The following is a 144179-nucleotide window of genomic DNA, read 5'->3' as shown; positions in this document are numbered from 1 at the left end:
AAATTTGATCCCTTCTTATGTACCCATATAAACCAGTATGGAAATAAAGGATCTGGCCATCCATCATACCTATCCAAAACCATATGTGAAGAAGTTATCCAGCTAATGCCTAAAAAAAGTTCTTGACAAAATAGTGAAAGAAATCAAAGAAGCAGGGTATTTTAGTGTATCGGTCGATTCAACACCTGATGTTTCCAATGTTGATCAACTCACTGTAATTGTTAGATATGTTTCTCCCCTTGATGGAATACCAGTTGAACGATTTTTGACATTTATTGAACTGAAGAATCACACAGGTGAAGGAATGGCTGAATTGATACTGAACTTCTTTGAAGAACTTGAAATTGATTTCAGTAAATGCAGGGGTCAATCATATGACAATGCATCTAACATGGCTGGAAAGTATCATGGCGTCCAACAGAAAATTCTGGAAAAGAATAAGTTTGCAAAATTTATTCCCTGTGCTGGACATTCCTTACATCTGGTTGGAAGAGCTGCAGTTGACTCTTGCCTGGATGCAGTGAATTTCTTTGGCGTGGTCAATGAACTTTATTGCTTTTTTTCAGCCTCTACAAGACGGTGGGCAGTCCTGAAAAACTTCTTGCCAGCACAGTCAAATGTTCTGCAACATTTATCTGACACAAGATGGGAGGCCCATGCCAGAGCTGCGACAGCCATCAGTGAACGTTATGCTCACATTCTTGAAGCACTCAGTCACATCCATGATGATGACACTGAAAAGGGTGATACTAGACGACAAGTTTAAAATCTGTTGCAGAAAATCGAAGAATTTAAAGTTGTATTCATGCTTCATCTATGAACTGGTTTGCTTAAGCAGTTTCACAAAGTAAGTAATGCCCTTCAAAGTACACATATTTCATTGACCACGTGTGTAAACCTATACAGTTCACTTCTGCAATTTATTTCCAACACACGGGAAAACTTTGATGAAATTGAGGAGCAAGCAAAAACTACTTTACCTGATGTAGAGAATAGAACTCTCCAAAGAAGGCGTAGAGTACGAAAACGACAACACAATGATGGCAGTGCAACTGAAGCCTTGGATGAAATTGAAATTCCTCCAAGAGATAAGTTTAGGATACATTCATTTATCCCTGTAATTGATGCTCTTCACTAAAATTTAGAAAGAAGAGCTATTGTGTATCGGAGTGTTGCTGACAATTTCTCGTTTTTAATTGATCTGCAAGCAACGAGGGAACAAATTCTCCATGGTGTCAAGAGACTAGAACAAGAATAACCAAAGGATGTTACCGAGGGAACAGATTCTCCATGGTGTCAAAAGACTAGAACAAGAATATCCAAAGGATGTTACCGAGGGAACAGATTCTCCATGGTGTCAAGAGACTAGAACAAGAATAGCCAAAGGATGCTGATCTCAGTCTTGCTGATGAACTCTTGACTTTCCACTTGTATGTCAAACAGACTCATGCAGATAAAGAATGTTTCAGCCACCAAGCCATGTACCAGATAATAAAACAGGAGAAACTTCAGGCTGCTTTCCCAAATGTTGAAACGATTTTTAGATTGTTCCCGTGTTTGATGGTCACTAACTGTTCTGGAGAGAGATCATTTTCTAGGCTGAAAAGGATCAAAAGTGACCTTCGTTCAACAATGTCACAAGAGCGTCTGTCTGGTCTGAGTATTCTCTGTATAGAGAAGGATAAACTGCGACTTACTGCTTTTGGTGAAATCAATGATGAGTTTGCAGTCAGGAAAGCTCGAAGGAAGATGTTCTGACATTAAATAGCCTATTGTAAAAATGTAAACAGGCCTTAACAGGGTAATACAGAAACATGGCAATTTGATTATTTGACTGTTTTGTGTAAACAGTAAACTTCTTCATCAATCATCAATGTAAAATTAATGATTGATCAGGTAACACGTAATATTTTAACTACTCCTGAACTTCCTGAGTATGTATGCCTGACTACCTGTGTAGGCCTACCGGGCCTACCTCTTTCAGGGCTCAAGTAAGGAGCCTCATAACTTAACTAGCACAGGGCCTCATTTGTCCTAAATCCGGCACTGGTCCGAGGTTGTCATGAATGTCACCAGCTGATATAAGTAATTTCAGTGTCTACTTGGGCTTGACTAAGGTAAATAGAATAGAACATTCGTAAGAAAATATATTATTATTATTGTTATTGTTATTATTATTATTATTATTATTATTATTTATAAATATGATTTGTTTACTCGAGCACGTCTAAAGGTACCTGTCAAGCTGTTCTTATATAAATTCAACAAGAACCTGTGTACTCACTTCAAGCAATATATCTGTAATCCTATCATCGTATTATTCAATCACGAACATACTAAAAACATGAAGTACTGACAAAATGTTCTTTGTCGTCGTATCAAAATTGAACGATATTTTGTTCAAGCATCCCTGTTGCCATCATTAGGTTCCATTGTCTTAATTTCCGACCATTTTGCAGACCAAACATTACAAGTTCCGCTGTTTTTCAAAACCGTTTATTTAGCGGATATGGCGAAAATTGCTTGCAGGCTGGCTCGACATTGTATGGCCAAATCTGCTAGAAAGTAACAACTGACGTCTCCAAACAGTCGTAACTGTCAAGGGAAGTACGTGTAACTATAAATTCTATTTGAAGAAAATGGAGAAGAGACAAGATTCGTCTGCTGATAATTCTCTTCAAGGTCTCGAATTAAATTTATTGAGCAATTTAAAATGTCTGTATTCTTGTGCTTGTATAAAATATCATATCTCTTTTACGAAAGTTGACTATACGGGTGATGCTTAGAAACTTCATGTGTAACATGTTTTCAATGTGTATCATGATCGATCATGGTAAAATTTTGTATCGAATAACTACAAAACCGACATATACGCCGATTTGTGATAACAATTTGAGTTTCAAAGGCGTCTTGTAATAAAGTAAAGGAAAGATAATTACAACGGTTTAAACGCTCTGAAAGTATGGGATTATCAACCGGGAGCAAAAGGTAGTCATAAAGAAAGACGTAGTTACTACATAAACTTTATGACATACATTTTGCTAACACGTAATTGTCCCGGAATTGTGCGCACGAAAATACCTTTTGTATAAATCATGCAGACATAGGAGTGCCCGTTTAAACAGAGTTCTCCGGGAATGGATTTGACTCCGTACATATTATGATTCTTGCTGCGGTTAATATAATAATAATCTCGGACAGTAGTTCGTATGAAAGAAAAAATTGCGCATTGGTTCATATGCACGCATGCGTAATGTATGTCACCGTATTCGTACTTAATCATATATCATGTCCTATACGGCAGAGTTATTTTACCTTATAGGTCATCCATTTAGTACGTACGCAAAAATCTGGCAAAACTTGACCCCCCCTCCCCCCCTCCCCCTCCCTGTACACATGCGTACTTTCTTTTACACATACCCCACACTGTGTACGTATGCTTTAGCCCACCCCCCACCCCCAGTTCTATAGAACAGCCTATATTTAATCCACGCAGAAACGATAGAGTATTAATAATATTAACGTGTTTAATAAAACAGATAGTCCACTGACGTTTAATGTCTGGCTGCATCAAAGAAATAAGCTGCATAACTTTAAACAGTTTGTCTAGTGTCCGCTAAAATTCAAACGCCGACTGAACCCAATCGAACATTCTACGTATTAGACAAATTATTATCGTTGTTTCACACACCCCATTTTCTATGCGTACGTACATCATCAGTAGACCACCACCACCCCCCGGCACGCAAGCGCATGCATTTGGGTTACCCCCATCCATGCGTAGGTACTAAATGGACAACCCCTTAGCTGTTAACACATTAACCCCAGTAGCTTTGTTGTCATTTTCGCCTGAAAATCGAGTAGGAAACACATTTTGAAAGCTGTTTCTGAATAGACTCGAAAACATCAAATCCCCAGTCATCATTCAATAACATAATGCCTAGTTGTGTTAGAAAAATAATTTTTCATTGGCTATTTGACCCGCGCATGAGCAGAACGTTAAAAATTGGATTTTTGTTTTGCTAAACGGAGCCATTATTTATGTATGGAGATCACTCTTTATTCCAAATGCCCATCTTATCCTACTATTTGCAAAGGCTCATCTGTCTGTTTGCAGTTCATACCGGTTTGCCTTAGATCTAAGACCAAAAAGTCTAAAATCCGGACACAAAATCGGTTTCCGACCACTGGCGAATTTTGGGTAGAAACAAGTCGGGTCCAAAAAATGAGTTGTTTTTATCTGTATTTTGTAGTGCAACTAGATATTCCAGATTATTTGGTATCATTGTAGAGCTACATCTGTCTACCTTTTTATAATACCACTCACTTTAGTGTATCATGCATGACCATGACGCTACAGAGCTCGGCAGTAGGTTACTACCTCCTGCCCCGTTAAGTCGTCGCTAGGGGTTAATGTGTTAAGGGGAGTCGTTGAACTCCGCAGAACTGTTTAAGCCGGATACTGGGGGTCAGCAGTGAAGTTGGATAACAGGCGATACTGTTGTGAGTGGCTAAAGATTCTAGCAAAAAGAAACGGGAGGTATCACTATGGATCCTTCAGCAGGTCGTAAGCATTGGACTACGATGTCATCGCATCTTTGAATAAATCCATGTATCGTTTATATCTGTTGATAAATCCATATATCAGTTATATCGGTTGATAAATCCATATATGTTGATAAATCCATATATCAATTATATTTGTTGATAAATCCATATATCAATTATATCTGTTGATAAATCCACGCATTGATCATATATGTGGACAAAGGATATTAATTGTGATTATTTATTGATGAACTATGTTTTTATTGTGTTCTTTGAGGAACGATACCAGTTTCTTATATCCTTTGATGAACTCTGCTCGCATGAACAGGCAGAGTATTTAGCTGTTCGTTTGTTTATAAGAGGTGGAAGTAAGGGCGTGAGCTAAAATGTCAAAGAGTCATTTATCATTAATTTGCATCATCAGTAATCATCTTATTCACGGGCTCATATTTATTTTTGTGTTATGTATTCGCTAGATCCGATTCCACTCGGCTCGATCATGTTACAATAATCCTACTTCACACATAAACTATTGTACCATAAATAGTGGCAGGGATTTCTAGTGAATGCCTGCCTAATACCAGTCTTTAATACACTCAAGTACTCTCTGGAAATGAGAAATGAGAATTTAGTAAAAATTATAATTACTGTAAAAGTCTAGAAAGTATATAAAAATTGTCCAAACATGCAGTACCAATTTCGATACAAAATTAGACAAAAAGGTTTAATACCTGAAGCCAGCAAACAAATTTAAAATCACAAGATAGACGAAACTGGCAAATCCTTTAACAACCCTTTCTCAGTCAGCAGCCTTGTTTGTAAGTTGAAACTATTACAAAATACCGAATAGTCTAAGGTTCTCGATTTTGACAGGTGACCGACATCTCATTTTTGCGTGGGTTCGAGTCTCAGCATGCCCGCATCTTCCGAGAGTTTGTGCATCTCTTCCGGTTTCTTTCTCATTGAGATATTTTGGCCGCTATGTATTACATGTCTTATACTGAAAAATGACGTTAATTCCAACGCAACAACAACATAATATTTATAATCTTTCTATTTAATTTTCGTACTGATAACCTCCAGAAACGATTATATTATGTATACTTAATTTTGGCCATGTTCCGATAGTTAGGAATCGATTATCTGGATGTAACGTAATGAAGTCACGACATCATTTCCTCAAGCGGCCACAGGAAACAAAGATATCCAGGTCGTTGTGTTTCTAACTGTCAGTGCTCTTTGCCTCAAAGTTGGGGGATTTAAACATTCTCAAGACTTAATTGTCTGTGTCATTATTCTGGCTTTATGGCACTCCACTGATCCTGAGAGAGCTGAGGTATTTTTAACCTTATCCACGTTGAGTTTAGTCTAGGAATACTATCTTTAAGTTCAGCATTTTCTGATTCCAGTTGTGTACTTCTGCACTAAGGGTCGTAGTGACATTATCTTCCATAGACTGTATCATGTTCTGTGTGCAGTAGTTTGTAAAATTACTTAAATCTCCTAATTACAATTCTGATATATTCAAACATTTCCCCCAATTATGTCGTAAAATGTTTCAAGCATTCAATTTAAATTCAGTACTGTTGTTAGATATTAAGGTGACAATGTTCACCTGGCCTTATGCTACAAACGCTTTAATCATTCGTCGCTCATAACGACAGAGTTTACATTCAGAATGTTCGTAAGTCAAGAACAGTAACTTCTTTCGGTAAGATGTTAAGTCATCATAACGACAGAGTTTACATTCAGAATGTTTGTAAGTCAAGAACAATAACTTTTTTCGGTAAGATGTTAAATCATCATATGATGAAGTATTCATCTTGTCGAAGGTTTAATTATTTAATGAAATGTACCAATCACATTTTAAGAACAAACAACACTATTTTCTTCAACCTGCAGGACACTATAATAGGCCTGAGAACGGTATTTTAACGAAGAAATTACCCTGCTTCCTTCAACTTTGTTTTCATTTGTATTTGTTTCCATTTGTAGTATAAACTCAACTAGAATTACCATTATTTTGATCCTTGTTGTCACAGCTGACGGCTGCCACCTAACTCAAATGACAGAAATGGCCGCACTGGAATATAAACTTTGTGCACGGTTGTTATATATGCTTCCATTTAATACAACGTCTTATTTACAGCTTGATGTAGAATAATGCTGTAAAGACTGGAAAAATGTGATTTATTCTACTCATTTCATGAGAATAGGATGCAACAAAGCTGCTTACGAATGCATCAGTACAAGAACATCACGTATGATAATTACACTGTCTGTTGAAAATAATACGCATCACGCATTTTTTCTTTAAGATAACACAACACTAACTGAGCCAATGAGCTATTGTTTTTGTATCATATCGTAGTGCTGAGTGTATTGTTTGGAACATTTATCTTGTAAACGCTGAGAAAATTATGAATATCTTCTATTTCATTGATTCTTTGCGGAAGAGTTTTGCTACCAGGGACGAAGATCCTTGTATTCAACAAAACACAGAAAATAAAAAGTTTATAGTATTCAGTCTTCTGGCTTTAGACCGGTTCTAAAAATGTAATTTGTACTAAACGTCCAGTTATTTCATTCAAATGCAATGGTTTCCTGCAGTATACCCTATACCGTTATTTTATGTTATGTCCATGTTAGTGCCGAGTATAAGCAGGGTAGTTTTCGTGAATCCAGATTTTTGACTAACACACTGGATAACATAAAATAAATTTAGAAACAATGAAGTAACTGCAGAAGGAACACAATTTGTTTGTTGATGCCTTGAATAACATAAAATTGAAAATTCATTAGGGAACATATTCTTTTTTATGACTAAACAGCAGATATTTATCGTTAGGTATTTACTTTTGTGCACATAAATGAAATAGGTGAAGAAAATAGTTCTACGGTGCATGCTTGAATAATTCAATCCTGAAAAGCATAGTGTCTACTATTTCAGTTGTGGAAAGTATAAAGTTTTGACCAGATTTCTTGCTTTACAAATACACCTACTATATACCTGAATTGGTCACATTCGTATATACTTTTAGCTGATTAAAATTTTCATATTTAAGCCTCCCCCCCACAAAAAAACGTGACCGAATAGTTGTTTTTCTGATTATTTAATCCACCCCTGGAGTACTAATAGAATATAAACAGGACGCATACCTATGGTTGGTTCTTCTAAACTGATGGGACCATGATATGCTCCTGTACCATAACTTGTGTTATGCTGAGTCTATATTGACAAGAATTATGAACTTCGACATTTATTAACCATTTCCTGTCGAAAGTCATTAAGATGGCACAGAGAGATGTGATAAGGCGTATGGAGGGGCTTCTCAGTTAGGCAATGGAAGAAATATCCGCTGAATTGTGGCAGTGAGGACATCAGATTCTACGTTTCACCACTTCCTACGTTGTAAAAATCATATTAAAAGTGGAAATGGACATAGCACAATGAATTTCTGACACTCCGTTTGATTTTAAAGTCTACATGCTCTCTATAAAACTACTAATAAATATAAACTCTTTTGTATTCTCGGAAATGGTCCAGAAACATCACAAAACTTATCCTACCCCATCTTAGTATCATGCAACTGATATACTTCCTCAAGATCCATAAATGCATGTACCCCTTAAAATTTTGGGACGGCATCTTAATTCCGAAGAAGCATCCTGGATGAAGAGTTTTCCAAGAATTGAGACATTTTTAATATTTAAAGTAAATATATAAACATACACTAAAATTAATGAATGTGGCCATCGGATTGTAAATAATGATTCAACTCGTTGGATGAGTATGGCAGTGCTTGTTCCTATTATTTGTTAGTTATAGCATCATATTACACATCACTTAGTACGCTGCCTTGTAAGATGAATTTTACTGTGCAGTAAACCCATGCTTGGTCAAATTCAAGGCGACTTCACAATTGTGCTTCCATTTTGTTAAAGATACAGAACAAATATGTGTAACCTTTGATATAAATTCAACATATCATTATACTAAATGCGCGAATCAGCTTTTATTGTGTCATGTTGTAGTCTCTAAGAAAATAATGAATGTTTTCCTCAGACTTTCTGGAAATTTGCTAGCTCGCGAAGAATGTTACTTGCGTGTACAGAAGGCGACATTTAAAACCTATAAAGAAAATAAAATGTTTCCGATCTCAACACTTTAGCTTTTGTGTGAAAAGACGACACAAACAGTTGCTTGATTTTACATGTTTCCGGGAAGCTCTCTACTCCTAGTGCCACGTTGTAAGTACGGAACAATAGCCAGATTGCAGCAGGTATATGCTAGACCCTGAGGCTAATTAGTCACTTCATAAATGATGCGAGTGTGCGCCGACATCAAAAAGACGGGAGGAAGCCAGTTGTATATAACTTGGCCATAGGAACTTGTTACTGGCGCCTTATTCGGCGGCGGGAGATTCACAGGTAAGTGGCATAAATTGCCGGTGTTGGCTCAAAGGAAATCAAGTGAGGGTCGTAAATCTACCCTTGACAGACTGCCGGGGAGGGGGCAATGTCTGCTAATTATCCACTCGGAATTGAGCAAAGCGTGGCCACCATTTAAATCGCAAGTTTAAATCTAGTGTCTTGAAACTAAACGTCAGTGGTCGCTAAACCATCTTGCGGGAATTACATAAGGAAGTTCTAAGCTACTCTGACGTCATTCGAAATTGGCGGGAAACATTGTTATTCTGGGAATTACAAAGAAACTTCGGAAAGGTCAGTGACTTATTTGCTCGATTGTCGCAGTCTATTACGGCAAGGTAATTGTACTTTAATTATGTACAGTATGTATATTTCTTTACTAGAATCGTTAGTACGTAGAATTACCATTTGTAGGATTTGATTGATTTGTAGTGTTTGATCTACATACATATTTTGTGACATGAGCAATGTTTATGTAAAGAATTAATATTGTAATTCGTTATTTGGTTAAGTCGTAGTAACCTCGTGCATTTATTCATGTGATAGACCAGATTTGCAAATGTTGAATTGAATTATAACGTTGTATAATGGTTGCAGTGTGCAACATTAGTTACTATGAGTATTTAACTATTTGTGTTTACTTTGTAGGAGTATAATGTGTAAGGATGTATCAGCGCATGGATATGTGGGTATCTGTGTACACTTTGTAGAAATGTAATGTACAGGAATGCTTCTGATTATGTGATATTGTTCTGTATAATAAGACTGAGAATCCATATATACCGATGTGATGAAATCTTTTGATACATGCATGATAAGCAGTTGATACCGTGTATACCATACCAGAAAGTATTGGTATTTCGATGTGCACGATTGCGTGACCAAAGAAGGTAATGGCTTATCTGATGATAGATTGTTGCTTAGTGTGAGGCTATAGATAGCAAGAGGAAAATACTAATGTCTTTGTTTGTGTTTGGACATGAAGCTCTTAAGGAACGGAGGAACTGTAGGAGACAGAGAAGGAAAATACCCTGGTACAGTTGGGCCCGAGTCTCTGGGATACAAGAAAAGGAGAGAACGGAAGTGGAGGAAGTGAAGGGTGAAGGACGTGGTTGTTGGACTGGAGGTATACTGGATACCAGTGAAGAAATATTACAGATCAAGAGATGAGTAGAAACACAGGACAGGAGGAAAATCTATCACACTAAGTCAGATGATGAAATAGGCCGTCACTTGGTCGAGTGAAAGACGAGTGAAAGAGGTTTGAATATTGAATTTCATTTGAGGAAGCATTATCTGTAATTGAATGGCATTAAATTTGTTTTTTATTTGAATTTCACCTTTTGTGTGTTCAGTAATTTACTGTCAGCATCGCTGACTGGGGTCTCGGAGCTTTGCATCTCTATCACTACTTCAATTTCTAACAAAAACGAGCCAGGGTGGGTCTCTGTAATAATTAAAGATAATACTGGGAGCACCCAACCCCAACATAAGGTAGTCAACGAGGGACCCTTTACAACTAGAAATTCAATTTGTTTCATTCAAATGCCACTGTTTACAGAAATTTCATCATGACCTTTGATAATTCGTCCCCGTTGTATCTAAGTACTTGTTAGAAAAACTATGACATTCTCTGTACATCTGAGTAAGAAACTTGCTGTTTTGATGCCGTTAAGTGATTCAGCATGATTACAGAGATAACCTGCACTTATAATGTGTCTTTTACTGGTTAACTCGCATGCAAAATCAGATAAAAACATAACAAAGTCTCAGTTTAATGCGTTCCTTAACTCATTGTGTGACAGAGAATACAATCAATAGCGGTCCATGCATGCATTGTTGGTAATAATAGTGTAGAGTGACTTCCAATACAAACATACAAAATTGATACATTTTAAGATTGATTGTGAATTTAAGTACTCTAAATCGAAGAAAGGCCATGCGTTAGGGATGAATTTAAAGGAATATGACACTCATAGATCATGAAATCATTCAGAATCAGCTTCGATTGGATATATGTCGTCTGGAATACTATTAGAAATATCTTTGACAAGAAAAGCTCTAGGAAATAATTGAACAAATATGGACAAGTAATCCATTTATATGAAGCAGTTGGAATTTAAAATAGTGCTTCCTCGCAAGTGTAGAAATACATGTAAGTTAACTTTCTCGAAATGGAAAAGATTATTTCCGAAAAGGCCTCGATATAATACTAAATTAGGGACATATTTCATGCAAATGTTGAATGATTGAGATTATAGGAAATGTGTGTGACTCTTGATTTCCTTTCATACATATTTTGTGGTAGCTAATGAATATACAGATTAATATTTACCTTAACTGTACATGGATGATGTGAATTTGCAGTCGTCGCTTTGCTTGAATTAACTTGGAATCAAGATCCTTTGCTATCAATGCAACATTGACTTATGTAATTGTCTAATAGTGGGTATGTGTCTTTCGAACATGATAAGACATTTACATCGATCTAAACGCGCGACTATTACTGAAATATATATTTTTTGGACGATATTAGACGGCTTTTGGTTGATAATTTTGGACGATATTCGATGGCTCTTTGTTGATATATTTTGGACGATTTTTGACGGCTCTTGGTTGATTATATATTGTAATTACATCATCTCTCTCAAAGTTTTGTACAAATAATTTAGCCGTGCGAGCATTCTGAGCAGCTTGAAAATATTTACCAAATAACGAAAATAAACATCTTCCCATAGCAAGGATTGTACATATCTTGGAAATAAACTTTTAAACCATTTTTATATGATATTGAACTTATAATTTTCTTCCATCGCTTTAAATTACTTTCTGTCATAGACGTATTTTTAAAAAATACTAACGCGCCGGGCCCCTGTGAGCGCGGGGCCCCATTGGGCCAAATCGGTCTAATGGGCATAAGACTGGCTCTGGATGGATCTTCTCTACAAGTTACTACTTTACCGATGACGGAGAAGTTACATTCATCAGTAAGTAAGTAAAGAATTACAGTTGACCTATCAGGGCTGGTACGATCATCTCTTTCCTTTATAACATCTTTAGTCAGAATGATGACTATAAGTTTTCAGTTCGTCATAGGAAATCGAATGATGAAGAAGGGCCTGGTAATTTGGTGATAATTTGCATGCACGAGCGATACGGAAATAAAACAAACTAAATATATATATTGTGATATTTATTTTATTATTTTCCATAAAGTTTTTCTGGGGATACACATGAAAATATATGAAGTGTCAGTGACAAATAACTCATGAATATTAATTTGTAGGTAATGAAGAGTAAAGAATGTACTGAATTTTGACCGTGAATTTATGCCAGTCTGCTTTATAAATCAAATTCAATAGTATGACAACATCGTAGAAAAATGCACCAAAACAAGTGATTAGTCGACCATAACAATAAGAGTGATGATACACATCTAACGTAATTTTTTAAAATATGCAAATGATGCTTAGTTTGTCATTGCGTTTTTCAAGGCATTGAATACTTTCATAAATGTTTAGCTTATTAATTGAAATTGATTAATTTTTAAACTGGAAGTCATAATTATGTTAGTGTTTTAAGACCCACACTCACATATACGTCGGTCTGTACTGCAAATATTGTGCACCCTGATGTCTAAGTCTAACATATTTTTGCAAATACTATATTCTCTTTAGTAATGTAATAAGTACTGAAGTACTGTTTTCTTTGTATATTCAAAAATTGCACAATATCATGATTTACACAGATACCCTCTTTTCTTGTGAAAATAATTCAGTACCTATTATTTACTACCCACTGAGTGGATTTATTGAATTATTTAGTATGGTCACCAAAGTAAATAAAAATGAGAATGCCAAACTTACTTTAAACGAAACCAGCTTATTAAAATGTATTTGCATTTATTTTTGTTTGAAGTCAATCTTTTTGTAAGTCCCATTGCAAAGTAGAACAATATTTTCCCACGTACGTTTACGATTAAATATGGCCCCATCGCGACATTCAGCCATAAGATAAATTTATTTATTAATTAGGAATAATTCAAAATTATGTTATTATCAGGGCGGTTGATAAGACTAAAATTAGAAGACAACCATTTATAAACGTGTAGCGCGTAAATCCTAGTTCTGGTCGCAGAACATGACTTCTCCATCTTTTCTCTATATTTAAATTAAACTAATTCCATAACCTAAACAACAAACCTTAATTGATATCTGACAGACGGACGGGCGGACAAGGGTTACACAGTACATCCCAGTCACATTTATTGCAGGGCAGGAAATAACGAGAAAAAGCTGTGCGTTTCCTGCCCTTGAATGATTATCTGTCTATGTTTACACTTACATATAAACAATAACTAGGATTTCCCTACATATTGATTTCCGAAACGCTGACTGCAATGCTAGTTTCGTTAAAATGTGAGCACATGAACTGTGTGTGCAAATTTCCGAAAGGCAGTGCTGTGGATATAATTATATCATTCTGACAATGCTTCCTCTATCTCTGCTCTCTTTACTCATTAGACTCTTTGACTATTAAAAATACATTTAATGTAAGCTTCATTCAACAATGAGTTTGTTAAATAAACTATTGGTATGAAAGGACTTTTCCACAGGAAAATTTGCCAAAAAAATGTCTTTTGGGGGAAGTTGTAACTTGATTCTTGACTGTATTTCAGGAGGATATGTGTCTTAAGGTACCACATAATACACACCTTTTATATATGTGGTTCTGGGTTAAAATAAATAAATAAATAAATAAATAAACAATTAATTAATTAATTAATACTACTACTACTACTACTAATAATAATAATGATTGAAAAGATGAATAAATCCTTCTATTTTTCTCTAATTATAAACGACTGTTTTTCAAACAAGTTCAAGATCTTTATTAAAATATTAAGTCGTGTATCGTTTTATAAGCGAGGGCAAATTGGATTTCAGTTGAAAAAAAAAAGATACTAACCCTATCTTTTAGGATTGCGTGTAGCAAGGGCTGTTTATGTTATGCATAAAATGTATAACTCTACCAGCAACCGTGATACTTTGAAATTGTTGCAAGCATAAAAGGTCTGATGATCAACTATGAAGACTGGTCACAAAAAAGCCACATAAACTTTTTCTTACTTTGTACATGTCCTTAAATTGTAAAACACACGACAATAAAGCTTTACTTATTCCTGCCAGTGGAGATAATAACATGAGTCTTTATATGCATACTGGCTGTAGCTGACAAAAGATGACAAAATAAAAACATACTGTAGGCTGCATTATCCTGTTTCACTAGGAATAATAGAAACAGTTCACATGCCTTTCATGCAGTATGAGGCGACTCTTTTTTTTTTTTTAGCATTGGGAACACCTCGTGGCTTAAAGCACTCTATACTATGGCCAGTAAGTAAGGCCTTTGCTATCTAGCGATTTATTATCCAGTTTTGGCTGTTATCCAGAAGCCAACCAGCTCGGAGGGTATATCTTTATGTTTAGAGTAGTAAAATAGTTTTAAACACTTTTCCCCATTTCTTTGTTTTATTTCATGACGTGCTAAGATCGGTCTATTATATGTCTCTATTGTAATTATAACTAAGTAAAACTGCTCGCAAAAATGCGCTTACGTGTTGTTTCGAAACGTTAAATTACCAATGCTTAACTGTAGTTTTGTTGTCAAATCTTTTGTATTGTAATTGCATAGTTTTGCATGTTGTCAGGTTCTTCAATGTCCATGGTAGTCCGCAATCCCATAATGCCCAAATAGAAGTGATTGATTTCGAAAATAACAATTGAAACCAATGAAGTTTGGGCTTCAAGCTGATAATGTTTCAGCTAAGAATAAGTCATTTAAATCGATTAGTCGCTGTCATGAACGCTGTGATAGTGTGTTGATGACTTTAGTTGGTTAATAAGATTAAGAGAATCTGGGTTTGCACCGAGACAAGGAAATCCCAGTCAAGAGGTTACAATATTTGTTTTCTTACGAGGCTCTGTCGAAAGGGTTGATAAAAATATAAACCTGCAACTGGGATTTCTTTGTCTTCGTACAAACACCGACATATATCTTTTTACACCCAGTGTTGTCCAATTAAATTAAAATAACTCTGCACTTTTGCAATTTAGTTAATATATTCAAAACACAATATTATTCATCAGGTATTGTTATTGCTCTCACTCTATATTAAGGTCATCAGGTCTTGTATTTTTTAATGAACTTCTGAATAATTATCTAAGTAGAATCTAGCTATATATGCCGTTCTTAGAATAGGAAAAAAAATCAACAACAAAAATAGTTATAATTGTTACGTGTTGGAAGTATTGTGTAACGAGTGTCTCGAGCCATAAGTTATTGTTGTTCAAAATACAGTACTGTGCATTTATGCGAATTTTCTTGTTGAATATCGCATTGACTGGTGAGTTAACCACTCTGATTGGTAAGTGCAGGAATTCCCATTTGTTTTCCAAATTTTGATTTATCTGGCTCTGTTTGGGGGTGTTTGACTAAGTTTGAAGAAGGCAGGTCTAATTTAAACATTTTGATTCAACTGGCGTTGTTTGAGGGTGTTTGACTAAGTTCGAAAACGGCAGGTCTAATCTAACACATTCCTAATTGTTGTTTTCTTTACAGTATCTCTTGAGAGACTTTAAATATTTAATTTTGTTGTTGTCAGTGATGAGTATAGTCTGTGTGCCTGGAACAGTGTTTTTCTGTCATAGTTGGTTCCACATAGAATAGCGAATTTGATCCTCTCTGTAGCTCAGTAAAGTTTTAGGTCAGCATCATTAAGTGTAGCTAACACCATCTAATTTGTTTCACAGAGGTATTTGAAACTAATTAGGTACTTTTACTAGATTTAATGTTGCTATACCGAATATTTACCGAGTTAGGCCAATTGATATGATAAAATTCATAATGATGCGTTGAACAACTTTAGTTTCGAGCATAATAGCAAATAGCTTGACTTTGTGTGCGTGCGCGTATGTGTCTCTCTCAAAAGTTATATATGGTGTGTTCTCAAAGTTTGAGAGACCTTAACTTGCTATATGGGTTTTTGTGTTATATATCTGTTTTTGTTGTTGTTTGATTTAGAACAACTCCGTCAAGCACAAGAGAAGGCAACAAGGGTTTCTCCTTTTACACGTAGTTCTTAACGCCTGGACTGAGATGACCTGACCGAGACAACCAGACTGAGATAAGAAAATTAAGGTTAGTAAAACAGCTAGATTTCTCTGTCGTACTGGAAGAAAAAAAACGTATATGTAAAGCGGATGTAGTATTTCAGATGTGTTTTCCCGTCATTCGTGGAAAGCTCCTTGCGTGTTCCGATTGTTGTTTTTTTTTCTTTCTTCCATATAAGTATTTTTTTAATAAGCAGACTAGAATTTACTGGCGCATGTTTACAGCTGTAGAATTTCTGAAATTGCAACGAACCTAATAGTTTTAACTCATTCAACATTATAGGGATTACATTCACCTCTTTTTCAATGCATACCTTAAAAGTATGGAGGTTATGGGTGCTGACTGACCTTGAAAAGCTTATAATTTGATCTGCAGCAGCGAGGTATATCAAACGTAAGAGTTTATCAGTTGCTGCCGTAACGTGATTTGTTGAAAATTTATGCGATGGTAAATTGACGTCCATTTTGCTAGGCCTGTTTTTAATTGTGGCTTGATTCTGCAACGTAGATACAGTTTAACCTATCCTAATGGCAATTCCCTTATTATCCCATATTTTTACATCCAGTTTGTATATGATATTCCAACCTGTTCTTTTTCACTTATTATATGCCTACCTTGAACCCCAACCTGCCTCAACTAGACACATACAACATATTCCTCAGTAGTCCGGTAATCAGAGGTTTGTTTAAAAATAGCCTATTTTGGATGTGTTACATAAATTACTGCTCGCAGAGAGAATGCTATTGTACATCCTGTACTCTATACGTGATGCCTGTTGCAGATATATACATGGACGATATATAAATAAATAAAAAATAAATGTCCGCCTTACCAGCTTTAACAAGTATCAACATTCAGCTTTATTCAACATCATTCGATTGAGGTTAAAGATCGCTTCAAATCCAACTCCCTTCGGCTGTTTCTCTATGTTCGTAGAATAGGCAGTTAGCTGGAATTTCATCTGCATGATATAGCCTATAATACGCTTTAAGCGCCGTTAGGAACCAATAAAGTTTATTTTACCTCTTTCTTAAAAAGGTTATTATGCGGGTTTTTTTTTATTTCGTGTTTCTTCAGTCAGCCAAAGAGTATCTATCGCAGAAGAAAACACTTTCCCATATTTACCCGACAAAGAAAGTACTATATATAAACAAAACATGACAATTATTTATCGGAAAGAAATTTTGAATATTAATTACATTGTTTCTTTCCAGCTTGGTTTTATTGATATGTTCTGTTTATATTAAATCCTGGCTTATTGTGGTGACATATTCCCGGCTTCGGTTACAATCCTCATTGGAACACAGGTTGGTTACCATAAAGACACGTTACTGACAGTGGGCAGGAGAGCTTTCCTGCCTATCAACAAAACCATCTGTAAAACTATACATCGAAAGTAGTATTTAGAGGGATTTGACCACTCATATATTTGTACATCTCATTTCATTTACAAGAAAATTTCTGGACAACAACTATTCTTTAAACAAAAATACACATAGGACCCTGAAAATTTTGTGATATTTCGGTGTTTGACCATGGTAATATGTTAGTGTTGGTAACATAAAACCATATAATTTTGAAAATCTCGTAGTACAGAAAAAGGAGAATCGCATACCGCAGAATATTTATTTTATACAGAAACAATACTAACGAAAGGTCTACGATATTTCATTGCTGGGTTGTATAAAGATGTTCTGTTTTTATATTTATTAAAATCTCGTATAGCAATACGAGAACATATATGGACCACTGCCTTTTTTGTATATAACAAAATATTTCTGGTCCCTTTACCGATAGTTATCGTCACTATCTACTGAGCTGAGCGTAAAATACACGTGAACACTTCTTCACAGTATCAATAACGGAACAAAGTTTGTGATATATTCAGCAATTTCTGTTCTCAGAGAAGCTGATAGCAATATTTAATGAGTTTGAAATAATTAGAAAATCTCAGCGTGAACAGATAACATGTATTTGTTGATAAGTTCGGATGGGATAAAAGTGCGCTACAAGCAAGCTGTGGTACAAAATGACATTCCAGAGAACACAATCGTTGATTTTGTCGTTTCAGAAAGATCAAAATAGATATCCTGAATTGTATTAGAAAAAAAAATCAGATTTACCTATTTCGATTACTAATGACAAAATTAAAATTAGTAGCTGCAGCTCTGATATCAAGACGGTCAATATAGTGCTACAAGCCAAGGGTCCTTACTTGACCGAGCGGTTGTCAAACCCTGGCGCGATTCTCGCTAGAAGTCATAAGTTAACCCCAAATTTCCAAAGGCTTCCATACAACTTCAGTTTTAAATTAGAAAGCCCGACGTGTCCATTCTAGGCCTAAAGTTTACTCCAATAATGCAAGACCACATATAAAACAAATATCTATCAACCGCACATCTGCATGGTTTATCTTCACTAGGTTTCCGTGCCGCCAACCGTTCACGCCTTAGAAAATATACGAGTATCCCCTAACACTGGGAACTATTTTAACTCCGACACCTTAGGCCAGTCAATGTATGCTTTCCAGGCACATTTCGCCAATATAACTGCACCACATTTGCCACCATGGCAACATAAACGGTATCTGCTGTGTCACTTCTTATTTATTCCCTTGTGTAATTTACCGGTTTTCTACCGTAAATACTGCCACTGCAGCCACACCACCAATGTACACCACTAGATTTTGATATGGACTATCTTACGACAGGGACATTCATTCGGTTTTGGCCTGAATTCACTACTAGCGAACCATGGTATCATGGAAAGTCACTAACACTTCACTCCGTGACGTTTGCTCCTAGTAATTGGATAATTATTTCGGGCTAGGGATATTTCCATTGCGCCAAATTCCAATAATCACACAAGTAATCTCACAAATCTAAGAATTCCTTAAAACGTGGCGCTATAACCAAATGCGCATGCTCTAAATTAATTACAATAGCATGATGTGAGTAAGGAACACATCATACATTTGATGTAGATAAATACACACTTTTATATACAGCAAAAATTACAGTTTAATTCGAAGATCTGGAACATTTTTACAAAATCAAATCTCAACGATTTCACAAAAATAGTAATGAAAAAATGTTCGATTTAATGTAACACAGGTCGCTTCATTACAAAAAGTACTTATGTTGTAATCAACCAAAGGAATGACAAACAATTTGCCGTAAACCGAAAAATCATTCATACATTTGAAAGGTTTGAAGAAAAACTGCAAACTGCTGACAATAAAAGTACCCGTTACAGATGGATATCATTTTCTGATGTTAATGCATAATACAACCTGTCCTGGCATCCTCTGGGCATTTTTATACCGTTTCAGATGATTGGTCTGGTTGCCGTGGAGCCTCGCTAAAAAGGGACTTTTCAAAGCGAGACAAGGGAGGGTATTTAAAGAATGTTTTATTGCTTGTAAGACTCTTTTTATTGTTACTTTTCACGTCATAATTCTTGTTCATCAGCCATACAACATATTTTTTATTTATTTATTATTTACTTTATTATTCTAATTTAAATCCCTATCGTGGTTTTCCTTTTGATCGAGAAGTATATATTTGATCCGCATTTTATCTGGCATGCCATTTCTGCTATGACAGTTCTTAGTTTCTATACAAAAACATTTCTCCAACACCAAGACTCAAAATTGTCCTGAAATATAAACACCATACATTTTCTTTTATTGACCTTAATTAATTTCAATCTAATTGTTACAATATATAATTTTTTCATGTTCGTGCTGTTTACTCTCTATAGTTATATCATGACATAAAGCTATGATTTCTGGTTCTCGCCGCAGTTTGTTTTTATTATTTATTGTCTGTCCATGGTCTGTGATTCTCGCATATATATATATATATATATATATATATATATATATATATATATATATATATATATATACACTTCAAAACCTACATTTATTATTAACAAAATTGATTCAGTTTACTGATAGCAATTACATGATGTTGTGGTGAATGAAAGACAGCGGTGTCAATGTACTCTTTGATTCATATACTGTTCGCGGACAAATTCTATATTACAGTAACATGTACAGTTGTAAAAAAATATCACTTTTGGTTGTTTCCCTATAAACTGTTATACTAAACTTAGACTACATTTTAAATTGGACCGTGGGAATGCACGTGACAATCTCAGCAATAAAATATAATATTTTACTGATGAATTATTTAGTGGTTTTCTGTTGGAGTTCTCACGACCTGTATCACATCTAGAATATGGAGATGATTATTGACTCTCTGTATTGTGCGTTTAATTTCAAATTTTCAGTCGGAGTATTTAAGATCGCCATTACAGTTTTATGGAACAGTTTTTAGAATGGTATTGATCAAACACCATAATGTCTTGGCTTTTACGATATTTTACCCCTACATATATTTTAAAGAACAGTCATGATTTTATGACCGCGTATGTCTATGATAACATTTAGTTAACCTTAAATAATTTGTATTAACTTCTGTTATATTTGTATTCTTTTATGCAGCAGAGGTAAACTAGATGTCAGAGAATTATGTCACCATGGATAAATGAAGTATATTATTATTATTATTATTATTATTATGCAACCTATACGATATTTTGAAAACAAACGTTAAAATTTGAAGTGATTCAGCACTAACATATCACTATGGTTTTTTATGAGTTACCAAGAAATGTTCTAGTAAAGCGATACATGATTTTAAATTATGCAAATACAACTGACTCAGAACTCTTAATTTATTTGTATTTACACTGACATCTATTTACATTCAAATATTGGACATACTTATGACAATTATCGTTGCAGGTAATTATCTGTTTACAGCAAATGGCGTTGTACATATGCAATTTATGTTCGACCAATTAATTTGATGATAGATTTAAAGCATAATGCAGTATGAGAGAGTGCACATAAAAAGAAACTGGAAATGAAATTCCGTAATTAGACCACATGGCGACGAAAACTGACAAGTCTGGACAGTTCATTTGAAACAACTGGTGTGATCACTATTATGCAATTATGCTTACAGTTTTCTTAGCCCACATCTATGTGGAATGGTCTTCCAATTAATGTTAGTGATACTGTCAAGTTTGAGCGCAGCAGCCAAACTAATGCAGTTAGTGTCTTTGGTTGAAAAAACAACCTTATGCCCCACATACGTTATATCTATTAATATTGTCAGAACAAGATGTTAAATGAGCAGCTACATCTGGATAAAGAAAATAACCTAGTGCGAAATCACATACAACACAACAAAAGGAATCACGTCTGCCGTCAGACCCTTACGTCTTCGGATGAACTGACTTATTGAAAGCCTACACGAAAGACTTGGTATAAGAAAAATCACTAGCATATCCCATTTTTAAAACTAGGGAAGGACATCCAAGCCTTCCAGAATCACCACCTCCTGGTGCTCCTCCTGTAATTATTAATCCAGATTTCGAGGCATTAAATGTACTTGTGAAACACTCAACTTCCTATTGCTAGATTTGAAATCACCGAATCAGACATTCTGTGCTGAGTGGCTTTATTAATGATTTTACTAACTAAAGCTGGTATAGTTTCTGTTGATATTAACGTAACGATGTTTGATGTCATTAATGAGCAGCCGCTGACAAATCGATATTAATTAATCCTATGAAGCCTTCCAATCGATTCACAAGGTCATTATGGCAACATTGTCCACCAATGGCGCTTCCTTTCATTTCTTCTTCCTGTGGGGGTAAAGGTGTACATTTTGGTTGTAGCTTTCGCCACATTTTCATCTGTTCCTTTACCCATATGGTTTGTTGTTCCTCTGTATGTAATTTGAGTCTACCTTGTTACTCTATCCATTGTTGTATTTGTTCGTGTTATTCTGGTGTTTTTGTTGGTGGTGATACACGTTTTCTCCGGTGTAAAGTTGGACGTATCTCTTCTATATGTAGCTGTACAGGTGCTAATATTTCTGTTGCACGTTTATGGAGTTCATTCATATACTGCGTGTTTTTGCTATTGGTTATATTCAGGTTGTTTTTTATACTCGTGTCTTTCCTTTTCATTTTGCATTTGTAGCACTTCTTCCTCTGTGGCATATTCAAGGTCGCGATTGGAGTCTCTAGGTTCTTGTTGTCTTGGCAATGTTTGTCGATTTAATAGTTTCATAAATTCTGCACATAAAGTTTCACTTTCTTCTTTCTTCCAACCATAAACTCATTACGTGCGTTTATCTAATGAGTCCACTGATCACCGGTACATTGTGTCTGTAGAGTCGACTCCCTGAATACCATTTTAGGCCTTCCAACGCCGACATGTTTATCATGTGTCTTTGTCATTTATGGTAATTTTGTCATGAGCTTTTTCCAGGTACCGGGTGAATTAAGAGCGACACGATTGGATCTTTGAAAATCGCCACACCAGCGGTTACTTTAAAGTGTTGAACCGGTGTTTGCATTTGCAACATGCGCTCATGCGGTAGTTTTTCTATCATGGCAACTGTCTGTGTAACGGCTTTACCAATTTCATCAACATCTCCTATGATTTCAGTTATCGCTGCTCAATCGTATCTAATAGTTTAGGCAGTTGCTCTTGATGTCTTCATGATATCTCTGGTGCGTTTAGCTATTTCATGAATTGAACATGGTTCTTCTTCAAGTCACGTTAGCGCTGACACTTGTACGGTTGCGCTTGTTGCCTGTTTTAAAATCCTCGGCACTTGCCGCAATTTCCTTTCTGGTTTAATCAGTGGCGCTAATGTTTGTTCAAAACCCTCTATGAGGTCTTCTCATGCAGACTGTCACGAATCTAACATATCGTTTACACTTTTAGATCTGCAATAACATTGAGAATCAATTCCTTGTGCTCACGAGCAGCTTTACGGCATCGGTTTTGATTCTCTTTTATGACATCACTTGCAAACATTTTAGATAACTGTGTTTGATTGTTAAATTGTCGCATCCATATCCGCTCGATATTTGCAGACGAGACTATCAGTTCCAGTCAAATCAATGTTGATCATTAGTGATCCGTGCAATTATGTTACGAAACTCATCCCACTAGTGGTCAGTGGCACACCAAATCTAATAAATACGCATGCGCCACAATGCTAAGAGATATCACCAACATGTTATTGTTGTCAACAATAATCTTGGGCACATGTGCGTATCGTTGAGTCAAATAAATCGGGTCGGTGTTTTTGTATCGACCCAGTGGAAATATTTACGCGGGATCGACTTAGCGCTCAGGTATTACATCGGCATACACTACAAGATTGTTTTCGTTTGCACCTAAATCGTCAACTGTAGACACTTCATTAATGGTGGAAAATAAATCGACGGTGGAGATGTCATTGAATGATTCAATCAATAATACAGTCATGTATTCATACTGTGTGCGTTGTCGCACAAAAACACATATTGCAAATCCAAGTCGAGTTGAAACACATTATCTATGAGCTGCGATTACTGTAACTTCTATTTGCTGTGAAGGAAAGAAGTTCTTGTTTATTGGTGGACGGCAAAGTTCCACTGGTGTATGCAAAAGGTCACACACGGGGTCTCTCGAACGTGGTTGACCAAGGAAGCGTGACTGGTAATGTCCAAACACCAAATTAGGTTCCTTAGGCTGATCTCTTTTTTCTTCCATATGATCGTGTAATGATCGACATGGCCGATTGCACACAAACAAATACGCGCAAACCATAACCGATGTTGCCAACATATACAAAGATGGTGACAACAAATGATTCTGTAATTGTCGAAGATAAACTCGAGCAAATTTATAAACTTTCACAATTAACATAGCCACGGTTAATACATGTGGATCCTGGTAAAGAATTGCTTCGATCTATAGGTGCTCAGTTAGTGAAACACCGTGTTCGAGTTAGCGTTGTACATGTCAGTATACATTGTGATCTATTGTGGGAACGATTAACCGTACAATCCCGGAATGGTTATTCGGCGATCATTACTAGCTGAAATCGTTGATGATATCTCGGATACAGGGCACTAGCTCATAGGGTGTTGATGAGCGATCGCATGAATTGGTAGCACTACTTCCATCAGTCATAACAGCACTAAAAATGAAATTTGTATTTGGACTAAAACCAGATAATGCGATTCGACAAAAGTCAATCAATTATACATCTGGATAGGTAGAGGGAGAATCTATGTTGGGGTTTGGACCGAGACAAGGAAATCATAGTCAAGGCGTTGCATGATATGTCTCCCCACGAGTCTTGACGACCGGGCAGACATATAATGTAACCCGGCGACTGGTATTTACTCGTCTTGGTCCAAACCCCAACATAGATAATTTTTTCACCCAATATTTTCCTTTGAAGTAAAAAGAACTCTTCATTAGTGTAATATAGTTCACGTCCAAATGTTTACACATGTGTTAATGAGGGCTGTGGTGTGACCGTTGGATGCAAAGTACACAGTTTATACGCGTGAGCAAAGAAAAATAACAACATAAAACGTCTAATAGTAATGAGGTATTATCACATTTAATATATGGATGTTATATGAAATTAGCAATAAATAATTAATTTTTATTACAAGAAAATGTTTCATTTTCGTCAGTTTCAATTTTGAAAAGTTATATTGTAAATAATGAAACGATACTGGTACACATCTCTACTGTAGTTATACTTAGTACAAGTTGTAACGTCTGAAAAATGGAATATATGGATACACTGGCAGATTAAAGAAATTAATAATTCCACTATTTCAAAATATCTTACTTAGTGCTCTTTATGTCTTTACTTACGAGCAAAAGCCTAACCACCAGCTGTTACTTGGCGTAAGTGATTTCAACGCACTACGTAATATAAATTACCTTGTGGAAGCACACATTTGACTAAGAGAGGAGGCAGTATAATATACACTATTTTTGATGCGTGATTACAAATCAAGTATTGATAAAATATTTAAAAAAAACTGATTTTTTTTTTCTGAACGCATTGATTCTGTTGAAGTGAACAATCTTGGTGCCTCTGATAACGATTTCTCTCTGTACATAAGGATAGGCAGAGCATATACAAGTAGCGATGAAGGAGATTTTCCAGGTCTGCAGCCGAGAAAAAGTTTTAATTTAAACATACTGTATTGCTTCATGTTGAAGCATGTGTACTTGCATAAATAATAAATACTTTCTTCTACAGAAAATACACTAACACCTCAGAGATACAGAGAGAGAGAGAGAGAGAGAGATTAACGAAAACATTGTCGATGAAAAATGTTATTTTATTTTGGAAACCAAATAAAATGTAAAAGAAATATTATAATAGCACGCTACCATGACGTTAACATGTCGAATCTGATTTTTTTAAAAACTGTTTCTTGTAATCAAACAGTTTCTGAAACTTCCAATGCATATTTTAAGCAGCTGATTTAATTATAAAAGATAATACTTTCGTATCTCGCTCTGTTCTAAAGGGTTGAGATATTGCATTTTAAATTGGATAGTAAAATCACTGCAGTACTCACTCTCATGACTTCCTTATCATTTAGACCTTCCACGATATTCTGTTTTCATTTATTTTCACACGCTCGTGCGTATTTTGAAAGAAATATACCGCCACGTTATCGATATTGTATTCGGACATTGGCTGGTACTTTGAAACGGAAACCGCGTGCTGTTACCATGCCACGAAGCGTCGAAACGATAAAAAATACTGCCAGATTCATTCTTAAAATAACCATAGTTTAGAGCCTGGGGTTATGAACGACTCGCGGTACTAATTCAGTTCCCATAGTAAACCTATGCAAACGCCATGATATTAAAAATTCAATAACTTCAAATTTGTGAGTGCTAATAATCAAACCTATATTTACCAATATAGATGAAACCTGGATGTCAGCTTCTGTGTAGAGGAAAATATATGAGCCGCGGCATTTTCTGGATCTGCATGTGTTTGAACCATGTGCTTTCAATTCCTCACCAAAGGGTCAGGTGCTTATTTTAGTAATGAGTGTTCCAAACTCAAGACTGTTACAGGACTGAAATTCCATCAATAAAACAATGTCTCTATTTTTTCCCACTTACAACAAGGATAAGCTCTCAAAAGATTCTTTTTCCTACAACATAACTAACATTATTAACCAATCATAGTCAGCCTAACCCATATATCCTCTATTTTATGTTCACCCATTTTCAGACTGGTTCCCATTTTTCCATACCATTAGTACCGTGTGTCCTATGAAGACTACTTTAAGAGACATATTGATAATCTTACTCCTTGGAGTATGTAGCCCTGGTCATGCCCTGGCTAATTTAGCTCAGTTCAGCTGATATGACATTTACATATTTTGGTGACGGAAGTGGCGGGTGCTATGCCTCAAGGTTGAATATTTTGGCATGGTTTTGTTTTTTCTTTAAAAGCTACTCATGCTCCCAACATTATGCTAGGTCAAGTTTGCTTACCAGATGTGCATTTATATGACAAATGGTAGAAAAAACAGCCACGCTGAACAATATATGTAGGTACGGTAAGCCAATAACCGGATAACGAACAGTGCAAAATTATCTGATTTTAAAGACAAATACAAAACATAGACAAGACAAACAACTAAAACACAAAAACAGTTGTGTTTGCAAAACTTTACATGGCTGTGTTTACAGGAATGAAACTTTTGAATTTATTATGTTTCAACTTTTTTATTGTAACTTCTTGCGGATGCTGAAAAACATTTTTTATTGACCTAGAAATCGACGATCCATAACGACATCTGTTGTTTTATGTAAATTTATGTAAGCGCAAATTATAACCCGGATATTTCACGGTTAAAGTAGTAATTATAGGTTTTAAAGCAAATTTAGAGAATTATTTAAAAGAAAATGCATCGCCTACAAAAGATAATTTTATTTGAGCATGGCTTTCTTTATCTAGTCTTCTTGGTTTAAACCGCTTGGTTTCAATGTACTTTCCTGGTTTCGGAACTCCACTTGGGGTTGTGAGCAATTGCAATAATTGTTATGTCACTGAAAGTGTGGCCAGGGGAGGAAAAGTGTTCTGCGATCGGGCTTCTGTACAGCTTCCTTGTCATCCAATCTGATCTGTGAATGGTTGATACTTTTATATAGCTTTTCAGTTTCGTGGACATACTGGAGGCTACAGATCTTACTTGTGGTGAGATTAATTACATTCTCTGTTTGAACGTTTTATTTTATGTGTAGATTTTCTCTAATCACTGTGCTAGAAAATGTCCTCGTCTCTTTCATATGTTGAGAGGCTTTTCACCTTTGATCACCACATGGGCAAGATTGACTAGCGTGTCTTAATTAATGATTGGCATTAGCTTCGCCCTGTCTCCCGTCGGGTCAAAACGTCAAAAAAGACTTCTTTCATGTACTTTTTAAGTGTTCTCGGTGGGCTACTCAGTTATCGTGCTTTACGTCTGATCAGGACATTTCAGGTTCAAATCACATTCAAGGAAAATTATAACCATAGCTGTGATATGCAAACAACGCAAAACGTTTATAATTATTGGATTTGATGCTGAGAAAGGTAATATATGAGTTGGCACAATACTTAATGATGGACCATTTGAGTTTATTTGGGCTGAAATCGACCTAAACATATTTTACACAAGTTTATTGATTTGTTTGTATCTGATTAATTGATTGTTTATTTACACGACCCTCGTACAGTATTTCAGGTAACCAAAACTGAAGAGCTAACTCTACATGGTACGGTACTGTGTTCTCTCCCAAGTATATAATAATTTGCATATATATTAAAAGTTCAATGACATTTTAGGACACAATCATTGCAAAGATTTATGACCTAGAAAACGTGAACATGCCTTTACGAATACTGGAAATCACATTCGCTAGTGTTACATGTTGGTCTAGGTGATCGACCAAATCTTAAATACAGAGACGGTGTTAGGAGTACGCGGGGCCAAGGGCCGGCCATGCCCGCGTGGAGCCAGAGTATCGGTATCTCGATTGGTATGCTACAGCAAACACTGATTATGTTTAGATTAGATCAATTATTGCGATTTGGCGCACGAATTTAGTTTTTTTTTTTTATTATTCATAACAACAATTTACTGTTTGTGGACAACGATTTATTTAATCGAAATAATAACAATGACTTTGGCCTAATAAACTGATTATTATTGTCATTTTTTAAATAACACGAAGACACGAATTAAGAACGATAATTTGCTTAAATGCAAGTGTTCTCTGAATGTAGACGTCTTGGTATAACTCGTTACATTAGCCAAACACAGCTGGCAATAAGTCAATATCAGACATGCAATAAAGAGCTGCTTACTAGGCTATATATCAATATAGGTACATTAATGCGGCCTGTATCAGCGTTTCCAATTTACCGGAGATTATAGCTTGACAAACTCATAAGGACGACCTTAAGCTCGAAGAGCGGGGGCTGGGCGGTCGCCCCACTTACCACCCCCAAACGCCGTTCATGCTTAAATATGGTATCGGGGTAAAGTCGAGTAATCAGTATTATTTCTTTTTAGTGTATACGTTTGTAATTATATTGTGGTATCTTAGATGCACGATCATAAATATTAGAATCTAATGAGTCTTTATTCAGGTTAGATGACAATGACAAGTCACTTAAACCTTGTTCGGTTGCAGGATCGTTTAAGATCAATAAGCACGAAGGAATAGAGATGATGGGTTAAATATTTCAGATGACGCGGTATTAGCTGTTTAAGGCGTTTGTGTTTGAGGTTCGTTACTGCATATCATAGAATTATTCTGAACAAGGTATGAGGCTGGAAAATTTAAATAATGGATCGGGTGAGCAGTGTTGCCAAAATCTATAGTTTATTTGTTCAACTTGGTGATGCATATTAACTTCAGAAGTATTGTATTAACATACCCTCATATGCACTACAATATAATCTTGTTATGAACCAAATACAAATCAACAGCTGGGATTGCCATAATATACCAGTACCAATTCGAAGTCTCGTGGAATCATTTGATCAGCTCTGGAAAATGCTCGGTCATTCACTTCACAGAATTGCTTGAAATCATCCAGTGACTGTTTCTACAATATTCATGGACATATCCAACCCTTTTGCAATTCTGGTTGGTTACGTTAAAACTACATTGACCTAACCAGGAAAGGAAAGACTTAGTCGATTAATATTCAACAAGGACTCACTAATCCGTGTAAGTTTTGGGCGAAGACGATTACAGTCGTTTCATACACAAAGAAAAGGAGAAATCAGTATGATTTTAAGGGAACGTGGTGTCCCAGAACGCACAGTTGCTACAATTTCTGAAGCTTTAGATATTCTCTGAGTACTTTTTTGCTATTATTCCATGACAATTCCGCAAATAAATGGGTAATTGGTTAGAAGTGCGTGTGATTGTTGCATCTGATCAAGACCAGCCTGTCAAGCAATTATACCTGTTAAAAGAAGAGATATGATGGACCTTCAATGTTACCAACGCGAAAAAAAAAATCAAGGTGTAAAAGCTGCGAGATGAAATCCAAAAAGGGAACTGCGCTATTAGTGAAATACAAACGTAAATTTGTGGTTGTATATGCTATTTGTTAAATCGCGACTGAAACAACCGCATTATATTATGGGCGTTAACTATTATAGTCACAATACTATGAATTGTTGTTGGAGTCATGTCAATAGTTACCAGCACGAATGATGGTAATGGTAAAATAATCACAATCACGGCTCCATACACAATTACGTGATATTCTTAACTTCTCGTGGCGGCCAAAAGTTGTCTCAATACAATTACCAGGTTGTACTACATGGCTATTGTGGGTGAAACGATTAGCATGACGGTGTTGGCGGAAATGGAAAACCACAAAGCGATTCTGAGCACAGATAATGAACTGGAGCATTAATAACTGTCATTTATTATGTTGATATTTAAGGTCTTAAACTAAGTAAAAGAAAGCAGAGAAATTAAATTGTTTAGTAAAATCAACAAAGAATTTTTATGTAAGTTACAAAGTAAAAATTTAAGAAATATATAAAGTATAAATAATTAAATCCCAAATAATCCTAAACGTCCTTAACAAAGTCCAAATTAATCGAATGTCCAGAATGAATTCCAATAGATTTGAATGTCCTAAAATAATAAGCTTTCAATATGCCCAAAGTATGAGTTTAGTCCAAAATGGCAATGATCACTTTGTAATTACAATGAATAATTTAGGTAAATTATTCCTCTGAAATTAATCTGAACATAAGTGCAAACACTAATCACAGATTCCAAAGAAATGATATGAAATAGGAATTAATAATTATTTATCAAATCGCTTTATATACAAATACCCACTTGGCCTACAACAATATAGATTGGTTTTGAAACAATAATTTTGCGATGAAAACTTCCGACAATTTTTGAACTAAAATTCAAATAAACATCTTTTTTACTACTTGAATCATGAAACCAGGTAGGCAAAAACTCTACCATCAATTACGGACAAAATTTCAAGCATACAATTAAATTAAATATACATGACAACAGGCGGTGAAATTGGAGTAAATGTTTGCATCTTTGCTATTGCCCTTTTTATTTCAGGATTTGGAACCATAATCATCACTTGGCAATATTTGTATAACAATAGTGGTTTCAATGGTTATTGACATCGGTTAAAGTCTTTCAACGCAGATGTCTTTCGTATGACATGGACATATGTTGTCAACTTTCACCCGTGTGCATGTAAGTGTGATGTAAGAACAAAGTCATAACGGCTAAGATGTTTTGACCAAGATCAGTAACAATAAATCTAAACCTTCTATTATGATACTACTGACTGTAACTCAACTCGATGATCTAGACATAGAACGTTATGTTTCTGTTTGAAAGGTCCGTGGTTCACTTCTTACGAGAGGCAAAAATTATTTTCAGTATAAACTGAAAACACCCGCTTCCTCTCATCGCTTCATTAGTTTGAATTAAAGTGTATTCGGTTTGAATGGCTTCAGTGAAGTAGGCATGTTATCAAATATGTGCCGAAGGTCTTGAATTGAATTTATTTCAAATTGGAGAGAATATACTGTGGTGCCCCTTAAATTGTTTTACCATGCATACAGGATGAATTAGTTCAGGAACCCTAAGTCTTTCCTTTATATACATGAGCTCACATTGGGGCTCAATTTACATGTGATTCAGACACGCACGTAAACCAAATGGACAATCCTCAATTTCAATTAATACGTTATGTATATCTATTTTCTGTACCGTCTGGTATATGATTTTATTTAAATTTCGTAATTTGTATTGATGGTCGTAAACTGTATAAAATAGTTTTTGTTACAAATTGTGTGCGTGATTTAGCTCTGTTGAAAACACAAATCACATTAGATCGATCAATAGTTGTGTATGTACCTGATGACAGTTACTAATAATCATCGTAATAATAAGACAAAATGGCGCATATGGAGTAGTTTCTGAGTGACTGATGCGGTATGGAAGTTTCGGGAATTCTGTGGCTTCCACCACTGGATGCGTGAGGTCATGTGAATGTAGTACGTCGTGATTTCGTACGTCGTAAATCAAAACTGCATTTTTCATACTGCGTTTATTGCGAAGTACAGTCGAAATTTACGGTGTATATATTGAGAAAGTTAAGTATTCGGTTTCATTTCGATTTCTGGAGTCATTCACAATTTTTGTGTTCCTGATGTAAATTTGCAGACGTATTTTATGTTGTACTTAGATATTTTTTGGACTGTTCAGTGGTGATAGAAAGTTCTCATTATTTGGATAATAATATTATTCTAAAACTGTTATAAATTATTCGAAATAATTCTGGACAACGCCTTCTTGACAACGTCACGGTTCTTGGAGGACCAGTATATTTCCGGTATTGAACTTACATGGGACTTTCCACACGTTTAGTTCAAAGACCTTTACAAGGACAAATTTGAATGCATATCAGTAAGTTCCTCTCACATTTTTCATTTACCACTTTAATAATTAAATTATTTGTTGAGTTTTACTAAACTTGATGGTTTTGTTTATTTTCTGTTGGTGTGTGACCATAGAGTAATAACAACAAATTGGAGGCTTGTCCGGGATTTTAATTTCAATGAAACTGAAATTGTTTTTAAATTTAAATTCATTTTATTTCGGCATTTTCTTTGTCCCTAATCTTTTTGATTTTACATAGTAAAACCACCAAGCTTTCACAATGCCAACTAAAGTTGAGAGTTCTATTTCGGGTTCCACCCACGAAGGGTTAGAATCTTTGACAGTAGAATTGCAGCTAAAAAGATGGAATAGGAGCTGAGAAAAGTTGAGTTTCAGTTAGAAACTATGAAAATAGAAGGAGAAAGAGAAATTCAAATTCAAAAGGAAGAAAAATAAAGGGATTGAGAATGATAGATGCAAATACAAAAAGACAAAAATAAGAGACAATTTCAAAAAGAAAAAAGGAAATGGAATTTAAATTCCAGATGCAAAAGGAAGAGATGCGTATAAGATTTCAAAAAAGATTAACAGAGTTAAAACTGGAAATCATGAGTTACTCCCCCACTTTTGATAATTTCAGAAATATCAAGTTAGTTCCCCATTTTCAGGAAAATGAAGCGGATCAATATTTTTGCATTTTGAAAAAAATAGCTACATGTTTAAAATGGACAAGTGAGCGCTGAACCTTGCTATTACAGAGTGTACTTTTTGTGAAAAGTCCTGACGTATACATTTCACTATCAGTCCTACCAAGTATAAATTATGAATTAGTCAAGGAATGTATCTTGGAGGCTTATGAGTTGGAACCTGAAGCACATAGACAGAGGTTTCATAATTGTAGAAAAAGAAACGACCAAACCTATCTCGAAATATGGACGGGAAAAAGCACGACAATTTAGACAACTCATATTAGTCCAATAGTTCAAGAACTGCGTCCATAGTGACATCAAAACTAACCTTGATGAACATAAGAAAGATACTTTAGAAAAGTTGCTTGTGCCGCTGACCATTATTTCTTGGCTGACAAATTTTCATTTGTCAATAAGTCTTCCTCTCACCAAACGGTTTTTGAAAACCAAACGAGTCTCAGTCAAGTACTTGCAAATTTAAATCTGGTACAACTAATTGGACTCCAGCATCTGATAAGAATGATCAGAAATCCTTATCTATTAATACGTGCAATAATTGCAAGAAAATGGGGCACGTTATTTCTGATTGCTTTAAGTTAAATAAAATTAAACAGCTGAATAAAGACAGAGCAGTTCCAAATGATCTTGTTTCTCATAGGTCTAGGTCATGGTTATGTATAGGAAAGAATACTAGAACTATGGCTTTTGATAATGAAGTTGATCAGGATTTTATTTCTTTGGATGACTCCTTTATTGATCAGGCTTTTGATGAGGACACTTTTGCTTCTGTTACTGATGAAACAAAAGGTTTTAATTGCTCATTATCTTATGACTAATCAGGGTGACAAACGACAATCACTTGTCATCGAACATAAAAAAAGATCCTGAGATTCCCTGGTTGTTTCAGAGAGTTATTAGCGAAGTTGACTCCGTAGTGGTTTCAAAGTCATATGGACACGAAATTCTATGTTTAGCCTATGAAACTCATTTGGCTGGTCATTAAGGAAGTCGTCAAGTCTTAAAACAAAGTCTTACATCATTTTATTTGCCGGATATTAAACGGGATGTTTCAAATTATTGTATATCTTGTTTTATTTGTAAATTGGCCAGTTTTAATTCTTTTGAACTATCATTTGGACATGTTGTCCATGGACCATTTTAGTTGTGAAAAGAAAATTTTCTTTTAAGAGAAGATTCTGACATCAATCTCTTAGATTATTCCTTTGATAGTGAAATGGCTACAAACACTCTATTGACAAATCACTCAAAATTGACATTGAAGTAGGTCAAAAACTACAAAGGTAACATTTTTTTCAACCAGATAAAAAGGTTCTGTCCTTCTTGCCTCTACATCAAAATCCTGTTTAAGTTAGATAGTATGGTCCTTATAAAGTTAAAAAGAACGTAGTTTAAACTATATTAGCACCCTTGGAGGCGGAAACAGAAATAACCACGCCACCAGTTATATACGTATTTTGCAGGAGTATGTTGAGTGAGATAGATTTGTAAATTATTCAGTAAATTTAGTTGTTCCTGTCCCACACAAAGTACAGCCGGAATATAATGACTTTGGATTTACCAGTTTTCAGGATTCAGAAATACTAAACAAAATCTGGACAATAAGTTTCACATCTACAGCCCGAGGAGGAGAACGATTTAAAGCATCTAATATATGAATATGAAGACATGATCCCAGATGTTCCAACTCGAACAAACAATATCTACCGAGATGTTGAAATTGTAGATTCAAAACGTGTAAAACAACACCCTACTGGATGAATTCCTTTAAGAAGGAATGTTTGAAGAAGGACATTTAATATTTATTGGAGAATTACTTTATTGACGCAAGCAAAAGAAACTGGAATTCGCCATGTATAATTGTGCCGAAACCGGATAATTATTTCCGTATGTGCACAGACACAGATATGTGAAAAGTGTCACAAAAACAGACTCATTTCCAATGCCGAGAATTGATGACTGTATTGACAAGACTGAAAATGCAAATTATGTTACCAAGTTTGACCTGGTAAAAGGATTCTGGCAGTTTCCACTCTCAAATAGAGTAAAATAAACTTTGTGCAACTCCAGATGGACTCTATCAACACAAAGTGATGCGGTTTGATATGACTAATTCTCCATCTACATTCCAGAGCTTAATTAACAGCTGGTATAGATGGCTCTGACGAATATATTATTTAAAGCGATTCTTGGAAGGGTCACCTGGAAGCTGTCCGGAAATTCTTCGTTCGCTTGAGTTAGGCAAATTTGACAGTTAATCCAAATAAAAGTGAATTTTACCGAGCTTGTTTCAAATGTTTAGGACATATCGTGTGACGTGGACAAATTAAGCCTGTAGACACTAAGGTGAAAAGTATTTCTGAATTACCGGTGCGTATCAGTACAAAAAAAGCAACCGAGGCGAGTTTTTGGTATGGCTAGATATTATCGTAACGTTTGCTCAAATTTTCCCATAATTGCTGAGCCCCTGACAAATTTATTAAGTATGAAGACCAAAATTGAATGGTCTGACAAATACCAGGAGGTGTTTGATTAACTAAATGCCATTCTTAAGGATGCACCAGTTCCTTCAGCTCCAGATTTCAATCAGCCATTCAAAGTATCTGTTGATGCGAGTGATGAAGGGGTTGGTGGTGTATTAATTCATGAAGATAAAAATGGTGTGGTTCATTTAGTGTGGTATTTCTCAAAAAAACAATTAAGTAAGCACCAGAAAAATTATGTTACCATCGAGAAGGAACGTATGGCTCTAATTATGGATTTACAACACTTAAAAGTGTATATAAATTCTCCAATTATTGCATTCAGTGATCACAACCCTCTTACTTTCATCAACACAATGAAAAATAAAAACCAGAGGTTGTTGTGATCGAATTTGATGTTTTAAGAATACAACATTGATATTCGTTACATCAAGGGAAAAGAAAATATATTCTAAGATGTACGTTCACGTGTTTAAGAGTATCATATTCCTTTGTCTTGTATAGATTTTGCTGCATTAATTATACTTCTTCCTTGCAAACTTTTGTCATGCGTGCATTTGACTTATATGGAGAAAAAAAAAAGGTTATTGCATAAATCTTTCTTTTCTTTATTTGTTTAAAAGTTCTCATCTTTTTCAGATCCTTTGTTGTTTGCTTTGTATTATTTAGTTAAATGTTAAAGTTTATCTAAGATACTCTTAACTGACTATTCAACAATTTACAATTTCTTTCATTTACGCTCAGTATAATCCTCTATATACTCACATATCTTTACAATTGTTATATCGTGAAATAAGAAGAAAGATATAATCCATTAGCTTTTATTGTAACCTCATGCCCTCTTTATTGTATATCTTGTAGTCTCCAACTAAAGTTTATGATGTAGATGTTTAAACTAAATACAGTTGCAACTAAATTTAACCACAGTAAATATGTACTTGAACTTGGTACATAAATCAGTAATTGTTAATCATTTTCGAAATATCATAGTCTACCTCCAGTGTTTGATTTTCTCTTCAGATGTTTATCTTTTATTGTTTTGTATCCTTTAACAGCATCACCAGAAAGACAAATCCCCAAACAAACAACCCAAAACTAAAGAAAGAAACAAACATCAGTGACTCGTTTGTGTTCTGCAGTCTGAAACATGTTTTCCAAGAAGAATTCTACGACATATTTTAGAACACAAGAACGATATCTATATTTCAAACAAGAAGGTAATGAATGATACATAAACTAGAACCAAATAAAGGAGTATATATTCATGATAGATTTTTATCATTGGTACTTTCATTCAGTATCTTAAAATTGTCACATAATTTTGTACCATAAATGCGCCGAGAAATTGTTATTAAAGTGGCGTTCATTGGTATCACATCATATTTAGTTCACCTAGTTAATTAAAACAGGTTCTTTGATGGAGTCGTTACAACACCATCATCTTTGTTTAAAGTACATAATTAGATGACGACTTTTGCAACGGCACCTAATTAAAGCATTGAACGCGTTAGTTTTAGATCACACTAGGTCAGTGTGTTTGTCTAACGGCACCGTAAAATGGAGAAACGATCTGATTAGGACAGAGGCTGGCTGGTGCGTGTTCTTTAGGCAGTGATATTATTATAGGCTTTAGATGTAAGGTTAATGACCTTGTGATCTTGGAAATGATTCTAATATGTATCTGTCAGGTAAAAGGGAGGATAGACAAATCTGAGATAATCTAGATGTTATATCAGTATAATCGAGTCCATGGTTAGATCTAGACCGGGTTGCATGCTACATCTTCAGTAGGCATTGTCGTATTTAACTGATATCTCTTCTTGGGGTATACGCAAATGTATAGTCTCTCAGATTGATTAAAAACAAAATTAACGAATTTTCTTGTGAAAATTCATTTTAATAGCTTTGTTAGGATTTTTTTAGAGTTTGGTGATCCAATAATTTTTCCCATATTGATATATCAAACCGCGACTTTAATTAGTATACATGAGTCTATGAAGAGTTTGAAAACTATTAAAGAGTGTCAAAGTCAATAAATTAAATTCGTTTATTCAATCTCATTGATTTGGGGAACAACATTTCTGGTGTATTTTGATCTTGAGCTAGGATGAGTAGATATCTAATTCCCTGACTGGCTTACGAAAAATAAAGTAAATATAATTTTCTGCTTAATTTATTTCTTATTTTCCCTGATAAAAGCACTGACATTGGTGATTCATGCTATAGCTTGGGGTCTTTGAGTTTTCATGATTATCTTGGTCACAGTTCACTTCCTCATACATCACTTCCGGGTTGAGAAATCTCCAGCCGATTGCTCCTACCTGCCTATCTTCATCTCTTAGATCAAAGTGGGCATGATAACCATATTTGTTGAGGTAGCCATTGTGACTGTCCTGGCTACACCAGCTGAGGTTTGGGTATTCATTCGTACATAAGTTACTCACCATGAAAACATGGGACTGGCCAGCTGCGACGGCACCGCCTTCCCCAGGTATGAAACCACCTACAAATAAATGAAATTATTGCAGCTAATCTTGCCAGCTCAGGGCATTTAGGGGACGAACATGTCTTATGAATACAATGAAACTTTCCTTTACAGAGAGCTACAAATTTTTATTTGTCACAGAAATTTCTGGTTTAGAGACGTAACATAAGTTTTCTTATCTTTTAGTTTAGGTCACGATATGTCGCAAACAAAGATGGTGATGCTGGTTGGTGGGAGTGTTAGGATGATGGAGAGTAGAACGGATTACTGCCTGAATATGTAAATGAGTGCAAATATTCAGCTTTTACTAATCTCTAGAATCATCAATCTTCGAAGTTTCCTCGTATATATTAGTTTTTCTTGTCGAACTGAGGTATTCTCTACCGATGTTTAAATTGCATGGAATGAGTGGAAATAATTTTGTTTTATCTACTTGAAAGACTAGTCATTGCAAGCCCGTCAACTGTATTATCTGACCAATTCAGATATATTAAATCATATTGATGCGGGATACTTAGATTTAACATTCTTAGTACTTTTATGCATTGTCGGATTGCTGGCTGAGTTGGTAAGTAAACAGAAGGATTGGCTGGATAGCATGATCTAAAATTTCCGTGAATGTACCAAGGTAATGCACATTCTGTTGGATACCAGTTGTGGTCATTTTAATGCATTTTCCACACCTTTGTCCACACCACGCTCTTTTCGTATCGTTGTCAAATATATTTGGACTGGCAGCTGCCGGACCACACCCGCACGCCCCCCTGTGGTCGTCAATGTACCAGTTCGTACTAGAACACATTTTTCCATTATACATTCTTAGATTTCCTGTGCATTTCTGCTCTGCAGTGCAGCCTGTTAAAGTTTTAAAAATACATCAGATGAGTAGAGGTCCATTTATGTCACCTTAGCACGTGCACCTTGTTTAAGTTATAGCCACACTCAAAACATATTGGCTTTAAATTTTGAGACAGATCTATGTTACATATGTTTTTTTTTGCTATATTATTTTTCTTTAAAAAAAGAAGTGCGAATTAAAGGGGATACCCATAGAAAATCAGCTCAAAAATTCTTTGAGAAATTGGGAAGTCTAGCTCTTCATGCTATAATGACAATGCTTACGTCATCAGACGTAGACTAGTAAAATATCTTTATGCCTTGCTTCGTTATGTTCTTTAGTTACAGTGTCTAAATTAGGAATATAACCAGATAATTTTCTCAAATTAAGTTGTTTTTTTTTTCGATTTTAGCTGCATCGACAGTCAACCACAACAAACTTTGTAAAACCGGGACGAAATGGGAAAAGTAAAAATTTAGATGACGACACATGCATTGCTTGTGCATTTACCTTTACCAGACTACTACAGGTAATGTTCAACATACTGAAATGCATAGCTGGTGTTCAATGATCGAGAATATATATATATATATATATATATATATATATATATATATATATATATATATATATATATATATATATATATATATATATTCCATGAACCAGTTTATATGACAAAGATTAGAAGGTACAGTAAAAGAAGTTGTAAATGACTTACTGAGTTATTTCCCTTACAAAATAGCTGATATTTGAAGAAACATTTATGAAAAATAATAAATGAGAAGATTTAGTATGAATTATTTGTCCTAAATATGATTCAAATTCAAGCAAATCTGATATGATAATTTCTTAGGGCAAAGTTCATAGTAAAAACTCATAGTAAAAACGACTGATTGCATTGAAAAGAACGACTAAAACGCCATGAAAACAACAGCTGCACAACGTCGTAACCGTTCCATAACATTCCATATACACTTAAATAGCGTATAACTTAGTACCTTATGAAATTGTTGCTGACAAGTGAGACTGAGTACACTTAACTTATACATTGTAGAGCTATATTAAATATAATCAAAGAAAATTACGTTGATCATATGCATAACCATTGAAATTGCGCAAGCCCAAATGGGTAATCCAGATGTGAAGGAAATATTGCATTCAGAAACTAGCAACAGAACTAGTTGCGAGATTATTTGAATTTATTTGTCTTTATATCTCTCGATTTTTTAATGACTTTTTAAAACGAAACATGATAACACAACACCGACAACGTAGCGACAAGATAAACCCTGCATATATAGTTCCGACAGAGTTATGTGTATTAAATGCTGTTACAGAAAACGATACCGTCTTTCAATATTTCAAAGGTCACAAGTTCACGTTTATCAAAATAGATCACTTCCATTTAGGTATTGTGTCACACTGCTGACAAAATGCCAGACCTTCAAAACTGAAGAGCATGACGACGGACAAAAAAAAAAACTGTTCATTTGACATGAATGTTCGAATGAGCATGCGCAATCTTACGTGTTGCAAAAGAACTTGTTAACACACCTTTTTATGATGAATTTTACTTTGTTCAAACTACATCCAAGACACGTTGCACGGATTATATGAAGTCACATTATAAGATAAGACAAAAGTAAAGGAGCACACTTGCTTTCTGTCTGAACTTTACGTAATTTGCACTAAATATTTTCTTGTTTTATTGAGTACGTGTACTTTAATTTTATTCATCCTTCCTGGTAAATATCTTGCCCGGATGTTCGCGTCACACTCAAAATTTCCCTACCTGGTATATCAATAGCGTAACCAGAAAATTGTAGGCTGGTATCAACACTTCCTATTTTTATCAGTAGGCTCTCTAATGTTAGAAAGCTTAATCATTCCACTTTAGTTACGGCTTTTAGATATTACAACGTTTACAAAAATCGCAATACACATAGTAAATTCATCTACGTAAAGGTACTGGCCATTTAATTATTTTGTTTGGGTGGTGGCGGGCTGTGGTTTTCTTTTCAGCTGAATATTTTCGTTTCTTACATTTCATGTTAAAAATTTAATATGGTGTCACTTCGAAATTAATCAGAGGAAGATGTATTTTTTTCAAGCTATTTAAAAATGTCCGGCCCCTGTCCCAGAACATTGTATTATTGGTACTTAATATAGTTGCAATATACCGTGGTACGCATTGCGGTACGTTCGGAAATACACAATTTTTCGTGTTACCTGGTCTAGTGCTGATGCTTAAAAAAACGTCGGGAAAATGGTGGTGAACTCTGTCACACGCCAATCTACGCTAGGCCGAAAAAGAATCATTGACCATTTTGAACGGTCGTAACATCATTCGGCCATTTCCGTTAGACTTTGAAATAGTCTCGGACCTTCTCGTAGGAATACAAATCAATTTCATGTGTTTAGTAATTTGCCTCTGGCGGAGTGCACAACATATGTTACGACAGCAAAGGCAGATTATTTTCGATTGTGACGTTGCCTCCTTTCGCCGCGATATTGTACCATGTGAAAGAAAGTAGTTAAGAATATAGTTCTCAAGAGAGAGAAATTAAATATGATGCTTACTTGTCCCCTTAAAAGAAAAGACCGAGGGTGGATATTGTACCATGTGAAAGAAAGTAGTTAAGAATATAGTTCTCAAGAGAGAGAAATTAAATCTGATGCTTACTTGTCCCCTTAAAAGAAAAGACCGAGGGTGTTCAGATAGCATTTCGACCTTACGACACCACTCTCTCGGCAGCATCATTAGATAACGAGACTTAGTAGGTCAGTCAGTATGCTGTGTTATTTAATTGAACTGATTCTCTTTTCAGTGAATAATAACAGCCATTAACGACGTTGCCTTATTTTTTCTGAGAATATTTCTATTTCGATTATATCAAACTGTATATTTCATTCCAATGTTGTGGCTCTTTTCTTATATTCAAAACAGAAACGTGGTATGTTGAGCGTGAGACAATTTGTTTTTCAAACAAACCATAGGAATGTGCGATTTCGTTGCTTTATCAGTTATTTTTAATTATCGTCATCCTTTGTATTTTGTTGATATATATTTACAGTTTACAGCGTGGAATGTTTATAAAATTGATTTTCCGTGCTTTTTATAGTGTTTCCTCAAGGATCAACATTGGGCTTGATACTTGTCCACCAAAAGTAACACTTTAAACATGTATCTCATTAAAATGGGATTTTTATTTTATCGTGTATTGTTGTTGCTGTAATCATTATTATTGTGAAAATAGGAAATCTGCAAGTCAATGGTCTCCCTGGGATGCGTCAGCGTCAGTTTGCAAGAAAAAGTGTGACAGATACAGCTAAATTGAGATCATTCTTCAGTAGGCCTCCTCTATGACCAATTGAAATATAAGATTTGTTTTATTCCAAAACCAATATTAAGACATGCTCAGCCAATCATATTTTCTTGATGGCTCTGTAAGTTTTCAAATGACCAATTGTTTTTCAGTCTTGCACTCAGGGCCCTAATGTGATATTACATATATTTAAAGTATATCTCAAAATGTCATCTCATTCGGCGAAAAAATGTGGTATTTGTATATATTTATTTTGTTTTTTTAAAAATATGTTTTTATTTTGTTCAGATCGTTAGAGGTCCATCCGTGCAATCATTTAACCAGTTTCAAACTAACAGATTGGGCTGCGTGTTCAGACTATTATATTCTGATAGAATAAAACACCTTTAGCTACGACAATACGCTACAACTGTTATTGTTTTAACAGTAAATTTGACACGCGATTATCTTGAATTACAAGGGTACATGATCATCTAAAACTGGCAAGAATTTCTTGATATGTAGGACGATCGATATTATGAGTTGGCATACCTATGCTAAAAGTTTAACCATTTATATTTATATTGTTTTTCCAATGTCCATTTGGATGCCGAGCAGAAAGTGCCATATTATTAATAGTAATATTAAAATAAAGTGCTTCCACGATGCGGGGCGAGAGAAAATTTCCACGATCGCAACCAATCAAGAATGAGAATAAAGCACAAGTATTTCATGAACTTATATGGACCAGAGTGAGAGAACGTGAAATGTTAACGCGTTGACATATCAAACTAAGAAAGAGCAAATAGTATGTAAAGTGTATCATCTGTCTGATAAAACTATAGTATTGTAAAGTGTAATGGTCAAACGGGAGTAATGATGAGATTATTTGCACAATTATCTGTGGTCTTTCCTTCCCTCTGCTGGAAGAAAAGTATCCTTTTACTCCGAGACAAATAAATAATTACCGGAATCGCTATTATGACCCTGAAAAAGACAAATCATGTTGATATGATCGAAAATCTTTTAAAATTAGCAACTAGATTGGTCCTCTAGCCACAATTTGAGTACACTCAATATAAATAGAATAACTTCCGTGCATATTACAACAAAATCCATATCGCACAATGTTACTATGCGACTGCTTGTGAGCTATAGCCATATAATTCGCGTTTCAGATTTCCTCCATCTATCAACACATATATAAACTAAATCATATATCCGACGCATGCATATTTCTCAACTCTCCAAATAACATAAATTAGACTTAGCTTTATATATATAATATAGTCCAAAAGCTCTCATTTTTGTTATTATTGTTTTACACCTATCCAAGAGAGAGAGAGAGAGAGAGAGTTGCTTTGACTCTGAATCTAACGAACAAACCCTATAGCCTACTGTTACAACTTAATGATCTTAAACTAAGTAACATAAATGAGCGAAAACCAACAAGTCTAGCAAAATTCAGCAAATAATGTGTTTGCCTAGAATACAAAGTAACAATTTCGAAAGAGCCTAAAGTATTATGGATTAAATCTCAAATAGTTCTAAAAGTTCTATCACAGGTCTACAAATATAGAATATTTTTAATGAACTCCAGCGGTGAATGTGCTTTACCAGTAGCTTGGAATAGTGTTGATTTGCTAACAGTCTTGATTATCACACTGATATAATCCAAAATGTCTCTGAATGAATTCACAATAATCCCAAGTAATGATTTAGTTCGAAAGGTTTTAATGAGCACTTTGTCATTCTAATAAATAATTTAAATAAATAAATAATCTCATATTAAAACTGATTAAACTAAAAGACTTATTACACTTCAGATGTAAAGTTAGGAATTAATTGTGATGTAAACAACCTTAATATAAAAACTTAGGACAAAATAAGACGACCAGGAGGAGGGTAAAAAGTTCATTGCTAGAACATTCTAAGTTATAAACAAGATAATGCCCGTCACCAAAATTTTAGTAAAGAACATTTCATATGGGAAACCCAATGTCCTAAACTCAAATCCAAGTATAAACGTCTACCTTCAAGTAATTATTATCTTAAATATAATCAATAATCACGGAGAAAGAATACCAATGCAATATTTTGTTTACAAACATTGCATTAGTCATGTAGGCCCAAACACCTTTCAGTTATAGACAAAAATAAATTACAACACAAAATATAGATATATAACACATCTCCTCATAAGAAAAAATGTAATACAAGAAAGTTTTCTTACATATATGAATCAAATATGCATACAATACTATAATAATTAAGATAACATAGATGCATTTTGAATAACACAAAATGTACACCAAGGAATATAGTACTCCTATGCATGTGAAAGTGCATCTGCGATTAGATTATATATTCCCTTGATGTGCTTAATGTCAGTGCAATATTCCTGCAGCATCAAGCTACATCGTAACATTCGCTGATTTTATGTCTTCATTTTGTTAATGAAGATAATTGAGCAGTGGTCACTGAACGCAATAGTATGAGAAGGAGCTAAACTATTATGTACATTTGGAAATGTTGCAAGGGCAGTATCTAAGCGAAACATTGTTACTCGATTATGGAATAAATTTTCTGGTGCTTTTTCAATTTGTTTTATAAAAATGACACTCCTGATGATCTAGGATAATTGTGTTTTGTTGAATCAATACTCCACCAACCGACGCTACATAACTCGCATGAACGGATATTTAAAATGTGTGACTGCAATCTGGAGATGAAAGAACCGGTGTACCCTTAAGTATGGCCTTTAATTTATCCTAAAATGTAACACTAGCATGGTAAAACTCCCCTTTACCTAAATTAATTGTCCACTTCGCTTTAACTAGTCTATCAAATTATTTGCAAATGGTTTGCAAGTTTTCTTTCCATGTGTCGTTGTAGATTATGCAAGCATCCTGAATATCTAGACCAGATATTATCATGTTCATTAAGCTGAAGGAGAAGCCTTCGTACCAAACGTCATCACTTTTTATTGATAATGTCCCTCTGGAGTTGCAAATGCCGAACTTTTCTCAGCTCTTTCCGTAAACAGAATTTGCCAAAATCCTTTGAAAACGTCAAAGTTGGTGACATATTTTTCATTTCCAATTTTGTCAATACAATCATCGGTTCTTGGCAATATAAATGAATCTGTTTTGATGACACTGTTCACTTTTCTGTAGTTGGTAAACATGGTTTCATTGCAAGAATACATGGTGAATTATTTTTACTTCAATCTATGAAATCGTTCTCCAGCAACTATCGAATTTCGGATTTAAAATATTTCTATTTGAGAGGATTCATCATGTAAGAATGCTGTTTCACATGAGTAGAATCTACTCTATCAGCCTCATGATAGATTTTCTTTGTTTGACGATCTGGAAAGAAGTGCTCATTCTCACATAATATATGATTTCGTTCACACTTTTCTTGTGCCTGTAGATGTAGAAGTTTCTGGTCCAGATTATTAAATATTTGTAAATTCGGAAGAATGGTTGAACCAAAATCACAACAGTCCGATTGCATGCCATCGTTCCAATCTTCCCTGCATGCTATTATAACAACTAAATTGATTGAATAGTTAACAGGTGTATCTCTATCAACATATTCCTTTGATATATTTATATGGCAAAGTTGTTTCTGTTTCCTCCACCTATGAATATTATTGATATAATGGAAGTCACTTACATTCAACTCAACTGCGTATGAACCATACTATTTAGCCTTAAGAGGATTTTGAGGTATGTGCAAGAAAGCCGGAACTGTATCGCCAGTGTAAAAGCTACATTCTTTTGTATTTTTGTCATACCTTAATTTCATTTTGACTAAGTAGAGTGAAGATTATTTTTGAGCTTCTTCACGAGCCTTTAACAATTTGTATTTGAAATCAGAAACATAGTCAAAAAGACTAATTTTTGAATCTGCAGTTGCAAAAAATGTTTATTTTCTAATAGCTTAAATTGTCCACGTTCAGTATGTGTAAAAATTATTACTAAAAGACAAAACCTAATAATTCTTAGACTGATTTCGCAACAGCTAACATCAGTAAATGAACACCATCATCCAAATCTTTTTCTGTATCAAAGCAATCGGACCAAATCATATCAAAAACAGTAAGGCAAAGTTTATCAAAGCTTTAATTATGAGTTTAATCTTAATATTCATCAAATGATTATCCTCTGGAAATATTGTGGACCCAAAAACTATTTTCAACTACTACTGGTTGCCTGACTTAGTCTTAGGTATGCTGTTAAATAGTTCGTCAAATGCAGAAATTGGTTGCAGATGAGCCTCATGTATGTTCTGATTGGATTTTCATACCATTTGACAAGTATAACAAGATCTACAGTATTTAGAAACAACACTTTTAATTTCTGGCCAGTAAAATCATTCAAGATATAGTGATAAGATTTTTTAACTTCTTAATGACTAGCCAAGGATGTTGCATAGGCTAGACTTAGAATTTCGATAGATCTGAGGAACAACAATTTGATAGCACACTGATCACGAGCGGGCTCCTCAATAAGTCGTCTCTTTGTTCTCATAAGGACCCCATGTTTCACAAAATAAGAATTTAGTATTTGTGGCTTCACTTTCGCTAATCGCCCTTTGAAACAGAGTACCCTAGGATCTTGTTTCTTTTCGAGAATGAGTGATTGTTGTTTGTTACCCTGATTATAATAAAGAAAATGAATAATTAAAAGGGGATCACTGTGATCAATACCTCTTGGTTAATATATACATAGAGCAAAGGTGACTTCAACAAAATAATGTCCAATACACGTTTCACTTTCAGGAATAATTTCCTGATCGACATTATTCTCAAGAATTATTTTTGCCATAGCTGTAGTAACGACAGAAGCTAGTTATTAAGTATGGATTTCATTTTCAATAGGATATACTTTTTTGATTCAAAAAAGTCTTGTCAGTTACAAGTGATTTAACAACAGCCTTATATCTAGCTAGGTCATTGCCAAGTAATAAATGAATGCACCAAATCGGTAAAGAAATCACTCACTGGTCCTACTGTCACGGTTCCTGAGACTCAGTTTGATAACAAATTTGCATAATGGAGAGGAACATTATCAAATCCGCATTTTACTCCCTGAATACAAACACTTTCAAAAGAAGAAGACCTCTCAGACAAAGGCAAATCAAATTATAATAAAATACTCTGGCAATCTCGTGTGTCCCTTAATATTTTAATTGGGAAAGATCTTGAATAATCACTAATAAGTGATATAACAATTTTCGAATGAACGGTTCATAATTGTCCTTAATAAAATCAGACTGAGTCTCGTTTGACCCAACACATGTACTGCTTTCAATGAATGACCATGATCTTGACCTCTTAGAAATAAGAGCATTTGGAATAGCTCTGTCATTATATTGCTGCTTAAGTTTCAGACTATATAAATTAGAAATAACTTACCATTTCTTCCGACAATAAGTGCACCTAGGAAGAAATAATGATTTCTTATCAGTTTTATCAGAAGTTCGATTCCTAAAAGTTGTGCCAGATTGAGAGTTGGGAGTACTGATATGGGACTGAGATGATGTTTTACCAAAAGGCTACTGACAGGAAGACATTAACAAATGAAACATTGCGAATCAAGGAATAATCTTTCAAAGTTTCAACCTTTTTCTCGTCAAGATAGGTTTTAGTATTACCATGGATGGAATTCTTGAACTATTCAACAATATGAGATTTTTGATATTATCCTTATCGTTATCATAGTTCTTGGCGGAGCACAGCCAGTCAAGTTGTCGTTCTTTTTCCTGTTGTACACATGCGTCATCACTTTGTCCAGTTTCTTTTGTACAATTCCTAAACCATTGCCTAGATGTCGCATGTACCAACTCATAACCCTTCATGATATATTCCTAAACGACATCATAATTTGCGCATTGTTGTACTGATAGTGAAAGGTAGTTAATAAGTACACTTTGTAATAACAAAATCCAATGGTTTTTTTTTGGCCATTTCAATTTTTCAGCAATTTTCTGAAAATGAAGAAAATATTTATCAACTTGATTTTTCATGAAAATGGATACTAACCTAATATTTCAGGGAACCTCAAAAACTGAACTTGTGTGTAAATGGGTATTGGTGCTTTTTACGCTTGTCAGTTCTAGTTGTTTTAATTTCAGTTGCATCAGTTTCTTATCTTTCTCTTTGCTTTTGTATTTTGCTTTCTCTCTTCCTTTCATCTTTCTGCAACGGTATTTCTCTTTCCACTTTCTGATTTTGGATTTCGATCATTTCGTTTGAAACGGAAGCTTTCTATACTCTATTTCCATCTCGCTTATCAATATTTATTCTTTTAATTTCATTTAAGAGCCACATAGGAACTTGCTAATCGAATCCAAAGCACATTTGTCCAAACATTATTTTCCACCAGATACTGGAGCAAATGATTGCTTTAATATTTCTTTTTTTTTTATTAAAAGAAAGATCATATAGTCCCGCAAGCTGAAGCAATTTGTCCTTTTTGAAGGACTCGAACCCTTCCGGGTAGAATTAAATAAAGTTCTCCATCTTAGACGACATTGTAAAGTTTGTTGCTTTCACTAAAGATTTATCAAACATGTGAAATTAAAATACCAGGGACTAAAATAATTCCAAAACAAATTGATCTTAGATTTCAAAAGCTAATTAAAGTTATCTGAATATTTTTAAAAATTTTCATATCCAGGACAAGTGCCCCAAATTGTATGTTACGACTAAATGGTCTTGAACTAAGTAAAAGAAGAGGGAGAAAACCAACAAATTTAGTAAAAGTCAATAAATAATTTATTTTCTAGAATACAAAGTGAACATGTGAAAAGAACTTCTGTATTTTGAATTCAATCCTAAAGGATCCTAAACATTTCATTACAAATATAAAAGTGTAGAGTATTCCAATTGAGTTCCTATTTCATTTCGAATGAATTCCAATCTTGAATGTGCTGATGTACCAGCAGCCTGGAATAATGATGATGTGCTAACAGTCTTGACGTCTGACAATGATGTAATCTACTTTGTCTGTAAATGAAATCACAATAATCCCCATCTAGTGATTCACTCCGAAAAAATTGATAGAGATTTTTTTTTCTCTTAGTGTCCCTCTTACTTCAGTCATATTAAATTGCTCCTTTAAAATGTAATTGTTTGTGCGGGTCAAGTATGGCTATTTTTGTTTTTGATATGGGTGTATAATTCGACAAAACAAAATGTATCGGGCTGTTTCAGACATATAAAACTTTCAACTTCATTAAGACTCTTTTATGCAGGGTGTATCGATTCCATTTGACTACGCCACTGGGAAATATCGTTTCCATTTCCATACTAACGAATTAACTACTCGTGCAATTCCTACCCAAAACTTTGCTCTGAACTTTTTTTTGTATCAATACCTAGGTAATACTAATTCCCTAAAGAAAGGTAAATCAAACTCAATACATTTAATTTAAGCAGACCATGCATTGAGAATCGGATGGCCACATTTGATGGACAAACAGTCATGGTGATCACGACTGGAGAAGAAGACACCAGGCCAATCATACTGATATTACCCTACTGACCATTCTTTCCTTCCCAGCTTTTCCGTTTTCGTTTCTTCTACCTGATTTTACTAGTTTTAGTCTTGCTCATACTTCTTGAGGCTGATGACTAGAAATTATCATGGGGGGGGGTGTCTTATTATTTTTGTGTGCTAAATTCACCGATTAATATATTTAAGACTCCAAACGTATTTCTTAACTTCATTAGACATGAAACGTATCACATCAGTCTACTTATTTCGACATTTTGTCAAAAAAGCAAACTCGCAGTAGGTATAGAAAACAAACGGAACACAAGATATCTATGGGCAATATCATCGTTGACGAGTTATCATTATTGTGTTTGACATGAACTAGTCGGTAATACACGGAAACCTGTAGATAAAGGACATTTGTCTTCTAGAACCAGTGTCGTTTTTAGAGGCAAATATCATTATAAACGAACAAGAGATTCTTAAAGCTACTTAATCATTGCGATTACAAGCCCCAGGAGACAACCCGCTAAGCTTCTGTATCCGTTATAATAAAGGAACGTGCAGATTGTCTCCAGTGACTGACTACTCTGGTGATATACTATGTAAAACAAAATTCCAGAGAGGCGACAAATAAATAGTTTTTTTAGAAATCGAGAAATGGCTTCATTGAGACTTTCTAGAATGTGGATTGAAATTCCTGGAACAAAAATAAGGATATATTTTGTTCTTTTATTATGGACATGTTTTGGAAGAACAAATGAGACTTTCAAATATTGGGATTGGTATATTATTGCACTTGCACTTTTAGAATATAAAGATCAAAAGAGAATTTTTCTATATAAATATATTCTTTCCGTCTTTGTGTTTGTGCTATCTTTAAAAAGTTTCTTTTCTAAAAAGGTTCAAACTAAACAAATTTCACAACTTTTTTTGCGAATAATAATAATAATAATAATAATAATATAAGATGTCATAGTAAATCACTTTAATGCTTCATATTTATAAAATTGCAAATTTGCCAGGCCTTTCTCACAAGATGTAAGACTGGTTAAAATCGTATCATGTGACTCAGGAAACGTTTAGCTTTTAGTTCATAATACTTAGCAGGTGTCCGCCTAAATAGCCAATCCAATGTAGTAACATCCCACTAACACGACACAGTTGTCAACGAATTCATAGCACCAGATCGGAACTAATTGTATATTTGTTCTATCGTGTGCTTGGACAATATTTGTACACAATGGCCTAAATATAGTAGTGGTACTTTTTGATTGAAATCAGTTATTATTTCTATAAATATTTGTAAAGACAAGAATATATAACTCAATATTTCATAGGATTCATGAAGCGTGAAAATCGATTACACCTAATATATTTGCGTCCTTAATTCGTTACTGCTGTTCATGTGTGTATAATCAATTTCATGACTTCAAGAATTACGTCAAATATGAAGTACAGTTCATAAATGATACTTACAATGTCAATAGCTACGTAAAGACAAGACCTAGATGTAATAATTATATTAAAAGAATTAAACAAATATGCAATAATAGTACTACTTCTGCTGGTGCTACTACTACTACTACTAAATAATAATAAGAATATAAAGAATTGCTAAGTTCATTTGAAACCAAATGGAAACCGAAAGCATCCATCAGATTTTACAATGTGCAAAACCAATCCGGACAGTTCCATTCATACAATTGGAAATATGGATATGTATTATCCTCATTGTTCGTGGATCGTATATTGAAAGGAAAATATGAGTTGAGAGAATAGTCAATGCATTTTAGCAGCCTATGGGAAGAGAAATATAACGAAGAGAGAAAAAGGTCAAGAATTTTTTTTAAAGAATATGTTTGTCGTATTGTCATTGGTCTTAATGCACCTCAGTCTTTCTTCAGACATGAAATACATTTAAATTTGAATATTAATGAACGATTGTGGAATATTACTCATCTCTAGACCAGATGAAGCGATTTTTAACGACTCGTTCCAAAGAATTACTACAGTGTGGTAGATTAAGCGATCTCTTGACCAGTGGCTATTATAGTCTAGACCTCTGTGGTTCAATAATGTGATGTCCAAGGTAGTACCTAATGCTTGGTGGCTGTTACTTTGATTTCTTTTGGGATGGGGGTGGTTAGAAGATTCCTTAATGATATTCAATGTTGATTGAGAAATTGGTAGGATGTACTGCAGGTAAACTTCGTGCTGGACATTTTTATGTAACTTTTTATTGGTGGAAGTTAAGTCGAATTAAAACAAATCTCATTAAGTCTTCCATTAAACTTTTTAAAAAATACAAGCTGTGCATGGTTCTTAATTAAAGTCCATTATTTAAAGAGTTATAACAAATTAAGAAAGAAATGAGAAAAAACAAAACTAAATAAAAATGTATGTCAATCAACACTTGAAGTCTAATAGAATATTTCAAACCAACTGGCGTTAAAGCAAATACAAATCAAACCAGCTGAAAAAAGCCTGATCATCGTAGACCACAATTTTATCCTAAAGCCGACCTCGATTTAGTCAACAAAAGTTACTTATTTATGACCGTCCGTCTGTCAATTAAGAACAGAGAGAAAACTGACATAAGTGGTATCTCAAGCTTTAAAACACCATTAATGACGCAGACTACGAAGTCGCGTCCAGCATATTACACATTCCCACAACGATCTTTGTATATTTTAGAAGCAATGCTGTCAGTGGCTCCTGCTTTGACTCGAACACCAGCTATAAGATTATTCCTGGCTACGTTCTCTCTAGCAATACTCCAGATCAGACTATGGGCCGGCTACCCGCATCAAAAAAACAGTACTTGGGCCTTACCGATCATAACGACGACCTGTTCCACCTTGAACTAGAATGTTATGTATGTATGTATGTATATATATATATATATATATATATATATATATATATATATATATATATATATATATATATATGTATATGTATGTATATATATATATATATATATATATATATATATATATATATATATATATATATATATATATATATATCTATGTCTATCTATCTATCTCTCTCTCTCTCTCTCTCTCTCTCTCTCTCTATATATATATATATATATATATATATATATATATATATATATATAACACAATAAAAAAGTGAATTTATTATCGTTCTGCTTGAAGTTCTTGTCCGTTTTCGATAGCAAATATGGCGGTCTTGTACCTGCAATACTGACCAAGGACACCGCGGCCAAAACTATGATTTTTGAAACGTGCGATGCCGTTGTCGTAAACTTGGTCATTGTAGCAGGCTTTCTCCTCTCACGATTTATAAGCTTCTCTTGAGGCAACATATTTTACAGCGGTGTTTTATCAAGACGTGCAATACCCAAAAATCGATGGGGGTGGGGGATCATGTGTTTCGTGATAGAATCATCTGAAATCTGATAGAAGTGCAGTGCAGGACATCTCTTGCTACTTTCTAGTTTCCAAAGCCTCTATCGAGGATGTTTGTAAACTCACAAAGGCAGATTGGACAGGTTATGCCTCAGACCCACAGAGTGACATTTGTCAACAAAGCTGTGTTAGCGCTGTTTATACGTGCCCGATAGATCAATAACAAAGAAGTTGAGACCAATCTGCATTCAGAGGAATATGAACATCCTAGTCTTCATTCCATGTCCACAGATGCACATAAAAGTGCAGTAAACGGCCACTTTGTCCTGGCAATTACTGCACCCCGGTACATATTCGTTTATTTCAGGGTGTGACATGGCTAAATGACAGTGAGCGCAATCCAATGATATTTCATAAGTTTGGTGCCACAGATGTAAACCTATGCCTTAACGGCCACCATAAACTGGCTGAAGAAATATTTTCAGTCACGTCGACAACAGTTTGGACAGAGCTTTTACCGCCAAATTCTGAGCTTCATGGGAAGTGACCTAAACGTAAAATCGATCCTCCAGAATAGCCGGAAGGAAATTCGCAGCCGTTATCCAATCTAATAATTCAACCTGGAAAACCTTTACTTGGTCAAGCCATCTGGGCTGCACACATACTTTAAAGCCCCTATTGCAAAGGGCACAGTTTCTAAGAAAAGAGCAGATGTTGTTATCCTCTGAGACAAAGAAAAGGCTGCTTGAGGGTGCCTGTGGGCGATTTTAAGGTCATCCACACCCCCGTTGAAGCTACCAACTTAACGACACAACCAAACTCGAGGCAACCGCGCTATTCACGCAGACCCAAATAATCTTGTTTCAACGCCCGATTTTCTCAAACTTTCGTAGTGATTTAAATATAAAAAAGTTAATATTTACATATCTCACTCAGTTCCAAACGTTCAAAAATCATATTCTAATTTAGACAGCAAAATCTCCTCATTACGCACTCTCAAGACTTCTCCATCATCAAGACGTTCCACAATATTCTGCTTTCATTTAATTTAACGAGCTAAAGTGGCTGAGTGGTATTAAGCGCTCACCGTTACGGATCACTGCCATCTCACCTTTGTCTACGTTGGTTTGAGTCTCAGGATCGGCCAATGTGGGTACGTGTGAAAGCTTGCCAGTAGCTTCTCGTGGGTCGGTGGTTCTTTCCAGGGTGTTCCCTGATTCTTCCTCCACCATTTATACTGGCCACCAATTATAACCTATCTTGTGCTGAAAAATAGCGTTAAACCCTATTACAATAACAACAACGAGCTCATGCCCCTTTCGAAATATATCACGTTATCAATATTGTAGAAGTGTATTAGCTCGTACCTGAAACGGAAACCGTATGATGTTACCATACCAAGAAGTGACGAAAGGATACCAAAAAATGCCACAACAGTCATTATGAATATAACCTCAGCCCAAAGTCTGGGGTTATGAAATGTATTTTAAGGCAATCTAAATAGGAATCTTGATAATATTTCTACGTTGAGCATGTGCACCTGGTCTTGCCCTGGCTAATTCAGCTCAGTTAGACTTACGGAACATTTACATATTTCGGTGACGGCAGTGGCGGGAACCATGCTTCCCGGTTAATATTTTTGCATGGATTTGGTTCTTTGTTTAGAAATATTACACATCTCTCCAATATTATATTAAGTCAAGCTAACTTACCAAGAGAGCATTTTTACGACAAATTGTATAAATAACGGGCACGTTTGAACAATATACGCAGGTACAGAAAGCCAATTTTAAAGTACCCATGACAAATAATAAATTATCCCTCCATGAAGAAAGAAATAAAGAGAACTAAACAAATCAATGTTCTGGAAAGGATTTTACAGAGTAATTTATGAAATTCCTATAATACATGACTTTTATTACATCTGAACAAGGTAATTCGAACAAATTCATAACTGGGATTTAAAAAAACAACAGAAACGCAGAAAATTCTGTGCAACTATTTTCGCATTTATGCTTCTTCAGGAACGCGATGTTTTGAAAGAAAACGGATGACGTCTTTTATTTTAAAATAAAAATTACCTCATTACGTCGCATGACACTTTTTCTCTCCTGGCCACACTTTCAGTGATATAACACTTATTGCAATTGCTCACAACCCCAACTAGAGTTCCCAAGCTAGGAAAGAAAAGGAATCTTACTGGATACGCCGCTTTAGAATATTAAATCCAAGCGATTTAAACCAAGAATACTCGAAAAAGACAACCATGCACAAACAAAATGATCTTTTGAAGCCGACACATTTTCTTTTAAATAATTTTCTAAATTTACTTAATAGCCAATGACTACTATAACAATGAAATATCCGGAATATAATTTGCGCTTACATAAATTTACATAAAATAACAGATGTCGTTATGGCTGATCAATTTCTAGGTCAATACAAATATTTTCCAGTATCAGCAACAAACTGAAATACACTAGTTGAAACATAATAAAGTTAAAAGGTTGAATTACTCTAGAAACAGCCATGTAAAGTTTCGCAAACTTAAACGTTTTTCTGTTTTAATTGTTTGTCTTGTCTATGTTTTGTATTTGCCTTTGAAAAAGACTCATTAAAGAGTCGAAAGCGCTCAGGCTAGCTAGGTACTAGTTTCGCACTGTTCGTTGTCAGTTTATGATATATATATATATATATATATATATATATATATATATATATATATATATATATATATATATATATATATATATAATAGTAATAATAATAATAATAATAATAATAATAATGAGGACTTTGTATAGCGCCTAATCTTTAGAAGCTCTAAGCGCTTTACAAGATTAGACAACACCTATAAGATAAAAAATCATATGTAATGATATGTTTACAAACACAAACACCATGAAATTAGAAAACAGAGAAAAAAAAACATGCTGAGAATATTTAAGGTAGGAAACATTATTAGGTCTTTAAGTTTGTTCTTGCAGTCTAAATAAGTGAGTTTTGAGAGCACTCTTGAATTGGATCACTGTGTCTTTGCGTCTAAGCTCAGTGGGCAATTCATTCCACGTTGCTGGGCCCTGGTATGCAAAAGAACGCTGTCAATATGACTTTGTTTTCATAGTGGGAATAATGACTATACGATTGTCAGAAGAGGAGCGTAAGTATCTTGCTGGTGTGTACACATGGGTGATGTCGAATAGGTATGTTGGACTAGAGTCGGTCAGTGAAACGTAGCACAGAGATCACATTTTGTGTTTGATTCTGGATCGAATGGATAGCCAGTGTAGGGTACAGAGCTGCGGAGAGGTGAACTCTGGTCGTGGTACTCTAAGTATGATACAAGCAGCTGTGTTTTGAACTATCTGAAGTTTTTGGCTCAGATATTGAGATGAACCAGACAGAATTGAGTTACAATAATCCAGTCTTAAAAGTACTAATGAACACACAACTGTTTTAGTGGCATCAACTGAAAGATATTTGCGAATGGAGCTGATGCGTTTCAGCTCGAGATATGCAGCCTTGCATATGTTCATGACTTGTTGGTGCAATGTGAGAGTACAGTCCAGAGTAACACCTAGGTTTCGTACTGATTGTGTGAATTTAATGTTGGTGTTGCTGATATGTATTGTTTGAGGTAAAGGATGTGAATGAGAAAGTCTTTGTGTAGTAATCAGATTGGCCTTAGTTTTATCATCATTCATCTGCAGCTTGTTACATGTCATCCATGATTTCACATCAGAAATGCACCTCTCTACACCTTGGATGGTAGCATCAACTTCATTTGGGTAGCTAGATTTGTATGTATATATATATATATATATATATATATATATATATATATATATATATATATATATATATATATATATATAGATAGATAGATAGATAGATAGATAGATATATTTGGAACACAAACTTTGGTTGCCACAGTGGAGCCAAAGAAAAACAAATCTGCTATATTTCTATATTTAATAAACTTCATGCATCTTTAAATATTGAAACTGGATCCATTGACTGTTGCAATAGTTGATAAACTGTCAGTGCTGTAGCACACTAATATTTTTAATGTATTTATCCCGTACAGGGCTTCAAGAATATTAAAAATCAAAATTAGACATTAGACCAATAATGCTTCAACTAATGGGGAGAATCTGTGTTTGGTCTTTCCTTGTAACTTACATCCATGTGGATGCTGAATAAGGTAGACGGTGTATTACATCAAGTAATTTTAGGTTTTAGCTCTTGGACAGATTATGAGCTTGCGAGCCGACGAGATATTTCATTCGTTGATGGCATTAGCGAAAGACTGCAATAGGAAATGTATTTTGACCTAGTGTCTGCTCTAGTGATTCAACACGCCGAATCCATTTTCAGTTCGGTTAGCATATTGACTAGCATTGTTTGGTCTCCCATGTAGCATTACACACTTGGCTACTGAGTCAAGCATTCAGTCAGACAACTAGCATTGTTTGGTCTCCCATGTAGCATTACACACTTGGCTACTGAGTCAAGCATTCGGTCAGACAATATTTACAGTTTGAGTTTTAGCTTCTCGTCAGACACTCAGTCGTTCAGTTAGCACTACTGTGGTTTTGTTTTTAGTGTCTGTGTTTTACTTGAGACATAGAATATACTTTTGCATTACCAATTAATAGTTCCCAATACTTGTTCGAAATATGCTTCACGGCGTCAAGAAAAAGAATCGAGCATGACACAACTTGGTTCCGTGCAAAAACTGATGTGGAATTTTGCTGAACTAAATTCTATAATTGTCATTTTGAGAAGAAACAAGAAAAAGAAAACAAAATTACTATCAGAAATGTGTATTGTGATATTTTATGCCGTTGTCAGTTCGGGTCAAGTTCTTTCTGCTGCTCGATACTAGTGATGGTAAACGTATAGTGTTAGATTTCTATTAGAAAGGGCCGTGGTTCACTTCTTACGAGGGGCAGAAATTAGTTTCAGCATAAAATTAGAACACTCGCTTCATCTCAGCGATTAGTTAGATTGAGTATGACAGTGTAATTGGATTGAATGGCTTGAGTCGAGTAGGAATGTTATTAAATTAGTGCCAAGTATGAGGCTCTGTAACGGACAAAAGCTGATCCAATGAGAACGTTGCCTTTGAAATTTTAATGTCATATATCCAGAATTCTAATTTCATGTGTTCTATTTTAAAAAATCTTGTCCTTTTAATTCCATTTTCTAGGTCGAGTTTAGATTGTATCTGTGTAGTTAAAGAGTAGTGGTTGAAAGTTATATTTTCTATGTCAAGGTTTTAGATTGTGGCGTTTGAATTACACGGCGGATGTTGAAAGTTCGATGTTATACGTCGTGAATTCCTAATTTACGAATTGTTTCAAAGAGTTTATGTTAAAAGTTCCATTTCATATGTTCAGTATTTAGATTTCATCTGTTGAATTACACAGTTAAAAATTTGATGTCCAATGTCAAGTTTTTAGATTGTATTTTCCGAATAACACGGCCGTTGTTGAAAATTTAATGTCATATGTCGAGAGTTTCAAGTTTATATGTTGAGTCACATTAATTGTGCTGAAAGCTCCATTTCGTATGTTGAGTTTTGAGATTGTATCTGTTGAATTACACAGAGGTGATTTGACATTTTATTGTGCTAGTCAGAATTGTTATTTTTATATGGTGAAATGATGTGTTAGTGTTAAAAGTAACATTACACAATGTCCACTTTAACAATTCAAGATAATATAGAGTATTAAGATACTTCATTGGTGTATTCAATTATGAGGCGCCATTACATTTCATGTATTTATAGTTTGAAAGTTACCATTCACAGGTCGAGAATTACTATGAATTTCTTTGCTAGAGGTCGCTCTCGTGAACGGACCTCGTTATTTTAAACAAGGAGGCGGCTTCTTGTTGCTGTGAAATTCAACAGATGAAATCTAAATACTTGCCATATGAAATGGAACTTTCATCACAAACAGTTGCATACAACGTGTGAATTAGGGATTCTCCACATATTACTTTGAAATTTCAACTGCCGCTGTGTAATTCAAAATATACACTGTAACAGGAAATAGAACTTTAAACAACCACTGTATCATTCAACATATAAAATCTAAAATCTCGATCTCGAAAATGGAACTTTAAGGACATGCAATTTGATCCAACACGTGATATTGGATTTCTCGATATACGACATCGAAATTTCAACTGCAACTTTCTCATTGGACCAGGTTTTGTCCGCTACGGCGCCTCATAGCCAAGGGTCTTGAAAGGAAGTTATTTCAGATTACAGGGAATATGAAAATGTGGTATCCCTTAAACGGTTTTACCGTTCATACAAGTTTAATTACTTCAGGTGCCCCAGGTCTTTAGTTTCTATCCAGAAGTTCCAATGGGCTGAATTCACATATGATTATGGCTGATATGATTTATGAGACCAAAGCAACACCCCTCACATTTCAATTAACAAGAAATGCAATAATATTTTTCATGTCTGTAACTAACATAAAGGACATTATAATCTAAAGTAATTTCGCAGTAGTGCTAACTGAAGCAGTTAATTGTCCGGCGAGGAGCCAAAGCTTACAGGCCACAAAGGTTACAAGGGAGACTAACCACAGCACCTTGGTCTCTATTAATAACGTCAAAAGCGCATTAAATAATCGTTACACTAATCTTGAGTAACACTTTTATTATGGCAGGAGGACATTTTAAATTCATCATGCATAACGTAAGGAAAATTACAGCTGACTTATTTTATTACACAGAATATAATTGGCTAACCTCTTAGTAGATGTGACTTAAAGAAACTACACAACAATCCTTTATCTCTTGTGTTCATTACGAAGGAAATCGAATGAAACTCTTTCAGTCACTTGTATCCATATGGTAATTTAACGTGAATTTGATTTTTATATTTTGATAAAATGTTTCCATGTGAAGTAAACGTATATATTTTCGATGCCGCTGGGCGAGTCAAGAATAGCTGTAAATAGCAAATATACCTTTAAACATCAATGATTGTCCATCGCTTCTGCAAGGACTTGCTACCCAAGGAAGCAATGCTTACTTTTAATTTTCTTTTATCATTCAAATTGTTTCACATCCGTTCTTTTCTCATCATCTCCATTCTGTCCTAATGAAGTTCATTATTTTCTCCTCATTGTTTCAACTTTATACACAATAACCAACAAAATTTAATTAGCAATGTTTTCTTTAATATTCTTTACTTTCTTTATTCTCATCTTGTTGCAGATCCTTCACTGTTCATCTTTGTGCTTTGTACTATTTAGCTACATGTTGATGTTTAATAATAAGATTCGTAACTGGCTTTTGAACAACTTAAAATTTCTTTCATTAAAACTCCAATTCATCTGCTATATAGTCACATTTGTTTACAATTCTGTTATCGCCAATTAAGAACGTTATGCCATTGACTTTCATTCTTATCATATATTGTACATCTTGTAATTTCCAAATTGACATTTATAAAATAAACTGTTTAAGCTAATCAAAGCTGTTCGTAAATGAATCACATCGAAAATGTAAAATGAATCACAGCGAAAATGTAAACTTGCAACATAGTTCAGTAAATATTACTGATTTTCCTAATATCTTAGTTGTGCACTAGCATTGTTTTCTTCAATTTTGTTATGATATTGGTTTTGTATTCCTTTTAAGACCTCCATCAAAGCCAAAACAACCAACACACCCAACCCCAAGCAAAGAAACAATCAAAAACAAAACAAAGATAAAATATCACTAATAATTTATCCATTTGCCTTTTGTATTCTGCAGCCTGTAAAATGTTTTCCAAGCATAATACTGCGACATACCTTTACAAAAATTACCTGTTCAGGTTACTCTAATGATGACTATCATGAGAAAAAGTCCTATTCATACACGGCAGGTGATGACAGGCAAAAATGAAGCAAAATTCCCATTTTTTAAAAGAAATTCATCACTGTAAAAACAATTCCATTTCAAACATACCGATTGTTACGAAAACGATTCCTATGTTTCAAAGAAGCATGCACAAATAATAAGCAAATTGAATTAAAATAAAGGAGCATACCTTAACGATATTACTTCTTTCCATCGTACGTCTATTCAGTATGTTAAAATTGTCACATAATTAAGTACCACAAACACGCAGCGAAATTGTTGGTACGGGAGCGTTCCTTGATAGCACGTTTGGTAAGTGTGCGTTTCTTTAGTATCACAACATATTTAGTTAAGCTAGTTAATTAAGATAGGTTTTTTAATCGAGTCGTCAGAAACACCAGCATTTTTGTATAATTGCAGTTGCATCAGTTGATATATGCAGGGATGATTTCCATTGGTCAGAACATATCCATGTGATTATGCCCAGTTGTGTTTGTTTCTCGATAAACTGTACAGAGAACTACTGTATACTTCTAAAAATAGAATCACCTGAAAAGCAACTAATGTGAACACTGAATCGGAAGGTATGCACACTACATGCCTTTAAAACGAAATAAAAAGGCGTTTTTATTTTATATTTAGAAAATGTAATAAATTAATTTTACAGAATCAAATAACAAATCATAATAAATAATGTATTTTGCTCCGACATCTAATTACAGCATTGAAAGGATTAATTTTCCTTATCAAGAAAGGTTCAGCATCACGCCTCAAGCCTTTCGAGGAATCCAAATGTCCCATTATAACTAAAACATATTCAATAAACCAAGCTTCATTTTCATGCTGAATATTTAAAAAATTATATTGAATATATTCGTCACTAATGACACTGTTCTGAATGTGCCCAATTAGACAATGCATCAGTTATGATAATTTAATATCCATGTGCCTTTGTCAGTCATTGAGTCTGTAGACGGATGAATTTCTGTCTTACACTTTTGCGAACAAGGCTGCTCGTATCAATAACATAGCTCAACTTGGTCAGCTCGAGTCCTTTCATTGACTTGTGCATGGCTAATTTGTACAAATTAGCCTTTTACCTGGAATACTTCAGTTAGTTTTTTTACCACAGGCATTGAAATATGTCGTTACGAGTATTTATACAGGTTTTGAGGTTATACTTTACATTGGACGTAAAAGTATGAAATGTTTAAAGCAAAACAAATGTATTTTCACGCTACTCCCTTGTGTGTGTGTGTATATATATATATATATATATATATATATATATATATATATATATATATATATATATGTATATTCCGAACTGTTCATTTTGACTGAGCGTATCAGTTGCTGCCTTTGTTAGGCGGACACATTTACAAATTCAGGTGACCGTCGATGGTCACCTTGGGTATAACTCATTACAAAGATATCTACCGGTCGCAAAAAAGTGACACGTGGCTGCCTCGAACATCTTGTTGGCATCACAAATATTTTTTTTTTCCAGCTGTAGTTGTTGTTATCAGAGTGAATCTCATAATGAAGCCTTACAGATATTACAATTACATTGATCATTTGAATACATTTAAATTGAATGAATTTGCGTATAATGAGTGAACATATATTGAAGATGGATCTTCGTATCTTAGTGATATCTCTTTTTGAGGTTATGTAAGCCTATAATCTTTCCGATTGAATTTTACAAAATGAAAAGTTTCTTCTTTACTAAATTCATTTTCGTAGCTTAGTTAGAACCTTCTATTTTAATTTATTTTTAGGATTTGGTGTGACCATAATTTTACCAGCATCAATGTATCATGTCTTGACTTCAATTATTACTATGAAGTGTTTAACTATTATTAAGGAGCATCAAAATCCATGAGTTAAACTCGCCCATTCGTTCTCTTTTATATCGTTACTCCCTCCCGTAAATAATTTGGGAGAAGGAAAAATATTGGTTTTTATTTGATCTGGAATTAACATGAGTAAATATCGGATACCCAGACTGGTTTAGGAAATATAAAGTCATTAAACGTCATTTTCCACTTAATTTCTATCTTATTTTCCCTGATGACCACATTGACATTTGTGATACATGCTATTGCTTGGGGTCTTTGAGTTCTGCTGATGCGCTTGGTCACAATTCACTTCCTCATATGTCACTTCCGGGTTGGGACCTCCCCAGCCGATTGCTCTAATCTGCCCAGCTCCATTGTCCAGATCAAAATGAGCATGGTAGCCATGTGTATTGAGATAGCCATTGTGACTGTCCTGGTTACACCAGGCGAGGTTTGGGTTCTCATTAGGGCATAAGTTGGTCACCATGAAAACATGGGACTGGCCGGCAGCGACGGCGCTGCCTTGTCCAGGCACAAAACCACCTACAATAAATGAAATAATTACATTTAACCTTGCCTAATCAAAGCACTTGAGAGACAAAAATGTATTGAAATACAGTACAATTTTCATACACAGAGACCTACACATTTGGAAGTGTTATATAGGTTGTTTGTTTAGAGAGGTAAAATGAATTTTCTTGGGTCTCAGTTAGTGAAACGATATGTAGCCAGTCGGTATGGGATGCTGGGTGGTGAGAATGTTAAGTATTTAGTTTGAGTAGAATAAGTTTCTGTCCTAATGCGTAACGGAGTGAGAATATTCGACCAATCTCCAGAGTCGTCAATCTTGGAATCTGCAAGTTTTCGTCGTAGATATTATTTTTTCTTGTGAAATAGTGGTGTTTCCTACAGAAGATCGATAAACTTCTCTTAAATTCTTTTGAATGAGTACAAATGATTCTATTCTATCTGCTCGAAAGGCCAGTAATTGCAGACGGAGGGCATTTCTGATTAATTAAATTCTATAGACGCGGAATACTTTGAAATTGTAATGTTCGAAGTGTTTGCATGCATGGACGGATTGCTGGGAGGGTATGTGGGTAAATGGAAGGATGATAGGATGGCCTGTTGTGGAAAAAAATGCGTGAATGTACCAAGGGAATATACATTCTTGATGGCTGAATACACCGAATGCAAGCTTTATTGAGTGCATGTTTGGATGTATGTATGTGTGTAAATATGAACATACCAGTTGTGGTCAGTTTAACGCATTTTCCACACATATGTCCACACCATTTAATACTCGGATTGCTGTCAAAAACATTTTGACTGGCAGCTGCTGTAAACCCGGTGTGATCCCAGTCAAACTGGCTACCGCCATTCACCTGACCACATCCGCATGCCCCCATGCGGCCGTCAGTGTAAATGGTCGTGCTGGCGCACATTTTCCCATTATGCTTTCTTGGATTTCCTGTGCATTTCTGCTCTGCATTGCATTCTGTATAGAAAAAGTTTTAAAAGCATGTATTAAGTGAGTAGAGCTTTATTTATGTCACCTTAGCATTTGCATTTGGTTTAAGTTATAGCGACATTCAAAAACGGTTATGGTCTAAATTTCTGGACAAATCTATGTTGTTGATGGAGACTGTGGCTATATCAGGTTCTTTTAAACAAAGTCTGAAATAAATCAGCTAAAACGTTCTGTCAGAGAATTAGGAAGTCTAGCTCTGCACATTGTAAGGGTTATGATGAAGTCATCATATGTTGACTGGTCCCATATCTTTATTCCTTGCTTCGTTATATAATTCAGGGAAAGCATTCAAACTAGGAATAGAACCAGATTATTTTCGTCGCTTTTTGCATCGACATTAAAACATGTAAAATATTTTGAACCGGAACTAAATGGGATAGAGTCCAAATTTCAGACGATGAAAGAGGCAAAGAGGCATTGCTTGTGCATGATCAAGACTACGATATATTATGCTCTGCATCGTGTATTGCACAGCTGGTGATTCTTGAGTGAGACCAATAGATAACAACACACACACAAACATGCACAGAAAACACACACACACACACACACACACACACACACACATATATATATATATATATATATATATATATATATATATATATATATATATATATATATTGTTACAAGCCAAGAGTCCTTACTTGACCGAGCGGTTGTCAAACCCTAGCGCGATTCTCGCTAGAAGTCATAAGTTTACCCGAACTTTCCAAAGACTTCCACACAACTTCAGTTGTAAATTAGAAAGCCTGACGTGTCTATTCTATACCTAAATTTTACTCTGATTAATGCAAGACAACATATAAAACAACCTGCCAAATATCTATCAACCGCACACCTGCATGGTTTATCTTCACCAGGTTTCCGTACCACCAACCGTTCACGCCTTAGAAAATATACGAGTATCCCCTTACACTGGGAACTATTTTAACTCCGCCACCTTCGGCCAGTCAATGTATGCTTTCCAGGCACATTTCGCCAATATAACTGCACTACATTTGCCCAAATGACGCCATAAACGGTATCTGCTGAGTCCCTTCTTATTTATTCCCTTGTGTAATTTACCGGTTTTCTACCGTAAATACTGCCACTGCAGCCACACCACCAATGTACACCACTAGATTTTGATATGGACTATCTTACGACAGGGACATTCATTCGGTTTTGGCCTGAATTCACTACTAGTGAACCATGGTATCATGGAAACTCACTAACACTTCACTCCGTGGCGTTTGCTCCTAGTAAATGGCTAATTATTTCGGGCTAGGGATATTTCCATTGCGCCGAATTCCAATAATCACACAAGTAATCACGCAAATCTAAGAATTCCTTAAAACGGGGCGCCATAACCAAATGTGCATACTCATATATATATATATATATATATATATATATATATATATATATATATATATATATATATATATATGTATCCTAGGACCGTTAACTATAGGTAGACAATGCGACACAGCTTATATGAGTTATGATTTTATTTCCAGTAATTTTATCTGGTGGTTTGAATATGTAGTCTCCGATTAAAGATTTTGGATTTACCAATTTTAAACAAAAAATTCTCATTCGGAATTTCGAATGATATTTTGAATGTTGTTGTTCAAAATGATGAAAAATCTTTTCAAAACTATCTCGTTTTGATGGTGAGCTATAACATCGATACACCCGTTAGGTTCGACACTTAAAAAAGTGAAAAAAGCTATAAAAGGAGTCGGATTAAGCAGATCGGGCATTGTCACTATTCTTTCTCTCTTAAGGGCTGTTGGTGATGCACGATTGAGCATAGGTGGGTGGTACTCTAATTGTGAAGAAATGGATACAAATTATGGCAATATTGATATCCCATTTTATTTTAATGTGTGAAAGAACAACCTAAAATAAAAAATCCCATACCCTTTTTTCCACAGACTTTGTCGAAATGTACAGCAAAATGGAGTCTGTAAGTAGTGAAAATAAAATGCAACTGACACTTATGAATAATCCATTTGGGGTAAGGAGAAGTGGAATTTGTATTAAACTTGGAGAAATTGAACATGAGCTGTGGTCAGTCCTGAACAACCTTGACAGCAGTTCCAAAAACAGAAATGCTACGAAGGCATCTATTTGCCATAAGCAGTATTATTTGTCGTTTATCTGATTTGAACCACACTTTTGCTTGGCAGGAAGTACTTTCTCACACACTGGCGGAAACGCATACCACAACGACAATAGTTTTCATGCTTACAAGCAAATTCAACATATATCCAAGTTATACATACATGTAAAGTATTTTAGGACAAGTGGCTAATATCATTTACTTTTCATTATCGCTAGACGGGTATTAAAAACGAAATTATCCAAAGATATCAAGTTCGGCGAATTAATATTTAGAAAAGATAAAAAGCAACAAAATGTAAACAATCAAATAAGTCATTTTATTATGTTTTTCAGGAATGTTTCGGATTTCTCTTTGCTATTATCATTACCGACCAGAACCGTGCTTTCAATTTGAAAAGTTTGATAGCCATCGTGTTGCAGGGTATAGTAGTTATGTGACTGTCTGGTAAGAGAACGGTTTAACGGGAAGAATACCAATATGGCATCCCCCATTATATGGCATAATGGTCTTTGCCACGCGCTTTATATACAAAGCCCAATGTATATGAAAAATGTAATGCTCCTTACATCTTGCTTAGTCTTCTTGCAACAATATGACTATGTTGCAGCAGCTCAGTTCATTTTCAATGCCATGATCTATTAGGCATAAAATGCAATATCAGTTTAAATATTTTAGCTCATATAAATCATCATCATCATCCCGTAGTCTAGTAGACCTTTGGGGCACCGCACAAGACCGAACAAACATCTTCCTCCATTCCTCACGATTTTTCCTTCTTTTTCAGTGAGTCGCTCAATGTCAAGCCTGTCCGCTCTCGAATGTTATCACCCCACCTCTTACTTTGCCTGCCTCTCTTTCTTCTTCCTTGTACAGTGCCTTGCAGGATTGTCTTGGTAAGTCCTGATGATCGTGAGACATGCCCATACCACTGCAGCTTACGTTTATTTCACTGTGATTAGGAGGTCATCGTGAGGCCAAATTCCTTGTCTTATCCTTTGCTGTATTTCTTCATTGGTGACATGGTCTTTGTATGTAACACTTTCCTTTACTTTCGCGCTCGCCATTCCCCCGCCCTCTTTCTCATGTGAGTAACATGCGTTACCTAACTTCTTTATTGCGTTCTCTTTTTTCTTTGTTTAGTAGTACAGCACTGGGAAGTATCGATTCCATTTGACATTTAAACGAATTGACTACTCAGTCAATAGTTTTCTAGCGAAAGGTGAATCAAACTCAACGGTTTAGGCGACGATTCACTAAACATAGGAGGACCATCTTTCATTTAAAGCTATAGTCGTGGTGATCTGGAGTGAAGCAGAAAATAACACAGGTTAATCATTATGATCTGGCCCTATTTACCATTTACCTTTTAATTTCTTGTACCGTCTGTTAGGAGTTTTAGCGTTGCTGATACTTCTTATGGATGATGACTACAACGTAAATTATTGGGGTTTCATTTTCTTTTGTGCTGAGTCCACTGATCAATATAATTAAGACTCTAAATGTATCTCTTAACTTCATTACAATTGACACGGGTCATACCAGTCAACTCGTGTCAACATTTTGTTAAAAATAGAAAACTCTCAGTGTGTATAGAAATCGAAATTGAATTAGTCGGTAATACATGGAAACCTATACATAAAGGACATTTGTCTTCTAGAATAGGTGTCTGTACACAAACGAGATATCAAAATTCAACAAGTACTGCATCGTCGCAAGTCAAGGGAAACAATCCACCACGATCCTATATCCGTTTTAATAAAGGAACGCAATTATAGTACATAATGATCAGATTATAGGTCTGGCACTCTTTATATTTGAAATCGGTTATTATTTCTACCAATATCTGTAAAGACAAGAAATAAACTTCATATTTTACAAAATTCATCAAGCAGGAAATCGACCACACCTAATACAAGAGCGTCCTTCAATTTGCTACTGCTATTCATGCATGTATGATCAATTTGTAAGCTTCATTACTTCGTGAATGACGTCAAATATGAGATCCAACTCTTAAATGCTATTTACGATGTCAATAGCAACGAAAAAGAAGACAAGACAAGGATTTAATAATAACATTACAAGAAAGAAAATAAGCAATAACTAAACTACTACTAATACTGCTAAAATAAAATTAATAATAAGAATAATAATGACATAAAGAAATAAAAAGGTATTAGTGTTAATGATGTTTAAGTATCATTTTCAAATTGCGTCTGCACTAAAATTAATTTCCTTAGTTTGCTATTGTCAAATTCTCACCAGAAAGCAACATGATAACGAAAGTTGCGAGCAGGAACATTGTGAAGTATCTAGTCTCCAGTCGGAACGGCTTTGAAGTGGTGTCTGGGGCATTTTAATAAGACAAGAGGGCCTATTTATACTAGATATAGTTGTATTCGTGCCTTAAACGTTCTAATCAAACCGTTCCATATGCACACTCACACGCTGCTTTGTGACCCCCAAATCGTGACGGACTTTTAACTCTAGAATTAAATGGTTGGATATTCACTGAACTGTACATTTTACTCAATCACTCATAAGTGTAATAAAGTAAGAAAGACTTTATCTTAATTTTAGGTTAATAATCTAACATAAACACCCAACACATGATAATTTAATACTTGTAATTCCAAATTTCTTCATTTTTGTGGTTCAGGCAGCATATTCCATCAGCAAAATATTTGATTTTAGTTTAATTACATGAGCATTTTCACATGAAGCCAGAATGCATAACCAGACTCGTCTTGCCAAGAGTCGTCGATCCATTTCGGTCGTCGTGCAAGTAAAACTAACTGATCAGCAATCTCTGTCACGTGATCTGTTCTGATCAGGATCACACAACACAAGAGTTTATGAGGTGCACAATAAAGTTTCGAAATTAAGTTTTCTTGTTGTTCAGCAAACATACTTTTCACGTTTAGGTTGCGTTAATCTTGCATTCTACGCATTTCGATGGTTCAAAAATAGCCTACTTCATAACACATTCGGGTCCATTCTAAGTGAGATTCGCTGTTTTGTCATGTGACCGTGACCCAGAATTGTTCTTCAGTAATTTATGCAACTACAGTTCCAAGCCAGTGTGTACTTTTTTATAGGGTTGAGTGTTGGAGTTTAGAGAGGACTGTGAGATTTAAGTTTTTGAACTTTCGTCTGACGAGAGATTTTAACTGGAGTTGACAGTTTTGATCTGACGTCATATGACGTGAGTGGAGGTGGGGTGGGTAGGACGTAAAGAGTTCCTAAGTTCGTTATTTGGAACCGAAGTCAGCCCTCAGACTTTACAATGTGTATAATAAATGCCCAGACCAATATCACGTGACCGAACCATTCATACAATTGGAAATATGGACATGCATTATCTCCCATGTTCATTTACCCTACAATAAAGGTAAAATGTGAGTTACGGGAATAGTCAGCGCAATGGTAATACAAATATATTAAAGAGAGAAAGAGGGCAAGAAGAAAAAATTTAAAGAATACTTTATTATCGAATTATCTTTAACCTTTGCTCACCTCAGTATTTGCTGGTACATGTCAAACGTTTAAATTTAGATGGTAATGAACGATTGTTCAATATTTCTCATCTTTACATCAGTTGAAGCAATTTTTAACGAATCGTTCCAAAGAATCAATACAGTGTGGTTGATTAAACAATATCTTGACCGTTGACTATGCCATATTAGACCTCTGTGGTTTGGACATTTTGGTATCCAAGGTAATCCTTTTGCTCTTGCTTGTTTGTTGTTATTTTGTTCTTTTTTGGTGGGATTTTGTTGGGCCCTTCCTTGATGCTTTTCTGTTTGTATTCGATATAATCCCAATTTTTTCAAGATAAAAAAACAGACGAATAATAGATCCATCAACACCAAAGACTGATTACAATCACCGATTTACCATTTTGGTCAGAGAAAAGGAAACAATCAGAGAATGTATTAAAGGGAACAAAACAGGCAAAAATGTACAGCAACTATATACCTGTGTTTGTTAAACAAATATACGTGGATCACTTTGCGCAGACAGCAGATTCTGGGGTAAAAGGATACTTAATCAAAGATGGCGCCAGACCTATCAAAATCTAGCCAATCGGTTTGGTATGTTTTGGTATGCAGGTAAAATTAAATACAAAATTTCCTTCCTTCATGACCAACGCTTTTTTTAATTGCGCGGAAAAAGGGAAACAAGGTATCCATAGGTCTCGATTGTATGTAAAATATGATACGGGGTCAATTCTATGCAAATCAAGAAAAGGACGTATTTTGTTCTTTTCTTTGAAAAATGTTTTAGTAAGGGCTATCAAGATATTACCATTTGAGAAATTGGTAGGAGGTCCTAAAGGTAAACTTCGTGCTCGAAATGTACAAAATCGTTAAATCTTGCATTAAACTTTCAACTGAACATAACGTCCCTTCAGTCTCATCTTCCCATCAAATTGATTCGTGCCTTGTACGGCATCAGTCGCGAAAAAAATACATAAATACGTGCTTGTGTCTTAGAAGCCAGCCTCAAAGAAGTCTTACGATGGTTTACAGTAACATCACGTCAATTACTGTAAGGCATCATTCAGATTCCTCATCGAACCAAACGCTTTTTGACAGAAACAAAGTAGCCTTGACACAACTGGCCGATCCTCGCATTGTCACTCAAACCGAAAAGCAAATTATTTTGAAACCTGGAGGGAGCGGTTTTCTAGGAGGTGTCATCATTCGCTACCTCTTAAAATGGGATCCTAATGCCCCCAAAGTTCTCCCCAAGAAAAAAGTCACTCTCGAAAAAGCCAAACGAAACCCAAAGAAGAAAAAGAGCAACGGTGTCAAGACCAGGTCACAGCCCCAGAAAAGAAAAGTCACCAGAACAAGAAAAGCCATCAGAAAAAAGCTTCTACTCGCTAGAGAGACACTTCGGCCAGTACGCAATCTTAGATTAGCAAACCACGACCTGCAGTGACGGTGACCGCGTCTCCGGTATTCTCTAGTTCTTCCACTTCTCCGTTATTGCTGATGCCTGCCAAATCCTATTTGAAACTCGTTTTTTCTCATTTGATGAGACCATGGAAACCCAGAGATCAAAAACATCTCTGAAAATCAAAACAGTTTTGATGTCGAAGTTTATGAAGATCAACTGCAACAATACTTGGTCACTCACTCAGCTGTTGTAACTGCAGCTAACGCTAAACCAATACTGCCGAAAGAGCAACTTAATTGGTACACGTATGGTATTGGATTTTGTCCTGAATTGTATGACAATTTTGGTTGAAAACATGAATATACTGAGGGGTGGCCTCATACCAATTGTTACTACCAACCTGGATTTTGCAAAATGTTTTAATTCCCCGGTAGAACTGAACCAAGTGCCGAATTTGATCTTTGTGTACACAGATGTGGTGGAGTACAACGTGGTGAGACACACCTCCGTACCGGTACTGCGTGTCATTCCTTTCAAAGTGGATTCTGCCACGAACGCTGATGAGGAAGGTGGAAACACTTATCACGTTCACCGCGAGTTTGTACATCCTCACTATTTGCCCGTCAGTAAGTCGTATTTTGACACTCTCAACATTGCTATAAAAGGAGATTTGGGACAAAATATTTCATTCACCAAAGGGAAAGTCACGGTGAAAATCCATTTTCGAAAATGATTATCTAATGATTCGTAAGTCATGTATCCAGTGTACCTAGGTATCGCTCGACAGCGAGGACATGGTTTAGGAGATATGTTGAAATCAGCCTTTCGTTCGGTGACTCCGGTGTTGAAACCGATGGTGACACGAGAACTGCACGCTTTGAAAGAGAATTTCTCCAAAATGTCATCGACAGACAAAACCGTAAAGAAGATTTCTTGAGAGCAGGCAAACGGGGAAACATATTTTAGGCCGACGAAAACGCCTATAATTGCCCTGGGCAATGCTGAGTCAGGCATTCATGCTTCCCTTCAGAAGCCTCCATACTCATAAAGTTAGAAAGACTAAGAAAAGAATAACCGCCCGAGACTTAGATGTTTTTGATTATTAAATAATTACAGAAAACTTGGACGAGTAACTTTACGAAGCTTGGAGTCTCATCTCGGAAGAAGCAGTGTTGCATCAGTGGTTTAAAGACTTGAGTGAACATTCCTTTCCTCCATTGATGACTCTAGAGATCAATCACATCGAAGCTCTCTTGCCTCAGAGTGCAGAGACGAAACGAAGAAACGGTTACTTGTCAGACATTTTCAAGCAAAAAGTCAGGATTGAATTGATCACGTATCATTACCCGTGAAGAAAACCAACACAAAATTGGATACCTGGGAACCTTATTACCTTTTGAACCACAGTTCATACACTGCTTCTTGGAATCCTTTGTATGCGCTAAAGATGAACTACCTCATCGTAAACCTCAAGACCATCAGGTTTATGTCATCAACACGGACGATAACCATCTCTCAGGAACCCACTGGGTAGCCGTCTACTTTCCTAGAGAAGGTTGTGTGGAATATTTTGATGCGTATAGATAGCCCCCTTTGGAAGATGATATCATCGACTTTATGAGAAGAAATGCTCAGACAACACGATTTAATAATATGAAATTACAAGACATAGATTCCATGCTGTGTGGACAATATTGTGTATTTTCTTCATCAACGCAGTCTTGGATATTCTTTAGAACATTTATTGACTTATTTTGATCGTCACTCCTCTAGAAACGATGAGAAAGTGGATCGTACATCGATATTTTTGTGACCATTATGATTATCTTTTGTCTTTAGCTAGGAAACGAAGTGTAAATTAATGGCCCAATGAATTCCAACTTCATTTCACAAGGTTGTCAACTTTGTCCAAAATAGATGGTTATTTGAAAAATTGTTAGTTGTTTAATGAATTGTTAATTTTAAAAATTTGTTGATTTTCGGTTATTAGTTATTTGAATAAAAATGTTGTATTTTGAAATAGGCGTCTGTCGTTTGTTTGCCATTTGTATCATGAATCATTTTCTTTGACTTCTCTCTATCCCTCACATCAATGTATTCTAGCGTTTCGACTCTAAACAGTATAGGTGTGTTTTCTATCGCGTCGGCGCTTGAACCTAATAAAGCGGAGTAGTCTCCAGTCTCACCATCCATTGTTGACTCATCGTCCTATGAAGATGTGCTCAAGACTAGCCAGGTTGAACGAAGATTACGTGAATTTGCATCGTGTCAGGCAAAGCCTGATACCGAAGTCTGAAGAGATAGAGAATGTCAGAAAGTTGAAAATAACTGAAGACCTGATAGAAGAGCTCTTCAGAGATGAAATCAAGAAGGAGAAAGAAGAAGGAACGGAGAGGTACATACTTCAGAAGCAGCAGAGAGAGCATCAGATTAAAAAGCAGGAACCATACAGAGGTTTTGTCTACTGCCGTGTAGACACCAAAGAGTTCTCCTTCTCTTTCCGAAGAAGCAGACCCTAGTCTGTGGGAAAGCCTGCATCCAGACGAGGACGCAATCTTAGACCATAAAAGTTTGTCATAGCTCCTCGTCCACAATAAACAGCCCTTTTCAGGGCTACCCAATACTTTAGAAAAGAGATATTAATTCAATTGCCAATAATACGTTAATAAGTTAGAAACACAGTAATGCGTCTATAAGCACTTCATGTCTTTATCTTTGTTAGGAGTGCGTGTATAAGCACTCCGTTTTCAGTAGCTTGTCAAATTTTTAAATACGTTTGTCAGCAGCAAGAGCCAAAACAAACACTAGCAGCAGTACCACAACCTGGACCAGTACCACGGGTGTGGCATAGAAGACAAGAACACTTCAGAATCCCACAAACGGAAAATTGGGATTCTGAAGCCAGTCAACCAGCCTCTGCTCACCCAAGATCAAGACTGAACTGTGAGCAAGATTGGAGTTGGAGATGTGTTTGAGGGGCCAGGTCTGGGAGATGCCGACATTAGCTAGGTGTATCTGGAGTTCCAAACAACAGCCCTTTTCAGGGCTAATCAAAGCTCTAGAAAAGAGACACTATTCAAGTTCCCAATTTGTGTGAATGTGGAGTAGTGTAAATATAAACACTCACTCCATTTATTGATGTTATTGTGTCTGTGTGTGTGTGTGTGTGTGTGTGTGTGTGTGTGTGTGTGTGTATGAGCTCACTAACGTTTGTGTGAATAGTAAATTATTGGGGTTTGTAAGCGCTCTCTAACGTTTGTGTGCATAGTATATTTGTGGCTGGTTTTTTCTCCTTCCCGTGTGTGGATGGTATATTTGTGGTTAGTTGTTTGCTTCTTTGCGTGTATGGATAGTTTATTTGTGGTTAGCTTTTTGCTTCTTCGCGTGTGTGGATGGTATATTTGTTGTTAGATTTTTGCTTCTTCGCGTGTGTAGATAGTAAATTTGTGTTTATTTTTGCTTGTTCGCGAGTGTGGACAGTATATTTTGATTATGGGTTTTTTTGCTTCTTCGCTTGTGTAGATATTAAATTTGTATTTCTTTTTTGCTTATTCGCGTGTGTGGATAATATATTTTGGTTATGTTTTTTGCTTCTTCGCGTGTGTGGATAGTATAATTTTATTTCGTTTTGCTTCATTGCGTGTGTGGATAGTATATTTTGGGTTTGCTTTTTGCTCCTCACCTCTGTGGATAGTAGATAATATGTGAAGTGAGTGTAAGGGATGTTTTCCTTGACGTCCGTGCTTGAAGAATATAAAGGGAAGCGTTCATCATTCGTGCCATTCTTCGGAATAACAAAAGAAGATGGCTTCAAAGCACCTTAACAAAATGAAGAAGTTACAAGACGTCCTCGACAATTTTGGGATAATAGAGCAGATGATAGTAAAACTGGAGGAGGAACGATATTGGTATAACCCCCATAGAATCAAGCTGGAGAGAAACAATTTAAGAAAGTTAAAGGAAATAATAAGAGACCTGCTTAAAGAAGATAAGGTGGAGAAGGAAGATGAAAAGGAAAGAATAAGGATGAGGGAGTGGAATGAAAAAATAGAAAAGTAAGAAGAAAATGAGAAGAGGAAGAAAGAGAAGGAGAAAGAGAAAAAGGAGGAGGAAAACATGAGAAGAAGAAGAACAAGAGAAAAAGTGTAGGAGAGAAAATAAGAAGTTGGTAGAAAAATAGAAGAAATTAGAAGAAGAAAACACATAGGTCCTTTTAGGGGCTACGCATATGCCTGGAAAAGAGTAGCTTTCTTGCCTTAAATTTTGTGTGTGTGTGTGTGTGTGTGTGTGTGTGTGTGTGTTGTATAAGTGTTTGTTACTGTATGATGTCTATTGTATGTGTTATATAAATCTAAATCCCACTCTATCTTCCCGACTAAGTTCATTCTGGTGCACACCTGCACACCCACTCTTTACTCAGTTATGTGACGTCACCTCACATGGTTGCAATATTGTTACCAATCTCCCATACCGTGACGTCAGACGCTATACAGACTCCACTTTCCCTTGTCCTTATACAGGCACACGACCTTTGTGACTGGATTTTCCATTGTCGCCAAATCGCCCCACTATTCTGTTTATATGTATAGGGTTTAATAGCACTAACTATAAGTGTCAGGCACATTGTAGGTGTCAAAAATGGCAACATCTGCAAACCTTGCCACAAGCACTCAGAAAGAGAAATACTTTTCATAAGTAAATATATATCACTGAGCTAAAGAAAGAAAGTTTGAAGCAAAAACGTCTAGATCAAAGCATTCACCAAAAAATCAAAACGGGTAAAGCTCCTAAAATACAATCTCAAAACGTTTTTGTTTAAAAATATAAACCCCATTATTTTAAAAAGTTCAAGACATTGTCAGTTGGCACACCATCACGGGATGTATCTCGTAGCAGAGTACCTCCGCTAGTTGCAGTTTACGATACGTAAGAGGAGGCATCGCACATATTCTACATTCTCGAGGGGATGTGGAAAAAGAAAACGCGGTTTGTTTTTCTTTTCACCCCTTTCTCTATATAGAAACAGCATGACCTTTCTATCCATAACACATGTTGTGCACAATTTGCATATAAATGCAGCATCTGTACAGTACATGCACATGCGTATAATTCAGGGCATCTACATCCACTAGAATCTTTAAAAATTGCCGAAATATATGAACCATTTTGTGGTCAAATCTGCAAAGTGAACGGGAACAAATATTTTTTTACAGTTTCTATAAATAATTAAACAATTCTAGTCATATTATTTTCCGACTTCCGAACCACTTTCATTTGTATGTGGAATGCTCTTTACGCAACAAAACAAGCGAGGGGTATAACAGAAATTAACGAATGAAGATACAAATACAAGGATTATGCTATTAGTTTTATATCAGTTTATTAAGATTAATAGTAAAATCATTATAACAGCAGAAGCCTTTAGCTACTTTTTCCTGCCATGACCACTATGAGTGCACTCGCATGGATGGTAATTGCTGGGACTTGTGATCAGCTTGATGTGCGTGTGCACAGTCTACGACCTCATACGTCACTTCTGGGTTGTCCCGATGTAATGTTTGGGTTATCTGATGAACTAGATCAAAATGGACTCCGTATCCGAATTTATTTACCGGATGAGAAGACGTCTGGGCACACTAGTCAAGGTTTGGAGCTACATCGGGGCACAGGTCAACGATCATGAACACATGGGATTCACCCACCGGAGTGTGACTACCGTCGGAAGAAAAACCACCTGCAAAGAATTTATCAATCAGGTAGTTAAGACTTCTAACTTGTAAAATCTACTGAGAGAGAGAGAGAGAGAGAGAGAGAGAGGGAGAGAGAGAGGAAGAGAGAGAGACTTTCAAATCTACATCAGAATTGGTTATTTAAATATTTTAATTCACGAATACTAGATACCAGTTTTACTTATATTTATTATGCTTAGAGTTTTTATTTTGTTCATTTAATGCTTTTTAAGCATAAAATATTATTGCTGAACAAACTCATAAATTGTAGCGGTCCGTTTTGTTTGTATCTTATAAAACAAAAATCACCAGCTCACGCTTTATTTGACCAGACCAGTCCATCTGCCATTTTGCATTGTTATTGGAACCGAAACAATGATTAGACATACGTTTGGGCAGAAATCTGTGGTCTTACTGTAAACTCATTACCGTCTGGTATAATATCCAAACACTAATAAAAGATGTGATTTTAACTCCGATTTAATTAGGATATATAAATTTTGTTTGTTTTAGCCCGTGGGAAGACATTGGCTTTTCAATGATAATGAAATTTGACAAGACAGACCTCAATATGCAATTTGGAAGCTATGTTGATTCTTTGTAACCACAGTTTCGTGATAATGTTAAGATACATGAAAAGAGATATTGTTTAATGAGTCTTACTGGAGATTATTGTGCATTATCCTGAAAGAACCACTTTCCAAAAATTAATATATTTTACATATCTATAATTGCAGTTCTAAATAGGATCATTAAAGACTGTATAAATTATTAAACATGACCAATGACTCTAACTTACATCTGCCAAAATCGATTATAAAAGCTTGACACCTAGCATTACAGTACATACAGTATCGAAAACCTGTTGAAAACTAAGCCGGACAGGACAAATAAGTCTTCTCACGATAACCAGAAAGAGTGAACGTAAGATACAACAACCTACCGGTGGTGGTACGGTTGACACACATACCATATTTTTTACCGCACCATTGCTTATTATGGCTATCAAAAAACTGTTGGTTGACGGCAGCTGTCCAACTAGATTTGCCCCAGTCCAATTGATTGTCGCTTTGGCCATCGCCGCATCCACATATTCGTTGTATTCCATCGTGGTAGTTTTTGGTAGAAGCGCATGGCTTACCGTTGTATGTTCTCGGAGATCCGTGACATTTTTGGACACCCTGGACAAAAGCTTATTTGAAACACAGCACATGTTATAAGACAATGATAATTGTCCTGTTTCAAATAGTATAGATGCGGTGTCTCGAAGTTTTTTATTAATTGATTTTATTTTTCTTAAGATACTCAGAATAGATTAAAAATCAGATAATGTAGTAATGACAAATGCGATATGCAAGGGAAACAAAAGGAACAGAAACACATACGCAACATATATTCTTTTTAGATACACAGTCTTGATTATACAAACTCTAAGTGATATGGACGTTTGTGATCTAAAAATGTTTTCCGCTTCACTATTACAAAACCCAAATAACAAGAATAATAAGAATTATTTCTAAAACAAGAAACTTATGCATGATTGTGCCCATTTTAACTTCTTTTGTACTTAATAAAGATGTATATTACCAACGTTTATATGTCCTTCAACAAATTTAGGTGCATACATTGGAGGATTTTCCTTATTAAATCTGCCAGTGAAAATATAGTATTTATAACAAAATAAGGAAAAAATGCAGAAAAAAGATCCAACCAATTATATATTTCCTACAATATTTCTTTCTTGTAATATTTAGAAAAAATGCTGTAAAATATTATTTTAAATATGACAGTCAAAGAACTTATGTTCTACTTATATTCTTTCTCTTAAAAATTTATGTGTGATCACATAATATGCTAATTAGTTTGAATTTTCTTTCTTACAATATTTTGCTTAAACGGTGTAAAATTTTCTGTTTTACAGTCGTAATAATTTGAAGTAATGTTACATTCAGAGAGGAAACGTTTCACAAATTGTTATTCTTTACGCTTATGAAACGTTCATGTGTAATGATCTAATACGTTAATTATTTTCAATTTCCTTCTCCTTAAATTACAATTATCCTTTATTAAATATAGTTTTGTTGACAATATTTCATGACATCCCGTTTTCATTTCTAAGTATTATTTTAACTCTTACTATCTTGTAGATGTAGTGAATGACAAAAAGTGGAATTATATGCAGCACTCCCTCATTGGCATCAGCTAATCGGATGCCAAGCATCATTCTCTCTTTTCTACCGCCACATTAAGAAGAAAAAACGATTAAGTAATACTTCTTATTTTACGGTTGGATTTGGAAGTACTGAAAAATATGCATAATTAAGGGCAAAATAAAAGTTTTCACAATTAGAACATGACCAACTAATGAAAGAGAATTCCTCCACTCCAGGTTGCCAATATTCTTTTGGCGGTCATTAATTTATACTCTAGTGTTGATTTCCACCACAAGGAGTAAATGTATTTCCACCATAAGGAGTAAGAAAATAATCGATTCCAGGGAATTTAAAAGTTACACCACGAATAGCCCAACTACAGATACTTTCTGTCATCAGAAAATTTATTTGTTGTCATTCCAAATAACATTTGATTTCGTAATGCCCTAGTTAATGCTAGATGTTAGGAAAACATATTTACAATTATATATAGTTTTTTTTTAGGAAACGATGATGTTCATTAAGAAGAATTTTAAAAAAATCATCGGTATATTGACCCAAACTGTATTCACTGGCGTGGACCACACCCCATTTATTTTACATCTGTTACTAAAGTCTCAAAACAATTGAGACACACTTAAAGGGCGAGGGGCTATTTTTAAAGTCTTAAGAATATATATATATATATATATATATATATATATATATATAGATCATGCAACCTTTGCACAACGGTTTGAACAACTTACTTGAGTCGCCAAAGATAAAAGAAGATTGTAAACCTTGTGAATCTTTCCCCCGGATGTACCTCTGGATCGATTCAAATGTTTTTAATTTTCTTCAAAGTATATAATAATAACAAACCATATATGTAGTTAGTCATCTAGGTGGAGTATGACATCATATAGAAGCACGGTGTTTTCTTTGGTGTTACTGACAGAGATTGCTCACCAAAACAATACTTTCTAATGAAGGTAATTGGCCAGTAGCATTGGTTTTACTGTGACTCTGAACACATTGTAGGCTATGATATCCCGAGGAAATGGGAGCTACATGCTACTTAGGACATATTTAGGAGGACGATTTTGGCTAACCTGAGTGGGTATGGAGCCCACAACCCATGGAATCGGAGTCCGGTGCTCCACCATCGAACCTATTGTGGACCCTAGGTTAATGATGAGCATTTCTGGGAAAGGGTATTTCTAATATACTGAATGAAATAAATCAGATATGGAAAATAAAAATATAAAATATTAACGTTTAAACTTCCATTTCTGCTCCATCGTCTAAAAGCTGTACAGAATAAAACACGACTTTTTTAAAATAGAAAATTGTATTTAATACACCGATGATTTTATCCACCCAGCATTTGTGGAATATTCGGAGATCATGCAAAGGATTCAGGACATTCATTGAAAATAATATAACTATATATGACCATATTTACAGAGCCACCTCATTTACTTCCATAACTTCCAAAACTACAAAAGACTTATAAAATTGGTACGAGCATCTGTCTCGCTAGGCTAGAACATATTTAAAACATAAATTATAATACAAATTAATATTTAATTCATATTTTTAGTTACGAAGTTACAAAGAATATAGCAAAAGATGAACCCAAGAAAGCAGAACCGATGGTCAGCACATCTTCATGCTTCAGATCAGCACCTGGCCAAGTGCTTTTGCAACATAGAGAGAATGAAGACACCTTCAGTATCTAAAGTATTTTCTATTGAATCAGTTGGTTGCGAACCACAGGATTGTATGATTACCAGTTGATTCCGTATCACTTGCCTGTGTGTTTACCAGTTGGTTCCTTACCACTGGCTTTTATTTTACCAGTTGATTCCGTATCTCTGGCATGTGTGTTTACCAGCTGGTTACTTACGTTTTACGTTTGCTACGATTTTCATGCTTGACGTACTTTGGTCCCGCACCTCACCACTTGACACTTGATTAGTCATGTATGCTTTCTGCTTCCACCACTTTTCTCCAGGTTAATAGGCTATGTGTTGCCCACTGACCTGTAATTGTTCTGTTGCTACTGGTTTTATGTTGCATTCCGCACCTCAAAACAAAGACACATAATTTTTATAATGTTCAAATCTTGTTCGGTTTTCCATTTTCTTTCTTACTACTACCAAGTTCGTGTCTCATCTCACTACAGTGAACAGCGATGTTCATAATATTACAATAATGGTTATGCATTTGAAACAATTGCTTCGTAGTAATACCACTGAAATATATGTAATTGTTAACTTTTTGTGGCATTTCTGACAGAATTCCCCTTACAAAGGAAGCTGCGGCGTCGTCGCAAATAGCAGGGATTTTCATGCAATTTTCAGCACAAGTGCTTCAATTGTTTAGGGGGACACCCATTCATTCGCTGTCCCAAACCAATTTATCAGCCCTTTAAGGTACTTCCTCAATACAGCCAGCAACCGCAGCCACCCAACAACCTGTTTGTTCGTTTCCAACGATCCGAACAAATTCGAACCACTAACCCGAACAACAAGAAACCTGTCGGCAAATAGTGCTGATCTTTTGCCTACCCCGGTCAGAATAGACCGCTTGCAATATTGGCTCCACGATTTCGATCCTACCACAAAGGAATACCTGCTTTTAGGTTTTCAAGTGGGTTTTAATGTGGGTTTTAGGGGGTCATTGCAAACACACGTATGTAATAATCAGACTAACTCATCACCTTTCCTTCCCAACGGGCGATTCGGTTAACGATGTAATTCCAACTCAACAATCAGCAGTGCATTACGAAGGCATTGATAATGCCATCCAATTATAAAACAGCTGGGTAAGGGGTGTTTTATGGCAAAAACAGACATATAAAATGCTTTCCGCATTCTTCCTATTCGTCATTAGTTTGGCTTTTTGTGGCGGAATATGTACTACTTTTACAAATGCTTACCAATGGGTTATAGTTACAGTTGCCAGATATTTGAAACCTTTAACAATGCTATTCAATCCATAGCGAACACAAAGTTATCTATAACACACATGACACATATTTTGGACGATTTTTTGATACTAGATGCAACTCGTATCGAATGCTCGCATAAGCTCGATCGCCTCCTGACTGTATGTGACGACATCGGCGTCCCTATGGCTGGGGATAAATCATTTGCACCATCAACAACCATGACGTACCTCGGATACGAATTGGATTCCGTGAGAATGGAGGTTAGCCTTCCCATGGACAAACTAGAAAAATGTAATGAACTTATACATTCATATCTGGCTCGAAATAAAATTACTCTCAAGGAGTTGCAATCCATCATAGGTACTCTTAACTTTGTTTGCTCAGTAGTTTTACCGGGACTAGCTTTTCTTAGGCGACTAATCAACCCGACAATTAGCATCTCAAAATCGCGTCACCACATTACACTAACAAAAGAAGTAAAAGAAGATTTAAGGTCGTGGCAAAACTTTTTAACCGGTTTTAACGGTAGATCTTTACTCTTACCTGACATTTGGCTGACTTCCGACACGTTGGACTTGTACACAGATGCTTCTGCCTCAGTCGGATAAGGTGCGATCCTAGGCACACACTTTTTCTGTGGCATTTGGGATAAGACATCGACATATCAAAATATAACGCTTCTATAATTCTACCCCATCGTTCTGGCAGTTGAGGTCTGGGGAGAAAACTTATCAAATAAATGTATATACTTCCACACTGACAATCAGGCTTTATTTGAAATCATAAACAAGCACTCCTCTAAGGACACAAAAATCATGCATTTCATTCGCAAATTTGTACTATCTTGCCTTAAATTAAATATCTTGTTCAGAGCAAAACACATACCGGGTATACGTAACAGACACGCCGATGCTCTTTCTCGTCAACAGATTTCGAGTTTCTATGGCTCCTTATGCGGACTCACACCCTCATCGAATTCCGCTTCTTTTAACCTTGCCCAGCTAGAGAGCACTTTTGACCATTTGCTTAAAAACATCCTACAACCAGCTACACAAACCAGATATAAGCGGGCTTGGACGCTATATAAAGAGTTTACATCAGACCCTTTGACCGAGTTCTCTCTCCCAGTTTCAATAACCAATTTGGCCCTTTTCACAGCGCACTTAATCAACAAGAAATATGCAGCATCTTCAATATCCAGGTTTGTTTTGCAGACCCTTCTTCATCATTTCTTATTCAAAAACTCGTTCAAACCATTCACAAAAGTAAATCTCACGATGTTCGTTTGCCAATTGACAAAATTGCGCTGGATAAGCTTACAGTTTCTATGATGCATACCAGCTCAGACATTTCCAGGCGTACCATGTATTCGGCCATGTTTACATTGGCTTTCCATGCCTTTCTCAGAATAGGAGAGATTACAGTGCAAACAGCTGCACATCAGAAAGATAATTTAATACAATTATCTCAAGTCACATTTTCCCACAAGCGTCTTACAATCACTTTTCGACACTTCAAACGGCTCGGGACAACCATATATATTGCATGTTGCTGAGAATATTCCATTTTCGATTATGTTAAATTGTATAATTCATTCCAATGTTGTGGCTCTTTTCTTATTCATTCCAATGTTGTGGCTCTTTTCTTATATTCTAGACAGAAACGTGGTATGTTTAGCGTGAGACAATTTTTTCTTCAAACAAACCTAAGGAATGTCCGATTTCGTTGCTTCATCAGTTATTTGTAATTATCGTCATCCTTTGTATTTTGTTGATATATATTTACAGTTTACAGCGTGGAATTTTTTTAAAATTGATTTTCCTTGCTTTATATAGTGTTAAAACACCCTTAGTAACGACAATACGCTACAATTATTATTGTTTTAGCAATAAATTTGACACATCATTACATTGAATTACAAAGGTACATGATCATGTAAAACTGGCAAGAATTTCTTGATATGTAGGACGATCGATATTATGAGTTGGCATAAGTATGCTAAAAGTTTGACCATTTATTATGAATTGTCATCAAAACGTTTATCTATTCACTTCTCTTAATTTTATAGCCGGAGTAAATTATCTATCATGCTTAGAAAACGTTATTAAGGTTATTTTCAGATAAATAATAATAATAATAATAATAATAATAATAATAATAATAATCCAAGAAAGAAGAAAGAAACGGCGCGATACTTTTACAATTTTCGCTTTTATCGTTCAAGATAATGTTGTTGATCATTGTTTACAAAGATATTCAGAAAGATAACTAATTCCCATTAACCATCTCAGATGATTTTATCAATTTCGAATTTAAAATATCAGAAAACAAATATGAAATTGAAAAGGCCACGCAAGATATATATTGTTTTTCCAATGTCCATTTGGATGCCGAGCAGAAAGTGCCATATTATTAATAGTAATATTAAAATAAAGTGCTTCCACGATGCGGGGCGAGAGAAAATTTCCACGATCGCAACCAATCATGAATGAGAATAAAGATCAAGTATTTCATGAACTTATATGGACCAGAGTGAGAGAACGTGAAATGTTAACGCGTAGACATATCAAACTAAGAAAGAGCAAATAGTATGTAACGTGTACCATCTGTCTGATAAAAATATTGTATTGTAGACTGTAATGGTCAAACGGGAGTAATTCTGAGATCATTTGCACAATTATCTGTGGTCTTTACTTCCCTCTGCTGGAAGAAAAGTATCATCTTACTCAAAGACAAATAAATAATTACTGGAATCGCTAGTTCTTCTTGGCATCCGTCCGTCTACGGGAGATGATGGCGTAGCTCCAAAGTAAGCTTTTGTCTATCCTTCTTTCTAGCTCTCTTTTCATCTTGTTTTATTCTTCTCTCTTCCTCTGCGTTTTGAACTCCCTGCCTGACAGCTAGGCGCCAGCTGGAACGGTTGTTTGCACAGCTCTCCCAGTAGTTGACATTGATCTTTGCCGTCTTCATATCGTTCTTGCAAACATCTTTGTAGCGCAGATGTTGTCGTCCAGTTGGTCGTGCACCTTCTGCTAACTCCCCATATAACAGGTCCTTGGGAATGCGTCCATTCTTTTGACATGGCCAAGCCAGTGAAGGCGCCTCTATTTGAGAATGGAGAACATGCTGTTCATGTTCGCGCGTTCTAGAACCTCTGTTGGGTACGTTGTCCTGCCTCTGGATGTGCAGAATGCGCCCCAGTCATCTCAGGTGGAAGCTGTTGAGTTTCCTCTCGTGTCTTGCATAGGTGGTCCATGTTTCGCTGCTGTAGAGAAGTGAGCTGAGTACGCAGGCTTGGTAGACACGCAGTTTGGTCTTCTCTGTGAGGTTGGGGTTGTTCCAGACTCTCTGGTTAAGTCTGACCATCACTGCTGCTGCCTTGGCAATCCTGCCGTTCACCTCAGAATCAATGGAGAGTGAGCTGGTGATGTTAGACCCGAGGTATGTGAAGTTCTCGACAACTTCCAAGTTGTACCCATCGATGGTGAGATAGGGAGGGGAGTCTGCGTCCTGCGCCATGACGTTCGTTTTCTTCAAACTGATGGTCAGTCCAAATTCCTTACAAGCATGGGAGAGGCGGCATACCAGCTACTGCAGTCCATCTTCCGTGTGTGATGTCAAGGCTGCATCGTCGGCGAAGAGCAATTCACGGATGAGTACCTCTGTGACTTTAGTCTTAGCACGGAGACGGGCGATGTTGAACAGCTTGCCGTCAGCCCTGGTATGGATGCACACTTCCTCGCTGCAGTCCTTGAATGCATACTGGAGAAGCATGGAGAAGAAGACGGCAAAGAGCGTCGGTGCAAGGACACAGCGTTGTTTGACTCCGCTGATGACTGGGAATGCTTCAGATGTTGCGCCATTGAAGCACACTGAGCTGTGCATGTTCTCGTGGAACGACATGATGACGGCAAGCAGACGTGGGGGGCAGCCGATCTTCTGCAGGAGTCTGAAGAGTCCACTCCGACTAACCAGGTCAAACGCCTTCGTCAGGTCTATGAAGGCAATGTAGAGGGGCATCTGCTGCTCGCGACATTTCTCCTGCAGCTGACGTAGTTAGACGATCATGTCTACAGTTGACCTGCCGGCTCGAAATCCACACTGGGACTCTGGGTAGACGCGGAAGGCTAGGATCTGCAAGCGCGCCAAGGCAACACGGGCGAAAGCCTTTCCAACGATGCTGAGGAGGGAGATGCCCCGATAGTTGTTGCAGTCGCTACGGTCTCCTTTGTTTTTGTACAAAGTGACGATGTTGGTGTCACGCATGTCCTGTGGGATGTATCCCTGTTCACAGCAAAGGCAGAGGAGTGTGTGTATGGGCTGGAGCAGTGCTGGTTTTCCGCTCTTGAGGACTTCAGGCGGAATGTCGTCGCTTCCAGGAGCCTTCCCACAGGTAAGGCAATCGATGGCTTTTCCGAGCTCTTCCAGTGTGGGCTGTGTGTCTAGCTCCTCCATGACAGGCAGGTCTGGAATGGTGTCCAGGGCAGTTCCAGTGACATTGTTTTGGGTTGCATATAGCTCGAGATAGTGCTCAACCCATCGCTGCAGTTGTTTCCCCTGGTCTGTGATGACTTCGCCCGTCTTGGACTTGAGGGGGGTGGTCTTGTAACGGGGGGGGGGGCCTGTCGCCTTTTTGATACCCTCATACATTCCTCTTGTATCCCCGGTGTCAGCAGCTGTCTGTATACTGTTGCAAAGATTCAGCCAGTAGGTGTTGGCACAGCGGCGGGAAGTCTTCTGGGCGTTGTTCCTTGCAATCCTGAGGGCTTGTAGTGTTCTGGGGCTAGGTGCAGCCTTGTATGCCAGGAGGGCTTTCCTCTTTGCCTCAGTCATGGGCTCCATCTCCTCCCAGTTTGCCTCATACCAGTCGACATTCTTTCGCTCCCTCTTCCCGTAAGCTGTGATGGCTGAATTGTACACAGAGTAACGGATATGGGACCACTTGGAGTCAATGGTGTCATCAGGTGTCACTTTGGTGAGGGCTTCCTTCAGTTTGCTGATGAACTGCAGTGTTTTTTCTGGGTTGCTTGCACAGCAGGTGTTGATGCGTGGGTGACCCTTCTTCTTGGTGTGGTGCAGCTTCTTGGGTAATATTCGCACCTTCCTGGCCACGAGGGAATGGTCCGTGTCACAATCGGCACTGTGGTAGCTGCGGGTGAGGAGGACACTGGCCAGTTCTGCACGCCTGGTGATGACGAGGTCTAGCTGGTGCCAGTGGCGTGAACGTGGGTGTCTCCACGACACCTGATGGATCTCCTTGCATTTGAAGAAAGTGTTGGTCACACATAAGCTGCGGGAGCAGCACATCTGCAGCAGTCGATGACCATTCTCGTTGATCTTACCCCTTCTGTAAAAACCGAGACAGGTGGACCAGGCTTCATGGTCAGCTCCCACTCTAGCATTGAAGTCTCCTAGTAAGTAAAGGCTTTCGTTGTTGGGGATACTGGATATTGCCTGATCCAGAGGCTCATAAAACTTGTCTTTCTCCTCGTAGGTGGAGCAGAGGGTTGGGGCATACATGCTAAAGATGTTGACCGGGCCTAAGGATGTTGACAGCCGGAGGGCAAGGATTCTCTCAGTACCTGATGATGGAGGTTCAATGGAGGAATCGCTAGTATGACCCTGAAAAGACAAATCATGCTGATATGATCGAAAATCTTTTAAAATTAGCAACTAGATTTGTCCTCTAGTCACAATTTGAATACACTCAAAATAAATATAATAACTTCCGTGCATATTACAACAAAATCCATATCGCACAATGTTACTATGGGACTGCTCGTGAGCTATAGCCATATAGTTTGCGTTCCAGATTTCCTCCATCCATCAACACATATATAAACTAAATCATATATCGGATGCATGCACATTTCTCAACTCTCCAAATAACATAAATAAGTCTTACCTTTATATATAATATAGGCCAAAAGCTCTCCTTTTTGTTCTTATTGTTTTACACCTATAGAAGAGAGAGAGAGAGAGAGAGAGAGAGAGAGAGAGAGAGAGAGACTTGCTTTGACCCTGAATCTAACGAACAAACCCTATAGCCTACTGTTACAACTTAATGGTCTGAAACTAAGTAACATAAATGAGCGAAAACCAACAAGTCTAGCAAAATTCAGCAAATAATGTATTTGCCTAGAATACAAAGTAACAATTTAGAAAAAGCCTAAAGTATTATGGATTAAATCTCAAATAGTTCTAAAAGTTCTATCACAGGTCTACAAATATAGAATATTTTTAATAAATTCTGGCGGTGAATGTGCTTTACCAGTAGCTTGGAATAGTGTTGATTTGCTAACAGTCTTGATTATCACACTGATATAATCCAAAATGTCTCTGAATGAATTCACAATAATCCCAAGTAATGATTTAGTCCGAAGGTTTTAATGAGCACATTGTCATTCTAATAAATAATTTAAATAAATAAATAATCTCAAATTAAAACTGATTAAACTAAAAGACTTATTCCACTTCAGATGTAAAATTAGGAATTAATTGTGATGTAAACAACCTTAATATAAAAACTTAGGATAAAATAAAACGACCAGGAGGAGTGTAAAAGTTCATTTCTAGAACATTCTAAGTTATAAACAAGATAATGCCCGTCACCAAAATTTTAGTAAAGAACATTTCAGATGGGAAACCCAATGTCCTGAACTCAAATCCAAGTATAAACGTCTACCTTCAAGTAATTATTATCTTAAATATGATCAATAATCACGGAGAAAGAACACCAATGCAATATTTTGTTTACAAACATTGCATTAGTCATGTAGGCCCAAACTCATTTCAGTTATAGACAAAAATAAACCACAACACAAATTATAGATATATAACACATCCCTCATAAAGAAAAATGTTATACAAGAAAGTTTTCTTTCATATATTAATCAAAATATATATACGCTGCTATAATAATTAAGATAACATAGATGTATTTTGAATAACACAAAATGTACACCAAGGAATATATTATTTCTATACATGGGAAAGTGCATCTGCGATTAGATTATATATTCCCTTGATGTGCCTAATGTCAATGCTATATTCCTGCAGGATCAAACTACATCGTAACATTCGCTGATTTGTGTCTTCATTTTGTTAATGAAGGTAATTGAGCAGTGGTCACTGAACACAATAATCTGAGAAGGGGCTGAACTATTATATATATTTCGGAATGTTGCAAGGCCAATATCTAAGCCAAACATTGCTACTCGATTATGGAATAGATTTTCTGGTGCTGGTTTAATTTGTTTAATAAAAATGACACTCCTGATGATCCATGCCATTTTTGTCTTGTTAAATCAATACTCCACCAACCGCCGCTACATAACTCGTTTGAACGGATATTTAAAATCGGTGACTGAAATCTGGAGATGAAAGAACCTGTGCACTCTTAAATATCGCCTTTAATTTATCAAAAGCCTCCTGACATTTGTGAGACCTAGGAACACTGGTTTTCTTTCTAATAAAATTGGTCATGGATTCAGCAATTATAGAAAAATTAGAACAACATTTCCGATAATACCGAGACATAGCCAAAAATGGCATCAGTTACATTTTACTGACAGACAAAGGCAATTCAAAGATAGCCTTTACCTTAACTTTAAAAAGTTTAACTTGACCGTGATCCACAATATGTCCCAAAATGTAACACTAGCATGGCAAAACTCACCTTTACCTAAATTAATTGTCCACTTCGCTTTAACTAGTCTATCAAATTATTTGCAAATGGTTTGCAAGTTTTCTTTCCATGTGTCGTTGTAGATTATGCAAGCATCCTGAATATCTAGACCAGATATTATCATGTTCATTAAGCTGAAGGAGAAGCCTTCGTACCAAACGTCATCACTTTTTATTGATAATGTCCCTCTGGAGTTGCAAATGCCGAACTTTTCTCAGCTCTTTCCGTAAACAGAATTTGCCAAAATCCTTTGAAAACGTCAAAGTTGGTGACATATTTTTCATTTCCAATTTTGTCAATACAATCATCGGTTCTTGGCAATATAAATGAATCTGTTTTGATGACACTGTTCACTTTTCTGTAGTTGGTAAACATGGTTTCATTGCAAGAATACATGGTGAACTCCAATTATTTTTCTTCAATCTATGAAATCGTTCTCCAGCAACTATCGAATTTCGGATTTAAAATATTTATATTTGAGAGGATTTATCATGTAAGAATGCTGTTTCGCATGAGTAGAATCTACTCTATCAGCTTCATGATAGATTTTCTTTGTTCGTGTTTGAAGATCTGGAAAGAAGTGCTCATTCTCACATAATATATGTTGTCGTTCACACTTTTATTGTGCCTGTAGATGTGAACGTTTCTGGTCCAGATTAATAAATATTTGTAAATTCGGAAGAATGGTTGAACCAAAATCACAACAGTCCGATTGCATGCCATCGTTTCAATCATCCCTGCATGCTATTATAACAACTAAATTGATTGAATAATTAACAGGAGTATCTCTGTAAACATATTCCTTTAATATATTTATATGGCAAAGTTATTTCTGTTTCCTCCACTTATGAGTCTTATTGATATAATGGAAGTCACTTACATTGAACTCAACTGCATAACGACCATACTATTTACCCTTAAGAGGATTTTGAGGTATGGTCAAGGGAGCCAGAACTGTATCGCCAGGGTAAAAGCTACATTCTTTTATATTTCTGTCATACCTTAATTTCACTTTTGACTAAGTAGAGTGAAGATTATTTCTAGCTACTTCACGAACCTTTAACAATTTGCATTTGAAATTAGACACATGGTCAAAACGACTAATTTTTGAATCTTCAGTTGCAAAAAATGTTTCTTTTTTAATATCTTCAATTGTCCACGTTCAGTATGTGTAAATCCTATTACAAAAAGACAAAAAGCTAATAATTCTTGGACTGATTTCGTAACAGCTAACACCAGTAAATGAACACCATCATCCAAATCTTTTCCTGTATCGAAGCAATCGGACCAAATCATATCAAAAACAGTAAGGCAAAGTTTATCAAAGCTTTAATTATGAGTTTAATCTTAATATTCATCAAATGGTTATCCTCTGGAAATATTGTGGACCCAACAATTATTGTCCACTACTACTGGTTGCCTGACTTGGTCTTAGGTATGCTGTTAAATGGTTCGTCAAATGCAGAAATTAGTTACAGATGAGCCTCATGTATATTCTAATCGGATTTTTATACCATTTGACAAGTATGACAAGATCTACAGTATTTAGAAACAACATTTTTAATTTCTGGCCAATAAAAATCATTCAAGATATAGTGATAAGTTGTTTAATTTCTAAATGACTAGCCAAGGGTGTTTCATAGGCTAGACTTAGAATTTCGATAGGTCTGAGGAACAACAATTTGAAAGCACACTGATCACGAGCGGGTTCCTCAATAATTCTCTTTTTTCTGATAAGGACCCCATTTTTCACAAAATGACAATCTAGTATTTGTGTAGCTTCAGTTTCGCTAATCCCCCTTTGAAACAGAGTACCCTATGATCTTGTTTCTTTACGAGAATGAGTGATTGTCGTTTGTTACCTTGATTATAATAAAGAGAATGCATAGTTAAAAGGGGATCAGGGGATCACTGTGATCAATACCTCTTGATTAATATATACCTAGAGCAAAAGTGACTTCAACAAAAGACTAACCAATACACGTTTCACCTTCAGGAATAATTTCCTGATCAACATTATTATCAAGAATTATTTTTGCCATAGCTGTAGTAACGACTGAAGCTAGTTATTAAGTAGGGATTTCATTTTCAATAGGATATACTTTTTTGATTCAAGCAAGGCTTGTGAGTTACAAGTGATTTACAACCTTATTTCCAGCTAGGTCATTGCCTAGCAATAAATGAATATCCTCATTGGGTAAAGATATCACACACTGGTCCTACTGTCACGGCTCCTGAGACGAAGTTTGACAAATTTGCATAATGGAGAGGTTCGTTAACAAATCCGCACTTTACTCCCTGAATACAAACACTTTCAAAATAAGAAGACCTCTCAGACAAAGGCAAATAACATTATAATAAAATACTCGGGCAATCTCGTATGTCCCTTAATATTTTAATTATGAAAGGCCTTGAATAATTATAGGTTACTGCATTTGTATGGGAAAATATGAACCAGTTTTGGGATGGAATACTGCACGACCTTGGGAGGGTAGTATATCAATCCGACAAAACGAGTTCATATTTTCCCACACAAATGCAGTAACCTTTTTATTATATGCTCATTTTTTTAATTCTACTTAAGGTTTAATTATACAAACGAAATACACTGCAAGAAACAACGTAAATGAATGTATGCCGCATTCCAAACTGAATACACAAGCGCATATTCATCATTACACAAATCAACATTATTACTGCGCACTAAACTCAGCCCAGATAAATTTGAACTTAGTCGCGCGCGCGACATAACTTTCAAAAGAAAATGGCTTGTCTAGTTAAAATTAAAATTTGGAGTCATATTGTGAATGAATGTGCATTGCAACAACTTTTCCATTTGATCTGGAAAGAATAGATCTTTGTATTTTTCTCGATTCTAGGAAATTTTCTGATTATGGACTGGTTTTGTATGTGACGATTCCACATTAAATACATGAGATTTAAGAAGCTAGGGAGAAGCGTGTTGACATCTGCAAATGTGTTTCTGTCATTGAATGTTTGAAAAATATGAAGTCTTTCAATTGCAATTATCAAAAAGACGCTATGGAATTTAATGCTTATTTCATTTTGAGTGCAATAAGGAGGATGCAATTGCACTGATCATCGAATTTACTGCACACTTTCGAAATGTGTAATCAAGATTGAAAACCGATGACATGGCTCATGTAATTCGGATTTGCAGAATTAAGAAAATACATTTTGAGGAAATTCAGGATGTAAAACTGTAAGTATATTTTATTTTGCCATTCTTATCACCAGCTAAAGAAGAGAGTACATGACTTGTCAGTTGTATTTTATTTGTTAGGACCGTCTATTATATACTGTAGCTAGCCTAAATCCGTAACATTGTATCAACGCTGAATGTACCAAAGCAGCTGGTATGTGGCAGTTCACGAAACATCTGTTTTAGTTCATTCAGACACAAATTTAAACAACCACAACGTAAAGAGCATATTTCGCGAGTGTATATGATTTGTGTACAAATCAAAAGAGCTGGAGTCTGCGTCCATTGTTTGTTTACAATAGAAAGTAGTTATTTTATGCACGTGAATGCTATATGTGTATTGTCCCGCGAGTTCAGTACCGGTTAATACTGAACGATTCTGACAATGTAAAGTTAACGGGGAAAAAATGAGCATATAATAATCACCAATAAGTGATATAACAATTTTCAAATGAATGGTTCATAATTGTCCTTAATAAAATCAGACTGAGTCTCGTTTGACCCAACACATGTACTGCTTTCAATGAATGACCATGATCTTGGCCTCTTAGAAATAAGAGCATTTGGAATAGCTCTTTCATTATATTGCTGCTTAAGTTTCAGACTATATAAATTAGAAATAACTTACCATTTCTTCCGACAATAAGTGCACGTAGGACGAAATAAGGATTTTTGATCAGTTTTATCAGAAGTTTGATTCCTAAAAGTTGTGCCAGATTGAGCGTTGGAAGTACTGATATGGGACTGAGATGATGTTTTACCAAAAGGCTACTGAGAGGAAGACATTAACAAATGAAACATTGCGAATCAAGGAATAATATTTCAAAGTTTCAACCTTTTTCTCGTCAAGATAGGTTTTGGTATTACAATGGATGGAATTCTTGAACTATTCAACAATATGAGATTTTTGAGATCATCCTTATTATTATCATAGTTCTTGGTGGAGCACGGCCAATCAAGTTGTCGTTCTTTTTCCTGTTGTACACATGCGACATCACTTTGTCCAGTTTCTTTTCTACAATTCCTAAACCATTGTGTAGATGTCTTCCTAAACGATGTCATAATTTGCGCATTGTTGTACTGATAGTGAAAGGTAGCGTTTTGTTAATAAGTACACTTTGTAATAACAAAATCCAATGTTTTCTTGGCCATTTCAAGTTTTCAGCAATTTTCTGAAAATGAAGAAAATATTTATCAACTTGATTTTTCATGAAAATGGATACTAACCTAATATTTCAGGCAGCCTCAAAAACTGAGCTTGTGTGTAAATGGGTATTGATGCTTTTTACTCTTTCCAGTTCTAGTTGTTTTAATTTCAGTTGATTGTTCTTTCTTGTCTTTCTCTTTGCTTTTGTATTTTGTTTTCTCTTTCCTTTCATCTTTCTGCAACGGTATTTCTCTTTCCACTTTCTGAGTTTGGATTTCTATCATTTCGTTTGAAGATGAAGCTTTCTGGACTCTATTTCCATCTCGTTTTTCAATATTTATTCTTTTAATTTCATTTAAGAGCCACATAGAAACTTGCTAATCGAATCCAAAGCACATTTGTCCAAACATTATTTTCCACCAGATACTGGAGCAAATGATTGCTTTAATATTTCTTTTTTCTTATTAAAGAAAGATCATATAGTCCCGCAAGCTGAAGCAATTTGTCCTTTTTGAAGGACTCGAACCCTTCCGGGTAGAATTAAATAAAGTTCTCCATCTTAGACGACATTGTAAAGTTTGTTGCTTTCACTAAAGATTTATCAAACATGTGAAATTAAAATACCAGGGACTAAAATAATTCCAAAACAAATTGATCTTAAATTTCAAAAGCTAATTAAAGTTATCTGAATATTTTTTTAAAATTTTCATATCCAGGACGAGTGCCCCAAATTTTATGTTACGACTAAATGGTCTTAAACTAAGTAAACGAAGAGGGAGAAAACCAACAAATTTAGTAAAAGTCAATAAATAATTTATTTTCTAGAATACATTGTGAACATGTGAAAAGAACTTCTATGTTTTGAATTCATTCCTAAAGGATCCTAAACATTTCATTACAAATATAAAAGTGTAGAGTATTCCAATTGAGTTCCTATTTCATTTCGAATGAATTCCAATCTTGAATGTGCTGATGTACCAGCAGCCTGGAATAATGATGGTGTGCTAACAGTCTTGACGTTTGACAATGACGTAATCTACTTTGTCTGTAAATGAAATCACAATAATCCCAATCTAGTGCTTCAGTCCGAAAAAATTGATAGAGATCTTAGTAATTACAATGAATAATTTAAATAAATAAATATCAAATTAAAAATGAGCACAGCCAAAACACTGATGCCACTTCGAATGTTAAGACTAGAATAAACGAGTCTGATTAAACAGCCTTAATATAAAAACCTAAGACAACCAGGACGAGGGTCCCTTGTTAGAACATTCTAAGTCATAAACAAGAGCAGGATCTTCAGTAAAACGTAGCCAAAAACATGGAAACCGTCATGTAGACCACGAATTTCTAAGGGGAAAAATAATGTCCTGAACTAAAATCCAAGTAAACATGTTTGCCTACAATTAATGAATATCTAGTCTACAATAATAGGCAAAAATTAGCGACGTAATACTTTATTTGGTAAAAATGGCATGAGTTATGTAGACCGAAACTCCTACCCTTAGTTATGAACGACGGCCAATCAGGCAATACTGTAAGACGAGAATGTTTGCATTATGTTATTTGAATTTGAAATTAAACTACAATTTCTATAGGACGACAATGTTAGACATCTTATATGGAATTATAGTTTTGTTTCCTGAATGGTATTGTTCCAAATGATGAAAAATATTTTCGAAATTCTCTTTTTTAGTGGTGAGGAGTAACATCAATACATTTCAAGCATCTCCTTTGGGTTTGAACATTACGAAAAGTGGAGACAAATGTATAAAAGAAGTCAGATTAGACTGTGACACTGTTTTTCTCTCTTAGTGTCCATCTTACTTCAGTCATATTAAGTTGCTCCTTAAAAATGTAATGGTTTGTGCGGGTCAAGTAAGGCTACTTTTGTTTCTGATATGGGTGTATAATTCGACAAAACACAATTTATCGGGCTGTTTCAGATATATAAAACTTTCAACTTCATTAAGGCTGTTTTATGCAGGGTGTATCGATTCCATTTGACTACGCCACTAGGAAATATCGTTCCATTTGACATACGAATGAATTAACTACGTGCAATTTCTACCCAAAACTTTGCCCTGAACATTTGTTAGTATCAATACCTAGGTAATACTAATTCCCTAGGGAAAGGTAAATCAAACTCAATACATTTAGTTTAGGCAGACCATGCATTGAGAATCGGATGGCCACATTTGATGGACAAACAGTCATGGTGATCACGACTGGAGAAGAAGACAACAGGCCAATCATACTGATATTACCCTACTGACCATTCTTTCCTTCCCAGCTTTTCCGTTTTCGTTTCTTCTACCTGATTTTACTAGTTTTAGTCATGCTCATACTTCCTGAGGCTGATGACTAGAAATTATCATGGGGGGGTGGGTCTTTTATTGTTTTTTGGTTAAATTCACCGACTAATATATTTAAGACTCCAAATGTATTTCTTAACTTCATTAGACATGAAACGTATCACATCAGTCTACTTATTTCGACATTTTGTCAAAAAAGCAAACTCGCAGTAGGTATAGAAAACAAACGGAACACAAGATATACATGGGCAATATCATCGTTGAAGAGTTATCATTATTGTGTTTGCCATGAATTAGTCGGTAATACACGGAAACCTGTAGATAAAGGACATTTGTCTTCTAGAACCAGTGTCGTTTTTAGAGGCAAATATTATTATAAACGAACCAGAGATTCTTAAAGCTACTTAATCGATGCGATTGCAAGTCCAGGGAGACAATCCGCTAAGCTTCTGTATCCGTTATAATAAAGGAACGTGCCGTTGACTGACTACTCTGGTGATACTATGTAAAACAAAATTCCAGAGAGGCGACAAAATAAATAGTTTTTTTTAAAATCGAGAAATGACTTCATTGAGACTTTCTAGAATGTGGATTGAAATTCCTGGAACAAAAATAAAGATATATTTTGTCGTTTTATTATGGACATTTATTTGGAAGAACAAATGAGACCTTCAAATATTGGGATTGGTATATTATTGCACTTGCACTTTTAGAATATAAAGATCAAAAGAGAATTTTTCTATATAAAACATATTCTTTCCGTCTTTGTGTTTGTGCTATCTTTAAAAAGTTTCTTTTCTAAAAGAAAAGTTCAAATTAAACAAATTTCACAACCTTTTGGGGAATAATAATAATAATAATAATGATAATAATAATGTAAGATGTCATAGTAAATCACTTTAATGCTTCATATTTATAAAATTGCAAATTTACCAGGCCTTTCTCACAAGATGTAAGACTGGTTAAAATCGTATCCTGTGACTCATAAAACGTTTAGATTTTAGTTCATAATACTTAGCAGATGTCCGCCTAAATGACCAATGCCAGTGTAGTAACATCCGACTACCAGTTGTCAACGAATTCATAGCACCAGATCGGAACTAATTATATATTCGTTCTATTGTGTGCTTGGACAATATTTGTGCAGAATGGTCTAAATATAGTATAGTACTTTTTTTATTGAAATCAGTTATTATTTCTATAAATATTTGTAAAGACAAGAATATATCTCCATATTTTACAGGATTCATGAAGCGTGAAAATCGATTACACGTAATATATTCGCGTCCTTAATTCGTTACTGCTGTTCGTGTGTGTATAATCAATTTCATGACATCAAGAATTACGTCAAATATGAAGTACAATTCATAAATGATACTGATGATGTCAATAGCTACGTAAAGAAAGACAAGACCAAGATGTAATAATTATATTAAAAGAATACAAAAATATGCAATAATGGTACTACAGTTGCTGGTGCTACTTCTACTTCTACTACTAAATAATAATAAATAAATAAATAAATAAATAAATACATAACTAATTAATATTAATAATGATTAAATATCATATTCAAATTTCATTAGCACTAAAATTTACTTTACTAGTGTGTTATTATCTATTTCTCACCAGAGGGCAGCAGGATAACGAAAATTGTGAACTATCTAACCTCCAGTCGGAATGGCTTTGAAGTGGTGACTGTGGGCATTTTGATAAGATAGGAAGGACTATTTATAATACAGATAATTATGATCGTGTCTTAAATGTTATAATCAAATCATTCCATATGCCCACTCACATGATTTGTGACCCCATTATCGTGACAGACTTTTATTTGAATAATTAAATTTTTGGATATTCATCGAAGTGTGCATTTTACTTAATCACTCACAAAAAGAATGCATAACTTGACTTGTCTAGTAATTCATCGTGCAAGTAAAACTAACCAACAATCTCTGGCACGCGAAGGTGATCTAACCTGGTCAGGATGAAGCAGCACAAGAGTTCAAGAGCTTCACAATAACCTTTTGTTGAAAGAAATGTTTCTTGTTATTCAGCTAATATACTTTACACGTTTAGCATGCGTTAATCTCGCATTTTACGTATTTCAATCTCACTCCCCCCAACCATGCCCCAAGCATTTGTGCAGAAAATTGTTCTACAATTCAATGTTGTTGCGAAACTGCAGTAATTTATGAACATACATGTCCAAGCTAGTTGTGTAGTTTTGTTACAACGTTGGGTGTTTGAGTTTAGAGAGTAATGTGCGATTATAACTTTGGAACTTCTGCCTGATTGGGAATTTTAACTGGGGTTGCAAAAGTTTGATCTGAAGTCAAAGGAGGGTGGGGTGGTAAGGACATAAAGAGTTGCTAAGTTCATTTTAAACCAACTGGAAACCGAAAGCAACCACCAGACTTTACAATGTGCAAAACCAATCCGGAAAGTTCCATTCATACAATTGGAAATATGGATATGTATTATCCTTATTGTTCATGGATCGTATAATGAAAGGAAAATATGAGTTGAGGGAATAGTCAGTGCATTTTAGCAGCCTATGGGAAGAGAAATATAACGAAGAGAGAATAAGGTCAAGAATTTTGTTTAAAGAATACGTTTTTCGTATTCTCATTGGTCTTTATGCAACTTGGTCTTTCTTCGGACATGAAATACATTTAAATTTGAATATTAATGAACGATTGTGGAATATTTCTCATCTTGCACCAGATGAAGTGATTTTTAACGACTCGTTCCAAAGAATTACTACAATGTGGTAGATTAAGCGATCTCTTGACCACTGGCTATGATAGTCTAGACCTTTGTGGTTCAATAATGTGATGTCCAAGGTAGTACCTAATGCTTGGTGGCTGTTACTTTGTTTTCTTTTGGAGTGGGGGTGGTTAGAAGATTCCTTAATGATATTCAATGTTGATTGAGAAATTGGTAGGAGGTGCTGAACATTCTAAGTCCCAAAGTTTAAGTATTGGGGCCGGCCCTTAAGCGGCCAGACAAGGTTTCAGTGACACCAAAATAAGGGAATTAGGCTGCTGGAAATCATATGCATTTAAGACATACATATGGTTAGGTAAAAGGGTCTCAGCTTTGCAACACTTCACTAACTTTTCATAAGAATCGCTATTCGGCCGTTTTTTGCTAATTTCTCTTTCAGGTCTTGTGGGTTACACAGACCTGGATGCGTTGGAATGTACCGTTCTCATCTGGAGTCATCTCCGTCTACCTGCCATTGGACCACAGCGATACATGAAGTACGCTAATCAGCCACAAAGTTTCCTCCTGCACCTGCAGTGCATACAAGATAAAGGGTTGGAGGGGCTAGTGGATGCCAGATATATAGCAAGATCTATTTCCTGTATTTCTTTTTATGACGACTGCAGCTTTCAAAAACGTTCTTTTCAATGCGGCATGCTGCATTGTTTTATTTGGTTGCACTCTTACTCGATACAGTTTGTCCAGCTAGTTATGTTTTGCTGTAAATAAATAGTTAATGTTTGGTTAATTACACATAATTCATACTCAATATAAAGTCAACGAAAGTGCCAGCATCAAAACACAGCGTCCATCTTTGTTGTATTTATGTACCCATATAATTTTGAATTTATATTCTTGCATGGTTGATCAGGTGATTGATTTCTGTCTTGATTAATATCGAGACTATCGACGTCGCAAAGAGGACATTTCTCTTTCACCGTCTCATCGCACATATGATAACTATAGAACCCAGCTGTGCTTAGACGTTATGTGCTTTGTGTGTCTGTGTGCGTGTGTGTATGCATCGATGTTCCAGTTTATATATAGAAATAAGTTTGCAAAGTCTTAATTATCTCATCCTTTATTCACTTAGAATATATTTAGCAACTAAACTTAGGTTGCTACATGGAATTAAGAAAAAATAAATGTGTTATATTTCTATATTTAATAACTTTCATTCATCTTTAAACTTGAAACTGGATCAGTGTTCCGTTGCAATATTTGATAAACTGACAGTACTGAACCACAGTAATATATGTACTTTATACATTCCTTATAGGGTCACGAGAACACTAAAAATCAAAATTAGACACTAGACCAATACTACTTCAACTAATGGGGAGAATCTCTGTTTGGTCTTTCCCTGTAGCTTACATCCATGTGGTTGCTGAGTATGGTAGACGGTGTATTACATCCAAGTATTTGTAAGTGTTAGCTCTTGGACAGATTATGAGCTAGCGAGCCGAAAAGCTATATCTACTATTTAATAACATAATTAAAAGACCAAAACATCTCTGTTTAATGTAAATAATTAAGGCATCTGCTTAGCTGTCTTAAGTAGTTAAACAATTGAATGGATTAGTTTTCCTTATCAAGTTATCAAGAATGGCTCAAGTTCACGACGCAGACCATGGGAGAAATCCCAGTGTCCCATTATAACTAAAACAAATATTCAACAAAACAAGTCTTATTTTCATGTTGATTATAAAAGAAACTATGTTGAATATATTTATCATTAATGACACTATTTTGAAAGTGCCTAATTCGAAAATGCACTAGTTATAATAAATTTGTAACTGTATGCCTTTGTCAGTAACTTTGCCAATAAATATACTAAATTTCATCTTATACCTTTTTGAACAAGGTTGCTTGTATCAGATACACTCCTTTCGAGTCCTACCATCACTTTGTACATGACTTATTTGTCCAAATTAATTTTTCCGTGGAATACTTCAGTTACTTTTACCATAAATATTGAATCATGTTTAAAGCAAAATAAATGTATTTTCTTGCTATTCTCATTTACAATAACACAAATACACAACTGTTCATTTCGGACTGAGCGTATTAGTTGCTGCCTTTGTTGTGTGGAACAATTTACAGATTCAAGTGGTGTTCTATGGACCCCATTACAAAGGATGACTATTTGTCAAAGCTATCTAACAATAAGATAAAATGACACATGGCTCTGTTATTAAATTTTTTTACAAGTCTGCAGATATGTTTCTTGGTCATTGCTGCAAAAGAGCCACTACGCGATGGTCTTACTCTTAATTGTGATTTAGACTGAAATAAAAACAACCAGTACACAGGACGTCGCAGCAACGAAAGGCGGCTCTGAGCGCGGTGTACTTTGTCACTTATGGATGGAAGGTATGTATAAATTATATGAACACAACATCGTTGATAGAGGATGGTGGTGTTTTGCGACAGTGACGCAAAGACCAATGCTGCAATCACTCCAAAACAGAGGTATGGACCGAATAATGATCTTTAATACCAACCATCCCTCGGATTTGGTGACTGAGCATTATACTGACACCCTCAAATGTGCTTTTCGTCTGCAGTGTTGTTGTTAACAGAGTGAATCCCACAATGAAGTCATACATATATTACAAGTACACTGAATATTTGAATACATTACGTATAATGGGTGTGTTTATTCAACAGGTATCCCCGAATTTTGTTGATATTTCTGTTTTGGGTTGCTGGATGCGTACGTACTTTTAGACTGATTTAAAAAAATAGTACATTTCTTTCTTTATAAATTTATTTTGATAGGAGTTTTAGAATTTTACGTTTAAAATTTAGTTTTAGGGTTTAGTGAGGCGATAAATTTGCCAGCATCAATGTATAAAGCCTCGTCTTAATTGGTTATGAAGTGTTTACATAACATTAAAGAGCGCCAAAACCCATCAGTTAACCTCGTTTATCCATTACCATTTTATACGGTAACACCCCACAGTCAACGATTTGGGAAAAACGAAACATTCTGGTGTATTTGATATTGGACTAGGATGAGTAGATATCAGATTCCTAAGCTGGTTTAGTAAAAATAAAGTCATTAATATAATTTTCCAATTAATTTATTTCTTATTTTCCTTGCTGACCACATTGACATTGGTGATACATGCCATTACTTGGGGTTCTTGAGTCCTGATTATGCGCTTGGTCACAGTTGACTTCCTCATACGTCACTTCCGGGTTATGGTCTCTCCAGCCGATTGATCTAATCTGCCCAGCTCCATCCTCTAGATCAAAGTGCGCATGGTAGCCATAATTGTTGAGGTAACCATTGCGACTGTCCTGGCTACACCAGCTGAGGTTAGGGTACTCATTAGGACATAAGTTACTCACCATGAAAACATGGGACTGGCCTGCTGCGACGGAACTGCCTTGCCCAGGTACAAAGCCACCTACAAGCAAATAAAACAATTAGAGTTAATCTTGTCTAATCAGAGCACTTAATGGACAAAAATGTCTTGTAATGCAGTAACATTTTCCTACACAGAGACCTAATTTTGTGTCATATCGGCTGCTAGTTTGGGTTTAAAATAAATTTCCTTTGTCTCAGTTTGGGCCACGATATGTAGCCAGTCTGCATGGGACGATGGGTATTTTGAAGTGTTAAGGTCTTAGTTGAAGTAGAACAGTCTTAGTTGGAATAGAACAGGATACTGTCTTAATATGTAAAGGAGTGAAAATATTCAGCATTTATCAATCTCCAGAGTCGTCAAACTTCGAATTTGCAAGGTTTCATCGTATACATTAGTTTTTCTCGTCGAATTGAGATATTCTCTGTAGAAGATTGAAAACTCCTTTTGACTTGTTTTCAATGAGTGCAAAGATTTTTTATCTACTTGAAAGGCCATTGATTGCAAGCCCTTCAGTTGTATTATCTGATTAATTCACATATCTTGAGTTCTGTTGATTCGGAATACTTAGAATTGCAATGTTCGAAGTGTTCGTATTCATAGACGAATCGCTGGGTGGGTCTATGGGTAAATGAAAGGATGGTAGGTTGGCTTGATGGAGAAAAACATCGTGAATGTACCAAGGGATACACTATCTGGTGGATGACAGAATAGACCGATTTCAAGCTGTATTGAGTGCATGTTTGGATATATGTATGTGTGCATGTACAAACATACCAGTTGTGGTCAGTTTCACGCATTTTCCACACATTTGTCCACACCAAGCTTTACTCGGATTGCCGTCAAACATATTCTGACTGGCAGCTGCCACAAACCCAGAGTGATTCCAGTCAAACTGGCTATCGCCATTTGCCGGACCACATCCGCACGCTCCCTTGTGGCCGTCAATGTACCAGGTCGTGCTGGCACACATTTTTCCATTATACATTCGAGGATTTCCTGTACATTTCTGCTCTGCCTTGCAGCCTGTATATAAAAAAAAGTTATCAAAAATACATTATATTAGTAGAGATTCATTTCTGTCATCTTACCATGTGCACGTGCTTTAAGTTATAAACACATCTAAATTTCGTGACGGATCTATAGTAATGCTGGGATTTTGGCTAGATTAACTTGTTTGATAAGAAGTGCGAATTAAAGGTGCTGCCCTTTGAAAATCAGCTGAATATTCTTTGAGAAAATTGGGAAGTCTAACTCGTCACATTATAAAGACAAATTTTAAGTCATCGGAGGTAGACTAGTCGCGTGCCTTTATCCAGTGCTTAGTAAAACATATACAACATTGAAGAACCGGACGATGTGGAATAAAATCCACGTATCAGATGATGAAACAGGCAGTGCGTGTGGTTTTACATAACTAAGGCACCTTATGTTTTACATACTGAAATGCATAGCTGGTGATCAGTGACCTACACCAGTATATAATAGCACATATCACATATAAACATACATGTAAAAGTCATAAATATTAAATTCTCGCAAATGTTTGACACTAAATACGTTATATTTGTTGATAACATTACTCTACAAGGAACTAGTTCTCAATAGGTTCTAAAAATTATTAGGTTTATATAAATGAATACATGAAAATGTTGATAATTGCTGATATGAATAAAATGCAACTCAGTTAAAACAATTCATTGTACTGAAAAATGTAATTTTGTTACTAAAGTACCATGATGAAAACATCCATATACACTTAAATAAGATATAGCCTAGTACGTTTTGGAATTGTTTTTGAAAAGTGACACTAAGTACACTTATTGCTTGTACAGTCTAGAGCTATATGAAACATTATCAAAAAAATTAAGGTTACTATTGGCATAACCATTTCAATTACGCATGCCCAAGGTGAAATGAATTGTGTAGGAAACATTGGATTCAGAAATTAGGAACAAAACTATTAATAATTGTTTCATTATGTAAAAGTTACAGTTCATATTAGATTTAAAAAGCCGTGGAGTCTCTTGACAACATGCGATATTAAGTTAATTCATATTCTGATAATGTTTCGATTTTGCATGACTTTTGTTTTAAAAAGAATGTGATAACACATCAAAGAAAGCGTTTCTCTTACAACAAGGTAATTCCTACCCGTCACATTTCAGCAGAGTTATGTCTCTTAGGTATTTTTACAGATTGTTATTGGCCTATAAGTTACGATGTTTTTCAAAACCGATCACTTCTATGTATGCATTATGGCATTGCAGACTAAATGCCAGATTTACTTTCCTCCGAAAATGAAGAGCTTGTTATCTTACAAAAGCTACGCACCTCTCCAACAGTTTGCACGTGTTTTTCCAAGTCCGTTACAGACTATGTCGCCATCAATATAAACATGACAATTCTAGATTATTATCACGTTAATCAAACGTTGAAAATATATAGGGAATCTTTCATCACGAACGGCATAACCTTATATTGGTAAAGTCCATCTGGAGTTACGAATGCCGAAATTTTCTTTGTACTGACCGGAAGTTTAGTTTGACAGAATTCCTTCAAAAGGTCACACTCGGTGACATTTTGCACTTCTGATTGGATTTTCCTACGATTACACGAGTATGACAATATCTACAGTATTTAGAAACACCAATTTTTATTTTCGGCCAAAACAAGATTTAAGATTTTGTGACAAGTCTTATTGACTCCTAAATGACCAGACAACGGAGTTGCAGAGGCAAGGCTCAGAATTCCCTCTCAATTTGACTTCGGAACAACACTTTCACTGATCACTCATCATCAACCGGAATCATAGGTGTCTCCATCCATTTCCTTATAAGGACTTAATTTTTCATAAAATAACAAGTTGATACTGGTGTGGTTTCAGGTTTGCTAAGAACCCTCTGAAATAAACAGGAGATCTCATGATATTTTTCCTGTGAAGCAACTAGTGATTGAAATGCAAGACCATAGTTAAAATCAAGAAAATGCGAATTGAGAATTATGTCTTGTCATTATGACGAATACCTCTTGATTCATACATACTAGGAGCAAATGTGGCCTCATTAAAAGACTCATCCATAAATGTATCAGCTAAAGGAATAATTTTCTGATCAACTTCATTCGCAAGAGATTTATTTGGCATAGCTCTGGTAACTGCACAAGCTGCATATAAATCAAGGATTTCAATTTCAGTATGATCATCTGTTTGATTCATATAAGGCTTGTTAGTTACAAGTGGATTAAGCACAACCTTATGCCCAGCTAGGTCATTGCCTATTACGAAATGAACACCCTGAGTGGGCAATTAGGACATCGCTCGTATAGGCACAGATCCTGAGACTAAGTCTGATCAGATTTAACACAACCTGTAGGAACATTAACAAATCCCTACTATACTCCCTGAATAGGAAGAATTTCACTAGAAGTAGACTTCTCTGAAAAGTCAAAGGTATCAACAATACAAGATTTTGAGAAGCCCCTGTGTCTCTTAACATTTTAATAGCAATAGGCTTATCACCAAAAGTGATACAATACCTTTATACATGAATGGTTAGTAATTCTCCATAATAAGATCTGACTGGACTTGCTGGACCCTGCAAATGTAGTTTTCAATACACGACTGTGACCGTAACCTCTTAGAAGCAAGAGCATTTGGAACATCTATGTCTTTACTCTGCTGCCTAAATTTCAACATGTAGCAATCGTATATAAATGTGCCATTTCTTCTTAGAATAAGAGCAATGGGGAAGATATAATGATTTATGATTAGTCTTATCAGAAACTTGATTTCTAATAGTTATACCAGTTTTGGGATTTGGAAGTACTCACGTGAGACGGAAATGCTTCTCTTTTTAACAAAAACCTTCTGAGAGGAATCTTTATTTACAAATGAAACCTTGTGAATCAAGGAATAATCGTCAGCGGTACTATTTGCATATTCTAAAGATTTAACCTTTTTCTCATCAAGGTAGGTTCAGACGCCACTATTGCCGCAATTCTTTTATTTCAACAATCAATATAAGTTGCTTAAGGTTATCATGTAAAACTTTCTGTCTTCATACTATCTATTAAATAGTTGTTATTTTTCCCACCCGAACTCAATATGAGTCTGAATAGTTTCTTTTCTATCATTTCTACGCCTTAGACGATAGGTCTCAGGCACCAACTCATAACCTTCAAAATGCATTATCATTATCATCACTTTGATCTGATTCGGAATTTCAGAAGAAATTTGAATGCTGTTGTTTCAAATCAGGAAAAGTCTTTTTAAAACCCTCTCTTTTTGGTGGCAAGTACTAAGATCGATACAAAAGGAGCTAGATTTTACAGATCCAGCAGTGCAACTACTCATTCTACGTACTAATTTCAGACAAATGAAATTGTTCCTTAAAAATGTGTTGGGTTTGTGTGGGGCTAATTTTTTTAGACAAAAGTAAATCTAACTCAACACATTTGGTTTAGGGTGACCGTTCACCGAGGATAGAACGATCATCTTTCGTGGAAAGACTGAGTCATGGTGATCTCAAGCGGAACAGACGACAACAGAACAGTCGTTATGATATGGGCCTATTAGCCACTCTCTCCTTCCTATGTTTATATTTTTTTCTCCTCTACCTGCTTTTAAAATTTTTATTCTTCTTTATGCCTGTCGGATGATGACTAGAAAGTATCATTTGGCGTTTCTTTTATGTTTTTGTTGCTTGATGCAATGATCAACATATTTAACAATCCATACGTATTTCTAAACTTGGTTAAAAATGAAACGGAAAATACCAGTCCACTCGTGTCAACACTTTGTTAAAATGATAACTGAAACGTCGGTAAATGTTGAAGAGTCCTTCTTATTGTGTTTGCCATGAATTAGTCGGTAATACACGGAAACCTGTTATCTAAAAAAAAAAGGAAGTCGTAAGTCACGCGAGACAATCCAATAGGTTTCTGTATACTTTATAATTAAGGAATGTAGTAAATTGTCTCCCGTTGCTGACTTCGCTGGAGCTACTGAGCAAATCATAAATCTAGAGGTGGCAAATTACTAGTTTCTTTAGAAATTGAGAAATACATTGACACTTTATAGCATCGGGATTATAGTTCCCGAGAAAATTTTTAAAGCTGCTCTGCAGTTGTTAGTATGGTCATTCTTAGACGATCAAGTTAGACATTAAAATCTGTTTGGGATAATATTGTACTTTAAAAATATGAAGCTCAAAACAGGATTTTCTATTTTAAAAAAATACTCTGTGTTTGTGAATGTGGTTTTTTTAAAACTTGTTTATCATATCAAACAATTTAATATTAAAATAATGTCACAACTTGTTGGAATGAATGATAATAATAATAATAATAATAATAATAATAAAGTATTAAAGTAAATAACCCGGATGCTTCATATTTATATCAATGCAAATTTACCAAGCCATGCTGACAAGATTTTATAGTGCTTAAAATCGTATCGTGTGACTTTTAGTTATAAGTTAATAAGACCTGGCAGTGCCACTATCGTAACAGCTCAATACCACGACACAGTTGTCAATGAATTCATAGCGGAACTAATTATCTATTCTGTATGTTGTGTGTTGTGACAATGTTTTGTACACGACGGTCAAATTATTGTGTTGGTACTTTTTCCTTGAAATCAGTAATTATTTCTATTTGTAACGAATAAGAATTGAACTTTATATTTTCAGCATTCATAAAGCGAGAAAATCTATTACACGTAATATATTTGCGTCCTTAATTTTTTTTTTTTTTACTGCTGTTCATATGTGAATAATCAATTGCATGACTTCAAGAATTACGTCAAATATGAAGTTCAGTTCTTCAATGCTGTTTGCGATGTCAGTAGCAATGTAACCAAGACAAGACAAAGATATAATAATAACAGTATAGAAAAAGAAAAAAGCAAGAAAGATACTAGATACTACTACTAATAGGAAAATAATAATAATAATAATAATAATAATAATAATAATAATAATAATAAGTAAATAAATAAATATCATGCAGAGATATACATTTCAAATTTCATCTGCACTAAAAATTAGTTGCCTTGTGTGCTCTGGTCAATTTCTAACCAGAAATCAACAAGATACCGAAAATTGCCAACAGGAACATTGTAAACTATCTAATCTCCAGTTGGAACGGCTTTGAAGTTGTGTCTGGGGGTATTTTGATAAGATAGGACGGTCTACTTATAATAGAGATAATTGTATTCGTGCCTTAAATGTTAAAATCAAATCATCCCATATGCCCACTCTCACGCTTTGAGACCCAAAAATCGTGACGCATTTTATTGTGAATTAAATGGATGGGTATTTATCGAAGTGTACTTTTTACTTACTCACTCGTGCAGGTAAAACTGATTACAAAAGTGAGTAGTAAAACGTTTCCAAAATCACACCGAAAAAAAGACAAGGTGAGAACCATATGGTAATGAGTCAGTTCTGCGCAAATTGAGAAAAGGACACATCTGTTTATTTTTATTTGATAAACAATATTTTTGTAAGGACTACCAAGAGATGCCATTTTGAGAAATCGGTAGGAGGTATTACAGGTAAACTTCATAATCGATATTTTTGTGCAAGTTTTTATATTTGGATGATGATATTTGAACTGAGAAAAATCATTCAATATTCCATTAAACTTTTCAGCTAAACAACCTGTACGTGGTAGTTATTCTTGAGCCCAATTTTTTAGTAAAGAGTTTCTAAATTGCAGTATTTAAAAAAGAAAGAAACAAAGGTGCTTTAATCAATACCTGCAACTTGATTAAATAGTGCAACCAAATGGCATTACAACAAATACAAATCAATCCGTCTGAAAACGGTCTGATTATCGTAGACTACAAATTTATCATGAAGTCGACCACGATTTAGTCGACTAAAATTAATTATCCATGACCATCTGAAAATTAATAACAGAGAGGAATCTAACATTTCTGCTATCTCGAGATTTAAAAGTATATTCCAATCTTAAAACAAAATGATGCTTTAGCAATATGAAGTTCACATGTTGCGTGTCCAGATATTATTTAATACATCGAAGTTACTTTTGTCTCAGTTTTATTCTATGCCAATTTTAAGGACACGTGCTCGGATTTTAGCACTAATTGATAACGACGTGCAGTTGATAATTATTGCATGACTTTAATGCATCATTAAAGTTTTAAGTGGTAATATAAATGTTCAGTTATTCATCTACTGAAGAATGGTTAATCAATAGAAGACATTTTGATCACGTGCATGTTGAGAACAAGTTTTGGCATGGACCTGGAGCGCCAGAAAGTATGCAGTATGTAATAGCTGAAAAATAAATTTAATCCAACAAGTCAAGCATTGTTACCTACCCCCAGATACTTCTATGTGCTATAATTTTTTACGGGTTCACTGATAGATTATCTTCACTCGTTGTGTTTGTAACTGCAGATCTCCGTCATGAACTGTAATGTCTACCAACAGCTGAGTACAAAGCACCTTGTCTCTTTGAAAGTTAAAGAGTGCCCAGCGAAGTATTTTCAAATTACGATTGGATAATGCTGTGTGCTCTTTTCACGTATTAATGAAATATTTCATGGTGTTCGAGTCCAATTTTTCAAAAGAAAATAGACTGTCCCTTCACAGTGCATACATTGGATACAGATGGATGCGAATTACAAGTTTTATCGTGCAGATAGCTTACAATGACATAGTTAATGTGCGGATAGCTTACAATGGCATAGTTCATGTGCGGATAGCTTACAATGGCATAGTTCATGTGCGGATAACTTACAATGACATAGTTCATGTGCGGATAACTTACAATGGCATAGTTCATGTGCGGATAACTTACAATGGCATAGTTCATGTGCGGATAGCTTACAGATAGCACAGTTCATTAGCGGATGGTTTACAATTAGCATAATTAATTTGAGGATGCTTTACCGATCTCATAGTTCATGTGAGGTTGGCTTACAGTTCATAGGCGAATATACTATGTATCGTATACTTTATGGGCTGGTAGTTTCCTAGTAGAAAAAACAAGCTGACTGAATCTCTCTTTTTGGAGCAGTTTCCGAATCTCCTGGAGTATGGAAGTTCAAAAGGTGGCAACCTGATTATTCTTGGAGATTTCAACTTTCATTTTGACTGTCCCGGAAACCCAGACACATAAAAACTCCTAGATTCTATTAATGTTTTCAACCTCAAACAGTCAGTTAACCAACCCACCCATAAACATGGTCACATTTTAGTCTGGATTCTTCATAGACCTGATGATAACATTCTACGGTCCTCCTTGCTATCCCATGAACTTGCATCAGATCACCTCTGCATTATCTGCCATCTTGACGTATCAGTCCCTAACCCTCCACCTTTATCTGCTACTAAGAGAAACCTCTGTATGATAAACAGAACCAAACTAATGCATGACATCCAAGCAAACCTAACAACTTGCTTACCTCCTACAGCAGAACAACTCGATAACTGCCCGCGTTGATTGCTCGACAAACATACCCCAGCTATCAAGTGCAGAATATCAATTCAAAAGTGTTCTCCATGGTATAGCAGTGTTAGGGACCAGCTTCGCACTGCTAAAAGAGACCGCCGTAAAGCTGAAAGGCTTTGGTTTTCCACCAGACTCACTATTCATAAGCAAATATATGAAGCCGCTAAGAAGAATGTCACAAATATAGTCCATGCAGCGAAATCAGCCCACTACACTACTAAGATCATGGAAAGTTCCAGCTGCAAAGAGTTCTTCGAGATCACTAACAAGGTAATGTCAAGGAACAAATCTACACCATTTCCAACTACCTTCTCTCCAGTCGACCTTCCGGATATGCTTGCAAATTTCTTCCGTGACAAAGTACAAACCATTAGAGATAAGCTTGACAACACAGTTTCACTTGACTCGTCGTCACAATACAGTTGGGCTACAGAATTTCAGCGGCAACCATTAGCAGCATTTGAACCTGTCTCTATGGATTTCGTACCTACAATCCTGATGAAGAGTGCACCAAAGTCATGTGAACTTGATCCAATTCCAACATCACTGCTGCTTGAGTGCTTAGATCCAGTATTGCCTTCACTAACTGATGTTATTAATACCTCTCTCTCATCCGGGGAATTCCCATCATTTTTCAAAACTGCCATTGTAAAGCCTCTGCTGAACAAACCAACACTAGACCATAACGATTTAAAGAACTACCGCCCAGCTTCTAATCTCCCATTCATATAAAAATATCTTAGAAAAGGTTGTTCTATCCCAGCTTGTATCTCATCTGAATTCAAACAGTCTTTTTAGCAATGTACAATCTGCATATCACCCTTGCCACAGTACTGAAACTGCTCTTATAAAAGTAGTTAATGACATTCTCTCTGCTTTGGATAGCGGACAGATTGCAGTCCTCACCCTCTTTGATTTGTCTGCAGCATTTGACACAATAGACCATGATATATTACTTCACCGTCTCCAGCATGTATTTGGCATTCATGATACAGCCTTACTGTGGTTCAAGTCCTACTTGGTCAACAGGACACAAATTGTATGGGCAAATGGAATACACTCCAGCCCAGTTGATCTATGTTGTGGTGTTCCACAGGGGTTTGTTCTTGGACCTGTTCTCTTCCTTCTTTACACTCAGCCGCTCTCAAGATTCATAGATCATCATCCAGTGTCTCACCAATTGTACGCTGATGACACCCAAATATACAAATCTAGCCACCCAACTGAAGTTGATGCTACCATCCAAGGTGTAGAGAGGTGCATTTCTGATGTGAAATGATGGCTGATATGGAACAAGCTGCAGAGGAATGATGATAAAACTGAGACCATACCGATTACAACACAAAGACTTTCTCATTCACATCCTTTACCTCAAACAATAAATATCAGCAACACCAACATTAAATTCACACAATATGTACGAAACTGAGGTGTTACTCTGGACAGTACTCTCACATTGCATCAACATGTCATGAACTTATGCAAGGTTGCATATCTGAAGTTGAGACGCATCAGCTCCATTCGCAAATATATTTCAGTTGATGGCACTAAAACACTTGTGTGTTCATTAGTACTTTCAAGACTGGACTATTGTAACTCAATTCTGTCTGGTTCATCTCAATATCTACTCCAAAAACTTCAAAAAGTTAAAAACACAGCTGCTCGGATCATACTTAGAGTACCACGATCAAAGCACACCTCCCCGCTGCTCTGTACCCTACACTGGCTATCCATTCGATCCCGAATCAAACACAAAATTTGTTCTCTGTGCTACGTTTCACTGATGGACTCTAGTCCAACATACCTATCCGACCTCACCCATGTGTACACACCAGCAAGATACTTACGGTCCTATTCTGACAATCGTATAGTCATTATTCCCACTATGAAAACAAAGTCATATGGACAGCGTTCTTTTGCATACCAGGCCCAGTAACGTGGAATGAACTTAGACGCAATGACACAGTGATCACATTCAAGAGTGCTCTCAAAACTCATTTAATTTGATTGCAAGAACAAACTTAAATCCCTAATAATGTTTCCTACCTTAAATATTCTCAGCATGTTTATTATGTTTTCTAATTGTATGGTGTTTGTGTTTGTAATCATATCATTATATGTTTTTTATGTTATAGGTGTTGTCTAATGTTGTAAAGCGCTTAGAGCTTCTAAAGATTAGGCGCTATACAAAGTCATTATTATTATTATTGTTAACAGATCGCACACTTTCATGCCCAAGTGGTTTACAGATCGCAAATTTCATGCATTCCTGTTATCGCTCACCAATCACCTGTATTCTTTTGCTTAATTGATGGATCCTCTTTTGTTCAGAATATGGGACAAGGTTCTCAATTCAAACTAAAACAAGATTAAAAAAAAAAACATTTTCTTATCTACAGTATCACCAAATACTGTCCTGAGGGTAAAATCACTATTCTTGCAGATGAATACACATCTAATAAACTGCTAACGTTTAAAAAAAAACACTATATTTAATGAATTTTGTGTTACGTTTTTTATAAAATATTTTCTTGTTCAGTTCTCTTATAAGTAACGTATCTTTGACCTATGGATGGATGGATGAATGAAATATGTATAGGGTTTAATAGCACTAGCTATAAAGTGTCAAGCACATTTTAGATGTCAAAAATGGTAACATCCACAATCCTTGCCACAGGCACCCAGAAAGAGAAACACTCAACACTGAGCTAAAGAAAAAAACTTTTATGTATAAAGATGAAGCAAAAACGTCCAGAACAAAGCATTCCCCAAAAAATCAAAATGGGTAATATTCCTAAAATACAATGTCAAAACGTTTTTGTTTAAAAAATATAAACCGCATTATTTTAAAAAGTTCAAGACATTGTCAGTTGGTACACCATCACGGCTTTTTGCAGTCCATGATACGTATGAGGCGGCATCGCACATATTCTACATTCTCGATCCGCGAGGGAAAGTGTGGAAAAAGAAAACGCGGTTTGTTTTTCTTTTTACCCCTTTCTCTATTTAGAAACAACATGACCTTTCTATCCATAACACAGTTTGCATATAAATGCAGCATCTGAACAGAACATGCACATGCGTATAATTCAGGACATCTACATCCAGTAGAATCTTTAAAAATTGCCGGAATATATGAACCATTTTGTGGTGAAATCTGGAAAGTGAACGGGAAAAAGCATATTTTTTTACAGAGTTTCTATAAATAATTAAACAATTCATATTATTTTCCGACTTCCGAACTACTTTCATTTGTATGTGGAATGCTCTTTAGGCGACAAAACAAGCGAGGGGTATAACAGAAATTAAAGAATGAAGACACAAATACAAGGATTATGCTATTAGTTTTATCTCAGTTTATTAAGATTAGTAGTAAAATCATTATAACAGCAGAAACCTTTGACTACTTTTTCCTGCCATGACCACTATGAGCGCACTCGCATTGATGGTAATTGCTGGGACTCGGCGTCTTGTGATCAGCTTGATGTGCATGTGCACAGTCTACGACCTCATACGTCACTTCCGGGTTGTCCCAGTGTAAGGTTTGGGTTATCTGATGAACTCCATTTTCTAGATCAAAATGGACTGCGTATCCGAATTTATTTACCGGATGAGAAGACGTCTGGGCACACCAGTCAAGGTTTGGAGCTACATCGGGGCACAGGTCAACGATCATGAATACATGAGATTGACCCTCGGGAGTGTGACTACCATCGGAAGGAAAACCACCTGCAAAGAATTAATCAATCAGTGAATGAACTGTTAAGATTTCTAACTTGTAAAATCTATTGATGATGATGATATTCTTTTATTCCTCCATTTTCTGAAGATTTTAGGACAAAAAAAGAAATGCAATTAAATACATAGAATCACAAAAATAGTGGATTCGTTACTTATTAAATTTTTCCAATAGCAAACGAATAAATAAATTAAAATCATTACTAAACTATATATATATGGTAGATAGTCTGATGATATTTATCCATGCCTCAAATTCTAAACGTTGTTATATATCATTTAAACCACCAAGTAGTATAATCAGTTTAACGTCATCGATCTGATCATAGAAATCACGGTAAATCACTGGAGGCATATACGAAAATAGACTTTCTATCAAGTGGTTTCTGTCGTCTAAAGTTAAGGCACAATTCATCGAAATGTGCAAAATACGGTCACGACTCGTTTTGCCACATAGGGGACACAGTCCAGGTCATGCTTGCATTCCTCCAATACGAAATAATGTCCCATATTCCATTTTTCTGCTTGAGTCAGTGTAAGCTATTTTCCATAGATGATGCATTTTTAGTCCTGGATTAATTTGTAAAAATCTATCGAATCCTTCTGATGGATTTCTGATACTCATTTCATGTTTTCTCTCCTCAGATATCTGTATTCTTGTCCCAATTAAGTTTTTCCATGTTATTTTGTCTAGACATTTTCCAGTGAAAATAAAGTCGTTGAGTTAGTCTTCTAAATGATACTTTTTGAGTACAGTATTTATATCATATATAAAAAAGTTGTAGCTATGTTGGGGGTCAAAAATCAAATTTCGAACAGCCCAGTGAATGAACTGTTAAGATTTCCAACTTGAAGAATCTACTGAGAGAGAGAGAGAGAGAGAGAGAGAGAGAGAGAGAGAGTTTCAAATCTGCATCAGAATCGGTTATTTAAATATTTTAATTCACGAATACTAGATACCAGTTTTACTTATATTTATTATGCTTCGAGTTTTTATTTTGTTCATTTAATTCTTTTTAAGCATAAAATGTTATTGCTGAACAAACTCATAAATTGTAGCGGTCCGTTTTGTTTGTATCTTATAAAACGAAAATCACCAGCTCACGCTTTATTTGACCAGACCAGTCCATCTGCCATTTTGCATTGTTATTGGAACCGAAACAGTGATTAGACATACGTTTGGGCAGAAATTTGTGGTCTTACTGTAAACTCATTACCGTCTGGTATAATATCCAAACACTAATAAAAGATGTGATTTTAACTTTAAATGTGAACGCTCCGATTTAATTAGGATATATAAATTTTGTTTGTTTTAGCCCGTGGGAAGACATTGGCTTTTCAATGATAATGAAATTTAACAAGACAGACCTCAGTAAGTAATTTAGAAGGTATGTTGATTCTTTGTAACCACAGTTTCGTGATAATGTTAAGATACATGAAAAGAGATATTGTTTAATGAGTCTTACTGGAGATTATTGTGCATTATCCTGAAAGAACCACTTCACAAAACTTAATATATTTTACATATCTATAATTGCAGTTCTAAGTAGGATCATTAAAGACTGTAGAAATTATTGAACATGACCAATGACGCTAATTGACATCTGCCCTGCATGCTCTGCGAATGCCAAAATCCATTATAAAAGCTTCACACCTACAGTACATACAGTATCAAAAACCTGTTGAAAACTAAGCCGGACAAGGCAAATAAGTCTTCTCACCATAACCAGAAAGAGTGAACGTAAGATACAACAACCTACCGGTGGTGGTAAGGTTGACACAAATACCACACTTTTCACCGCACCAGTGCTTGTTATGGCTGTCAAAAAAATGTTGGTTGACGGCAGCTGTCCAACTAGATTTGCTCCAGTCAAATTGCTTGTCGCTTTGGCCATCGCCGCATCCACATGCTCCTTGCATTCCATCGTGGTAGTTTGTGGTAGACGCGCATGGCTTACCGTTGTACGTTCTCGGAGATCCGTGACATTTTTGGACACCCTGGACAAAAGCTTGTTTGAAACACGGCACATGTTATAAGACAATGATTATTTGAATTCACGACACTGATGCATTATAATATTGTCGATAATGGTGCTATTCCAAAATAGCATGGACGTTTTGTCTCGAAGTTTTTTATTAATTGATTTTATTTTTCTTATTATACTCAGAATAGATTAAAAATCAGATAATGTAGTAATGACAAATGCGATATGCAAGGAAAACAAAAGGAACAGAAACACATACGCAACATATATTCTTTTTAGATACACATTCTTGATTATACAAACTCTAAGTGATATGGATGTTTGTGATCTAAAAATGTTTATCGCTTCTTTTTGACAAAACCCAAATGACAAGAATAATAAGAATTATTTCTAAAGCAAGAAGCTTATGCATGATTGTGCCCATTTTAAGAGAAATTGGGTCTCTTTTGTACTTAATAAAGATGTATATTGCCAACGTTTATATGTCCTTCAACAAATTTAGGTGCATACATTGGAGGATTTTCCTTATTAAATCTGCCGGTGAAAATATAATATTTATAACCAAAAAAGGAAAAAATGCAGAAAAAATATCCAACCAATTATATATTTCCTACAATATATCTTTTTTTTAATATTTAGAAAAAATGCTGTAAAATATTCTTTTAAATATTACAATCAAAAAACTTATGTTCTACTTATATTCTTTCTCTTAAAAAATTATGCGTGATCACATAATATGCCAATTGTTTGAATTTTCTTTCTTGCAATATTTGGCCTAACCGGTGTAAAAAATTTTGTTAAACAGTAGTAATAATTTGAAGTAATGTTACATTCAGAGAGGAGACGTTTCACAAATTTTACTCTTTACGCTTATGAAACGTTCATGTGTAATGATCTAATATGTTAATTATTTTCAATTCCTTCTCCTTAAATTCCAATTATTCTTTATTAAATATAGTTTTGTTGACAATATTTCATGACATCCCATTTTAATTTCTTAGTACTATTTTAACCCGTATTATACTGTACATGTAGTGAATGAGAAAATGTGTAATTATATGTAGCACTCCCTCATTGGCATGAGCTATTGGGATGGCAAGCATCATTCTTTCTTTTCTACCGCCACATTAAGATGAAATACGATTAAGTAATACTTCTTATTTTACGGTTGGATTTGGAAGTACTGAAAAAATATGCATAATTAAGGGCAAAATAAAAAATTTCACAATTAGAACATGACCAACTAATGAAAGAGAATTCATCTACTCCAGGTTGCCAATATTCTTTTTGCGGTCATTAATTTATACTCTAGTGTTGATTTCCACCACAAGGGGTAAATGTATTTCCACGATAAGGAGTAAGAAAATAATCGATTCCAGGGAATTTAAAAGTTACACCACGAATGGCCCAACTATAGATACGTTCTGTCATCAGAAAATTTATTTGTTGTCATTCCAAATAAAATTTGATTTCGTAATGCCCTAGTTAATGCTAGATGTTAGGAAAACATATTTATAATTATATATATAGATTTTTTTTAGGAAACGATGATGTTGACTAAGAAGAATTTTAAAAAAAATCATCGGTATATTGACCCAAACTGTATTCACTGGCGTGGACCACACCCCATTTATTTTACATCTGTTACTAAAGTCGCAACACTATTGAGACACAAATAAAGGGCATGGGGCTATTTTTAAAACCTTACGAAAGAATATATATATATATATAATTGATCATGCAACTTTGCGAGTTATTACACAACGGTTTGAACAACTTACTGAGTCGCCAAAGATAAAGGAAGATTGTAAACCTTGTGAATCTTTCCCCCGGCTGTACCTCTGAGTCGATTCAAATGTTTTTAATTTTCTTCAAAGTATATAATAATAACAAACCATATATGTAGTTAGTCATCTAGTTGGAGTATGACATCATATAGAAGCACGGTGTTTTCTTTGGTGTTACTGACAGAGATTACTCACCAAAACAGTACTTTCTAATGAAGGTAATTGGCTAGTAGCATTGGTTTTACTGTGACTCTGAATACATTGTAGGCTATGATATCCCGAGGAAACTGGAGCTACATGCTACTTAGGACATATTTAGGAAGACGATTTTGGCTGACCTAGGTGGGTATGGAACCCACAACCCATGGGATAGGAGTCCGATGCTCCTCCATCGAACCTATCGTGGATCCTAGGTTAATGATGAAAAATTCTGAGAAAGGGTATTTCTAATATACTGAATGAAATAAATATGGAAAATAGAAATATAAAAAATACACGTTTGAACTTCCATTTCTGATCCATCGTCTAAAAGCTGTACAGAATAAAACACGACTTTTTAAAATCGAAAATTTTATTTAATACACCGATGATTTTATCCACCCAGTATTTGTGGAATATTCGGAGATCATGTAAAGGATTCAGGACCATTCGTTGAAAATAACCTAACTATATATGACCATATTTTCAGAGCCACCTCACTAACTTCCATAACTTCCATAACTACAAAAGACTTATAAAATTGGTACTAGCAGCTGTCTCGCTAGGCGCTCAGCATTAAGAGGAAAGTGTTAAGACTCGTCGGCTTGGTGTTAGGATAATATTACTGGGCGGGACATTTTACTACATGACTGCGGCATGATGACCCAGTTCTAGAAATCACTATAAACTGCCACACTGCAGACATTGAAGCAATAAGACTGAAAAAAGTGTTAAAGTTACTTTAAAATTCCAAACACACACACACACACACACACATCCATTACAAGCCAACATTACTGACCCCATTCCCCCCAACCTGCGTTAGTGCCTTGAACTTACTGTTCCAATAAGGGTAGAGAAAATAGTGTACAATGCTAAATATACATGCACGGAGTTTAGTTACATACATGTACTGGTGGAAAGAAAGTACGAGCATGAATATTACCAATTTAAAGTCAGTCTCATCTGTCGACTCTATATCTTTGTCGATCCTAAGGTACGTGATATACCAGCAAATACAATACTGAATTGTTAAATATGAAAATCTAAAAGTCAAAAAAGAATTTATTTTGCTACACCATGGGAAAAATCAAACAAAGTTATTTCGAGACAACTGAAAATCAGTTGCTTACAGTTTTGTCAAAGAGTTATGATTTTCTTTTTTTGAATACATTGAAACTTGCTGGGATTTCACTCATATCTTAGAGAGTCCTCCACTAATTGAGATTTTTGCAATATCTACTCACTGTATAGTTAGTGGTGATTTAATCTGGATATGACATTCATCTGGAATTAAATGATTGTACATCTCGAATCCATCATCAAAAAAACTAAACTGGAAAAACATTCTTTAAAAATTTAAAATTTGATTTAATCCACCAGTGACTTTATCCATCTTGCAGTTTTTGAATATTGCAAAATTACACAAACAATGTTGAACTATGTCGGTGAAAACATGCTAATTATATCTGACTAGCTTAAACCAAAAGCCACCATAACTAATTTCGCTCCTCCCCAGCCTCGGTTAGTGACTTGAACTTACCTTTCCAATAGGAATACATACAACAATGCATAATATTATAATGGAAATATTCATGGAAATAGTCAGGAAGTTTATTTATAGACACATGTGATTGGAAATAAGGTATGAAGATGACCAAATTAGGAGAAACTTAAAAAAAGTCATGGAAGATGCAGAGCCGGATCAAAGTCAAGTGTTGGGGGATGGGTTGAGTCCCAGAATTTCAAAAGGGACATGACTTTCCTCGAAAGGGCACAAAAGCAAATGTTTATGTGTCTGTTTACTCAGATGGTCAAATTTCAAGTGACAAGAGATTGTACGTTTGTGTGTGTACGTTTTCTTTAGCCTTGGGAGGGGTCAGGAAACCAGTGGATCCCCCTCCCCCCAATTCGGCCCTGAGACTCACTGCTATATGTTTCAAGGAAATTTATTAAATTTGTTATATAAAACACTATCTTAAAACTTTCTTGTGCACAAAATTAGGTTGCTTTCGTAATTTTAGTTCATTTTACAAATTGAAAACGAGCCACCAGTATAAAGGTAAAAAGGAATTGTTCATGAAAGCTACGTGGTCATGAGATAACTGTTGAAAGATATTGTCATTTAACTGATATTACAGTGATGCACATTTTTTTTAATACTAAAAGAAAAGAGAACAAGTATTTGCTTATAGGATATACGACTCTTTTATTTCAGGGTATGAACTTTTCAAACTTAATCTTTGATTAGCAATAATTGCTGATTTTAATATAATGTTTATAGACTTGCATTTAAGAGTCCATCAATATTAAGAATTGCTCCTACTTCAAAAACTAGTTTGACGGATTACAGATGGAAAATATTCCAATTTGCAAACAATCCACTATGGCATTTACTTATTAAGGAGATAAACCCAAATGCTAAGGGTTTTAGCTGATTTTACAAATTCACTAATTGGTCTAAATAAATAAATATATATATATATATATATATATATATATATATATATATATATATATATATATATATATATATATATATATATATACTGTCAATAAATTTAGCACCCACTGATAGACAATATGAAATCCTTAAAAAAGAAACTGCCTGCAGCACGCCAGACACCATTTTTACATATAGGAAGGTGACGGAGCGTAGGTAATGACATCGGCCTAATCATCTCAGAGAAGAGAAAAATTTATTCTGCTACTTACTGTGTAAAGAACATACTGTAAACTCGGGCACTCGTATATTCTAAATAATATATAGGCCGAACTTGACAACGTTTACGTAAAACATGCTTAGTTATATAAGACAATCCTGAGCTGGTACGTCATTTAAACGATGGTAGAAAATGCATTGAATATGACCCACGATCTAGGAAACCGTTGTCTGCAATTGGTCAGCATGACTACTGTAAAGCTGTAAAGGTGGTAATTAACGAAGATGCTCGATACACAGTGGAATAATTTTGTATTATTATGGGCAGTTATTTGTCAGCTGTTTTGAATAGAAAGAGGAATAATTTGAGCTCTGAAATGTTTGTGCAAGATGGGTCCTGCATTTGTTGACGGTTAATAAAAGACATACTCGGATTGAAATCTTCACACTACTTGCCAAATATAAAAAGGTGACCAGAGACTTTTGAATTAGAATGTTATGGATGATGAAGCATGGATTTACTTTTTAAAAGTATGTCGATAGAAAATAACAAATTTGTGATCGAAAAAATGGGGATTAACCACAAATCGCTCGAAAAGAGAACGTTTCTTTAGAAAATATACGTGACGTGATATTGATAACAATACTGTCTTCGAATCATTTGTACATGATGATATTTTGCAAGCTCTGAGTTCTCTAATTGTTATAAGTTAAAAGGAAATTGATTTGATTTGATACAAACAGTAATATATTTTGTTGAAAGTTTCTTCTGTAGAGAACTGAGTAATTTTCATAATTTTAAACTTTTTCAAAATAAAAGTCAAGCCACCAATATGAAGAAAACAAAACGGAATAGTTATTCAACTCCACATCGCTATGAAACGTAACGCAGAATGTCTGTTATCGTGATGCACATTTCCTGTACTGAATAAAAATGTAATTGTAGACTACAAAATATATGACTTTTATTTTAAAGTGCGAAAAGTTTTGATTTGAGTTGACATTTAAAGAACTGCTGATTCGCAAACGACGTTCACATGGATAGGTTTGAATTCTCTTAATATTAGATAAGAATAGCTCCTTACAAACTACATTAGTGAATTATAGACACCGAACATGCTGATACATTATAAATATATGATATAAAATAAGACATTTTCTTACCAGCCAAAGTGAAAATACAGATGGTTAGGTAGCCAATAAGATTCATCTTGAAACAGTGTCCTATCTTATCACGCTTTAGTTGATTTTATATACGTTACAGGGAGGGGCTTAAGGTTGACGTGACATCATGGACATACACGTGACAGATGAAACATGCCATGTATATATATATATATATATATATATATATATATATATATATATATATATATATATATATATATATATATATACACTGTACTACGCTCAGAAATAAGCTACCGGTTTGTTATATTTTTGTATATCAAAACTAGAAAACAAACAATGGACTTATTTTCAACACCACTGGCAAAAGAATAAACTTTTGCGGACCAAATGAAACTCTGTTGTTTATAGTTTTGGCAATTAAATATCAAGGGAACGTTTGATCTTTGTTAAGAGCATGCTGGGTTTTCAATGAGAATCTTATATTGTTCTCCTCTAGCGGAAGTCACTGTTTTATCAGTAGTGTCAAAATCTTTATCTGACAGTCTGCAAATAGTTTTTATTAAATATCAGTAAAGTCTTTTGTATTTAATTATTTATTCTTACAGAATGTTTCACTCATTCGCTGAAAAGGATTTAAAACAATGAAGATTTCAAGGTGATTCATGAGGCGGTTAATGGGAGAAGATATGGGTTCAGTCGGTAAGTAGATACATGATAATATCTGACTTCTATGATAAGAATCAAATTCGCGGATAAGTGACAAGCTCAAGATTTAAAATGACCTAGACCACAATCCACGCCTGGAATACGTGCTTATTCCCTTACCAAATCTTAAAATATATATGCGGTTGATGATGATTACTCTAAGTGGGTTTGCCATCAGATATGGCAAGTAGATGGTGAGTCAAAGTGTTACATTGGCTTTATTTTACTTTTCGAAATATACAATCCCATTGGTCAGTAAACTGAAAGATATTACAACGATCTATAATTTATGTTGGCGGACAACTGCATCATGCTACCAGTGCTCGAGAGACCGCATCTTAGTGAAATTACTGAATTTCGGTACTTTTTTCCCCCACGATGTACAGCACCAAGTAACTACAATCAGCATAGTCAAACGCAATGTAACATATATGCTATATGTTGAATCAAGTTCAAACGCAATGTAACATATATGCTATATATTGAATCAAGTTCAGTAACATATTTAAAGCTGTTTCTTCTATGTCATTTTAAATAAACGAATGGTAGATAGAGTGTTTACATCAAGTTCACACGAAAAAATCTCTCGTCAGTCCTGCATTATTGAAAAGAAAAGAAACGGACTATAAGGAAAATAAAAATTCCAAATCTACGGATAATACGTTAATCAAACAAGTACTCACATACACCATACTATTAGTACTGAACAGCTGTGTACGAAAAAGTGGAATTCTTTAAGTTATATGTACATATTAACACGTGATCATAACCGCGCCTTATAAATAAAAACACTCCACTCCAACCTCCACACTATATTCCAATCGTCTGAATCAAGACATGTCAGCATTTTTATAAAGTAGGAGCTATATATTAAATAGTTCCTGATAACATGAAGTAAATATAAGATCACCAGCCATACTCAATAACTGTAAAGGCCAGAATTAATGCATATCTTTCATTCTGAATTAAGGAACAAATTTTGCACCATCAAGATAACATTAAGGTTTCCATATAAGACAGTATATAAATACAACTGTGTTGGCATATGCAATACGTCTTGATCTTTATTAGCGTATTATTTGCGTGAACGGAAAAAAGAAATATTTTGTTCGATCTAAACGCTGCAAAGCAAATTATGTACGTAAATGAAATATTTTTTCTTTCTTTCTGAAGCCTAATATCTGCAACAAAGTAAAATAATGTTCTATTCTTTATATTCCTACACAGGAGCACATGGGAGAATTAATTCTCTGCATGGTGACTTACGTATCGTATGAAGAAAATTGTGTGGTTCTGCACATTATAATTTGTATATTTGCATTATTATAAAGAAAATGACATATTACCTCGCTGGTTTGTTATGATAACATATATGGAGCACATATTGCATAAGACTCTACTTCCTCCGTCTAATTCAAGTTCGTTCAAATCTCTTTTACTAAACAAGGAGTCGATACTTGCTGGCATAGTTACTTCTGTATTAACTCTGGCTTCTAATGAAATTATATATTTCTTGAGATATGTAGACTCTACAAGTATCCTATACTGAATATCTTGGCTATATCATGCCAAGGAAATGTGTGCTAAGTGCCTTTCCTTAGAATGCATCGAGGCAGCCGACCTAGGCTGGCCTGGGCAGTGATCGAATTGGTGTTCCTTAGATTACGAGTCTGACGCTCTACCAACTGTCCCGCAACATATTCAACAAGGGACAAAAGAAGTTGACATATTTTTACAGAAAATTAAATGTTCGCATTAATTCCAATACTGCTTTGCGGTTATAATAACAACTCTATTTTGTTATGTTCCCTCTGGGAAAAATCTGGGTTCAAAATGAAAATAAACGTTAGCTTAGATATCAGCGTATAATTGGGGTGAAGACGCCGTGAAATGATGTGTTCACAGTTCATAATAAATGGACTGTCTGTAACTTCAGTCGGATCTATTTCTATATTGTATGTGTCTTTCAACTATTGCGTGCCGTTGAGCTTGAATCGTGTCTCAGCTTACTCCACTATTTCTTGGTTTGAGCGTTATGTTTTTGCATATTTTATCGAAATTAGATTGAATTAGGTTTTATCCCATTTTTGAGACTCGTTTTGTATTTTTGGAGATCCAAATTTAAAATATTTACAAGTATCGTAATCATCAGCAACATATAAACTTGTCGCCAGTAAAATGACTTATACTTCAATACATATTAATTACTAGAGCATTTCTTGACAATTGAAAGGGACCGAATATGGATTCTTGTGGCATGCATGCTTGGATATGTTTCCTGTCATAGTGTCCACACGGTAAAACACTTGTTTTTTATTTTGGGTACAACTCTAACAGTTTTCATGACAATAACACTTCATACCGATTATGTTTTAAGTGTAAACTGACAAATGAAATCAAAGTCCACATTTAATCTCGCAGAAAAGGAACATTACCTCGTTTCTTTCTAAAGCTCAATATAAGTGGTATATATATATATATATATATATATATATATATATATATATATATATATATATATATATATATATATATATATATGACTAACATATAAAGATATTTCCAGTATGTGTCCAACTGAGTGTGAAGCAACTCAGAAAGAACCTAAAGTGAAAAGCTCAGCAACGTTCTTGGATGGAAAAAATGTAAAAGTTGTTTATGCAAAATTAAAGACGTACGCATGCTAACTTTGCAAAGCTATTGCTCTATAATTATCTACATCACTTTTATAATTCTCTCTCTTTACTAGCGTTTTACTGGCCAACTTAAATTGCCAATATATAACAAATTCACTGAGCCGATTCCAGTAAAATGTTGGGCTCACTTGTTCGGGTCCTGAATCTTTATTTGCAAAACACGTTTAAAAGTGCGTCCCTTTGCATTATTATGAGTATTAGAAATTGAGTCTATATTACTATCTTTCTTCCTGCGTAGTGAATGACATATTCTGATGAAACAATATAGTTTAAAGGTTGTGCTTTCAAACTGCCTCATCCGACCATTGATCAAGATAAAAAATCGTGCAATTCGTTGTTCTTATAGAACCCCCAAAAATGTTATTAGAGTTGTGGATAAACAATATTAAACATCCATATTTTTATCTAAAAATGCGCGATTCCGTGTGTGTGTGTGTGTGTGTGTCTGTGTGTTAAACCATGCACATAATATTGGATCCAGGGGGAGGAGCTTTTCACAGTGTCTGGTACATAGGTGTGAATTGATAATTATTATGAAATTCATATTCCTTGTATTTCTCAGTAGAAATCAGGTGGGTTTGGTCATATAGCTGAGGGTAAATTTGTTTATCGGGCGGCTTTTCAACACACCTCAAGTCATTACCATCAACCTTGCCGCACCCAATAAGGGTGATGATCACGTGACTGTCTGGGTTTAAGTACTGATACAAGAGTTAAGGTGATAATTGTCGTTACTACAAATTATAACTTTCCTACCTGAATATATATATATATATATATATATATATATATATATATATATATATATATATATGTATATGTTCTGAAGTAGAAAAAGCACAATTCAGACCTGTAATGTGGTTTGAAAATCTGAAGATAACATTTTATAAGGTCTAATGCAACATCAGATTTCTTTCATTTGCATCCCTACTTTTACGTGACTCTGGTTTAGAATTCTTTTTAAAAACGTAAATCTGTTTTCATCAAAGACGAGGTCCTCCTTCAATAAATAATGTTATTATAGTTTGGTGTAATGTTGTTACTACCTGTCATTTGGTGTAATGTTGTTACTACCTGTCAATATCAGGTGGTGCTCACCGTAGTTAAAGTCAAATATTAACCATTTAATTTTATCTTAACCATGGGTCAGCATTTCATGAGCTACTTTTGGGTTCGTCTAAATAAAAATGGCGAAGGAAACTTTGAACGCTGTCCACCAAACTTTCAAAACTTCAAATACGATTATGCATAAAACATGTCAACACGTTTTTTTGTGCGGCTGATTTTATTTTAAAAGTACTTTTTTATACGAAGAATTGTACTTAGTTTAAATATCAATCAATCAATATATATATATATATATATATATATATATATATATATATATATATATATATATATATATATATATATATATATATATATATATATATATATATTAGATTTGACATTAGCAAGTCATGAAAACGAAAAAAGTAACGTGACCAAGTGTTTGGAACTATGAGGGATTGAAAACAGTTATCTTTCCATTAGGTGGAGCCACAAACATAAAAACTGTTTTCCAATTTGTTTTCCCATTGAGTTTATCATTAGGCAGAACAATCAATTGTTAATGAGTCGAGTAATAAACAACTGCCAAAACTTCAATAAATACGTGTAATGTTTTATTTTGTTTATCAGTGAATCAAATACACGATACATTAGCACTACATGAGACTAAACTTTCCATTTGTCAGGTTAATTAAAGTTGTATATCTTGCTAATTTTGTACTCCTTCGTTTCGAAACTTTAGCACCAACATATTTTATATCAAATTGTATTGCTTTGAACTTAAATGTCCTGATTACTGTGGGTTTGTGAAAATGCTCTGATTAGTATGGCTTCATAAAAAGCTCCCGATTAGCGTGGCTTAGTAAAAGCTTCCTGATTAGTGTGGCTTAGTGAAAACCTCCTGAATAGTGTGGCTTAGTGAAAACCTCCTGATTAGTGTTGTCTAGTGAAAACCTCCTGATTAGTGTGGCTTAGTGAAAACCTCCTGATTAGTGTTGTCTAGTGAAAACCTCCTGATTAGTGTGGCTTAGTGAAAGCCTCCATATTAGTGTGAGTTAGTTAAAACCTCCTGATTAGTGTGGCTTAGTGAAAAATTCCTAATTGGTGGCTTCATGAAAATCTCATAAACAAATGTTGCAAACGACATGCTGCAGTTTGCTATTTAGAATATTGAAGAAAGATCTTAATAAGTAAATGCATGAAGTACAACTTACTGAATTATTTTGTATTCACTCATTACAGGACAAAAATATATCCAAAACAATAGTAAGAACAGATTCGTATTCCAAACTTAAACACAATTTTAAAAATGCATTTTTTGGTGAACAAATTTGAAATACATGGACACGGAGAAGTCTAGAATTTTCACTAAATTGGTCACTAACTATCTAAAGAATTATAGACACAAAGTCTCTGAATTGTTCGTGAATTAGAAAATTTTAGAGATATTAATCTGCTGAAAAATAATTTTCGAAAAGAATCACAGAATATTAATTGTGTGAAAATCACTCTATTCCAATTTCTATGCAGATGTGAGAGAATGTGATTTTCCATTTTGGTCAAGAATATCACCAATTATGCCTAATATTTGTTTACCTATTGATTAATTCCTTCTTCCGACCTTAGCTCATCGTGTTTTAAATCGTCTGTCACCGACGATAACGTCCATGATCCATTCTATTAAGACATTTTGTAAAGCATGATGAAGATGACATCAATTGTTTGCTTGTTTGTTAAGCTGGAAGTAAAGTAAGTAATCTTGGTTTCCTTTGTTTTATGCTGCCACCAATTTATTTAAAGAGAAGATAATTGTATATAATCCGTCATTTTGATATCTTTTTGCATAAAGTGCAAATAGTGTGTTTCATGGTACATTGATCAACCACCTGGACTGTTGCGAAAAGCTAGTCCAAAATTATTTGTACTGACGAGACGATGGTTATGTTAGACCAGGATAAGAAGGTATCTGTATAACGAAAACCAAAAGAGGAAGGTGAATGACACTGTTTGAGAATGTACAGTATTCATTCTTCCCGCCAAAAAATCGCCCCAAAGTTTTGAAAGTTGTATAACTTTAATGGCATTGGCATGCTGAAGGTATCATCAATTCAGAGATGTACAAGATATATTTGGAAAATCCGAAGACTGCAATGCCAATAAAACGGCGCTAATTGTTGCCCGCATCGAAGTGAGAGATACGTAGATGGCTGAATGTGCATATCTCAACGTAAGAGGAAGTTTTAATTAGCTGTATATAAAAAATAAAAAAAAGAAACAACCGAAGCGGGGTTTTTTTTGTGGACAGGTACTTACGTTGTTACAGTGAGTACATCACGGTAGGTGCGGATAATACTGGTACCTATACAGACCTATCTGAATCAGAGATTTAATAAACGTTTAAAGTGCTTATGTATTGTCCTACTGTAGATCAACTCTTTGCATGAGTTTAAATATTCTCTTATCTGTTAGGGAAGAAAGACGCCTAGTAGACACACACATTATTCGTAAGGTCAGGGGCCCAAAATCCGGTTTCTGACCCACTAGCTAACATGTTGTTGTATAGTACATTTCAAGCAAAGTGTCAAGGGTCTTCAGGTACAATACACGACTTTGCCCTAGAAAGTCATTCGTTATTTGTACTTAAAATTGCCCCGCTATGGACGAAGAAGCAGCCACGAGTTTTTATGATACCGATTCTAGAAATATGGTTATCCAGGTTTGGCCTTTCCTGGATCATAAAATCAGTATACATCAATAAAACGGAGTAAAATAAGCTAATAACATACATACATACATACATACATACATACATACATACATACATACACGCATGCATGCATACATACATACTTACATACATAACACGCATGCATACATACATACATACATACATACATACATACTGTTATGTTATTGTTTTGCTTTGACTCATCGACATATATTTTTAATTCCAAATTTTAAACTTTATGATCTTGTATACTATTATGTCAGTATTATCCCATGAATGCCTTTGGAAAAATAAAAAGTTTATTTGCTTCTACTCGAATAGTTCATGTTTCAGACGAAGATACGATATTCAATAAACTTGGGTCTACAACCAACTCAGTAATCTTTATTCCGTAACAGGTTTAATTTTCATCTAGATGATATCATCTAAGCCGAGACTGTACAGCCCACTATTTTCAGTAAGATGCAATATTTGTTATCTTCTAGAGGCACTCCGCTTTAGTTATCTATTTAAAAAGACTGGACAAATGTAATCAAAATTAGATGTAAAATATCAATTTGAAGTAATGACCATTTAGTTAAATCAAGTTGAAGTTATGACTGTTTAGTTGGTATACATGTACAGTGAATGAAAAGTATAAAGTCGATGTGATGACAGTTTAATTGGTATACGTATGCAGTTAATATTGTCTATTTGGTTTACTGTCAGTTGCATGAGCTCCGACAAATTTCACAGATGCGAATTACATCTACATGATGGCTAACCTTAGAAGTCTAAATGAGAAATGAACGGCACATCGAAGCAACTCAATAAAATCGCAGACGATTTCTTTGGCACCCCGTTGACCGTTGACGTAAAACTGATATCAAGACGAATATTGAAACGATTAGAAAAACACTAGAAGATGTCATAAGTGGAATTCCTGATATCGTTAACAAAATTAATCTGATTAAAATTCCTTACAAGCAGATCATTAATATAGCATACACAGTGTCATCGGGATTATCGACATGGACACAGCAAAATAATACTATCAAACATACCGCAGAAGTCACTGGAGTACACAGGTTGTCTGTGTTCAGGGCTGAAAAGTTTAGTATATACACTACATATCCCTAGCGGCATTCAACCCATAAGTTTTCCGGGGTTGTGTCTATTGTGTTAAATAGCGGAGATGAAGAATCATTTATACTGGAAGCAGTTGATAAGAAATTAACCGCAACATCTTACTGGTGGTGTCTGAAATTTGTTGCTGAAACACCTGAATCGGTTACTGTGTAAAATATAATGGACGTTCAGAAATTTAGATATGATCAAGTACGTGATTGGCAAATAACGTTGAAAACCATCATTGACAAGTATACAACGAAAGTAAAAAAAATACCGAAGACGTGCAGTTCTCATTGATGTTATTGTGTACTCGGTATCCACACTCGCTGCGTCCACCGTTGTGGTGTTATCAGCGCTAACACCAGTGACAGCAGCTGTAGCTGTGACAATATGCGTTTCATCATCGGCGACCATCGCTGGGGTTTTTAATATTATCGCGAAAAAGATATCTACGTGCACGAGCACAAAATTGCATGATTACTCTGTGCGCGCACACACGGCAACACGCGTGAACCCTAAATTATCGTCGCTGATATCATCAAGCCTTGATGATACGACAATATCATATTCTGAATTTGATATAATGATTAAGACATACAATGAAGTAATTGATTTAGATAAGCATGATTTGAAAAATATGAGCTTAAATAATGACAGAACTACAGATAGTCGCAAACATAACCCCGTTGAAAACCACAGTGATATCAACAAGTTCAACCAGTCCTGAATTTAACGTTGTTTTCCATCCGCGATTACAGTAAAAGAAATCGCCCTTGCGAAGTTGCAACTATACTACAGTTGGCCAAATATCAGTTCAAGATCATTCGGCGGATTACAATCGAATAATTCGTAGGTATTTGCAAATAAAAAAAAACTAGATGGAACACCTGACTGGCAAGTTGTTGGAATATCCATGGGGAATTATCACATCGAGCAAATCAATGATGGATTTCAACGTAGAATAAAAAATATCACGGGGAAAGAATCCAAGATAGCCATAACAGTCCATGAACCAACACTGTCCACAGCGATAGAGATAAATTCTCCAGATTACGCCGTTGATATCTATCAGTCGTTGATCAGATCAGTACTAGGATGGTCTGATTTTTCCATGAGGCACCACCACCAATACCTGAGCCTACGCGGGCTGATTTTACGACGGCTAAACAATCAAATGGGAAATTAACCCATCATACAAAAATCGTTTACTTGCTATAAAAAATGCAGCGGAGGTTAGTAATTTTCTCTTTAAGAGTAAGGATGATTTATTTTGTTATTTTATTCTTGAACATCATGTAGAATCAGCTTTTCACCTAAGAGATATTATTAAATAATTTAAAATTATTAATCAAGAACATAAAATACAAAAAGAGTAATTCAGGCAACAATTCCACATAAATCGTTATAAACAACGATTTTTAGATGCATATTCGATAATAGAAACAGATCTACCGACATTTAAATTTCCCGGGTATAACGCAGACGAGTTAAAAAAATCAGTCAGTGATATCATCGATGAGTTTTTTTCCTAAAATATTTGCCGAGTGGAGAAAGATAACCGCAGCAGGATAACATTCTCAGATATAACAATGATCCATACGGACAAGGCCGTCATATTTCTCCGGGAATTGTAAATATAACCTCAACGATCGCAGTCAACCTTATTTGTGACGTAATTGATGAAAGTTATCATACAAATACTGATATATTAAATCAGGCACAGCAGGGATATATCTTATATACTTTTATAAGTCCCACCTGGATATTTGATTGTGCAAGAACCCATCAATCCGGTCTATCTACGATGTCATAATCCGCTATTATCAAGAATAAATTTCAAACTAACTGACCAATTCCTTAACTTGCTTGACTTAAGAAATGAAAAGCTGAGTCTGAATTTGTATGTAAAATACTAAAAATCTATGATTTTCGAGGATTTTTAATCGTAGAGTGTTGTCTGTCCTTATCAAGGACAAAAAGAAAAACACATACTTTAAAAATGCCACTGACGTGTGATACAGATTTAAAACAGTAAAAGAAAAATAATCTCCGTCCTTGTCCTTGATAAAATCATTGGGTGGATATTTCTTGTACTGACAAATCGACTAGTGATAAAAAGACTGACATACCTTCACTTTCATTTCCAGGAATGACTCTAACTTTCATTTTCATTACCACTGACATTTTCTGATATAATTTTTCTTAATTGTTTTATGCGAGTATTGATTGGGGGTTTTTTGCTTCGTATTCACGAGACAGTTCAAATCTAATTTTTTCTACTGCGAGAGAGAGAGAGAGGGACGAATTCCCTCACTTCATTTTCTTTTACTGTAGCTAATGATTGAAAAATCCCCGTTTGAATTCGTTTTACGAACTTGTATTCCGATGATTGCGTGTATCCACCATCATATTTACGTTCTTGTAATGTTTCAAATTCAGAAAAAAAAATTGTCAGGATTTAGTTCATCAGATATTTTTATGCCGTCTTTTTCTAATATTTTAATAGCATAAATAATATCATTGATATTTTTCTAATTCATTTTATAATAAATATATGTTTAAAAGAAAAACAAAAAATAAACCGTAGCACAATGAGCGGTTATCATTCATGGGCCCCTTCATTGGCTTTTGTGTCTTCATGCGGTCCTATTCTGAGATTTTTGTCTTCTTGAGACCTTTCTTATGGTCTTCTCGGCACCCTATGACCGATTCTTTTGGCCGACATTCTGAATGTCCTTGTGGGGTACCCTTCAGCGAGATTTAGAGTTCACATCACGCTACGGTTTATTTTTAAGGACGACACAACCCCATATGAGGCCCTAGATTGCCACATGACAGTCTAGCATGCTCAGGGGCGCACGAAGCACAACCTCCCATGTGAGTCCCTAGATTGTCAAACAACAGTCTAGCAGACTCAGGAGGACGTGTTTAGTGGAGGACGGCACAGTACATAAATCTTAATTCTTAATCTTAATTCTAAATCTTAATAATAAATCTTAACTCTAAGGACGACACAACATCCCATGTGAGTCCCTAGATTGTCAAACAACAGTCTAGCAGGCTCAGGAGAACGTGTTTAGTGGAGGACGGCACAGTACATATAGTATTTACAGGATTTACAAAAAAGACGGCACAGTACATACAGTATTTACAGTAAGTACGGCACAGTACATATAGTATTTACAGTAAGGACGGCACAGTACATATGGTATTTACAGTATTTACAGTTTTTACAGTAAGGACGGCACAATACATATAGTATTTACAATTAAATAAGGACGGCACGATACATGTAGTATATACAATTTTAATTAAGGACGGCACAATACATAAATCGTATCTAAGGACAGCACAACATACACGGGGGCCGTTCTCTACGATCCATAGATTTGTGCACACCCTTCCCAAAATCAACCCCGGGAGAGTGCAAAAGGGCGCCCACCACGTGGTGACATGATGGGAAGGTGTGTTTGTCTATTGAGTTTCGAGCAATGGGGAGAAGACCCCAATAATAAAACGGATTCTATGATTCTATAGCAAATAAGCTAACTGATACTCAGAAATCCATCAGTAGCCCACGCGATGGTTATGGCTAGTTTGCTGCTTGTATTCTCATTATTTCTTAATTATAATCGCAAAAAATAAATATCGATGAAATAGGAAATCCGACGGATTCAGTAAAACGACAATATTCTTTCTGAAAACAAAACATCATTTATCCTTAATAAAAGATTACACTTGACTTTACTGGTAGTCCTTGATAGAAATCAACGGAGAAAACTGATACTTCCTTGAAATATGATGTCAACCACTCTCTTAAGATTGTAGTCATTTACTTCCGTGCTTGTCGAATTAACATTATAGTAATAAGTCTGTCTTTTGTGTTGCGCCGAATCCTTCGAAAATCGATTTGATTTTTTCCAGCCATTAGATTCTGTGACTTTTAGGAATACCTGACCCCAAGAAACTCGAACATTAGATGACCAGAAGTACTATTAACAAAACCGACTGGCCTTTTTAGTCGGCAGTTTCTGATTACACCATAACGAGATGCTTCATAATTTTTTATGATAGGAAGTCTGACAAATGCTTTTCGGTCCATTTTATATATAATATTTTTGTATAAATTATAATTTGTCTTTACAAATCTAGCTATTTTATCTTCAGGGTTTATTATAACTTTATCAAGAGCAGAGTCCTTGACAGAGTCGGGGTTGTTATTTTTTTTTCATAATATCGTTTTAGTTCTCTATATCTTTTACCACCACCATGCACACACAATTGCGTTTTCCCTCTAACTGCAACACCACACTGTAAGCACGGTTTTGGACCAAGACTCCCTCTCCTTACGCGTTGCAAATGCTGCCCGCAGAATTCATTTACGCAAGATTTGTTGCAAGGTGTTGAAGACCCTATCATCAACCACCTGCAATGATTCCTTATTTTAGCCATTGTATATATAATATTTTTTATTTAAATAATTTATTTAAATTTAAAGAACTACTGACTTCAGGAAGCGAGCTCTGGCTGATCCGACGAATAATCTGGTTAATAATATTCGGAATGCTAAAAAAGAATTTCGTGATGATGGGGCATCTCACACGTGGTCGACATTCACAATTATATGCAACACCAAAGGTGTCGACAAAATAACTGATGCTTCAATGAACGATAAGTGGCCAAAAAAGATTATTATCTCAACGATCAAAGATATTTTTCAGAATAAAGTTTATTGTGCTAGCAGAAACAGATTCCGCTGAGTGCATTATCCGTGACAAACGTGATCCTGTTTTTCATAATGGAAAAACCGCTGTGCTAAGTAAAAATTCCAAGCCAGGAATGTTGTCTGGTATTGATAAACCATATTACGCTCGACCCCGGTTATTTATGGAATTTATCAACTAAATGATAACCCTAACATTAATAATCTTACACCAATGAGTTTTACAAAGCTGAATTATGTAGCCGAACGAATAATCGAACATTTTACAAAAGTGATGCGTGGAAATGGGTTAACGGATATACGATGTGAAAAAATTAACAAATGGGCTGAATTAGTTAAGGATACCGGAGCTACAATAATTGATGTCGCTAAGTTAGAAATAAACCCAATAAAATTCCCAATAACAGTGGCAACGATAACAGGGGAGATTTTATACAATTCGAAACATTATAAAAATGTTGTAGCTCCAATAATTATCTTTGATCATAATGCTCACGCGTGGACTAACGCAGTAACAATATTTCCACGAGATCGAACCGTAAGATTTTACCTCCCAGAAAACTCTGGGAGGGGAAATATGTTTGATTTTATTCACGAAATAAGTAAAAATGATCCTGTATCAGTATGGCTATTTAAGAGTTCCGATGATGAAAAATGTGATCAATTTGTACGACCTAACGGCGAAATATATCGTAAACAATCTCTTCATGAAGAAATGAAACATCTTGGGCAGAAATTTTCAACAGAGAATACTGAACAATTACCAAATAATTGTTTCACCGTTCCGTCAGTTGCTGCTCACTTTGCAAGAGAGAGAAAAATTCGTGGAAGCCAACACGATTTGAATTTCTTGAAGACGTGCAGCTTAGCTGCTATACATACGGACACGGTAGATTGTGGAATACTAAGTATAATTACAGCGACGTTATCTCTGTTGATATGGTCACGTGTTATCCGGGAATTTTTTTAGTTACGGAGAGTGTTCTGTGTATTATAAAAGATTTGGACATCCCACAAACGAAATGACTAGAGTATCAATAAATGGACCACTACCCTATCTTGATCTAACTGGATTCGTTTGTATTGTATCATTTGAGTTTGCTAAGGGTCTTCATCCGATCTGTTATGTATGGTTTGGCAGGCACTTTTCAGAAAACTTTGGGCACCAATAGTTTTATTACGATATATGCTTGATTATAAAATATTAATATCGTTGATTGTAGGTGAGGCAATTATATCATACCGTCCTCAGACCGAAGTTTGGTTACCACCACCTGATGAAAATAAAATCGCAATAGATCTGGTAAAAGATTAACCAGTAAATTTACTGAAGGCGGGGCATGTGATCATAAAGGACATTATGCACGAATAATTCTAGACGATGCTGAATATGATTTTATAATATAGGTACAATTGTTGGTTATATTGATGGTGAGTCACCTCAGAATGCTCATTTAAGATCCTCAATGGTCCCTTATGTTTTTATCAATTTATTATCGATGATAAATAGATTCCCAACCACTACAGTCAGAGTTGCTACGGATTCATTTTGTATCGAAAAATAATATTCAGAATTACTGACTCAATTTTATATCGTGGGGTAAAGTGAGAATAAAACAAAAAATGTTTTATAATTATTCTGAATCTGCAGATGTTGCGATTAAAGATATTTATTACAAAAATAATCAGATATCAGAATTATCGTCTGCGGCGTCTGTGTATGATCCAATATCCAGACACAAGACGGTCTATCTAAACGGACCGGTGGGTTCTGGTAAAACAACGCAAGTTATTGGATTATTTCGACAGAATTCATCTGTTTTAACTTATAAAGACAGACTCGCAAGAGAAATGAGAGAACGAGGAATGCAATCATTACTTATAGCTTTTTTCGATCGAAGGGAGACGCATGGACTCCTGATCGAATGGGAGAGAAATATATTCCAAGGATCGTCATTTGGGATGAGATATGTACAGTTTCGCTAGATACATAGAAAATGTTTCTCGACTGGCTGTTATTGAAAAATACAGCTGTGATAATGTGCGGCGATCATGGGCAACCATCACCGTTTGTTGGACCATCTCCGCACGGGTGGCTACAGAATTTGGTGGATTATTACGAGGAGAAAACTGATGGACATAGCTCTCTTGATGTAGAATTAAGGGAGTTTAAGAAATCAATCAGACTACAACCAAATAAAATTCGATGTGAAATAATGCGTAAAATAATTTCAGAAACTTCTATGAACGATTTTCTGCAAATGTGGAGACCAAATGATTTAATAGTGGCAAATAGAAAGATAGTTCATGATACACTTCAACAGCGGTTATTTCAGTTGCATAAGGAAAAAATTTCAGTTCTACGTGTACCATCATGTTATATAGATCAGCTGATACACGACGACAAAATATCGACGTTGATATACCAGGACAGACTGAAAAACAGAATCTCGTATTAAATGATGTCGTTTTTTAGTTGATGTCAGTGTTGTTGAGGATACGCTGAGCGAGTATAAGACTCCATGGACACTGCGATACGCGATGATAATTCACTCATCTCAGGGGTTAACCATCTCTGATACTCGAGCTGCGAAGAATTGTCAGAGATCATTGATGATGTCCTCGATGACAGTGATATAGTAAAAAAAAATTAGCTGGTTATAAACAAAGTGACAAAAAACGAGACTTTGATCTCGATGTTGAATTTATCATAGTGCTAAAACAGCAGCAAAATAATCATTGTGCAATTTATAATTGTATAATGTTGTGGCGATATTCAAATAATGATCCAAGACAATTTACCATGGATAGAAGAGAGAGTAGTCTTGGTCATATACGCGAAAATGTGATGCTGTCCTGTCTTGAGTGTAATCGACGTACAGGTGCTCTTTAAGTGACCGCGGTGGTAATTGTGTGTCTTCAGGAATTACTTGTAATTGTTCATGTGTAAATCGACGTTGAGGAGCAGTTGAATCTAGTCTGTAGATTGCAGGTCTACCAACGTATCTTCCCGTTGACGCAAAACTCTCTGATATCAAAACTAACATCGACAGGATTAAAAAAAAAAACACTCGAAGACATCGTAGCGGGGATTCCTGAGATCGTTAACAAAATTAGTCCGATTAAAATTCCACCTGGAATAACTCCCGTGTATACTACCAACATCGTATACACGGTATCATCTGGATTCGCAACATGGTCAACGCAGAATAAAACTATTAAATATACCGCAACAGTCACTGGCGTGTACAGGCTATCTGTGTTCAGTGCTGCAAAATTTGAGATATTTACAAAGTATCTATGGCGACATTCCACCGATAGGTTTTCAGGGGTTGTGTCTGTTGTATTAAATAAAGGAACCGAAGAATTTATGCTGGAAGCAGCTGATAAGACATTAAACGCAACATCTTACTGGTGGTGTTTGGAATTTGTAGCTGAAATACCTCAATTATTTACTGCATAAAATATAATGAGTACCTCAATCGACGATGGATCTCAATACAGGTACAATCAAGCGCGCGAATGGCAAGTAAAATTAAAAGATATCATCGAACAATATACGGTGAAAATAAAAAAAAATAGACTGGTTATCGTCGACGTGATTGTTTATTCAGTATCCGCTGTTGTTGCTGGAACAGGTGTTATATTGTCAACAATGACAATGATGGCACCAGTAGCCGTAACAATCTGTATTTCAGCCACAACAACAATTGCAGGTGTTTTTAATATCGTAGCAAAAAAAATATGCACCTGCATGAATGAAAAATTATCGGATAAGATTACACACAGCGACGGTCGCATACTCGAAGTTATCTTCGTTGTTATCAGCAAGCCTCAGCGATGGAATAATTTCTGATTTTGAGTTTTCACAAATGATTAAAATATATAACAGTGTTGTTAAAGGTATGAGTATTAATAATGACATCACTGACAACGTCAGTAGAGCTACTCCAGCAGATCGTGACAAACACAGCTCCACCAAAAACAACAATAATCTCGGTAAACTCGACTAATCCTGAATTTAGTGTTAATTTTCCAACTGAGATTCGCGCAAATGAAATCGCGTTAGCACAATTACGAGTATATTACAGCTGGCCAAACATCAGATCGAAATCATTTAATGGAACACCAGCAAATAATCCACTTGTATTTGCTAACAAAAACAAGCCAGATGGAACACCTGATTGGGTCGTTGTTGGAATACCAACTGGCAGTTATGAGGTCGAGGAAATCAATGAAGAATTTCAACGTAGAATAAAATCAATAACCAGAAAAAAATCAAAAATATCAATTAACGTTCATGAGCCAACTTTATCAGCAACGATTGAAATACATTCACCTGATTACGCCGTTGATATTTATCAATCATCGATAAGATCCGCACTAGGTTGGCCTGAAATTCCTCCAGAGCATCGTGGACCACCAGAACCGAAGTTACTTGAATTTATCACGGACGAAGCCCAATGTATAACAATTCCAGAATATCGAAATTTGTATCCATGGACGAAACCGTACGATTATATTTCGAGAGATGATAAAAGATATCCCGCGGTGCCGTTTTCCTTGAGTGATGTTGATAAAAAATACTTCAACTGAAATTATGTATGAATGAGATTTCAGATCAAGGGCTAACGAAAGTAAAACTGAGTACACAACTACATTAACGACATTAGTACGTTTATTTAAAAATTATATCCTGGAGTATCCCAATATCGATCTAAAACATCAGATCATTGCAACGATACAACATTTAAATCAAATTATTTCAGACCTTAAATACGCTAATCAGACTATTTTTGAGGTAATAAATACTAGTACTTATGATATAGGAAATGAAAAAATAACAACCATCAAACAGATATACATCAATCATTATAAGATAAATGAAGCAGATTTATTAAATTTTATGCTACCAGGATTTGAAAGTGGCGAATTAATAAGATCACTCAACGATATCATCAACGAAAACTTTCCTAAAATACTCGATGCGTGGAGAAAAATAGCTCCACCCGAGCCTATCCTCAAATATAATAACGACCCACAAGGAGGAGGTAGACATATTTCACTGGGAATCGTTAATATAACATCAACGATCGCAGTCAATCTTGTTTGTGACGTAATCGATGGTAGCTATCAAACAGATCTTGGAAAGTCAAATCGGGCTCAGCAAGGATATATTTTATACACATTCACTCCACAAGTATCTCCTGGGAGTTTGATCGTGCAAGAGCCAACCAATCCTGTTAATCTACGTACACATAATCAGTATTTGTCACGAATCAATTTCAAACTCACCGACCACATAGGACGATTAATTGACCTGCGTGGGGAGGAATTAATTGTCAATCTACATTGTGAAAGATAGTAGATCTTCATCTTCAGATTTCTGTCTTAAAGACTTTTATAGTAATGATTTTTGATCATAGATCTTTGATCTTTATATTTTTTCTGAAATATTTCTTATTTTATCAGAAATATTGTTTTACCTTTTCAGAAATATTTTTTCTGAAATATTTATATTATTCAGAAACATTTTTTATTTTTTCTGAACTATTTTATTTTATCAGAAATATTTTTTATTTTTTCTGAAATATTTTATTTTTCCTGAAATTGATGGGGTAGTTAGTACTCAGAATCGTGCAAACCAATCAATTTCGTAATTTTGATGGTGTAGTTGGTACTCAGAATTATGTAAAATGATCAAATTTTATGATAAAAAAATATTTCTGATAAAATAAAATAAAATATTTCAGAAAAAAATAAAATATTTCTAATAAAAATAAAATAAAATATTTCTGATAATATAAATATTTCTGATAAAATAAAAAATGTTTCTGAATAATATAAATATTTCAGAAAAAAATAAAATATTTCTGAAAAAATAAAAAAATATTTCTGATAAAATAAAAATATTTCTGACAAAAGAAAATAAAATATTTCTGAATAATATAAAATATTGCACGTGCTCGGTCGTTTCATGATCTGACATAATTTTTCTTAATTGTCTTATACGAGTACTAATTATTTATTTTGCTTCGTACTCGCGGGATAATTCCGATGGAATTTTTTCTACTGCAGCAGAGAGGGGAACGAATTCCTTCACTTGATCATCTTCTATAGTAGCTAGCGACTGAAACATCGCCGCCTGAATTCGTTTTATGAACCTGTATTCGGATGATAGTGTGTGTATTCCTTGGATCTTACGTTCTTGTAAAATTTCAAAATCAGAAATTATTTTTTCAGGATTTAGTTCATCAGATATATTAATTCCATTTTTTCCAATTTTTTAATAGCAGAAATAATATCATTATTATTTTCGTATTTCATTAATATACGATATATATATATATATATATATATATATATATATATATATATATATATATATATATATATATATATATATATATATATATATATATATATATATATATATATATATATATATATATATATATATATCCCCATGTGAACCCCTAATCGAGTGTTTTAGCGAGTTCAGGAGGATGTTTCAAGGACAGCACAACATGTATGATGAATGACAATCCCCACAGGTACCTCTATTCGAGTGTTTTAGCAAGTTCAGGGGTATATGGAATATATGCAATGAATGAATGACAATCTTAATTAAGGACGGCACAAATATATACAATGAATGACAATCCCCACATGAACCTCTGTTCGAGTGTTTTAGCAAGTTCAGGGGGTACATGAAATGTATACAATGAATGAATGACAGTACAAACATATATGAAATATATACAATAAATGACAATCCCCACATGAACCTCTGTTCGAGTGTTTTAGCAAGTTCAGGGGGTACATGAAATATATACAATGAATGAATGACAGTACAAACATATATGAAATATGTACAATGAATGAATGACAGTACAAACATACATCTTAATTTAGGACGGTACAAACAAATATGGAATATATACAATGAATGACAATCCCCACATGAACCCCTAATCGAGTGTTCTAGCGAGTTCAGGGGGTACATGAAATATATACAATGAATGAATGACAATCTTAATTAAGGACGGCACAAACATATATGGGGCCATTCTCTATGCTCAACAGATTTTGACACACACACACCCCACATAATCAGCCCGTGGGTGATACAAAACATGTATCCACCACCGGTGACGTGGTGGGGATGTTTCTGTTGAGTTTTGAGGGGTGGCGGGGCCCCAATTAATTATAAAAATTACTAATAAGCGTAACCACCGACAATTGTCAGTCATGGGGACTCGATCGCCGGGTCTCGAGTTCAGTAATTCTACATGCTAGCAATAAGCCACGGAATAATCTGACAAATATATGTTTCAGAAGTTATTATATAGTCAGCCGTTAACAGTTATCACCGAAGAAAGCAATATTTCGTGTTTTTCGATACAACTGAATTTTAATTCTGAACATATGATTTCAGAGTACGTTATACAATATATTTATTTTTGCCTAATAAAATCAGATGTACTTAAAAATAATTTAGGAAACGTTGTGGCTTCGTAGCATGGTCAAAGGGAGATAACTTTATTACATGAATATACTCAATGGAGTTATCTCCCCTAAATACACTTAAATTTATAGAAAAAATTAAATAAATGGTTAATAAATATAATTCTACGTAATTACTTGATGTTTATCTCCATCACTGATATTGGAAGGTGATTTTCTGTTTATATTTTTTTGAGAAAGCAGATCAGGTTATATTTTCCGCGACAGAACGTATTGAAAATCTTTCAATATCAAAATATTTACCAGCTGCATACATTGATTGAAACATTATTTCTTCGCCAGTCTCTAAATTTATGGATAAAACTGCTCTGGCACTATTATCATTATAGCCAGTGTTTCCAAATTTACAATTCTAGCTTTGTGTGACAACCCTCAGATTGGATAAATTATTATTTTGAGGATTCCCGTCAATATGATCGATCACAAGACCGTCTTTGATTATCCCAAAGAAACACTCGTACACAAAACGATGACATCAATACTTTTTCTTCCCAGTATTAAATCTAAGATAACCGACATTATCAACGGAACCAACTGGTCTTTTCAACCTACAATTTCTGATCATACCATTACGATTTGATTCGTAGTTTATTATTATAGGATGTGGGACAAATTCAATTTGCTCCATTATATAATAATATTATTTGTTTAAATCATAATTTGTCTGAAAACTTATTTCGATAATCCTCCACGGATTTTGTAGCTCCGTCACTGACATTACTTTTTAATCATAGTATCTTTTAAGTTCTCGATATTTTTTTCATCGCAATTTGCACATAACTCTGTTTACCTCTTACTCCAACACCACATCGCAGACATGGTATTGGTCCTAGACTTCCGCTGAGAACGGACTGCAAGTGAATCCCACAGAATTCCTTCCTGCAGGGTTTATTGCAGGGAGTTAATGATCCGATCATCAACCATTTGCACTTGTTCTGTTGAGATATTGTATATATAATATTTTTTATTTAAATACTTCTCTGAAATATAATATGGATGAGTTTGAGAGATTATCCAGGATCAAGCATTGGAAAACAAGTAAATTCAACCTCGACACGATATCTTCTGATTTACCAATAAAACATCTAGTTGATAAGAAAAATAAAAGTTTGATCAATAAAATTCACGACGCCAAGAAAGAATTTCACGCAGATGGTGCATCTCATGTATGGTCAACGTTCAAAATTATACGCGACAAAGATATCATCGACGCTACGATGAATGACAAACGAGCGGCAGCTATTATTGAGCAGCTCGATGATAGAAGTTGTCTTTTCAGAATAAAATTTGTCGTGTTAACTGAAACAGATAATTGGATTATCCGTGACAAATATGATC

The 144179-nt window shown here is 35.2% G+C and overlaps 2 protein-coding genes and 2 pseudogenes across 3 annotated transcripts; all 4 read right to left on the bottom strand.

Annotated features, from left to right (window-relative positions):
• Window positions 1-37381: 37381 nt before the first annotated feature.
• On the bottom strand, window positions 37382-40577 carry LOC149805098 (endoglucanase pseudogene; annotated as a pseudogene).
• Window positions 40578-60618: 20041 nt separating this feature from the next.
• Window positions 60619-68413, bottom strand: LOC149805097 (endoglucanase-like). The gene is made up of 3 exons (XM_089935866.1): window positions 68337-68413; window positions 63683-63931; window positions 60619-62976 (listed from the first exon to the last, which is right to left on the bottom strand). Exons 1-3 carry the CDS (start codon window positions 68374-68376, stop codon window positions 62654-62656), a joined length of 612 nt encoding a protein of 203 aa, XP_089791992.1. The 5' UTR covers window positions 68377-68413; the 3' UTR covers window positions 60619-62653.
• A 7991-nt stretch (window positions 68414-76404) lies between these two features.
• LOC149805096 (endoglucanase pseudogene) lies at window positions 76405-82442 on the bottom strand (annotated as a pseudogene).
• A 19571-nt stretch (window positions 82443-102013) lies between these two features.
• Window positions 102014-122466, bottom strand: LOC149805095 (endoglucanase-like). 2 transcript variants are annotated; one of them, XM_089935852.1, is made up of 3 exons: window positions 122336-122466; window positions 103095-103343; window positions 102014-102359 (listed from the first exon to the last, which is right to left on the bottom strand). In XM_089935852.1, the coding sequence occupies exons 1-3, from the start codon at window positions 122379-122381 to the stop codon at window positions 102037-102039; spliced, it is 618 nt and encodes a 205-aa protein (XP_089791978.1). In that variant the 5' UTR covers window positions 122382-122466; the 3' UTR covers window positions 102014-102036. The 2 variants fall into 2 exon arrangements, with proteins under 2 accessions (XP_089791978.1, XP_089791970.1); XM_089935844.1 differs by lacking the exons at window positions 102014-102359; window positions 103095-103343 and adding exons at window positions 114135-114530; window positions 116300-116548 and having other exon boundaries at window positions 122336-122398.
• Between the last annotated feature and the right edge of the window lie 21713 nt (window positions 122467-144179).

Source organism: Sinohyriopsis cumingii, chromosome 2, assembly GCF_028554795.1.
Source record: "Sinohyriopsis cumingii isolate HCF-2022 chromosome 2, ASM2855479v2, whole genome shotgun sequence".
NCBI lineage: Eukaryota > Metazoa > Mollusca > Bivalvia > Unionida > Unionidae > Sinohyriopsis > Sinohyriopsis cumingii.
This window is presented reverse-complemented; position numbering and strand designations above follow the sequence as displayed.

Coding starts and splice junctions, on each gene's coding strand:
- LOC149805097 (XM_089935866.1), bottom strand. CDS start 68,376: ATGTTCCTGCTCGCAACTTTCGTTATCATGTTGCTTTCTG. Junction 63,932..68,336: donor CGTTATCATGTTGCTTTCTG/GTGAGAATTTGA, acceptor TTTTCTATACAG/AATGCAATGCAGAGCAGAAA. Junction 62,977..63,682: donor CGTTAAACTGACCACAACTG/GTATGTTCATAT, acceptor CATTTATTGTAG/GTGGTTTTGTGCCTGGACAA.
- LOC149805095 (XM_089935844.1), bottom strand. CDS start 122,381: ATGAATCTTATTGGCTACCTAACCATCTGTATTTTCACTTTGGCTG. Junction 116,549..122,335: donor CTGTATTTTCACTTTGGCTG/GTAAGAAAATGT, acceptor GTTTCAAACAAG/CTTTTGTCCAGGGTGTCCAA. Junction 114,531..116,299: donor TGTCAACCTTACCACCACCG/GTAGGTTGTTGT, acceptor AATTCTTTGCAG/GTGGTTTTCCTTCCGATGGT.